Genomic DNA, 141,160 nt, shown 5'->3' on the forward strand with positions numbered 1-141,160 from the left:
TTGCTGGGTAGACACATGACAAGACAGGTGTTCCTGTGGTGTCACACTATCTGAATTGTGAGGGTTGTGCTGTCAGCTCGCTCAGCCACAGCGCTGCCCTTGTTCCACTCCAGCTCTGAACCAGGATGGATCCTCTGAAACTGGGGCACCGGTGGCAAGGCTGGTTTCATTCTGGTGTTGCTTAGGTCAATGACTGGAGCTATTTTTCACTAAGTGATTCATTTCGTATTTCTATAGCAGAGTGACTCCTTCCTCAGTTTCAAACTGACCTGTGCATGTATGCAGACCCTGAAAGTGAGCCTCTCTGGGTACCTGAAAAAGGAAGTTATGGGTCTCTTGATGGTGACTGGAGAGGACAGGTCTTTCTCCCTCTCTTTTACTTCCCAGTAATAGTTATAAACTGGTCCCTAGTATATCTGAGCATTGCGAGCTAACACCTGATTCTCCACCCTTGTTTCTGCACCTATTGCTTTACCAGCAGGAAGTAGGACGTGGTTTGGGGCTTTTTATTCTCGGCCTCGCTAGCCTTTTCGATACTTCGGGGCCTCGTCTCGTTCTGACAAGGCAAGCAAGCAGCAGCTTCCTGTGCAAAGGTGAGAGGGAACAGACAAAGACCGAACACACACGAGAGGAACAGCTCCGCAGCAGATCTGATCCTCTCCTCTCATGCCAGCAGAGCTGGCTGGTGGGTGGATGTGCTCTGAGCAGAGCTCCCCCCCAGCCCCTCTCCCTGCTCCCTGCTCTCCTCCCAGTTGGGACAACAGCACCCGCATTCATCTGTCCTCGCGACCCCATCCCTGGAGCGCCGGGTGCCTGGAGCTGGAAGGTAATGCAAGCGATGCCAGCTGTGTCCTACATGGGGGTGGCAGATCTCAGAAGTGTCTTGGATTGACTTTCGGTCTGACAGGCTGATTTTTGTCACTGGGGAGGGCTGAGCGCGTATTTATCTCTGTCTTTCCACAATCATCTCAAATCATACCCCACATCTCAAAACAACTTCGTCTGGTTTCTTTCTTTCCCTTTCTCTCCCCGTTTGTCTATGAATGTGCTGTCATCCTGTTTTTCTTCCTCTGATCCTAATCTTTTATCATAACTGGGATCTATGATATGCCTCATGCCAGCCTTTTAAAAAGAAACCAGCTCCCACTTCCCCAGTAGAGCTCAGCAGGGCTATGCCTTGTGCCCAGCCCTGCCTGCGTGGAGAGGTGAGGATGGTTCCTTCTCCTGAACCTCTAGGTATATGTGTGCAGGTGGATGGGGAGGGGGATGATGCTCATAAGCCTGCGTATGGGGATTGGCTGCACAGGCTTTGCAGGGATTACCTGATTGCAAAGCCTAAATTTTCTGCTCTACCTGAAAGCACACCTCTTTCCAAGGCAGTGCAGGGTCTGCTTGGTGAGGATGGTGCATTACTCTTCCAGAACTTGGTAAACTTCCCTGTTTTTATCATTTATTTTCTGTCCCAAGAAAGCCAATCAAAATCTGCTTTCCAAGCCAACTTCTGGTAGTTGCAGCCCTCTCATTCAGCAGACCCCTGGTGATTTCAGTCCCAGGGCTTACTGAAAAAAAACCACGTGTAGCCACGGCAGCACTCTCCACCTGAGTCAGCAGCAGACTGAAACAGTGTGTGCAGAGTACTGTGCGCTCACACACATCTCCAGAAGGCATCGACTCTGCAAACAGCCCATCTGTGTTTCTCTGTGGATGGTTTCAGTGCTGAGCAAAGCAACACTAAGGCAGGAAAATGATGAAGTTCTGAGGAAAGGCAGACTGGAGTAGAAGGGGCAGGAGTTTCTGAGCGTGGAAGACAAACACTGGTTCTGAGCTCAGGGAGAGTGGATACCCAATGTGAGTTGACAGCTTCTTAATTAGCACTGCTGAATGAGGTTGTGTGGGGGGGACCTTCTCTCTTTCAGTGTGTTCCCAGAACAGATGAAGCCCTTCTCACTGCCTCTGCACCACCTCTGGCTGCTCAGCCTGATTCCTCTCTCTTTGGCATCAGACTCTAAGCAAGGTAAGAAATGATGTCCTGTGTTGGTGTCGTTGTTGAGTAATGCCCACGTTGTAACATACAACCAGAGGAGGCTGCATTAATGCAAGAGCTTTTAGGAGCGCTCCAACCTCCAAGGGCAAAGAGCAGACAGAAGAGTGAATGGCTCTGCCTTTCTTACCGGGAGACAGCTATCAGCTATCTGACCGAGGAGTCTGTCTGTAGTTTGGGATGGGGCAGAATTGTCTGAGCTTAGTGGTTGCTGCTTAAAGCCAAAAGTCAAGTAATTGCTAAGTCAACCACAGTACTGTCCATCTCTTCCCTGCTGATAGGCAACTCCAGTCTCTCTTGTTGGTACGACTCGAGGGCAGCTCTCCTTTGTGACTGGAACTCTGGCAGGGACCTTGCTGATGCACCGTGCAATCTGACGATTATATCCAAGTTTGAATTTTGTGACAGGTGGGTGACTGGGAAGGCTGAGGGAAGGCAATGCTTAGAATGAAAAGTATCCTGGAGGGAAGATCAAAGTAGTCTCCTTCTAACAAAGCCAAGTGTGATAGAGTCACACAGCTGAAGGGTTTGCCTTTCAAATCTGTCTGTCTCTGACCCCAGGTGATCTGAGATTTTGGTCACTGCTCAGTGTTTATCATCTGAGGGTTCTAAACTGCCTAGCACCGCTTATATCCCAGCTCTGTAATGCTGTCCTTCATTTTCCGAAAATCCTTCTTCCCTAGTAACAGCCCTCTGTACTAAAGGCCATTTTTGACAGAGCAGGGATGTATGCAAAGACAGGAATGGAACAGGTGGAATTCAAGTTATATAGGGACCTTCTGCTCATTGCCGGAGTGAGATGGACATGACAGGGAAGTTGCACACTGAGCAACAATCAGTGAAGGAGTATATTGTTCTCCTGTCATTTTTCTCCCCTGGCCCTTATGCCCCTCTGAATCAGTGATACCTCAGAAATGGACAACGGAGCTGTGAGGGGTCTGGAGCACAAGTCTGATGGGAAGCGGCTGAGGGAACTGGGGTTGTTCAGTCGGGAGTTGAGGAGGCTCAGGGGAGACCTTCTTGCTCTCTACAGTGACCTGAAAGGAGGTTGTGGTGAGGTGGGGGTCAGTCTCTTTTCCCAGGTAACAACAATAGGACAAGAGGGAATGGCCACAAGTTGTGCCAGGGAGGTTCAGGTTGGATATTAGGGTAATTTTCTTCTCAGTAGGAGCAGTGCTACAGTGGCACAGGCTGCCCAGGGAGGTGATGAAGTCTCCATCTCTGTAGGTGCTCAAAAACCGTGTCAGTGTGGCACTAAGGGACGTAGTCAGTTAGAATGGTGAGAAGGACTGATAGTCAGACTAGGTCACTGTAGAGCTCTTTTCCAATTTTAATGATTATACAATGTTTTCCTCTCCCAGAGGAGGAGGGGTAGGTATGTAACCAGTACTGCAGCAGGGGCTGGGCTGTTTCTTTGTGGTCTCCAAGTATGACATTTTCAGCAAGAGGAGTTACTGGTCTACCCAGGGATTCCCTGGGTGCCTGTCATAAGACTAGTGTGTTTCTGGCATGGATAGGCTGCTAGTTACTGTCAGTAGAGATGTCTCCAGTGGGGTGAGATAGGCAAACATATTCTGAGGCTGGGTACAAAGACCTTGATAACCAATCATGCCCTTGCCCTGTGGGATTGAATCAAAAAGTAAGCTATGTTCCTGGCTGGCTGGGATGTGACCTGGTTCAGAAGGTGCCTCCTGCCTGGTATCTGAGATGCTATAGGGCTGTCAGTGGCTTGAAGAAGATTACTAAAACTCTAAAGGGGCTGAAACTGGCAACTGGATCCCAAATCAATATGCAGCAGAGGAGTTAAACAGAGGTTTGGAAGCCTCCTATTATCTTTGGTTTGAAATATCTGGGATGCACTCATTCTCCATGTGTCAGCACATAAAACTTGACTGAGTGATGAAGTGGGAAAGAGGGACTATGTCCTAGCTGTAAGCTGTTCAGTGAGTATGGAAAGATGCAACATACTTTGAAAGGCCTTTAGCATCAGATAAAATCTGACTACATGTAAAACAGACTCCCCAGCTTACTGAAATTCTCCTGTTTAAAACCCAGGTCATATTCTTCATCTAAAAGATCTGAGCATTGTGCGTTACCCAAGGCAGAGCACATGACTGGACTGAGGAGATGCATCAAGATTTTTAGCAAAGACTATAATGTGAGTAATTCCTCTAGGATGTCCTGCCTAATTGTAAGGATGGTATGTCAAGTTGAGTAATATTGAGTGTGACTACAAAAAAGACCAAGCCTTGACTGCAGTTTTGGGCTTGGGCTTGTTCTGTGTTGCCTTGTGTGGGGACTGGCTTCATTGTGAGCTGGGTCATGACACCCTGACTCATGCAGAAGAAGTGCAGGGTAGATTGTATGCAGTATCCCATGTCATATTTATCTAGGTTTGGCCCCCATCTCTTCCTCTGAGGAGGAATGACTGTGATCCGCAGCACTGAGGTCACCTCTAGACCTCATCTTCCTTGAAGAGTTCAGTACCATTTCCTGAATTATTAACTACTGTGGAACCTGGTAAAATGCGCCCAATGCAAGATGCAACAGCTGTGCATCAATGAAACCAGTATTGATACAAATCCTCTGCTTATCATTCGTTATTTAAATCAGTCTCTTTTTTCAGGCTTATTGGGTACTTCCCTCATTCATATCCAGAAATTACTGTAATTTCTGTGTTTTCCGAAAGAAAAAATAAAAGAGCTAATTCCCCTTATTGGCAGAGTCACAACGAGTTCTGACAACAGCCGAGCTTTTTTTTTACTTTCATGCATCATATGTGAAGACAAATTGTAGGGCTGGTAAACAACTCCATAAGCTATTCTTTCAAACACATTTTCTTTCTAATCAAGCTGTTTGGCCCATTTCTTATTCAGTTCTGTGTGATGTACATATCCCTTTAGTATCACTGCAGAACTGTGTTCTATCAGTTCACGAGTTCTACTCATTTCAAGAGTAAAATTGAATACCAGTTTTATCTCAGTCTTGCCAATGAGAACAAAGCATTTTGGTTACAATATTTTATCTCAATAAATGTCACTTGCTGAAAGTAACTTTTTCCTGCTTAGTCAGCACAGACGGCAATCCCAGCAGCATACCATACCAAAATATTTTGTGCCCTGCATTTCATTGTGCAATGACAAAAAATGAGTCAAAGTTTTTCTTTCCTCTACTCAAAACTGAAGCTTATGCATTTCAAAGACTTAGCGTCACCCATACTTATTGTCAAGTATTTTTAAATCTCTTATATGCAGGCAATGCTTGGAAGTATCAATGGTTATTGATGAGGCTTGGTTGGCACTAACAGTAAATTTTCCTTGCAGATGCAATGCTTCACTGTCTCGGATCTTCTTACCATGTCTGTGCACTGCCAGACTGGGGAGAATAGGTCTATACCTGCGCGACTGGAGGATTTCAGACCACTTCAAAATAGTGAGTACTCATCTGTGCTGTAGTCCCTGAGGCTTCCCCATGAAAGGATACCCAGTTTCTCATCCCTGTCTACAACTATGCAATACTCACAGCAGACTTACTTACCTATTTTCATTGTCCCCTGCTACAACTAGCAAAGATGACCATATTGACTGCCACCCCTTCTAATGTGCAGTGTCATGCCAGCCACTTCCCATCCTGCTCGGTACGTGGGGCACTGCTGAATGATAGCGCACTGTGATAGGAGTTCTGGCTTCAAACAGGCTATGACAGCTCAGCTGACTTCTGAAAAATATGCGCTAGAAGAAGGAGACAAAATCTTGCTGCTCTGCCTCTCCTACCAGACATGTGCTTCCACACTCCTTTAAGCTAGCTTTGGCAAGAATCAATCTGCCGACTTGATTCAACTCACTAGTCCAGTCAAAAATCATCTTCTTAGTTCTTTTTCTTTTTTTTTCTGATGAATGTGTGAGTTGAGTGGACATCCAGTGAAGTTACTGCAGTGTTGAGTCATAAGAAGTCATGCCTAGAATAAGGGGTTGAGAAGATTCACCCCAGACAGTCTGTGTAACTCCTGCACCCATGGTTGTAGCTCTCTGAAAGAGCAGCTGGAAAGAAGCTGTCACCCCAACCATGCTCCTTTCCTGCTCACACAACTGCCTTGTGGATAACCCCATGAGATAGGATGAAAGCAGTGGCCATTCTCACAGGCTACTAGAGGAGCTGCCTCTGCTTTAGTCCCAGGCCTTTTGTCACCAGGGGCACTGGGTAAGAAGGACAAGCAGAGAGAAGTAACTCACTAACAATCTCACTCAGTCATGGATGGCTCTGTGAGCCTGTGCACCAACCCAGTTGTCATGATGTGTGCCATAGGAGCCTAGTAACAGACTGATGGTGCACTGGTGACATACCAGCTCTCTTTCTCTTTCCAGTAAAACTGTGGCCTCCAGGAAATCTTCAACTGTTCAGCAAAGCTAAAAACACCTACAACTTAACATGGAGCCTGAATATTTCCTCTCACTACTTGAATGGGGAGCGGCAATATGAAGTGCGGTACCGAACCACAAGTCAGTCTTGGGAGGTGAGTACAGGGTAGAGCACTGGCACTAGACACCATACCAAACCTGGTCTTCCTTACAACACCCAGGATATTCTTCTCAGATCGAAACAAGTTGTAGTATAGACAGTGGCTTCAAGTTGCACCAGGACAGGTTCAGGTTGGATAAAAGGAAAAACTTATCAGAAGGAGAGTTGCTGCATTGACACAGGCTGCCCAGGGAGGTGGTGCAAGTCACCATCCCTGGAGGTGTTCCAGAACCTGAGACGTGGTAAAAGTAGGCATGGTAGGGATGGGCTGACAGTTGGATTTGATTATCCTAGTTGTCTTGTCTGTGAAGCTGGAGAGGGGCTTGCCTCTCCACTCCCTTTTATGTGTGTCACCTGCTGCCAGTGTTTGGTAATGACATGGAAAGAGATGGGAAGCTTATTTTACTTGGTGCTGTCACAAATGAAATCCAGGTAGCTCCAGGGCACACCTGAAAGTGATGGAGAAATGCAAAGCAATGAACAGTTATTCTCTGGGATAAAAAATGCAAAGTAAAGATTTGTCCTCCAGTGCAAACAAGCAATGCACAAAGTGGAAGGATCTGAAGTGGGTCCTCTCTGAGGGCCTTGGAAAGAATGAGTATATGAGGCTGAGCCACAGCAGGATGCTAGGGATGCTCTAATTTTGTCCTTATTCCAGGAGGCCAAAACCTTCATCATTACTCAGGACCAGATGTGGGCACCTTTTGAAAGACTCTCCCCCAACATGAAGTATGAGGCAGCTGTCCGTGCAAAGCCAAGTGCCTTAAGTTCTTACAGAGGTGTGTGGAGTGACTGGAGCAAGACAGTACTGTGGAGCACACATGTTGAAGGTAAGGATCAGAGTCAGGCAGCCTGACGGGGATGGGGAAGAGGGAACTCAGATGAAACAAGGGGCAGGAGGCCCAAATCAGGCTGAAAATCTGGAAGAAGGATAGCATTAACTGAAGTACAATGAGAAGATCGGAAACTGTCAGTTCCTCCTAATCTGTCAGGTTGAGCTGGCTCAACAGGGCTTAAGCACAAAGATTCCCAGCCCCAACAGATTAAATGACAGCAGCCCCTCTGCCTTCCAGAGGGCAGGCAAAATCCAGAAGGTACAAATCAGGGTCAGTTCAATGAAGACGCTGATCAGTAAAATGCAATGAAACTTGAGTCTAGGAAGCAAAGTCTCATAGAGTCTGAAAGAAGACTTACAGGTGTGTAAGTCCCTTCCAAAAAGCTCTGCTGAGAGTTGCACCAGTCATTACCATGAACCACAGCATGGTGGACACCTACAGCCTTGAAATACAGGGCTCTGAGCAAGCCTCTTTAGTGAGTCATGGGCTGTGGTGTTTGCCACATCTTTCCTGGAAAACAAACTGCTAGAGGTTATTCCTCTTCACGTCACCCTGCTCTGCCCCTGCCCAGTTGTTCCCTGTTGTTCCTGGTGCTGATATAAACAGAGGAGCTATGTTTAGAAAGGGCATTACGTTGCTGTGGCGATCAAATTTTGACAGTGTGTGATGTCAGTGAAGAGGATACAGCCGCAACCAGTTGTCATAGCAACTGAGACCCAAAGATAACCAGGGTACCAAAGGCAGAGGAGACAAAGTGATCTGAGTAGTGTCTCAAGGACAGGCAAAGAAAGGGCTTTCTGAAACTGTCTCCTTTCATAACTCTTTGCTTCCTCACAAGTGCTCCAGAAAAGCTGTGCAGGTCCAGAGCAAGGGGCCTTAGGGAAGGAGGGAGATAGGGGTGGCAGGCAGAAGAGCCAGACACCAGAACAGCATGACCAGGCAAAGGTGCCCTGGGGAGATGTGTGAAAGAGGCAGATTAAAAAAGTTGGAGATGATGCCAGAAAAGGTTGAGGAGTGCTGGCAGAGCTGGTAATGAAGAAATTCACTCACTTTGTCCTAACCATACCACTCAAGTATCAAAATTAGCATGTGATGGAAAGCTGTAGCCTTCTCAAAGTGTTCCTCCAGATATCCAAAGGAAGAGGCTAAGCCCTTGACCCTAGCCTTGTCCATCCTTGGCCCTGCTGCCCTCTAACGCATAACCATGAACCCCATGACTCTATTTCCCCACTGACTCATGATGCTGTTTGAATTCCCTATCCACCCTTAAACTGATTTTAGGACTCCCTGCTTCCTTTTGCAATGAATAAGGCAGGAATAGAGGACTGTGGCACCTCAACCATGGCAGTCCTCTGCTGTGGTGCTGTTATGGAGAGGGATTTCCAGCTGTTCAGCAAGAATTATCTATTAAGCCACACCAAGCAGACACTGAAACCTGTCAAAGCTCAAAGGCATCCTATGCAACAGAGAAGAACTCATTTATCTGACCTGTATACTCTATTCTGTTCTATTCAGTTCTATCCCATCCTATCCCATCTCATTATAATTATATTGTATTATATTACACAGCTTCATGGTGTAATTATTATAATGTATTGTACTATTATCATTAGCAACACATTGTATAATAATAATGTGGAAAGACCCAGTTATATCAGTCTGAATAGCTATTGAAGTGCCACAGCTCCAGTCTCCAGAACCTTGACTGAATGCTCATTGCAACTCCCTCTTTGTCTCTTTATCCTGCAGAAACATCTCGGCCAGTCCTGCCAGCTATTATAGTGAGCACATGCATCTTTGTGATCATTGGGTCTGCCTTCCTTATAAACTTACGGACCCCAAGATGGTAAGTGTCAGTTTTCCCATTTGTTGCTCTGCTGTATACTGCGTGTCTTCTTATACTCTGGTTTATTTTTTAGCAAGCATTATTCAGCATACAGAGAGACTCAAATATATTGTTCACATCTCAGCATTTTGAGGTGAGATTAGAAACAGCTTCAGGTTTTCTCTTCTCAGGACAGGAACAGAGAAACAGGGCACTGATCCTAGAATTGTAGAATCATTAAGGCTGGAAAAGATCACCCAGCCCAACCGCCAGCCCATCCCCACCATGCCCACTGACCACGTCCCTCAGTGCCACATCCACACGGTTCTGGTTCAGCACCTCCAGGGACAGTGACTGCACAACCTCCCTGGGCAGCCTGTGCCACTGCAGCACCAGATGATACTGGTGGCAGAAATGTTCTCAGAGAAGTAGACAGAAGAAGTCGGGATGGTTTCTTTGTAAGGAAAGGAGAAAGGTATTAACGTATGATGGACACGAGTAAAATTACTGCTTACTGTGCTCTGCCTTGAGTCATAATAAAAAGGTGAGGAAGGACTAGCTATATGGCACACAGAGAGACAAAAAGGCCTATCTTCACACAGTGTAAGAATAATGCTGAGGTAAGATGCAAGGAAGGATTAGACATGCATGAATAAAAAGAGCATCTGCAGTGATGTAAGTTTGTATTCAAGTGATGCTGGTTTATATTTAAAAACTAGCAAATTCTTATGCTTCAGAAAACATATTGATTGCCTGCATAGGTCAAAAGGGTCTCTGAGCATCCCACAGCAAAGCACCAACAATATGGTAACAGGATCAGCCAACCTCTCAGAGGGACCAAGGAGCAGATTAAATCACTTAATGCTGCCTCAAGTGACAATACACTGGTTCCAGTAGGGTGGAGGTCATACTACTTTTACATGGCATACTCACATGGCCTTGCACATCCAGTAAGTTCCAGCTGTATCATACAGCAAGGTCCTCCATGTTGTCCAGTGAGTTATTGTGGTGTGAGCAAACAAAGAGGGGGACATCTTGCAGTAGCTGAGCCATGGAAACAAGAGATCTGTTCAGACCTATAAATGAGCAGTGGGCAATGGAAATGCTAAGGTGACCACCAAGGTAGAGAAGGCTGGGAACCGTTGGTTGTGAGCCTTTGGGATCACTCTTATACTTTACCTTTCCCCCATACCAAGGTAGTACCCGTGAGCTGCAGTGCTCCTCCACCACGACAGGTTAGGATCAGGCCCTACTTTGTTTCTGAATCTCCTTCTCTTTTCTCAAGGTTTAAGAAGATCCTGAAGATTCACATCCCAGACCCTGAGAAGTTCTTTCCCCCACTCATCTCTGTTCATGGAGGTGACATTCAGGTATGGGAAGGATCCAGATGGTTATTAGGAAGAAATGAGGGAGAGGATGGTCCAGTTGCATATGCCTGGGGCAGAGACTGGGTGCTTGACCTACACGTGCACACACAGCCCATGTGCCTGCAGCACCAGATGCTGTGTTCTCTGCTGGAGTTTTATTTTTTGACCTAAAACCTGACACCCGGTTGATGCATCTCTGATTTCAGAACTGAGAAATGGCAAACCACGCAAACCTCAGCACGCTGCTCCCCTGACAGGACACCCTGAGAAAATAAAGAGAACTTGTGGGAGGCAGCTTGGCCTCTCAGATCCCCTTCCAGCCTCCTTCTTTCCCTCCACCTGTCCCAGATTTTCTACCTTCTCTCCCTTCTTCTGTCTATAGGCTTTACCTCTGCTCTTGCTGCTAATTGCCATTATTCTGGATGATATTTAGCCATTTTCTACATTCTTCTTTCTTTTCCTTTCCTTCCCAACCCCGTCTTTCTACTCTTTCTCCTTTCCCCAACTTCTTCTTGAAAGGAGAAGAAACTGCAAGGAGACAATTGCCATTCTGTGCAGGATTAAAGGGAGCATCATATGAAAGACGTGGGAGGTGGTCCCATGAGCAATCCCACTATAAGAAGGATGGGGACAAAATGCAGAGGATCCATAGGACAGCAAAGCTTTGGAAAAAAGCCTAAGTGCAAAAAGCCATTGAAAGCTAAACTTACAAGGGAAGAATGCCAGGAAGGGAGGTGCAGTGGGCATCAGAGTCACTTTCTCAGTGTTGAAAAAACTAGAAAATTTGCTTTACTGACCATAAATGAAATTAAGTTGTATATTATCGAAACTGAATTATTTATATGGATAATGGCACACTGCAGGATGTAATTTGTAGAGTGTGGAAGTCCAGCCGCAATCAAATTGGAGGAGCAGTTCAGACAAGAGAGCTGCATGCAGCCATGTAGAATTATTAAAAATTGGTTCATCTCCTAGGAATAGATTTCATGAGACACAGCTGAGTGCTGCTTTCTGTGTTTCCACCTCCACTCCTCATTCCAGTCTTGTCCCTTTATCTTTTTCCTTTCCTCTCCTCTCCCCTCTTCTCCTCTCCCCTCTTCTACTCTCTTCTCTCTTTTCCTCTCTTTCTCTCTTTCCCTCTCCTCACCTTTCCTTTCCTTTTAGCCATTCATCCTCAATTACCTCCAGAAATCTCAAAACAGGTTTGCAAGATCTGCTCTTGATTTTATAGTGATAGAAAGATATAGTACCTCTAAAACGCTGCACTTGGGACAACACAGACATGGATTTCCCTCTCCCCAATTCCAATTGCTTGGGTAGAGAAAAGGCCACTTAATAGCTCAGAAGAAGAGGCTTTTTGTTCCTCACTGTGTTGTACTTTGGACATAACAGTCTCTCTCCCGTGTTTCTTTCCCATCAGAAATGGCTCTCCTCCCCATTCTCCACATCTTCCATGTGTGTGAACAATACAGCCCCAGAAATCTCAATGCTGGAGGTGATGCAGAAGAACGATCAGGAAACCCAGCTTTCCAAGGGAACCCTGGCACCTGATCCTCCCTCAGAAACCAGTGGGCACTCTGTGTCCAGCTGCTTCACCAACCAGGGCTACTTCTTCTTCCACCTTCCCAACTCCTTTGAGATCGAGCCCTGTCAGGTCTACTTCACATATGACCCTTTCACCCAGGAGAACAATGGCAGCGAGGACAGTGAGACTTACCATGATCTTCCCTCCCCAGACCTCTGTACACTGGCAGAGGACATGCCAGTGTTGCCCTACAATTTTCTGCACTGTGTAAATGGGATCCAGGGCTTCCAAAATATCTCCTTTGTGGCAGAGACACCAGGTGAAGCCCAGTGGGCGGTGGCTTCCCCGTCAAGAGCAAGCACCTCACCAACACCAGCTGTGAAGCAGGATGAGCAGATGACTGACAAAGCAGCTTTACAATCTGCTGAGGCCCCATGCCAGGTGGACATAGACTTTCCTGACTCAACAGACCTGCATGACAACAATACTTCTGATGTATCAGGTGGGAAAGCAGGCCCTCCAATTGATCCCAGTGCCCCAGCAACACATGCTACCTCTTCCTTTTCTCAGCCTACAACTCTAAGGCAAACCCAGGATGAGGATCTTTGCAGAACAGCCTTCTCCAGCCAAGTGCCAATCACTGGTGCCTACCTTTCTCTTAAGGACCTCCAAAGCCAATATAACCATGGCTCTGTCTAGGATCAGCATGGGGGAAGTCTACAAGCAGGAAAGACCTTATATGCAGAGAAGACTAGATGGAAATTTCTCCTATTCAGAGCATGAATATAGTCTCCAGTCACTGAACCACTGGAACTGTTCTTTAATGAGGCTGGAGAATGGAGTTACTCTAGAAAGACACAAAACTGTGGAAGGAATAGGATGGACAAGGTGTAAATTCATAGATGGGGCTGATGACAAAATGCATGAAGACATCTCTTCCTGACTAACCAAGAGTGTCTTTTATTTTTTTCCTATGATGTTCTTCCTCATTTCAGGTTTTAATTAGAGTACATTCTGAGCTGCTCAGTCTAGTTTTAGACTCAGGTCTCTAAGATTAGCTCAGAGCCATAGCTGTGTCAGCTGTCTAAGCAGCGCAGTGTACAAAGAAATCCCCATTATTGGGTTAAAAATACTGGGGAAATCCCCTCCCCTTCCACTTTCTCCCCCAAGTCTGATGATGGCAGTAAAAAGAACACACACAATTTCCCACTCTTGCTGCAATATTTTTCATGAAATCGAAAGCCTCTCTGCCCTTCTGGCAAAATACCATTATTTGACTACGATAAGCTGATTGCAGAGTAGTTCATTCCACATCCTGTATTAGTGGAAAACGTCGTAAAGGTGCTGCCCATTCCTTCCATTGCTCGGAGGAAACCATTGCCTAGTTAGCAGCAAAGATATGGTAAATGGGCCCAGAAAACTGACTCACAAATCAGCACCTTCGTTGAAAAGAAAACTTCATGCACAAAAAAAAGAAGACTGCAAAGACTACTTTTCTGCTTTGCATTTGCTGAACTGATAAACAGCAATAACGCAGAAGAGATGTGGTAAGGCAGAGCAAGACAATCTGCTCTGCTTCCATCCATCCTTGCATCCAACATCTGTACTGTCTGTCTCTTCTCTTGCCATGTGTCTGGTCTACTCAGAAGTGAGAAAACACCAACCCATTGCTAAAGAACTTTCTATTAAGATCAAAAACTTACACAGTTACCAAAACTCTTGGTACTTTTGCCACCCCTTTGAGTATCACCTCAAAAGAGCTGCTCAAAGGACTTGACTCTGCCTACAACAGAGAGGTCCGGGACAACCCTTATCCTCTGCTCATCAACTTCTTCATCTGCCTCAAGGTGTGGACTGACTCTGCATCCAGGACATAGCAGGTGAAGAAAACCCCACAGCTTCCCATATGAGCAAGCACAAGATTTGCACAGCTATTTGCTGTGCTTTGGGATTTTTTCCAGATGGAGCTCAAAAAGAGACACTGAATCCCAACAGAGAAATAGATATCTTACATAGGCCAAGGATCCTAGTTGTACTGATGGTTCTCCTGTCCCTATGTAGACCTTCATAAGCTTCTCAATTATTCTTGCTGCTATGATGAGTATAAAAAACCTACCCATTTTTACTCTTTGTAAATAAAGGAAATACTAAGGAATCTTCAGTGTTTTATTTGGAGTTGAGGGGGGACACCTAAAAGATTTGCTAAATACGTGACTAGTTAAAGCTTGGTAAAGATGGAACGGAACAAATGTATCTTTAGACCTCTTGCTCCTCCCTTTCTCAAGGCACACCACCACCTAAAATGGGGCATTTGCACTATGTGGGCAAGTGGGTTTTGAGGCCAGGGCAAAGAAAGGGGATGTTTCAAAAGACATTTTCCTGGAGGACTCAGATGCAAGTAAACCATCCAAAGCCCTTCATAGTGCATGGCACTTCCCCTATGGACTTCAGCCGGTTCTGAGTCAGCTCCAATATTCAGGCAAAGAGGAATAGGGTCAGATTGAATTTTGAGAGGGAAATGCACCACTCCACAGGTTGCCAGTGTTAAGATAGAAGGGGAGTAGTGTTAGCTACATCAAACACAGAAAGTTTGGGGCAGGAGACGGGAGATCTGAAGTGGTGAATTCTTCAGATACTGCCATAAGAAGGAGGCAGTTTTATTGAGATGTGCCCAAAGAGCAGAGCTGGAAGTGAATCCTGCTGCAGGGCCCAGAGGACCATCCTGCTGGTTCAGTACTTTTCCCCCTTGTGAAGACGCTGACAGCTTTCGAACTGGAAGCTGTTAGCACTGCATTAGCAGCCACACTGGGTGTGAATGTGTGACACTGAGGCAGGAAGCACTCAACATAAGATCTGTCGATAACTGGACCTTTCTTCCAGGAAGACGAGGTCATGTGGTCTCATATGTGAGTAACCCAGCTTGTGAATGCCAGTGACACAACACTCAGTGACATGGGGCCCTTTCTCTTCTGGGTCCCCGAGAGCTCTCTGGAAATGTCACAAGGGCGAACGTTCCCCTCCCAAACTGATGCAAACACACAGTGCAAAGCCAGACAACAGAGAGATGACAGTGTCCATCAGTACCAGAGTAATACCGAAACTGAACAGCAGTTCAGCTAACAGCTACAGACACCAGTCCTCTCTTCATCTCAGGCCAGGAGGTAACAAAAATTGCTGTCACATCTCTCATCTCCCTCTTTCCAGAATACTTTATATGCAACATCACTCTCAGCCACATCCCACATGGCTCCTGTTTGTTGTTTGTTTGTTTGTTTGTTTTTATTTTTATTTTATTTTATTTTATTTTATTTTGCTGTGGGGAAGCAGTAAAAAAAAAAAAAAGAGTATTTGCAATAAAGGAATTCCTCTGAAGTCAAATCTGATCAAGGTTTTGGGCCTTTGGTTGATTCAAAAGGCTGTGGTGATAGATGTGGTATGCTTAGATAGATCAGATTGAAATCCTGTATAATTTGTTCTGCTGAAAACAACAGAGAAGGAAGGTGCTTCTTTCCAGGAAAGATGAAGACAAAAAAGTAAGATCTCTGGCACTGGGAAATACCCTCAGCTGGGTTCTGACCCACTGTGGCAAACTTGTAGTGTATGTTTTGGAAAACCATACCATATACACTTAGAGATGCAGCCAGTCTTCAGTTATCTAGGGAAATTCTGGCTCAAAGACATTTCTGAAAGTGCGGTCTTGTCACTTAAATCTCTTAGTTCTGAAAGCATTTCTTATTGTCATTGCTTGCCTCAGTTTCCCATATGTGCAGCAATGGCTTAGTCAGGATAACCACATTAACACGTTCCCAGTCAAACGCTGCAGGTTTCATCCACGCTTAACCTTTTTTACTACTAAAACCCACCACAAGGCAACTACAACAGTGATGATGGGAAGAAACCCAACCTGCTGCATGACACCTTTGCAAACTGCAAGGAGGAAGTGCTCAGTCCTGCATCAGTCAGGCAGGTTCAGAATGTCACTCAACTGCAAGTTGGTCCCCTATTGGCTGGAACTCAGTCCTGGGTCAAGAGTAGACCATGTGTCCTCCTCCCAGCTTTATTGACTGGATAGCTCTATTTACATTGTGAAAAATGAGGGGCACAAACAGTGCTGCGGGGCCACAGGGAGAAGGTAGTGCAGGCAAGAAGGACCTGGGAATAGAAGGCAGCAGATGCTGCAGGAAAGAGTGAGTAGTGGTGCAACTGAGTGTGGGGAGCACCACAGCAGGAGAAAAGGCAGCAAGGAGACCAGGAAGACCAAAGGGACTGCTGCAGGTCTGTACTGATGGACACCGTGCTTTGCTTTCATCAGCATGACCGCTGACGTCACTGCATGCAGTGTGCTTCCCTCCTTTGAGCCTTCTTTGCCTGTCAGCCAGGGAGCTCTGCCTGCCAGCATGCAATGGAACCAAGGAGGGTGTCTGAGACATACAACAGTTGCTCAGCAACTCCCTTTCCCCTAAGGAGGACAGCCTAACTACCTTCACCAGCCTCCAGGGTTGCCTCGGCACAGCTGGAGGTGCTCCTTAACCTGTAGATCTTCCCCTCTCAGCAAGCCTCCAAAATCTCCATCTCTGAGTACACAGGGTGTGCTGACCCACCGCAGCGGGACAGCGCAGGACAAAGGCCAGGCTGAAGGGACATGGCATCCAATTATTGATCCCTGAGGAGACCTTGAGCTTGGGTAAATAGGTGTCCCCTCCTCTCCCTCCCTGTGCATGTGCAAGGTGCCTAGCATGGGGGGTGTGGGCTCAGCTTCGAAAGGCGGCAGCAGGTTTCAGAGGTAGGTCTGCAGCTCTGGGGGGAAACCCCTGTGTCTACAATTAAACCTTCAAACAAAGAGGTTCTTCTGCTGTTGTTTCCTGCTCTCCTCCTCTAGCCCTGCCCCTTGGTTTGTGGTTCTTTGCTTATGTCTGTTGTTGCTGAAAAGATCCTTTGGTAGCAGCTCCCCTGAACCGCCCAATGGGTTCGGTGAGGAGAGCCCAGAGAAAGGTGACCCTGCAGGGAAGCCCTGCTAGGCCTGTTTGTACTGCATGCCCCTCTGGAAGAGTGCCTCAGAGCAAGCAATGTGCTGCTGTGTGTCAGAGTGTTGATGTTTGCCAAGTTAGCTTTGATTTTCTAGAGTGAATTGCTTGGTGTTTACACTGTGTGAGCAAGTCTCCCTGCTGCAAGCCAGCCTGGAGTGTTAAGGCTCAGTAATGGGGGGAGAGGAGGCAGGGGCTGAGAAGTCTTTGTCCTGTGATTGCTCCCCAGGATGAAAGGTGTTTGCATGCTCTCCCTGTGCTAGCATAGCTTTTGAGTCAGGGCCAGCATGGGCTTAGCCCTGGGATGTGTGTCTGGGTGGGAATGGCACCGCTTGTTTGCTTTTGGGGACTGAGAGCAAAGTGCAACTGCAGGCTCCCAGGCTGGAGCTGCTGTGTGCAACCCCTTTATGAAACTGAGGGCACCAGTTTGCTTTTGTGTTGATCTCCAGGTCAACAAAATACCACTTTTAAAACCATCTCTAGCCTGAGAGGACACCAATCTTGTCTGTGGGAATTTTATTATTGTACTCACCTTGTGTATGGGCAGAAGGAGAGGAAACCCAGGGATTTTGGTGTATGCCCCATTCTTGGGGACATTCTTGGTCAGGCTGGACCAGGCTCTGAGCACCCTGATTGAACTGTAGCTGTCCCTGTTCATTGCAGGGTAGTTGGGTTGGATGGCCTTTAAGGGTCCCTTCAAACCCTACGATTCTGATTTTCTTTGAAAACTGGGGGATTCCCAGGGAGCACAGATGGGACAGTGTCCCAGAAGCCTGTCTTCTACTTGTATAGAAGTTCAACTTGCGTTCGCACTGAGCAAAGTGCTTGATGGTTAGCCCACAGATGTCTTGGGGATATAGATCTGGGGAAGTGGCCACGAAGCTGACAGTGCACTTCCCAAGATAGATGTAAGAGGCTGTTGGAAACTCAGCCTGACTGTGGTATCCTCTGTCAATAGATATCCCTGATGGAGGCCGAGGAGCAGGAGGAAGATGCCAGCTCCCTCTCAAAGAGTGATTCGGAGACTAACTCACGTGTCTGCCTCCGCTATGTATCCCTTGGAATAGTCTTTGTTTTGCTGGCTGGAGCTGCTGCAGCAACATGGTACTTCCTAGGTAAAAATTCAACATATTTTATCCCTACACAGGAGGTGAATGGGGTATGGTAAAGGCAACATCCAGGCCAAAGAGCATTTGTGACTTCTGGTGATCTTTACAGATGAAAACTGGGTAAACTACTGAGCAAATCCCTCTCTCCTACATATATCAGCAAGGTAATCTATGAGTGTCTTCTGTTGACAGACTACAGACCATGGCACCTGGAACCAACCATCCTGCACTTTTACTCCGGCAGCCTCCAGGTCCTCAATCGCCGATACTTCTCAGAGCTTGGGCAGGTGGAATCCAGAGCCTTCTGGCTGGAGTCAGCTAAACTCCAGAACATGGTGAGGGCAATATTATGACCAGAGCTGGCCCTGAGGCAGTTCAGTGAGTGAAAGAGGAAGGGGTCAGCCGTCCTCATCTAAGTAACAGACCTGGTGTGTCTGTGCAGCAAGAGAGATGGAGGGCTGGACATATGTACTTCTTCACTGTAATCATTGCATGATTGTTATCAAGTGACTCTCTCATTGCAGTTGAAGGATCTCATTCATTCCACAGAGCTGGGTCGATATTACAACTCAAGCACAGTGTATGCCTTTGGGTGAGTAGCATCCACAGTATTTTCGCTTGTTTGCATGAGAATGTTCCCTTGCACTTTGATTTCATTGAAATCTGGCCATGACAAGCTGCTGCAGTTCCCACCATGAGCACAAGGCTAGGTTGGGCAGTCCATGTCCAGTCACTCCAGTATGACAGAACTATGGATGTTTTGATGTTCATATTCATCTACGGTCAAGGTGAAAAGCCAGAATTGATATATATATTCTTCCTCTAGCTTTTTACTGAAGAAAGTTTTGCTTCAACATCCCTTCCCCAGCCCTTCCCCATCCACCACCACCCAGTTTTCTGTCAGCTGGTTGGACAGAGCCTTCCATACCACTTGCAACTAGAGCCTCCCCAGCATTAATGGCTTGTGATAGGGTAATGAGTCCCCTTGTTACCACTGAGAGGTGATACAATGAAGATCTGAGTGTGTCATTTCAGCCCTGGGCCAGCAGTAATCAGAGGTCACTTCTACCTGAAATGATACTACTCATTTAACCAGTCTTGGTTACATAAATTTGCCTGTGTATGGTCATCACTCAAGGCAGATGGCATCAAATGGATTCCTCTTGCAAAGGCCTGAGATTTAACTAGTACTGTGGCCATAGCAGCTCTTCCACACCGGTCACAGTGATTCTTCTGAGTCACAGCAATGAGTTTGAGGGTCCTCTCAGACATGCTTGGATCTGTGGATAAACACTGGGGGTTTAATTTCTGGGGTTTGCCACCACAGAAGATATTTAACATGTCCTTTCTCTGTTAGGGAGGGGGCTCTGACCTTCTTCTTCTGGTTTACCCTCCAAATTCCTGAGAGTCAGCAGAAGGAGATGACTGCTGAGAGGGTAAACGCAGTGCTACGCCAAGAGCTTACCAACAGCTTCAACAGCTCAGGCAGCCTGTCCTACCAGTCAGAGTACACGGTGAACCCAGACTCACTGATTCTGCTGGGTAAGTACCAGCTGCCCAAATGTGGCCTAAGCAGTCAGAAATGGCTCAGAGTTGGCCAAAGGTGCTTAAGGGTGGTTATAAGAAGTGGGCAGAAGTCACTACTGAAGGAAATAGGACAAATCTAAGAGGGTTAGGAAGAAATAAGGATCAAGACAACTACATGTTTCTTCCTCATAGAGGAATTCAGCTTTCATAATGATCATCCTTCCTTTGAAGGATTAAACATTCTTGGAGATGCAGCTCACCATGACCAGTTAGGTAACAATTGTGGGTTTTTTTCACCTTCTCCCAGTCAGCCTTGGTTTCTGTGAAGTAACATCTGACACAGATCATGACTTTACTTGTAAATTTTGAACTGAGCTTATCAATTAAGTTGTCTCCTTTCATTGTCTCCTTTCATGTGCCAGTCTACTTGACTGAAAGAACAATGTCAGCATATTTAAGTCACCACTAGTCTTACTCTGAGACAACGCATTGCAGCAGCTATGATTCTTTCCCAAAGTCACAGCCTGTTTAAAAAGAAATCTCTACAGAACTTCTCTAAGTGTATGTTAGGTAAAGGACTACAGGATGTGTCTACATTCAGTGCATCTAAGTTCAATGGAATCTGTATTTAGCCTTTATAATGAAACGTAGAGTCTCATCCTGATCTGATCCCTCCTACAGAGCCCCAAACCACAGAGGTTTTAAAACACATTATGTTTCTTCCTTCCCCTACAGTATCTCACTCCCAGGTTTCTTCTTCACATTAAATGTTACAGCTCCAAGTTTTTTTTCCCCAGACAACATTATGTTGCATTTTTCAAAGATAAATCTTATGTTAATATATCCCACTCATATTTCTTTAACTTTTCCCTCCACGTCTCAGTTGTTTTGATTTGGTTGTGATTTTTCTGATGTCCCTAAAGTAAATTTGATTCTCTTAAAATGAATCCATATATTTGCGTTAAGATATTGTGCTGAAACTGCATTAGCATCCCATGAACACCTCTCTGCCTGCAGTTAGAATTAGTCACTTCTGCTTATCATTTGTCTCTGCCTATAATTTGTTTCCAGCCTACTAGACCTTATGTTCAGCCAACTTAAATTAACTTTCTTAAGAGAGATGTTGTAAGACAATATGCTAGCTGCTTTGCACTCAGCCCATCTTGCATTTTCTGTTTATTTACTTCATATTGTAATTCATAAAAAAAACAAATGATGGTGCCATTGTTTTAGCTGTCTTCAGTTCCCTCTTATTCCCTTTGCACCTGTTTCACTGATGTCTTCATTTCAGGTAGATTTGCATGAGCAGAACACATGAGCAGAACACGTCTTCCTATTATAGAGTTAACACGCTACTCATAGTTTCTCTGGCTCTTTCTGCTTTCTCTCATCCTTCCTGCATTCCAGCCTAAGCCACAAACTCTTACACTGCAGGGCCAGAGTGAGTTCAGTCCAGTGGCTTAACCTCTGGCTTCCTTTGCTCTTTAAAAGCAAAGTGAAAAAATAGCTAGCTAATAGCAAGCCATTAGCACTTCATTGCTTTGACAGTCTCACTTGCTGACCTGCTTAGCTCAAAATATGAATTCTTGCTGCAGTCTACCATAATATGCAGAGCTGTGGACTACTCACTAGCGCAGGAACATTTTCCAGCCTTCCAGTGCTTTATTTTTAACAACCACATTCACCTCAAGTCCCTCATTACCCCCAGAGAATATCAAGACTTCCTTCATTCTCCTTGCAGGGACCCAGTTTTACTACCTTCAGATGAAAGAGCATGTAACGCCAGTTCAACATGTCCTTCCCTACACACAGCGCATGTGCCTCTCCTTGTGCCTGCAGGATCATCCTTTCCACAACATCTGTTTGCACCATGACAAAACACCAGAGCTCTCCCTGCAGAATTGCAAGCTTTGCTTAGTAGCCAAAAAAGACCAAAGCCCCGGCCTACACAAGCTTCCAGCAGCAGTCCTCACACCCAGCTGACCTCATGGTGCCTCTTGTTCTGGCAGTTGCACCTGATCCCTGGCTTCTCCCTGTTCAGCTGGGAGGCTGAAGCAAAGCCCAGCTCCTAAAAGGGTTGCGTACCCTGTAACTTTGTTCTGCGTAAATATAGAGTCCATGCTGGTGTTTTTCTCTGCATCGCATCACCAGAAACCTCTCCCCAAGAGTCTATCCTACACCAGGGAGTGGTCTGAGGGGAGGCTCAGAGACAGTGTTTGAATTATTGAGTTACTCTTCTGTGTTTAACCCTAAAAAGCAGTGGCTATTCACACAGATATCAGCAGAGCCTTCCTGTGACTTTGCCATGTAGCACAAGCTGTCAACCTATAGCAATAGAATTAAGAGGGAGGATATCAGATTTACCCCATGACATCGGATGCAAAATTTCAGGACCTGGAACTCAGTATCAGCTGGGACCTGGATATTTGGTGGAGTCACCATTCCCAGAGGTGTTCAAGAAAAGTGGAGATGTGGCACCTGGGGACATGGTTTAGCAGGTCTGGTGGTGATGGGTTGACAGTTTGACTAGATGACCTTAGAAGTCTTTCCCAACCTTCATGATTCTCTGATTTGGGGACTAGCACCAGGATACCAGAAGCATTCAGTCCAGGAAGCAGAGCTGCCATCACCTCCAAAACACACATTAAAGACCAGAGGCATCACTCCTGTGCTCCCCTCTCCTCAGGCTTGGTGGTGATGAGTTGATGGTTGGACTTGATGATCTTGGAGGTCTTTTCCAACCCTAATGATTCTATGATTCCCCAAAGTTGAATGCTGTAAGCTATTCAGTAGCTATCAACAACACACCATCTAGAGACCTGTTTCTCTACCTTTGATAAATCCCATGCTTTTCAGTGAGAGTTATCTGAACTCAAAGAGCAAGGTGGAGGCTCTGGGATGGTAGGCTGTGATCTGTGGTGTGGCTTCCAGGGAAGAGAGTGCCTAATGCAATGTCCAGCCCTGGTAAGAAAGGGAAAAAGCCCCTAAGGTAGCACCAGGGAGTGGGAAAGGGAAAAAAGAGAAGCCTTGGTGGGCTGGAATGAATGAATTAGGGATGTTGGATTTGGACCAGGGGCCAGGGAGATTTTCCAATGGGATGGGATGAGAAATGCATGACTGAAACAGGTCTCTGAGAGCAGACAGAAGTACATGGAGAGTGCCCCAAGCCAAAGTTATGAGGGAGTCATCTACATAGGAAGGGAGTCATCACCTGCTATGCTAGCACACAGATACAACCATTTTTGTTTTTGTTTATCTTCCTTTATATATTTCTTTTCTAACAGAATCCACTGTGAAAGACATAGTAGTGCTGAAATCCACTCTGGGTAGGCTACTTTTTACTTTCCTTTTGAGTTTATTACCTTGGGGAGGGATTTTTACAGAGGACAGAAGGTCTATTAATTTCTCGAGGCTGAAAAACCTGGGAAGGGGAGATAAGAGCAGTAGCAAGAGAGCACAAGAAAATCTACTGTATAAAGCTGGGGGTTTCCCTCCATGGCTCTACACTGAATGTGGTGCAATCTATTGTCCTAATGATGACTGAAGGTGCTTGCAGCAATTGTGGGCAGTGTTTTAAGTGTTGTGGCTGGCAATTTGCATTAGCTCTACTATTAGAAACTCACCTATAAGCTGACTGTTACTCAAAAATGCAGGTTTGGGAGGCAGCTGAAGCCTGGAAAGTGAACACGGGGGTTGTAAAGCTGGGAAGAATATGGGGAAGAGAGAAGAAAGAGATGCAAAAGAAAAGGAAGCCAGTTGAAGATGACTGTATTGTGATATTTAAAACCTGAGACAGTATGAGCTTATCCAAGGGATCAGGGACAGTTCTTACAGAGGGAAGCTGGGACATCAGCAAGAGGGGATTGGTGTCACTGAGACATGTGTGAAAGTAAACTGAGATCACTGGGATGATTCAGCCTAACCCTGAAATAGAGCCCACACGGATATCCCAAGTGGCAATCCCATATCTTAAGTTCCTTTACAATCACCCCTAAGCCCCTCTTTCCTCCAGTTACATCACCCTCAGGTTTAAAACCATCTATCTTTCCTCTGCATTCAGGTTGCTACAGATACAGCTACGTCCAGGAGGATGACATCCTAAGACTGGAGGGCCCTGACTACCTGGCCTCCAGTTGTCTTTGGCACCTCCACGGCCTCAAGGGCTACATGATCAAGCTACGCTTAGAGTGGACTCTGCCAGACTGCAGGGACCGCCTGGCTATGTATGATGCAGCTGGTCCTCTGGAGAAACACCTCATCACCTCGTAGGTAGCTCCTGAGCAAGGCAGGCACGGTGGGGAGGCGAGGCAGGATGGCAGAACACACCACAGCAGGGGAAGGTGTTAGACTTCATCAGAGGAAATTCTCTTTGATGAAAAACCTGTCTCTCACCGATGAGCTGAACTCACTGATGTGGGAGAGCACACAGTCAGCCCTGCAGTCTGATAGATTACAGCAGCACAAGCTGTCTTTCTGCTGGCTCCATATGTGATTCAGTTAGTGTGTCACAATGGGCATGCTCTGGACAACACAGACCTCTGCTGTCTCTCACATTCTTCTCTTTGTTTGTTGCTTGCTTCACTCCCATCCTTTTTCCCTGTGTTTTAGTTTTCTCTTTCCTTTCAGGATCTATGGCTGCAGCCGGCAGGAGCCTGTTGTGGAAGTCCTTTCATCAGGCCCTGTCATGTCCATTGTGTGGAAGAAAGCACTGTACAGCTACTATGACCCCTTTGTCCTCTCAGCACAGGTGGTGCCCCTCAAAGGTGAGGAAGGCTATAGGAAGGTGGCCATAAGTGCAGAAAGGTTATCTCCTACAATACAATGCACCTAGAGGTGCTTCATTCCCATTAGGGGCCGAGATTGCAAAGGTAGAGTTGGTGAACAAAAAGCAAGTTACATTTTGCTCACTGGCCTGGGTTCACATATCAGTATCTGGCTCAAGACTAGGCAGTCCAGGCTCTGGCAAGCAGAGATACTTCCGAAGCAAGCTCAAGCTCTTGTGACTGCACAGGCCAGATGGCATCTGGGCAACACATCCAGCTACATTCAGATAAATGAAAATTCAATATAAGAAACTAAAGCAACAAAATACATAAATGTTGTGCTTCTCCAGACAAAAGGAGAAAGCTGAAAGTCTTACCAGGTGGAAATAGCCTCTTAAAGGAGATCACATCTCAGTGAATGGATTCCACAATGGGTTCTCTAACAATGACCTGAAAGCAGGTTGTGGCGAGGTGTGGGTTGTCCTCAACTCCCAGGTAACTGCAATAGCACAAGAGCTAATGGCTTCAAGAGGTGACAAGGGAGGTTCAGATTGGATATTAGAAAAAACTTCTTCTCATTAAGAGCATTGCTTCAGTGGCACAGGCTGCCCAGGAAGGTGGTGGAGTCACCATCTTAGATGTCAAAGAACCATGCTGATGTGAGGGACATGGTTAGTGGGCATGGTGGGAGTGGGCTGATGGTACTTGATCTGAGAGGTCTTTTCCAACCTCAATGAGGTGATTCTATGAATGCTAGCATCAGATCTTAGACTCTTTTCTTTGCTACCACAGTTGGATAAGTACATGATATATCAGGAGGAGTCTTAGCTGACACGTAGCAGAGTTTTCAATGTCTTTGTTTACAGCCTGCGGAGTGAATATAACCCTACGGGAAGGCCTGGAGCTGCAGGGGAAGATCAGCACCCCACATTACCCCAGTTACTACTCACCCAATACCCAGTGCACCTGGCACATGTCGGTAAGAGCCAGCCCCTAGAAGAGCACCCACCTTCTCCCTGAAATCCATGCAGCATTCCACACCATTCTGTGGTTCTGTGATTCTATAAATCCATAATGCCATGATTTTGTGATTCGGGTGGTGTACAGTACTTGGCCAGTTCTCTCCATAAGACAATCATGAAAAGATGGCAGCAGCCTACCTAGATTGCGCTTGATGTGTGTCTCTGGATGCAAGGAAGTCTCATATTGCATGCTAGAGCAGAGACGCCATTGCTGAGCAGGAATCTGGAATCTTGGCTCCAGAGCTGTTCTTCAAGACAAAACCAGATTACTAGAAATTACCACACTCTGAGACTGGCCTATAATGTGGCCCTAATTTAGGTGGTCCTTCCTTCTGGCTTGCAATGTGCAAACTAGTAGCTCTCTCCTTCACATCTACCCTGCTTACTTCTGTTGCATGGGGTGGGCTGCAGCACTCACAGGAAGCCATCATCTCTACATCGCTCCTGACTCCCTCCCCTGCAGGTCCCATCCCTCGACTATGGGGTCACTCTGTGGTTCGATGCCTATGCACTCAGCAGACAGAAGCAGGACCTTCCCTGTACACAAGGCCAGTGGATAATTCAGAACAGAAGGTTTGTGCTAGTGTCCTGGTTTCTATCTCTTGCTTCCCACTCCTTAACTGGGGAGAAACCTCTGCAAGTTCCCTGCTCAATTCAGCCACCAGGTCTAAGGAAGGAGATCTCATCACCTTGCTCAGTGGTCACTATCTGGGATGGTGCCTCTTTCTTTCCTGCCTACTTCTTTTTCAGCCTCTCTCATTCACAAGCTCCCTAGTGAACACATTTCCTATAAATCTGCTCCAAACTACCCGCCTGCCTTCTCTGTCTTGCTGTTTGCGTCATGCTTCCTAGTTTTCCCCTTTGTGTGTAACCTTGGTGTCCTCCCACGTCTCCTGTGTTTGCAAATCTGCCTGTCACCACCTCTGCAATATTATCTGTGTGTGCCGTTGCCTCGCATCCACCTCCGTACAGATCTTCCGCCAAGCTCCAGATCCTCCTGCTTTGATTAGAACCGCATAACCCTGTGGGACTTCCCATAATCAGCCTCCATACATAGGCTGCTGCTCACCACCACCTAAGTGCAAGGAGACACAGCTGCAGCACTCAAAGCAGGCTCGGAGCTGGATGGACCCTTTTGCTTCCTAAGAATCGCTGCAAGATTGTCTTCTTCCCTCCAAAACCTCCCCCAGCATGCCTCACTGATTTCCTCTCTACCACTCCTGCAGTGGTAACTTGTTTTCCTCTGAAGGATCTGATCCAGAAATTACTGAACATTGCATTCCCCTGACTTAGGATTTACATTTTTTCTCAACTTTCCTTCCTCTCTGAAACCATAGGAGCTACAGTTTCTACAACCTCATTTCTTAGGGAAGATAAATATAAGAATTGAACTGCTTTGTGTAGCCTGACTTCAACACTCACCCCCAAAGTGGGAAATGTCCAAAAATAGGGTCACTCTGGACTCGTATATGGCTAGAGTGTTGAACTGGGTGACAATATGTATAGGCTGTATATGTATAGGCAGGCCCTAGCTTAGTTATAATGCCTTGTGCCCAGAGAGGACCTCTTGTTTCTGCAGGGTTACTCTTCCCCCTCTTGGTCTTGCTCAGCCACTGTTCTTTGGCCAGGAAGAGAAAGATTCAACCAGGCAAAGCAAGATCTAGTATCATCTCCCCTACCTGTTGACTGAACATGGGTGTAAATAACAGCCTTTTCCCATTGCTCCTTCATAATCTTATACCATTCTGAAGTATTTTGCCTTATCTCCTGCACCCTGTGTATGTGGTCTCTTTCCCATCACCCCTACTCACAGAATACCCCCTTGCCCCACTTGGCTGTCTTCTCCCTCACTGCTTGAGACATCCCATCTGTGTTTGCTCCTCAGGTTGTGCGGCCTGCGGACCCTACAAACTTACGCTGAGAGGATCCCAGCCACATCCTCGGCTGACATTGCCATCACCTTCACCTCACAGATCTCCTTAACTGGCCCTGGTGTGCAGGCAGCTTACAGCCTGTACAACCAATCTGATCGTAAGTCCTTTGCTCCTTGGAGAGGTGGTGGGGGTCCCATATGGCTACCAGCAGCCCCTTGTGTGCTTGGGTTGTGTTAGGAGAAACGCATGAGCTCCAGGTGCCAAGTTCCCTTCAGGCACATGCTATGAACACAGTGATGCACACACCACTGATCTCCCAAAAAGAAGTGTTTACATCTAAAGCTGCTTCAGCACTTATCTCTGACTCATGTTCCCAGAGCATTCTGGTGCCAAGGCTCAGATCCACAACATTGCCTACTGGCTCACCCCTGCGCCCACAGCACATATTGGCCTTGGGATTTCAATGGGAGGTCGTTTCTGACTTGAAGTGGTGTTTGTTTCAATCATAAGAGCACTTAGAGCTGTTTCCTGCTGGACTTGGAATAGGTGCAAGTGAGACAGAAATGAAACTACACACGAATATGCACACATACGTATGCAACTATGCACCTTCCACGTTTTTTCCCAGTTCCCTCTTATAGGGTTGCTGTAACCCACAACAGTCCCTGAATATGTGCACCTGGCAACATGTGTCTAAAAACAGCCCCTTTGTGGTCCTGACAAAGATTTAATCACAGTCTCAGAGAAACGACTTCATTTTTTTGCTGCAGTGCTCAGGAGTCATGGAACAGTGCGAGATCAGAGGTAGAGTGTGCCAGGCAAGTGGATAATGTGGTAAAATTGGGGGATTTTAGTGCAGCCAGATACAAGCTGCTGCAGCTTGCGTGTAGTCAGGAAGGTATGCGGTTCCATGCTCCACTTTTAAGCCACCGTGCTCTGCTTCAAGGTTTCCAGTTAGTGGGGACTGATTGCTTTCTGGTGGTTTCACAGCCTGTCCCAGGGAGTTCCTGTGTTCTGTGAATGGCTTGTGCGTCCCAGCCTGTGACGGAATCAAAGATTGCCCCAATGGGCTGGATGAGAGAAACTGTGGTGAGTGATGACTTCTAGCTGCTTGTCCTTGATCCCAGGAGGACACAACTCCTTGCTTTTCCAAAGGTAGGGAGAGATGGGGGAGGATCCACTTGACCAGAGTACAACCTGTGCTACCCCCTTCAAGAGATAAAGTCTGTGTATCCACAAAAGTGTCCTCCCACTGCCAAATGGTTTCAGATTGTTCTGGAAGGAGCGGCAGCAATTATTCATGGAAGGATAGAATGGTTTGAGTTGGAAGAGGCCTTTAATGGGCATCTGGTCCAACTCCCCTGCAATGAACAAGAGCACCTACAGCTAGATTAGGTTGCTCAAAGTCTCTCCAGCCTGACCTTGGGTGTCTCCAGGGATGGAGCATTCACTACATCTCCTGTGCATAGTGCAGTTATCCCTGGAGAGCTGTGATATCATGCACCAAGAGCTTCAGATAGTCTGAAAGATCCTCCCATCTAGTCTGCCCACCACCTTGTCCTGCTTTCCACCACCTTGTCCTGGCAATTTATCTCAGCCCTGGTCTACAGCCCCCTCTGCTGTCTTTGCACTCAGTGTCCCCTTCCCAACCCTCCCCTCCCTATCAGCACCTCCTCAAAACCACCATCCACACTGCTCCCTCCTCATTCCCCCAGGCCATCTGTGACACATTAAATGCATAAATTCTGAACGACATGTAGCCAACGATTTGGGGAATATTTTAAGTCTTTGACCAACCACCGATTCTCAGCACAAATACCAGTTAGTACTGACTCAGACACTGTCCACAGTATCCCAGGATCCTTGCAAAGTCCTGTTCTCATAGGAAGAGCTGTTCAGACTCAGACAAGGCACTTAATTGAAACCATATCCCATCACTGGTATGAGTGGGTGCTCATCACATTGCTGCCACAACTTATTTTTCATTAGTTGTCCCCTCTGGCTGTTGTGTTTTTATTTCATAGACAATAAGATCCCTGAACCACTGAAGCCAGTGGCCAATTCTGAAAGATTCAGAATTCAGTCTAAAATATAAAAGAGAATAAGAGAATAAAAATGGAGAAATCTTTCAAAAGGAAATTTTCATTTGCTGCTGAAAGCATGAAAGTTCTCAAAGGACCACTGAGTTTGAGGGGCAGCTATGGGGGATCAATGAATCTTAGCATTATTTTGGTCCAACTCCCCTTCAATGAGCAGGGACACCCACTGCTTGATCAGCGTGCTCAAAGTCCCTCCAGCCTTACCTTGAATGTCTCCAGGGATGGGATATCCAACACCTTTCTGAGCAACCTGTTCCAGTGCCTTACTGACAGAAGTTGTATCACCTAGGTTGTTCATGATCTTGGGCAGTCAGGTTTTGAGTGCTATCAAGCCCTGAAATGAGCACAATGCTCTGGAAGTCTCTCATCAGAGCGGAGTAGAGAGGAAGGATCACCTTCTTCTGTATTTTCTGCAGATTTGCTGAGGATGCACAATGTCCCATCATCCAGAGCTCTGACGTCAGGGCTTGTATACTTCCCTCTTGCCGACAGATGTTCTTACATTCTTGTAATTGTTGCACGTCTGATTATTCATCTTCCTATGTGGAACAGATCCTGTCTTTAAAACCAGTTTTCACATTGCCTCACACCTTCATGTGCCTTTAATCTTCTGGAAGCCTCACACTAATTAGTGAAGAAATTAGTCTTTGCAGTAAGAAAATGCCTAGGAGGTAGAGGTCCATCATGTTTGGTGTTGCACATAAATACACAAAAGGACAGAGCAAAACAACAAAAACAACAGTTCTTGCTGTGATGAGTGGGCATTGGTTTCCATCTTGAGCAACTAACAGACATCATGGACACCAGGAAATCCATTAAGGTTCAGGAGTCACCTAGCAAAGAGCAGGAGGAGCAGCTGCTTTGCAGGGGAAGGTGATCCATGAGCTAAGGGTGAGAGCAAAGAGGAGGAACAGTAACCTCAGCAGCCAGGATGCAACCCCATAGAATTTGAGCAAGGTAAGTAGAGCAGCTATAGGTAACCAAAGTCAACTCAGAGTCCAGGGTCCACGAGACAAGCCCACAGTGTTGAGGCAGGTCTGAGGTGAAGCCAAGAAATCAAGGCAAGCCAGGTCAAAATGAGCACAGTATAAGATGTGGTGCAGAAATGCCTACTCTGTAGCTCAGGCAAAGACCAGCAACAAGGACCTGAAATTAAATGCCTTGTGCACAGGCTGCCAGGCCCTTGTGAGGCAGGGAAAAAGGTTGTGGAGTTTATTGGTGAAATTGCACCTAAAACCATGTCTTGTATATGTAACTGCTGGCTGCTTCCATCCTGTGCAGTGTGCCCTGCAAAGTTCCAATGCCAAGAGGACAGCACCTGCATTGAGTTCAGCAGGGTCTGCAATCAGCAGCAGGACTGTGTCAACGGTAGCGATGAGGATCACTGCAATGAAGGTATGGAAGGGACAGGGAGAGACTGACACATGGCTTGTCCTACTCTCAGAGCAAGGCTGTTGGTAGTGTAGCTCACATTCCCTCAGCCCTGTCTCCCCTTCATCTTCACAGGGGTCCCCTGTGGTCCTTTCACCCACCGTTGTGACGATGGGACCTGTGTGAAGAAACCCAACCCACTGTGTGATGCCACTGTGGACTGCAAGGACCTGTCTGATGAAAAGTACTGTGGTACGAAAATGCTCAGCCCCATGTTAGACAAGTAGGTTCAGGATGTCCCACAACCCCAATTTGGGCAGGGAGAGAGCTTATGCTTCGATTGCCCTTCTTGGTCTCTGGAACTTCTGCACTGCCAGGTAAGGCAAGGGTCCAGAGGAGCAGAATCATAGAATCACAGAGTCATAGAATGGATTGGGTTGGAAGAGCCCTCAAAGAACATCAGGTTCCAACCCACCAGATCAGGCTTTCCAGGGTCCCATCCAACCTGGCCTTGAACACCTCCAGGAATCTACCATTGGATGATCAAACTCTTCAGTCAACGAAACACAAAAGGAAGGGTAGACACAACATCTCACGTTCCTTCATCCACTAAAGAATGAACCATGTCTTCTCCTCCACAGACTGCGGGCTGCAGGCCCCTCTCAGCAGGATCATCGGTGGTGCTAACTCTGTGGAAGGGGAATGGCCATGGCAAGCCAGCCTGCAAGTCCGGGGACGACACATTTGTGGGGGAACGCTCATTGCTGACCGCTGGGTGGTCTCAGCTGCACATTGCTTCCAGGATGAGAGGTATATAGAGAGGGGAGGGTGATGGACCAGAGAAGGATGTTAAGATTCACTGTGTGGCACTGGGTGAAGAATGGTAGTGAAAGACACCTCATACGTCCTCCTTTATTTGGCTCTGGCCAGTTCCCATGCTGCTACAGCCCTATACACATCAGCATGTGGTAGGATGGGACCAGGATACCACCACTTGCTGAAGATGCTGTTTAGTTCCCACACTGCCCATCTCCAGGGCCTGTCCTTTCAGGAGGAAACATGAACTTTGGTCATCATGAGGAATCCTGATGCAGAATGGCTAGTGCAGCCCTGTTAGATGGTACGTGTGTGCATGCAGTTGACAGGGAGACAATGTAAGTGGGGTGAGAGATAAGTAGAAGGAGAGAAAAGAGGAACAGAGAGATGGCCATACAAAAACAGGGAGATTTTTGCACCCAGAGAGGTAGTGTAGGAGAAAACAGCATGTGTAAAGCAAAAAGACAGAATTTCTAGTCTAAAACAATCTTTTCCTGCTTCCTTCTGCTTAGGCCCCAGGAAGGTTCCCCTGTGCTCCTCACCACCCTGCTGGAGATAGGATTTTCTTAGAGGTATCATCCTGACCGATACCTCTTCCCATCCTTCCCTGTTTATGTGATGAGTTTTCTTCTCTGCTACATCCTACAGACTGGCTTCTCCCTCTGTCTGGACCGTTTACTTGGGCAAATACTTCCAAAACACCACCAGCCACACAGAGGTGTCCTTCAAAGTGATCCGCCTCTTCCTCCACCCTTACTATGAGGAGGACAGCCATGACTATGATGTGGCTCTGCTCCAGCTGGACCATCCTGTGATCATCTCACCCTTCATCCAGCCCATCTGCTTGCCAGCCGCTTCCCACCTCTTTGAGCCTGGCCTTCACTGCTGGATCACTGGCTGGGGAGCCCTCAAGGAAGGTGGTAAGTGCAGTGTTTTTGCTGGTGGCCTACAGCAGCAGGACCAAGGTAGAAACATGGGTTCAGATGTAGAGTAGGTAGAACAGGCTTCTGCTCGCCCCAAAGTATTATGCATCCTTCACTCCCTTTGCTTTTTGGTTACAACTTACCTGCTGAATGTCTCAAAACCTCTTTCAAAGAGGTAAGTTTGAAAGTCTAGTAAGATATTTGAGGACAGAATATGTTCCTTCATCCAAAGTCTAGAATAATGCTGCAGAACTTATTAGTCTGGCTACCCATCGTCATGGAGCAGCCCCAGACCCAAAGCCCAACTTCATGCTATGCAGACATGTTGGCTCCTGTCAAGTTTTTCTACTCCTCATCAAACCAGCACTGTCTCTCCTGGGGATGCCCTAGAAAAGATCCTATCAGCTATATCTTCCCAAGCAACAACTGTACTAGTAAATTTAGTGCAGGGTCTGAGTGATGTCTAAGAATCACATTAGCATAGTTTGGACACACAGAGCTAGGAGACATCATGGTCCAAGACATGTTCCCATGATTCCCACAGTCAACTCTGTTTGGTGAGGAAAAGAGAGTTTAGCTATATGGGAATAACCCTTCACATTCCCTTCACACAAGGCCACCAAACAGGCCCAGACTGCTCATAGAGCATGGCACAGGAATACATACATGCTCACTCAGTTCAGCTTGGTGTCTTCAGTCACAATCAGACTTCTTCCCTTTGCTTCCTAAATGGAAATACTCAGAGGATTCTGTCCAGAACTGAACACTTCTGGCTTTACATCACTTTGCCAGAAGGGCTTAAAATCCATTTCAGGGAGAAGCAAACCTAAATGATGGCATTCCAGAGGTTGGCCCAAACCAGAATCCTCCTTGTCCCAAAAGCTAAGATGCCCATGACCTACTCCTGCAGGTAAAGCAGGGGAATGCTATTCCTGTCAGGCAGGTGGAGTGCTCTGCTGAAAGTCACAAGCTCTGATGCTCATGGACAGCGGAACAGAAATTCAGGTGGCAGCTTTCAGTAGGCAATGAGATGGGGATGGTCTGGGGGAATATGATCAGCTGTGGGAAGGTCCACCCTTTCTCACCTGCATTGCTCTTGGTGCTCTACCCCCAGGGCACATTAGCAATATCCTGCAGAAGGTGGATGTGCAGATCATCCAGCAGGACATCTGCAGCGAAGCCTATCACTACATGATTTCTCCCAGGATGATCTGTGCTGGCTACAACAAGGGCAAGAAGGATGCCTGCCAGGTGACAGTGGGGTTGTGGGAGCAGGGTGGGTAGCATGTGTGAACCGTGTCCTGGGCCTCCCAAATGCACTCTATAGCCTGAAATGAGGGTGAGAAGACCATAAAGCACCTGAATCCCCACTCCTTCCTCGGATCTCAGCAGCTCACAGGGCAACTTCTTCCTAGTATTTTTGCCTCCTAATACACAGAAACTTCTCAGCTTCTCATTCCAGCTCATTTTCCACTCTTCACCTCCCCCTTCAAAGTCACGTGTCTACATCAGTCTCTGCCCCTCTCGTTTCATTAGCATCTGTCAGACACAATAATCAGTCTGTTCCTTCATTACAGTAAATCAATCTCAAGAAATTCTTCTGTTTCCCATCCCTCAGGATATCCTGTTAAGTTCCACCAGCTTCCATGTATTTGCAAATGCCTCATGGAGCAGAAGGAAACAATAGATCTGCCAGCTGCCTGGGAGCTGGCTAAGGGGGAGGGATTTGCATGATGAAAGGATGCAGCAATACATCAGATGTTTGTGCAGCAGACAGTTTTGACATCTGTCTAAGGCATAAGGGATGTTGTGGATGATCCAGACATGTGATGAGGAGATATATGTGCAAGGGACTCCAAAGCCAGTGAAAAACACATAGTAGGAGAAGCTGGTGGGTCATTGTTACACTGTTTTTCTCTCCCTTTCTCTAGGGTGATTCTGGAGGTCCACTGGCCTGTGAAGAGCCTAGTGGCAGGTGGTTTCTGGCTGGTTTGGTCAGCTGGGGAATGGGATGTGGACTTCCAAATTACTATGGAGTGTACACCAGGATCACTCAAGTTCTGGGCTGGATGAACCAAACCATGAGCTAAGAAACATGCACCACTACTTTCTCCACATCAGATCTATGCTCACAACGACACTCATTTCTGACCCTGCTCATTTGCCTCCCAAAGAGAGAGTTTCTGTATGGGATGTTGTCAGCCCCAGGATGCTCTTCTGAGCAGGGTGGGGGAAAAAAAAAAGAAGCTTACAATGGGGATGCAGAGGAAAGCAAGCGTACCCGTGTACAAGAAGAGCTGAACTTTCCATGAACCATGTGATTCAGCCAGTCTTACTCTGGAACGTCTGCTGAAAGAAAATGTGACTGATGTAGTTAGAGATTCCAGTAACTGTGAAATCAATCTCCCCCCCTCTTCATTCCTGCTGCTTGCCCTTCTTCCCCCTTCCCCTCCCATCACTCCTCCTCTTCCATCTTCCTAATTGCTTATTTTCTTAGCTGGTGTGTGCTGTTCAGCTTCACCAGGCAACTCTTCATGTCTCACTGACTCTCATACACAAGTACAGCATCGTGTCTTGCCTCCCTGCTGGGACAGAAGATCCCAGACCTGCGCTAAAACTATTAGAGCACCCTCCTATTCTCTCCCTTTGGCCCTTCTGAACATCTTTAACATGGGGGATTCTCAACTGCTTCAGAATCCTAACTCAGATAATCCAGGAGGTGAAGGAGTAGAATTAGGGGCATGGTGTTTTAGAAAGTGACTGCTATGGGATTGGCTGTTTTTTACTGAAGATATGCGTACACACACACACACACACACACATATATATATACACAGATAAGTAGGTATATGTATATATATAGTAAGGCCACTCTGGAAATAGAAATAAAAATAATTTGAATTTTTTTTTTTTCTTTAATTTGATTTATTATCGTCTATTATGTAGGATGAGAGCTGATGGCCTCAAGTTGCACCAGGGAAGGTTCAGGTTGAATATGAGGAAAGATTTCTTCTCAGTAAGAGCGGTGCTGCAGTGGCACAGGCTGCCCAGGGAGGTGGTGCAGTCACCATCCCTGGAGGTGTTCCATAACCATGTGGATGTGGCACTGAGGGCTGTGGTCAGTGGGCATGGTGGGGATGGGCTGACGGCACAACTAGATAATCTTAGACCTCTTTTCCAACCTTAATGATTCTATGATTATTCTCTTACAAATTCTTTTGGGGTTTGGATCTTTTTGGCCAAACTCCAGTCCTGGAACTGGCAAACTGGCACAAGTTCCCAGAATTCTGCCCTCTCTCAGCTATGTCTGAGACACAGAAGGGTCAACACATCATCAAGATAGGAAGTCTCCTTTGTTACACTTTAGGGGTGCAGATAGCAGTTAGCAAACGTGCTCTGTAGCTCCACCTGCATGGGGATGCAGCACAAATGCATCAGAAGATACCCTTGTGCCCAGAAGGCAGGCTCAGCAACTTCCCAGCACCAAATTTCTAACACTTGAAATGAGAGGCAACAAGGAGGAAGAAAGTGTGAGATTTATTTAGGGGCTACAACGTGGGATCTTCAGACGCAGCGGTGAAGTCAACCCCTGGCTCCCTGAGGTCCTACCAGACCTTCTGCCAAGTGCCAGCACATCCCACACAGGTACTCAGGCAGCACACAGATGCTTCCACTCACCCATCCAATGTGGAGATATTTAGGGGAACAGGGAGTGAGACACCAGCAAGGTGACACCCAGCACAGGGACACTCCACCAGCAGTGAAGGTGGCCCAGAAAACAAAGGAAAAGAAGAAAAAAAGCAGTGTCTCTGCATTTGCCCCTCTGGTCAAAAGCCCAGACCAGTTGCCTGCAACTGTGAACGGGCAAGGAGCGGTCCTACTGCAGATACCACCACATCTGGGTACCGGTGTTCGGAAAGGGAGCAAAGTTCTGCAGTGGTTGATCACTGATGTCCCCAGCAGGGGCCACTGTGACATTAAAGAAAGCCATTCTGCTAGGCAAAGGACGGGGCTCCAGCCCTTGCAGCTCTCCTTGGAGCATCTGCCCCCCTCCGGGCAGAGTTTGTAAAAGTCAACAGCTGAGTGTAGAGAGTGTAGGGAGCTGTGGGTGCCACTGAGGCACAAGGGGCTGCCATATGCTACCGTACAAAAATAAAGATATCAAGCAGAAATTATGAGGCTGGAGTGTAGAGTCAGGATCACATCCTCAGGCCTCTGGCTTGTAATAGCTGGAGTAGGAGAGAGAGAGAGAGAGAGAAACCAAATCAAAGAGGGCAAGAAAATGGGAAAAGGGAAAGAGCACGTGACAGGAAACAAGATATACAATAAAAGGAAAGGGGAAAAAAAGAAAATGGAAAAGGAAAGGAAGGAAGAAAGGAAGAGGATTAAGGGTGGGGTGAAAGGAGAACAATGAGGGAGAAGTCTGTGATTAACACACGCTGCCTTTTGAGAGAACAACAGTCAGGTCCCATAGCCATGAACAAGGAGGCTCTTGAATAGGAGAAGTGAGCAATGCCACCCAGGTAACAAGTGCCCCCCATTAGGATGGAAAGTGGCACTGAGCACCACCAGTTCAACAAGAAGTCTGTTTTCCAGCTAGAGAGAGGGGTCCTCCTGTGAAAGCTTTCTTTGTTCAGCTGCAGATGGGCAGCCTGTCTCAGTGAGAGGCAGAACAGAGGCCCCTTTCAAGCACAGCTGCAGGAACATCTGGATCGTGGACCCACAGCTTCCACTGCACCTTCACCACTGCATGAGCAGGGAGGGGAAAAGGAGCTGCAGGAATGGATGGCAGTCGGGAGAAGTGATCTGACATGCATGGCAGGCAGCCACACAGCAGGCATTCCCCTGTGCCATCCCTGCCTGCTTTGCATTCTTCCCCAGTCCTCCTCCTTACTCCTGGTTGCACTTTCCCTGCTGCTGCCAGAGCCTCCAGTCCAGAGCTGTAAGAACTGTTTAGCAAGTGAAGGCACATGTATGATGGGGATCAGAAAAGCCACCTTAGAAATGACTCAACCTCCCCCAGCTTTCCCCCTCCCCAAGCTCTACAAACCAGGACTTTATCCACAAGAGGGAAGGATATGAGTCACTCATGCAGAGCTCAAACTGGCAGGATCTAAGAGCGCAGATAGGTCACATACCTGCAGAGTAGGAAAAGTGAGGAGCAGAGAGAGATGGAGCCCTGAGCAGGGAACACACAGAATCTTGGGTTTGGAAGGGGAGACGGGAACCAGGTCTGCTGGAAGGAGGCCATGAGGGGCAAAGAGAGCAGAGGGAAGAATGTTGGAGGCTGGGGAATGGGGTAGGGGCCCCAGGCAGGTGACAGTGCAGAGATGGAGACGGAGGGGAGCAGGAGGGAGTGTCCAGTACATGGACAGTCTGCAAATAAAAATATCATATAAATAAAACAAACAGTCAAAAACACAAAGCAGCAGCCAAGGTAACAACTCCTCCCTATGAGCTTTATCTCCAGAGGAACTCCTGCTCCTTGGGAGGACATCCCCTCCACCCCACACGTGCCCTAATTCTTCCCTGCCGCTAGCTGTGAGTTCTCACCAGAAAGGTGGATGGGTCTATGCCTGGGGGGTTAGTCTATTTTTTTCCTCAAGGATTTGCTGCACCTTTCTCTTCTGCTTCTGCCTCTGCCTCCTCCTCCATCTCCTGCTCTTCCTCCTCCACGTCCTCCTCTGCGCTCTGCGGGCCAGCATGCAGGACAAAGGGAAGAAAGAGTGGAGACACTTGCAAGATGAGCCATGACAGTTCTTGCTGACACACAAAGGCATAAAGCAATGGTCATGATGCTGAACTAGAAAGGGACCTTACCCCATAGCCAAGACAGCTCTGGGCCAGGGGGCCAAGAGACTTCTTATGGAGCATCATGTAAGGGCTGCCCTTACAAGTGTTGTGATCCCACTGCCCAACAGCTTTCATCAGTTTCTAGTGCTCCTCTTTGCATCCAGGTATCTACATGATGTCATGCAGTGCCACATTTTCCCATCCTGCCTTCCAAAGGAGAGAAATTGACCTCCTGTCTCTTAGATGGGACTCAAGAGGGAATGAGAATGCTGCAGAAACTCTGGGGAAATCACAGCCTTATGGTAGCAGCATGGTCATGAGGAGGTATGAGGGGGATTTTAAAGAAGCATGAGAAGTGCCAGGGTCACTTGGTAAAGCTATTTGCCACACACAGCTAGGCATCACCACTTGGAGCACTGTTTCAGGCCACTGGTATAATGTCATGGTGCAGAATGCCACAAAAAAAAACTTACATATCACCATCTATTTCACTACTGAGTGCTCCATGATCACAGTGGAGAGAAGAAAGGAAGAGAGGGTGAACAAGAGCAAACTGTTTCGTAAGCAATAGGAGAAAGGCCATAGTGAAGTTGGTCTCACCTTGGCTTTGTGACTGGACTCAGAGCTCAGACCATTGGGAGAGTTGTACAGTTCCTTGGAGACCACGCACAGGAACTCTGTCTGATCCTCATTCCCATAGCTGTAGCACGAGCCAATGTTCACAAGCTGGAGAAGACCAAAAAAAAAAAGTACGATAACAAATGTTACTGCAAGCTTCCACTTCACCTAGGAAGTAAGGGAGGAAGCCCACCACATAGCAGGACTCCAGTCCCTGCCCCCAGTCCCTGCCCCCAGTAACTAGGCTGAGCGAGTGCAGAGAACAGGGAATGTCCTCTGAGCTTAGAGAAGAGATTAGAGATAGTAGGTGTGACAGCACCATCAACAACTGACCCAATATTCTCAGCTAGGGAAGATGCTTTGCATGGGGGCTATATGGTATCCATACAACCATCCATCTGTATTCCAAAGGACAACCCTCTTCCTCTGTGCTCCCCGTACCTGCTCAAAGCGCCATCCATCAGACATAGTGGAAACCATTTGAGTGAGCTCCTCTTCCTGGCACTGCAGTACACGGTAGACATGTTTAGGAGGCACCTGACAGATAAAAAATACAGACAAGGATGTTGACAGAGGTCAAATTCTAAAGGCCATCTGCAGAAGGAAGAGGTAGCACCCCTTCTTTACAGAGCTATCCTTCTCACCATGTCCAAGATTCAAGATGGGAAGGAAACCACAACCAAGCCTTGTACTGTGCTGTTTTGGGGAGAAAGAACAATGCTCTCACTTTTTGAGAGAAGGGACTGAACTGAGAGCTTCTTTCAGTGTCCTCAGAAGGAGTCCTCCTCTTTCCAACAGGGAGTTTGCATTTGTCGTTACAAAGTCATTTATTCAAATGCTATAAATGTTGATGGGGTTTTGCAAGCACAGAGTGGTTGCATTGCTGGAGGCTTACATCCTAAGGCAGACATTATGAAAAGTGAGATATCAGTCAGGATTCCCAGAAGACAGCTTTGAAAAGGTTATTAGCCAAGAGAAGGTGTGACTGTGCCACAGGATTGATTCCTTGTGCTTTGTGTTCTGCATTTCTTTTCTACAGACATTTCTTCACCTGTTCGCTCTGGGTTTCTCTGAAGTATCCCCACATTCTTCACTGTGATTACACCCTCAGAACTCCCCGTACCAAAATACTCCTCCCCACAGCACCTCTTCCCTTACCACAAACACAGAATCATGGAGTCATAGAATGGCCTGGGTTGAAAAGGACCGTAATTATCATCTAGTTTTAACCCCCCTGCTGTGTGCAGGGTTGCCAGCCTCAGCAACTAGCAAGCTTCTTCCAGGAGCCCATTTTGTTTCAGTGGTTACATCCAACACTACCTCTGGAGCTGCAAAACAAATGTGGAATTTGTTTATGGTGACTAAGTTGGTGTCAGCCTCTCCCCAAGCAAGATTTTGCTGAACAGAGATTAGCACATAAACTCTAATTAGTTGCTACTTTCCACTCCTTGCTGCCTCTCCTGCGTCTGCTTTCCCTTTAGATTTTCTTCTCCCTTCCAGCATTTCCTCCTTCCTTCACTATCTTTGTTTGCCATTTCCCACCATACCTGAGTCACTGTGTAGTCCTTCTCCTCCAGTCGATCCTTAATTATCCGGATTAAAGGGCCAATGTTATAGAACTCCGCTTCCTCCAGGACCCCTAAGAAAGAATGACAGAGAAACCACAAAGTTAACAGCCAGATTGTTCTGCAAGCCAAAAGAACGACTCTTAGTACACTTCCCAAAGTTATGACCCTTGGATGAAATGATACTCAAGCCTTGCTCAGAACTTAAGAGGTTTGAAACCTTTACTGCAGAGAATTGAGTGCTGGCTCTCATGTTGTGTTCTACTGCTCACCCCAATTTCTTTATGCTGCCTGCTACTACAGAAACAGTGAAGGTCAGTGCCAAGGTCTGCTACTATATTCCCAGGGAAGAGAAGGATTTCCCTGAGAATCCAAAATCGACTTTCAGATTACAGGCCAAAGAGAATAAATGTAGGATCTATGCTCTCAGTGACCACTACTTATCATTTTGTTCCTGTTAGAGCTGCATCCCTGTATGACTTCAATCTTTGGTTCTCTCACCCATGCTTCATCACAGAGCAGGCAAATAGAGAACTGTTTTGATTTATCTGCATGGTATCAGCATCCTTCACCCCTCCTGAGATGCTCCTGCTTGCTAACAAGCCATCAGGGAAAGGCAAGTGGGTTCTCAGTGGGTTAGTGAGGGGAAGGAGGCCAGGAACCAACATTCACATGTATCCAGATCAGCATGCAGACAATGCTTCTATGGGTTTGATCTTTCTCTACCCGAGAACTCAGAATAAGTCCCTCATTCAGCCATTCAGCCATGAACCCTCTAATGAATTGGTTTCATGCCAGCCTATCTTGTGGCAGGAGCAAAAGGAAGCTGTGAACAGAACAAGAACTCCTGTTTAAGTTTCAGATCTGGTGTTAAAAGCCTTGGCTGAACTCTGTCTGACAACCAATGATAGGTAAGGAACATCTCTGAATGGTGTTTATTACAATTCTGTACTGTTTCTTAGATATATCTTTTTGCATTATAACTCATAAAATGATTCTGAATAAAACACTCCTTGGTAAAAATGTGTAAGGGAGGCAAGAAGGCTAATGAACCTGCAGAAACTGTGCTTGGCAAGGGCTGGACAGCACAGCCTGTCTTTGAAATTGGCTGCTTGTTAGTCCCTAACATCCAAAAAATAATGAGGCATTGGGGATCGCTGGCTCGTAACACCATGATGATGTTACTGAGTTATCCTATTGGACTCCCTGTCAGCATCAAATGAGGGATTGGTTTGTTTGGCTTGCTCCACTGGAATTGCTGCAGTCCACAACCCATCAGAGCACTATTAGCATACATTACGTGTCACTGATTAATTATGGGGTTTATTACAGTCAGTTGGTCTGTTTGGTCTTCTGGGTTTTCACTCCTAATTAGAAACACTCAGTCATTAGCACAAACCTCAGTCACAAAGCCTGGTTAAAAGTGTATCAGGAACGTGTAATAAAACAGTTTTTCAAGAATGAGAGACCTAGTCTGCTTCCATCTCCGTGACACCTTTGCTCAACTAACAGCCATAAGGACTCAATACATGCAGGATCCCTTCTCCACCTGCTCCATTCCCACTTAGAAAAGGAAACATGCTTTCCAAGGGCTGCAAGGATGGCCTTCTCAAATCTCCCACACCAATCTTCAGAAGGATAACAAAAGATGAGGAGGTCAACTACAAACCCTACTGTGCTGCTCCAGCAGTGGTTAAGTAGTAAGTTTCTGAGCTCCAAGACTCACCCTCTTCAGCCATATCTTTATCCAGGACCAGCTTCCCATGACGGAGGAAATTCAGGATGGGCCCAAAGTAAGTAGGGTCCCGATCTATTAGGTATGCACCAGTCTCGTCCTATCAACAAGAGGTAGACCATGAGATGAACAAACGTGGGGCATATTGACCTGAACCCATCTGCAATATCTCTATAACAAACCATAGCCAAGACAGTTTCACTCAGATATTAACTCCTGCATTATTATGCTCAGAATGCCCATCTCATCATGGACCAACTAAGAAAGCCAAAAAAAAACTGACCTCAGGCTCCTGCAACTGTAAGTACAGGCCCGGTGTGAGGAAGCAGAGATCCCTCAAAGTGAAAAAAGGGTTGAGTCAGGCAGCTACATCCGGGAGGTACCCTAAGGGGATCCGTGGTGATGGAGAAGCAGGGGACATGGCCTTGCTTTTCCCCAGGTGGGGAAATTATATGCTGGGCTACAACACAGCCAGGAAGTATCTGGCAAGACAAAGTTCTTCCTGGGATAAGGGGAGAAAATGAAGGTATTTTTCTCTGGGTTATTCCTACAGCTGTTGAGGTCTGGCTCCAGCCCTACAGCCCTCCCCGTGCTCAGAGGGGCATGGTGCAGGAGGCAATGCAGCTGCCTTACCCGGTCCGACTGCAGCTCCTCGCCCTGGCACAAGCGACACAGGAAAGATTTCTGCTCCCGGCACAGGGTCTGCCTGGTGGTAAGGAAGACGGTGCCCCCCACATTGAGCCTCACCCACTTGGCCTGGGCGTCAATGGGGGGTGGGTCCCAGGCGCAGCGTAGCCCCACAGCACCCTTCATCTCTTCCCCGCCCTCCATCCACATCCTCATCGCCCCTGGCATGCAGGGACTGCCGCAGGTGCTGCCTGCGAGGGAATGCTGGGATCTGTAGTTTGTCTGCTCTCCTTCCGCAGCAGCCGTGTTTCCCTTAGGGGCAAGAATCCTCCCTACGTTTGCCCAGGGAGACTCCAGGGGGGGGAAGGATGCCCTGTGCTGCAGTTATTAGGGGTGGGTAAAAGCACAGTCTCGACGCTCCCTGGCTTTTCCTCCGTTTCGGTTTTCACTAACAGAGGGCTGGGCAGCACTTTGAAAGTATGGGGAGTGATGTAAAATTCCTCAGCAATTACTTCCACGTACACCCTCCCCGGCTCATGAAAAGGTTCTGGGAACTGTAGTTTGCAGGGATGTGCACAAAAGGGTGCTGGGAACTGTAGTTTTTCCAGCCTGCTGTCCCCACAGAAGGGGATGCTGTAATACATTACCCTGAAATTACAGCTAATCATTTGCTTGCTTTGAGTTGCAAATCTTGCAGGCAAGCGTCCCTGGAGTCAGAAAGAAGACCTCTGATCTCCGGCAGTCAGCAGATGAAGCCCGTCAGCACTGCGCTCCACAGCTTTCCCTCCAGGAGATACATTACCCCAGGCTCACAGCACAGTATTGCATCAGTTGCTACACTGTTCTTGCTGCAAAATGCGCAGACAGTTGTCTTCTTGCTAACATATGTAGGGACTCTTCTGGGAACGGTATCTTGGATCTGCATGAAGTGCTGGCAGGGGGGCAGGGACAATTTTTCTTCTGACTCAGAAGAGTCACTGATTCAGCAAATGTTCCCCTTTTCCCTTCCCCCCCCCCCCTCCCCAGGATATGGTTCTACCGTCACAAACCATTCCAGAGACCACCAACTATTTCCCAGCTCTGATGTTGTCTTGGCTGCAGAGAGCTCAGATTTTAACCCTGCCCTGCATGGATCTTTACCTCTGCCTCAGGCACACCTCATGCTGATACCAGTGTGTCAATTGCTCCTTGCTGAGCACAGCCCTGCCTCTGCCACTCCTCCTGCCAAGTCGAGCATGGAGCTCGGCAGCTCATACCCATGGGACTCCATTCAAATGCACTCCTTGGCATGGACATGACCTGAATAAGTTCTTTCTCCAGCAGCTCTGCTTTTTCCTCTCCCTCTGAAACACAATTGTGCTTGCCAGCAGCTCAGGCACATTGGGGATGAAAAGGAAAGGCTGACGCTTCACCTGAATGTGGCCCAAAGCCTTCCTTCACCTGAAACAACTCCGTGGCTCCTCCTTGCCAGGGCAATGCAGCACCGCAGGAACGCCGTTTGCTCTGTGGACGCTTCGTTCTTTTACCTAGATCTTGGGTCTTTCGAGGTGGGGGTTACTGGGGGAAAGGGGGTGGAAAAAAGACAAAGATCGTGCTTTACTCACATTTATTTTCTTCATTCTCTCTTTTCTTTTGCTTAAAAATCACTCCCTTTTATCATCACAGAACGTGATAGTGTCACCCTTCCCCCCCAGTTACCCAGAATTCTCTTGACAAAGATGGTATAACTGCACTTTGCTCCTGTGCAGGAACGAAAAGCAGACGGGGAAAGTGAAGGTAACAAGGAAAAGGTTTTGAAATTGCTGACCTCCAGCTTAATTTAAGCACGGGAACAAATCATCTGCTGCGGGGTGCAAATTCAAATAACTTTGGGTCTCCTTTAATTTATATGAAGAGCTTGCCAGCTCTATAGTGACTATTAATAGGGAGAGAGTAATTCTTATTTATTTATTTTTTTTTATTTCCTATTTGCATTAATAGGAATTAATGCAATTAATCCCCAGACCCTGGGCCACTCTCCACTGAGCAGCAGAAGACATCAAGGATGCTCAGACTGTCACCAACCTGAGCTGAAGCATCAGACAGTACGACACAACTCTGGGCTGTGAGACTGTTTCCTTCCTACCTCTGGCTCTGAGTCAAGCCATGGCATATCTGAGAGCTTTGCATTACACTCTGGTGTGTTAGGAATATGAGATCCTGTCAGCTCTGCCCACAGCTGCAGCAGACACAGAGAAGGAGGACTGTGGCTCCCTGATATGAATGCAGCGGTTGAAGGTGGCAACCTACTGCCCCTTATCTTCCCCTCCAAGAAATCTGCCCTGCCTTTGTTTTGTTCCTCTTTCTACTAAGGGTCCAACTTGCCTCCCTTTCCTCCAAGCCTGTTTCACAGTCCCTCAGTCCCTCTCTCCATTTTAGATACAATCCCTTGTTTTTGTTGCCTTTTTCTCCAACCTCTCCCATGCCAATGCTGCTCATGGGTCAGGGATGGTCTGTATGCAGAACACACCTTTTCCCATCAATGTTAGTAGCCAACACTTTCTCACCCCGGGGCAATGGGGTGAAAGGCAAGTAGTTCAATCTGAAGTAGTAACATGTAAGTAAGAAAAGAGGTCAAGGTACAACAACCCCATCCCTTGTGTTCTGCAGTATACAGTATGAGCTTTACTGGAACTCCCTCAGGCCAGGGAGTTTCTCATTGTAGGTGAAAATCTCTTTTAGGAAGAAGACAGTCCAGGGTGAGTTACCAGCTGAAATGTTATAATGAATAGTTGGGGTGGTCTACATAAGAGAATGATTTGCATATCATCACTGGATATAGTTCTGAGCTGCCCTTCTTAAGGCCCGTTAAAATTAAGCAGTAGAACAGAAGAGAAATAAATTCAAATAATAAATGGCTGCTCTTCCTGCTTTGATGATAACTACATACAAGACATTTGCACAGAGTCAAAGACACCAGCAAGCAAGAGCTTATAGAGAGCAACATGAGTATGCAATGCCATATAACCCCACTGAACACAAAGCTGATCATAGGGACAGGACCAGTTGCACAGACAGACCAGGGTCAGGGAAAGCTGGGCAGCCACTGTATAGATAGTGGGCCTAAACAAGGACAAAGGTAAAATGGGAAGGGATAAACTGAGATTTTTGTTCAGCAACCAGCAGGCCTGCTGTTAAAAGCTGCAGAAAGCTGCAGACACTGCAGCATTCAGTACACATACATCACAGCCTGAAGAGCCCAGCTGGGTACAGCGCATGTGATGAACCACTGAATCTGCAGAGTTGCTCTTAGGAACTGTTGAGTTTTGGAGTATCAGTGGGAGAAGGAATCGCCATGTGTTGGCATTGGCAGCATCACCATTCAGGCAGACTGCAAACACATCTGGGTTTCAACCTGCATGATCATTTAGTGAATGAACATTAGTGTGGCATGAGGCACTGGAGAAGAAACCATCTCTTCTCTATGGTGGAAGGCAAGTAACACTCACGTTTGCCACTAAACCCACAGCAAATTGGGCAAAGGAAAATCCCTAGATGGGACATGCTGATGAGAGGAAGACAGTTAACTTGTAACCAGCAGAGCTCAATTTGACTGCCAGCTGAGCCAGGCTCATTGGACCAGGAAGGAAAAGGTTCCATAGCATACAGGCTGACTGATCTTTCTCCAGTCCCTATAAGCAATGTACCTGTGTACAGAATAGGGTATAAATAGAGCCTACTTGTGTGCTAGGACCAGAAGAGATGGGAGGACCAAGACAAACCTCTACAGGTAACAGTGATTACTATCACTCAGGCAGTAATCATTAGTGGGAAGAAATAGTGGTGTGAGAAGAGAGACAGTGGTGCTGCTTTGAGATTTGGGAGTTTATGGTGGAACAAATGGCCCACAAGGAAGTCAAGTGTGAAATAATGCAACAGGATTGCACAGAAGAAGGGAAGGAAGAAGGTGGCAGGGGAGAAAGAAGGCAGGTGAGGAACGTGAGACTGTAGGATAGTTGTTAGAGAACTGTTCATGCTTAATCCCTATAAAAGGTGGAGCTGTGTTGCAAACGTGTGATGAAATGGAGCAGGAGATACATGTGAGGGACACAGTCATGTTCCCGGAAGGTGAGGAGAAACTCTACATGTCACAGAATGACTGGCACCAGAACTGGAGAAAAGGGATCGAGAGGGAACTGCAGGGTATCTTATATGGCCAGACCTATGGTCAAAACATGAGCTACACAATGATTTGGAATTGTAGGAGGAGAGCAGTGCCCATTCTTTAGCATTTTGAGGTTAAATGCAGATGAGAACCAGTCACGAGTGATATTGCCCAGTGGTAAGTACTGGGGCTGGCCCTGCTTAAGAGCTTTATTGACTATCTGGACAAGGCAATTGAGTTCACCCTCAGTGAGTATGCAGATGGCCCTACAGAGAAGTGGATAGGCTGGATCAATGGACAGAGGCCAATTGTATGAGCTTCAGCAAGACCAAGTGCCAGGTCCTGTACTTTGGCCACATGCAACATTACAGGACTGGAGCAGAGTGGCTGGAAAGCTGACTGGAGGTAAAGGTCCTAGAATGTGTCCAGAGAAGGGCAATGGAACTGTGAGGGTTCTGGAGCACAAGTCTTACGGACAGTAGCAGAGGGAGCTGGGACTGTTCAGTCTGGAGGAGAGTCAGCTTATCACTCTCATGACCTGAAAGGAAGTTATAGCAAGGAGTAGGTTGGCCTATTCTCCAAGGTAACAGTAACAGGATGAGAGGGAACAGTCTTAAGCTGTGACAGGAGAGGTTCAGGTTGGATATGAGGAAGAATTTCTTCTCAGAAGGAGCGGTGCTGCAGTGGCACAGGCTGTCCAGGGAGGTGGTGCAGTCACCTTCCCTGGAGGTGTTCCAGAGCCGTGTGGATGTGGCACTGAAGGATGTGGGCACGGTGGGGATGGGCTGGCTGTTGGACCAGGTGATCTTAGTTGTCTTTTCCAAATGTAATAATTCTGTGTTTCTATGATTTTCCTTTCCCACTGAATTCGGATCCACAAGTGGACTTACCAGGCAGCTGCAGCACTTCCTCTCCCTCTCCATTACTACTGCTTCACATAATGCGCACACTGCTACACTGCCAAGTGCAGAACAGATCCAAGGCATTGCCACCATGGTCTCATCCCTGCAGGGCTGGGGATATTCAAACTCTCAAAGCTGATCTGTGCTCTGAAAGAGGCACAGGGTTATTCATTGACCAGACTGTTTGTTCACGGGTCCCAAACTGCTTTTACTGTCTGTGAAGACATTACAGGTAGTAAAATATACCAATTAAATGTTTACATGTTGACCTCAGATTCCCAGATTTATACAGAGCTGGAAAAGCTCAAGCCTGAAGTTAGCCACAAATCAATATCTTCCCACATCAAGGTTGATTTTAGACTACTTCTCTTCCATCAGGAATGCTATGTTACCTAAGATATGCTATTCCTCTTTCCCAATAGCAAATTTTCCAGAGGAGAGTTATAAACATTAGTGATTTGCACTCATCTCCACATCTCCCCTGTTTCCAGTTCCATAGGAAACCCACCCACTGAGAGAGAGAGACATAAAGATCTGCAGAACATTTTTAGTCCTGGTGCAAGTCCCCTCAGCTGTTCCATATGTCCAGCAGCATCTGTTACAGCTCAAAATAGGCTTTTGCAGTATCCATGCTTTGAAAACTATGTCTCAGTTCCCACAATGTTCCTAGTTCTTCGCAGTGTGAGAACAGATCTCAGCTAAAGGGGGGAAAAACATCAGAAGACCGTCTGGGACAGATTTTTGGTATATGATGTAACAGGGCATACACCAAAAGCACAAAATATCTTGGTGTGGGGAGGAAGTTCTCTGTTTCTCCTGCGAGGGGAAGTCAGAGCAAAGCTAAGTGCTTGGTAAAAGATTTGCTGAAAGCTGGGAAGCGGAAAAACTGCTGAGAAGATTTTGTCATTCTAAAGACAGCAGGAGAAAGAGCAGTTGAGTTCTGCAAGTCTTGGCACACTTACCAGAGAGGGAAAGGGCCCCGCTGGATGCTACAGTGTCAAAACACAGAGCATGGGGAGAAGGAAATCTTTCATTTTGTCATCTCCAGGTGACTTGCTGGGCTACACCAGACACCTCTTCCTGACACACACGATAGAGGAAAGAAACTCAGGATCAAGAGGGAGCTAAAGATTCCCACTAACACCAAGGACTGCTCTGTCTCATAAAGAAACAAGGGCAGCACAGCAGCATGCCGGATAGTCTGAAAGGACAGAAGACAAAGCTTGCCCCCTGCATCTACTGTAAATGATGAACACTGAAAGAATGCATTCATTGTCACTAAGAAATGAATTGTCATGGAGAAGCAGGGCAGGCACAGTGCTCCTGCTTGCCCGTTTGTACATATTGACAAAATCTGCCACACCTCCCCACCGCACCCATAAAGTTAAACCTTGATGCACCTACCACAGGTAAGTTTGGCTCGTGGACTGAAAAGCTAAAAATGCTGAAAAGATGTCAGAGGTCATGCCTCTTATGAGATCACATATAAGACAATGCTGTCTGTACAAACATATTTAAGGTGTGTCTTAAAAAACAGGGTTCTTGTTGTTCACACTGGGATGCCCAACCAGAGAAAGTTTAGAACCTACCAGCTGATCCACACCAGTGCTTATCCTTCCATTTTTAGCCCAGCACCATAATTCAACTTAAGAAGCCTTTTTCAAGTGCCACCAGTTAGAAAAAGCATCAGATGTCCTACATGACATATGGATCGGTTCCTCCCTTTCTACTGCAGGAAACAGTTGCTAGAAAATTACCCCACTTGGATTAAAGCAAAGTGTTGCTACCAGCCTTTGCAAACACTGCAATTAGATGGGTGGGGAAATCCATAAAGCATGGGAGTAGAAAATCTTTCCCTAGCAGGAAGAATAAAATTAAACAGCCAATTAGATGAGGAGCTGATCCAGAATGGTAAGCTTTCATAATTTTCAAGCTGTGATGCAATCTGCAAAAAGAAGCTCTTTTGGGAAGTTGAATCCCAAAGAGTTACATGGAAGCTGGCAAATATAAAGTTTTATTATTTGATTCTAATCTGAGTCTTGCTCTCCCTCCTTAAAAATCACTTGTTTCAGCCTCCTGTGTACTCTGTATACTCAGTGCTTGCTGCAGTGTCAGCCCTAAGACCCTAAGGAGTTGAGTTGCTAGACAAAATGCAACCAAAGAAATTTAATGTTTTCAATCACTGGAAGTAGGGGGGGGGGGGGGGGGGGAAGGATGATGGAAAAGGGGCATAATGTGTGAGTGGGTGGGCAGGAAAAAAGAAGAAATCATCTGAACAGCAGAATCCTTTACTCCACAGGAGATACACAAAAATGGAGCCTCTACCCACATAAGAAGGAAGAAGGAACCACCCCATAATCTAAACAATTTCCTGGAAAGAATTCATCCAAGCAACACTTAGATAAGTTCCATTCAGCAGAAAGACCTTGAAACAAATGTTTATTTGCTCCTTTTTAAAAGTCCAGAATTATTATTATTTCTTTAAGGGGGGGGAATTTTTGATCAGTGGGGGTACAAAATTGGCTAAAATATACACATTGCATTTAAGACTCCAAATACAAGAAGAAATGCAAACTAAATCTCTAACCTTGATAAGTGCCAACTTGGAAACCACACTTCCTCCCTTAAAAGCTTTATTATTTGTTCTCCTTGGGCTTTTCACCCAAAACAGCCCTGATATGTACGACTGGCTTCTAGGACAGAGGCAGAGAGTAAGACCATGAGGCACAGCTATACGAATACGACCATCCTGTGACTAAACATAGTGAATGTCTTGAGTCATAAGCTTAGCTTGACACAGTAACATTCCCACACTACCACCAATGCTCTCTCCATATGAAACTGCAAAGAGGTCACAGATCCACAGGATGGTTGAGGTTGGAAGAGAGCTCTGGAGATCATCTTGGACAAACCGCCTGCTCATGCATGGTCACCTAGAGCAGACTGGTCAGGTCATCTTTATGCTCCCAAAGGATCAGAGAAGGCAAAAGTGTGAAGCACCACATGCCAATACATGTTCCCCAACACCTTCACCTTATGACACATAATCAGGAACATACAAACTCATCTTTTCCCAAATACAGTTTCAAGGCAGATTATCCATATGACTAAGAGACGAAGCAGCTCATTACACAGTCTTCCCCTTTCCCTCAGAAATAATATTTTCAGGCTGTGCCCTCATGTACCATTCCACCCAGGCCCCATCATACACGGCAACATCTGGTTTGCCACAGAGGTATGCCCCCAGAGCCACATGGCAGGCAGTGACCCCAGAGCCACACGTAGCTACCAGAGGCTTTGAGAGGTCCACTTTCTTCTCTTGGAACAGACTTCTGATCTGCTCTGGAGTCTTCTCTAATCCAGACTCCGTGAGGAAACTGGTGAAGGGAATGTTCAGGGAGCCAGGGATATGACCAGGCTCTATTCCTGAAAGAAAAGCAGAACACATAGGAATTAACTTCTACTGTCTAGGAGCATTCTAGTGCAAAACTCATTCTGTATTTCACAAGGGGTATTTACTGTTTAATGTATTTTGTCTAAACAAAAAACATAATAATTTTTGTTAAAGTTCTGTTCTTCCTCTCAGTTCTCTCCACATCTTCCCTCCATCAGAGAAACCCATGCTGCAATCTCTCATTGAAGCACTACCACAGGCTCTACCAATGGAAGAGAAGCACCAGTACATGGAGAGATCGACACACATCTTTGAGGTGTATGAGAACTGCTTTCCTCATCCCAGCCCTTCAAGAAAAACAAAACCAACCAACCAACCCCCAGAGCTTCCCCACTCCAGAGTTTTCAAAGAACAGCAGCCAGTCAAAGGGCAGAGAGAAAAAGTGAATACATTGTTTCGAGTACTACTCCATTAAAGAGAACAATGTTTCCGAGCCCTACCTCTACAGGAGTCAAACCTAGAACACCTTAAGTCTCCCTACTACCCTGGCTCACTATGCCAGTATCTGTGCAGGCACATTACCATCTCGGGGCTCTGGCTCTATTCCCCGGAACCGTCCTTCAACGCGTGCATCCACGACTTGGAAGCGATGGGAATCCATGTTATCTAAGATGTCCTCGTAGGTTTTCACCATGCACTTGTCCAAGGTGGCATGGAAATCAACTGGAGCTACCTGGGTTTTCCCAGAGCTCACTGAAAATCCCTCTCGCAGCCAGTTCTTCAGGCCACCATCTAGAAGGGAAACTGCTTCATGTCCAAAGACTCGGAACATCCACCACACCCGTGGTGCTGAGAAGAGCCCTTGGTCACTGCCATCATACACCACAACATGGGAGTCATTCCCTACGCCCAGCTTCCCCACATACTCAGCAAACTCATTGGCCTTAGGCATCATGTGATCGTAAGGTGAAGTACGATCACTGCACTGGTCAATGTCAAAGAAAACCGCACCAGGGATATGGCGCTCCTCAAACTCCTGTTTTGGGTCACGCTTCATCTTCGGCAAATACCAGGATGCATCCACAACCTTCAAAGCCTGTCCAGTTTGTTTGGACTTGATGGCTTCTGAAAGCCATTTTGCAGAGACCAGAGCACGGTAGAGGAGTTGTTGCGACATCGCTCCCAAATCCTGTCTGGAATTACCTGAGACACCTGCCTGCAAAAGCAAGAAAGCTACAAATTAGAGGCCAACCTCACAAAAAGTAACCAAATACATATTTAGGTACCAAAGCCCTGTGTGTGCACTGAGATGCTAGCTAAGACTACAGTGATAAGTTTGCAATCACAGAATCATTAAGGTTGGAAAAGACCACAAAGACCATCCGGTTCAACCGCCAGCCCATCCCCACCATGCCCACTAACCATGTCCTCAGTGCCACATCCACACGGCTCTGGAACACCTCCAGGGACGGTGACTGCACCACCTGCCTGGGCAGCCTGTGCCACTGCAGCACCGCTCTTTCCAAGAAATCTTTCTTAATATCCAATCCGAACCTCTGCTGGCACAATGCTCCAGCCCTGGGGATAAAGAATCACGCAGAGCTGAACCCAAGCTTTGCACCAAGCAGAGCAGCTACGCCCAGGCCCTTTCACATCCAGCACTGACAGCAGCACCAAGGGAGCAAGGTAGCCCCAAGGACCCTGAGGACAGCCCACCTATCGCCCTGATGCCAACCACCCCGAGCACCCCGCGCACAGAGGGTGAATGCACAAGGCCCTGTACCTCCGCGCCGGGCCTCTGCCGAGCAGCTCCCTGATAGCCTCGGCCTATGCCGCTTCAGGGGGTGGCAGCCAGGACCCTCCCAGCGGGGCGGTGCCTCCCGCCCCCCTGCCGCCATTTTGTGTGTGTGTGTGTGTGTGTGTGTGTGGAGCGGTGGGCCTCGCTCCGCCCGTACAGGCTGATTGGCCGCGCCCCCTCCCGCGGCCCGGCCCATTGCGGCCGCCGCTTCGGTCCTCGGCCTCGGTGCTCCGAGATGGCGGCGCAGGCCTTGGGCCGCGCGCTGGTCAGCGCCAAGTGGCTGTCCGAGGCCGTGCGGGCCGGCAGGGTCGGGGCCGGGCTGCGGGTACTGGATGCCTCCTGGTACCCCCCGCAAGAGCGCAACGCCCGGCAGGAGTTCAGGGAGAGGCACATTCCCGGCGCGTCCTTCTTCGACATCGAGGAGTGCCGCGATAAGTCCTCCCCGTATGATTTCATGCTGCCGAGCGAGGCCCACTTCGCCGACTACGTGGGGCGCCTGGGGGTCGGCAACGACACCCACGTGGTGGTGTATGACGGTGACGAGCTGGGCACCTTCTATGCCCCCCGAGCCTGGTGGATGTTTCGAGCCTTCGGGCATCGTGAGGTCTCCGTGCTGAACGGTGGCTTCAAGAACTGGGTGAAGGAAGGCCACCCTGTGACGGCGGAGCTCAGCCAGCCCACACCAGCGGTCTTTAAGGCCAAGCTGGACAAAACCCTGCTAAAGACCTTCGAGGAGATGATGGAGAACGTGGGGTCCAAGAAGTTCCAGGTGGTGGATTCCCGCCCTGCGGGCCGGTTTCAGGGCACTGAGCTGGACCAAGGTAAAGTAGAGGGAACAGCACCTGCTCCCTGCGTTGTAGCAGCATGAGCGTTGGTGGTGGAACTGCTTCTCCCAACCAGCAGGCATGCCTCAACCCAACTCATGGATTTACCTTAAGGGATCTGCGTTTGAGCACTTGGATTCCAGCACCCTCACTGGATGCTTTTTCTTGTAATTTGTTGTAAAGCTGTAGGAGAAAATAGCAGAAAAGGGAATGGAAAACACCCAGAAGTCTGCAGTCAGTTGGCTCCAGAATGCAGAATGGGAGATGAGAGCTTCCAGGGGTTTCTTTTGGGCTTAATCTGTTACTATCAGATGTGCGCAAGTGTTCAATATTAATCCAGGCACTTCTCACATTAATGAATGCACTAGCGAAAGCCCAGTTTGGTTCAGGCAGTGCTGTAACTCAAGAGATATTTTCCTTATTGCTCTGACTCCCAACAAGTAGAGAACTTCTGGTCTTAATCACTGTGCTTCTGCTCTCTGCCATAAATCTTAACAAGAAAGGAAAGCCCTAAACACATCTCAGACACAGAGGCAAGAACTGGACTCAATGATCCTTGTGGGTCTCTTGCTACTTAGGATGTTCTGTGTCTGTGCAATCACCCTGTCTCTTTTTGTATGCAAATAACAGGAACTAACATTGATTTTGTTACCTCAATCACTGGACACGCAAGCAATAGAGGTGGAAGAGCTGCTGTGCAATGGAGACAGCTGGTGCAGCACTGTGCCTGGAAAAAAAATGGAGTCAGTTCCTAAAGGAGGCCTGTATTGCATAACTTAAACCTTGGTGTACTGCAAAATAACTTTTATTAAGATCAGAGTCACTTAAAACGGTTTAAAAAGTGGGTGTTTTAAAAACAAAAGGAAAAAACGCAGCAGCAGTAGTTTGGTTGCAGCTACAGTATGCTCCACAGGAGTGGATGTGTAACAGGCTTACACGGTCCAATGGCTGTGCTGTGCTTCTGCGTTGCAGATGGGCTTGCAGAGTTTTCATTGCACGTGCTGCTTTACAGCCACTGAGTGGGACATTGTGTCCTAAGCTCAAAGGGTCTCATCCTGAAATAAACTCCCACAACCCAAACCTGAAAACTGTTTGGCTGTAATGGCTGTGTACACATAAAATCAGAATCATTTGAGTTGGAAAGGACCCTTAAAGGCCATTTGATCCAACTCCAATGAACAGGGACACCCACAGCTCCATCAGGGTGCTCAGAGCCCCCCTAGCCTGACCTTGGATGTCTGCATGGATGGGGCATCCACCACCTCTCTGGGCAAGCTATTGCAGTGTTTCACTACCCATACTGTAGAAAACTTCTTCCTTGCATCCAGTCTAAATCTCTGCTCTGTCGTATCACAAGTGACCCTGCTAATGAGTCTGTCCACTTCTTTCTTATAGTTCCTCTTTAGATACTAAGTGCCCAAGTGTCTGTGGTGAACCCCAAACGTGCTTGACCACTGCTAGGCACTGTAAAGGTAGTAGGGTTTGCAGGAGTGACAGAGTAGGCTGTTGCAGAGACAGAAGGTAGTTAGGCTTATTGCTCATTCTGTTTTCTTGTCTACTACAGCCCATCAAAGTGAAGGCTGAATTTTAACCTCAAAACATGAATAAAGCATTCCTTGCTGATGGAGGTGATGAATTTCATATTCTCATTCCCAAAGTGGGAGTTGTCACCGGGTGACAAATACTGCAGCCTCTGACAGCATCTTGGAAACAGATTTTTCCTTTGAAGTGAGTCAGCATGAAACAGTTTATTTGTGGTAGTCCAGTTCTGCTTCCCACAGCAGATCCAGCAGGGTAAGCACTCCATCTGCAGCTGCTCATTCTGCAAGAGCTCGACAGCTTTCTGAGCCAAGCCAGCCAATAGCTGCGCTACAACCAGTGGTAGGTAAAAGGTAGTGCTTACACCTAAAAGAGCAATTTGAAATCAGCGCTGATTAATTACAGGGGTCATTCAATCAGGGAGGAGAAACGAAGCCTGCAATTTAGAAAAGAAGAATGGTCTTGAGGTTAAGGAACTTAATGTGTTCTTAGGTGATTTCAGTTTAATTATTGCCTCAGCTCTTGACTTCCTAATTAAGTCCATTAATCTCTCCAGTTCCATGAACTCCATCTCCAGAAGAGGCTAATTTCAGCTGACTCTTTTGTCTGTTTAATTTTTTCAGCTCCTTGTGGTAGGAATTAGCTGTCCCTGTTTTATTCTTATATAACCATTACCTTGATAGGAATTAGGTCTCTGTAATGTTTGAAATAAGCCATGAAATATGTTTCATTTTTACTTGCTGGTAGAGGTTTACACAGGTTGCCAGGGTGGAGAAAGATAAAGGATGTGTCTTTAAGCTGGATGTCATAGGTCTTAAATACAAGTATTGCTTTGGATGAAAAAGAAGCTCTGGTGTTTGTACGTGGTGTGCATCTATAGCTGATCTAAGTGGTTAAGTGTTCCTACATGCTGCTGTGTCCCTGGAGGTACCTGTGTCCCTGTCTCCCATTCACATACCCTGCTCTTTGGGTTCTGCCCATTTTCCAAGCTCTCAGATCTCCCAGACAAAGCTTTTGCTCAGCTTGAACGTTCCATGGCAGTGGGAGGGAGAATGAGATGTTCCTACTATATCCCTCTCTTCTCCAAGAGGAGCCTGTAGCATAATGCACACTGACTCTACATTGTTTGTGAAGCAGTACTTGAGGCACAACATGGAGAGTGAGACTTTCAGAGTCTGTTTCATTTCACAAGAGCTTACAGTCAAAGACTGGACAGACAAACCTCAGGTGCCACAATGAGCATCATGACAGTTCTTCAAGTCAACTCTTCTGGCCATATACATGCACAGTGTTTTGACACTGCTGGCAAAGGCTTCCTGATCTGGCTACAAGAATGTATCAGGCCAGGACTGAACTTAAAGTGTTCCTTCCAGTGAGTTCACATTAGGTCGGATGTAATCATTAATAGAATATGGAATAAAACGGTCCATTTGAAAACATACAGTCTGAGTGGAAGAGAGAGAAAGAAGTTGGCAACAGGGGGATTTTGGAGGGAACAACTATTTGTACTCTGCTAACTCCAGGACCGCAGGGAGTTAAATGTGGACAAGGCACATCTTTTATCTTTTTGCCCAGAAGAAATTCCATTTGGAGCTTTTGTCACAAAGGGAAAGTCTGGAGAGAAGGAACTGTACTCTTAGCTAGATAAATAGCCAATAAAAAAGAGAGGTTTAAGCAAAGAACCTAACAGATGTGGAAAAAGGGATTAAACAGTGAAGAAGATAACATATTGCGGGTTACAAAGTGTGAGGAAGAACTGCCAGAAGCCAAGCTGAGTGAGAGAGACTTGGCAAAGGAAACTAAAACAACAAAAACTGCTGGAGCAAAGTGAATAAAAAAGAGAACAAGGAGAGAGAGAGAGAGTAAATAAGATTGCTATGCAGTTAGTTGGGTTTTCAGGTGAAAGACTGTGTACAGCTTCAGAATTATACTGAGGTTGTGCTGTTAGATAATTTAAGTTTTCTGGATGTTTGGGGTATTTCGGACATGCATAGTATTTTGATCTAGTGTTTTCTGTTGTCATTATTGGTTTTTTTTTCCCTCTGAGGATATCGTCTATTATAGAGTAGTGTGAAGGGTAGCACAGGAAGGGGAGAGAGGCAGAAATGATCATTTTTAAATGGAGTATATAACCAAAAAGATATCCATGTGCTCAAATCTGTGAGGCAGATGGTTTTGCAGGAGAGAAACACTAGCAAGGCTCGTATTTTTACTTGGATAGAAGGTACAGGATGGCCTGTGTAACTGTTGCTCTAATAATGTAACATCAATAGACTGTAATGGTTTCAAAAAACCTTTCAAGGAAACATATTTGAAATGAAGGCAGAATTGAATAAAATACCTTGGTAAACTTGCGCTCCTACTAAGGGCTCAATTCATTTGAAAACAGAATTGATTTGCAAAGTTAGAGAAAAGGAAACACATACGCATGGATGTAATGTTTGATCCTTACGTCCAGCTATTGGAAGCAGCTTCAAAGTAGATTTGATCCACTTGAGCCTCACTGATACTTTGGACATAAGGTTAAGGGGACCATTATTATCTCAGTGTGAGGTGGGGGCAAGTAACACATGTACAGTTTGATGCTCAAGGGAGGGAGCTAGAAGAGAGGGAGCTGATAAAACTTCCTCAGCCACTCAAGAGCACTTCTTCAGCAGTCCAAGGAGCTGTGATTGTGCAGTGTCAGCTGGTTTGTTTAGCTGAGCACCCACACACAAGAGTAAGTGCTGTTTCTACAGATTTCCCCAACTTTCACTTGCAGAGCATGAGCACTGGTCTTTCTGACTCACAAACTTTTGAATGTCTCTACAGATGAAAGCCAAAATACTCTAAAATGAGACTTTTCTAACTAAATATTTGTTTCAAGGTGGTGAATATAAGACTGTGGTCTCCAGTAAGAGGATGCAAATGTACGTATTGTGGACTATCATGGCCATTAGACCTGGAACAGCTGAAAACTGAATCAGTGACCCAGCAAGCTTCTTTCAGCAAGGGCTGGCCTCTCTAGTTCAGCCCCCAGGACTTCTTGACCTTAGAATACTTCCCCATTGCCCCAGGATGGTATGAGGCTACAGTTATGTGGTTCACAGTCTCATCTATGTTGGTGCAGCAGTGTCAGGTTTGTACAACACTCAGGATGAATCAAGAGACAATGAGGGTCCGTCTTGAACAGTGAAAGATTTTGCTGTCTAGAGATAGCTTTGGCTGTCTATAAGCTCCTACTTTTGCCCCGCTGAGCAAAAATCCCCTCTTAAACAGCACTTTATAATCCTGTTTCCTTGTGGCATGTCCTGTCGTGTCATGGCATCATTTTGCATGAGCGATGAAACTGCAGCATCATTATGGTGATGCCAGTCTCTAACCATATGTTACTTTAATCTTTTGGCTACAGCAAAGATTTCTGCTCCAATCTCTTCCCATCTCCTGAGATCAGCTACTCTAATGCCTTAGGGAAATGGAAAGCTATAAATGAGAGATTACCATTTTTTGCAACTTTCCCAGGGCTATCTTGTTAGAAATTCAAACCTAGCGAGGAGCCATTCAAGGTAATACTTAATGTTTCCTGCTTTGACAAGGCTTGATCTAAAGCTTTTCAAAGTCAGTGGAAAAACTTGGGTTGAATGTAATAGACTTCGATTAAACCTACGGTGAGTGTTTCAAGGATGTGATGAAAATCTCATCTGTTGTATTTTTGTACGTGCTTCTCTCTAGGGAGCTCGTTCTTGAGATGTAAGAACCAGCTTATCTGGTTAGTTATACCAGTAGAGAAACAGAACTCACGCTGATTTCATCCATGAGGTAGATATAAGAAGTGATAAAAACTCTAAATTCTTACTCCTCTGACTCTACTGCCCTGGTATATCTGCCCTATCAGTAATGTCTATCACTTAAAGGTTGCTTTACATTTCTGAAGCATGATTTTAATGTGTCACAGAAATAAACTTTAAACAGAGAACTACCTTCACAAATTTCACATAGAAAGCCACATATCATGCTTCTGAAAGCGGTGTCCCTACATGCTGCTGGCATACTTAGGGAAGGTCAGAAATATACTGCCATGTTTCTCTTTATGCAGGTGTGTTTAACATGTTTGCTAGGATCTTTCCTGTGGTGGTTGATTCGTGTCATATCTAGGGCTGCCAAGGCTTTCAGATTCCTACCTCCTATTGCTTTCAGGGGGAAACAAATAACTTTAGCCCTCTTTTTAGCCCCATACTGCTTTGCATCTCCATCACCACCTGAAACAACTGAGCAACTTAGGGAGTATCTGCAGCTGTGTCTCATTTATAGGTGTCCTTCGTCACCTACATAAGTGCCTCCTTTTTCATATTTTGTCTTCTTGTTCACTCTCGTAGGGCTGGAATCTGGTCACATCCCTGGTGCTGTGAACATGCCCTTCAAAACATTCCTATCAGAAAGTGGCCATGAGAAGAGTATTGAGGAGATTCAGCAGATGTTCCGCGAGAAGAAAGTGGATCTCTCAAAGCCACTGACTGCCACATGCCGCAAAGGTGTCACAGCATGTCACATTGCCTTGGCAGCCTACCTCTGTGGCAAGCCTGATGTGGCAGTTTATGATGGCTCCTGGTCCGAATGGTTCCACCGTGCCCCACCTCAGTACAAGGTCACTGAGGTGAAGCGCAACAAGGGCTAGAGGGAGAGTTGTTCCTTAGGCTGTCTGTAGCCCAGGGTGCAGAAAGGAAAGGGAGGAGGTAGAAAAAGGAAGGGGAAAAAAAGAAATCATGCTGACTAATATTTTGCCGATTTTTCTCGGAGTAATCATAAATTTTCTATCACAGCTTGCAGTTTCTCACAATGAAATAAAATCTGCTTCTAAAATAATGCACTTACAAACGTCTCTAATCATTTTCTGTTGCCCCTGACTTCTTTGTGCTGGGTGGGAAAAGCAGCTTTGCAGCACTGAGGGAGATTTGTTCTCCTCCCTTGAGGCTTCCAGAAATTCTTGTGGCCTTATGAGGATGCAAGTCCACGGTGTAGTGCAGCAGATGAAAACTCTGGGATTAAATTATAGCTCTGCGTGCTGAGTACAGGAGAGCCAGGCTTTGATTCTATTATTGACTGGATGTGGTGCTATTTGACAGCCAACCAACTCCCTTTTCCAATGTGGAAAATGGGGACACCTTTCCCTGCCTCTCTGATGGGGATCATTGAGCTCACATGAACCATCTGGAAACGGTATAAGATCCAGTTCTGCTGAAATTGTCTTGTTCGTAATCAGGATTACCTCCTGAAAATCTCCAAGAAATCCTATGCATGTAGTGAAGACTTACAGACACAGGCATGAGTCTTTTACTCTTTTTCCTATGCTGTTTTTTTGGATATTTATTTTTTTTTCTGGTTTTGTTGGCTTGGTTTTGGTTTTGGTTTTTGATCAGCAAGGATGCTGCTCATCCTTGTCCTGTTTCTTCTGGTTCCCATGGTGACCACAGCTCATAGACAGAGGTAGGGTTGTTCCCTAGCAACTGTTCCCTCCTTTCAACCTTCAGACCACCTCCATACCCAGAGGGACCTGCCTGCTTGCAGGAACCACCGTGGCACCACATCAGGGACCATGGACCAGGTGAGAGTGGTAATTATGGAAGGGCCTCTGCCCCTTGTTAAACCTTAGATCTTTTCTATATTGGCGAGAGAAAAAAAAAAGAAAGAAAGAAAAGAAGGATAGAAATGATCCCACTACATTGTAACACCTATGGAACTTCTCAGGTCTGGAAAGTCAATTAAATATCCTCATATTTTGGAGGCCGAGCCAGATGCAGAAGACATATAAGACCATGCTTGATCACATCTGTTGGCTGGGTGAGAATGGCCTGCTGATTTGTACACCTGTATTTCCTCCATGGCTCTATGTAAAGAAAGACGTAGACTATAGAAACACTCTTCTTTTGTTCTTTTGTTCAGAAGGAGGTATCAAATTTAATCATTTTTGTCTGTTTGATCAATAAATGTCTTTTCTGGTATGTCATGTATTGTCCCTCGCATAATTGGCTTAGCAAAGGAATAAGTAGACATAGTTCTGTGGTGTTTGTTATCTAGAAGGACAGCAAAATGATCTTAGAGTCCTTCATATTAAGATTTAGGAGTCTCAGAATGGTGTTTTGACTTTGGACCTTCTGGCTCAAAAGTAAAACGAACAATTAACAATAGCCATAAAGTCAAATCCAATTACAAGTAAGGAAAGTGAGGGCAATTGCAGGACTTCAGCATCGTTTTGTCCAGCATGAACTGAGGAAATGGAGGTTATTAGTGAATGGGGCTTGAGATATTAGAGCACTGCTTCCATTCTCAGAAATTCTGCTTCATTGAAAGAGGGGCACTGAAATGGAGAGAGAAGGAATTTCTACAACAGTGAACTGCAATGTTCTCTCCGCCGAATATAGTAATAATAACAGACACGATTTTGTTTTAAGTAGGAGGTGGGAGTTAACACAGTTTATTTAGAAACACAGATTCCTGTGCGTGTTTAAATGTTTATCTCTTCTATAAAAGCAATACAGAAAAGAAGCAGATGCCGCCATGTGAGTCAGGGCTACTTTCTTTGCATATCGAGGCGTTTTTCTATTTGGAGTCTGACTTACACAGCAGCTCCAGTTTCACGATCCCAGTGTTGTACCAGACACGCTGGTGCAAAGTACTGGTGTAGTGTGGAAGAAGTTGCTGGCTCAAATCAGCCCTGTTTGTTCCCATGGGCTAACTTTGAAGCAGTGGGTTTCCTGCCCCCTCAGCTGGTGTCTGTCAGCCTTAAGAGCAGAAACAAAGCATGTATGACATACCCTGAGCTCATTTGACAAATGCAGACGTATATATCCCTGCCTGATCCAGATCACTTTTGTATTGATGCTAGTGCCAGCAGACTCACAAACAACACGTTCACCATCATAGAGCATGGCTTCAGCTCTAACCTGTCACAGGGTTCACTTGAGTGAAACTGGCTATGCTCCATTTGCTTGAGAATTAAGTCGCCAAAAGATGAGCAGAGGAGCAAGGCCACCATCCCATTAATTCCCTTCTCAGCACCTGACACAGCATTTGTTTTTCTTCTAAGGCAATCACGAAGGCCCCAGCATCCCCCAGACTTGATGTGGCCCAAAGTGACTCTGTGCCTTCCAACAATGCATCAGGTAAGCAAGATGGCAGTGAAGCTGTCCCTCCTCCACAGCTTGCTTTGCAGTACATGCAGTGTGTCATTCCCTCTCCCCCTTCTGAGAAGGCCAGTGGGTTAAGATCTCCAAGTGTGTTTTCCCCAACTTATCTCTCTATCTCCCTGTGCAGCAAGCTGCTGCTATTCAGTAAACTCATCAACAAGGTATTAATGAGTGACAGACACTAAATGCATCTTCACGAATGTGACAATGATCATGAGTTGGAAAAGACACCCACATGTAAGAAAATACAGACCTGTGTGTGCATGTCTGACCACAGGATTTTTACTTGTATATTTCTGCGCCTGTTCATGTATCAAAAACGTTTAAGATTACTCAGGCACCTTCTGGTTCAGCATGAAATTTGACACAAAGCTACTGTTGTTCGTTTCTGCTTTCTTTCTCTCTTTGAGACTTTAATTCTTTTGTTGTCTGCCAATGACAGAGTGACATGCCGGCTTTTTTCCAGCTCTGTTTATGTTACTCCCTATCAATCATCCAGACAGTTTCAAGTTCATTGAGCTATGCCTTTTGTCTTTAAGTGGAACCTGAGGAAGAGAAAAAGGAACATCTTCCAGCAGGCTTAAGTCCCAGCAGACAGAGAACATCCCAAAAAGCTCCCAGCAGAGTCTCCTGCAAAATCTCCAAGAACTCAGCAGCTCGGGGAACAACAAAGAACTCCACACATATCAAATCCAAGGCATCTCCTTCTGTAAAGGCTATTCAGAATAAAAGACAGAGTAAACAGCATCTCCAAGCCAAAACACCCCACACACAGAATCATCATTCAAGACGACTTGAAGAGGAAGGAGAAGATACTTCTGCCACCAAAAATACAAGGGCGAGGCTTGAGCAAAGGAGCAGGAGCAGAACTCCTAGTCTCTCTGCCACATCCAGGCAGAGGGAGGCAGAGAACACCAAATCCATGCCCACTGGCAAAGAGTTAGAAGGCCAGCGGCAAACCCCACGTTCTAAAACGCCTGGATCTCCAACCAAAGCCAACTGTGAAAAAGCCAAGGAGACAAATGAATCCCTGACATCAGTAGCGCCAGATATGAAAGTGGAGTGGAAGGAGCCTCTGGAGGAGAAAAACAGTTTGACCCGTGACAACAGCAAAAATAAATTTGCCAGTGCAGATGAACTTAGCGGCAATGAAGAGGTACTGAGGAAAGATGTTTTACGTCTCCTTTATGGCATACTGAAGGATGTTTAATGGTGCAGAGTGAAATATTAGCAGTTTCTATAGGGCAGAGAGAGGAGGGATGGTTTGGGACTTCACGGTAAGGGGTGGTGACATGTCCCACAGACATCCTTTCACACCTCTTTGGGTTTTTTTCATTTTGTTTTTCCATCACCCTTTGATTTATAAGGTTCCCATAGGCAGGCAGAGTAGTAGCTCAGCAAGGTGAAACAAGGTGGCACCTGGTCTCAGTCCAGAGCCCAACACCCCTGCCCCTTTCTGATTTGCACTTATTTTACCATTTCCAAATGTCCCATGCAATTACAGTGCATACAGAATCTGCCGAAGGAGGCTCAAGGGCAAAGTCAAGTCCCAGGGATTAGTTGTAGCTCAAAATCTTATGTGGGGATGGAAATGCCAGGAGTCTCTTGCACAAAGGGAGTATTGAAAGATGGTTGTTCCTTGCTGTTTGTGTTTCCAGGAGCGGCGGTCTCTGTGCATGACGGCACTCATCATAGGACAGAAAAGACTCAGTGACCGCACTGAGGTGCTAAAAAAAAAGCTGGAGTCATTTGGTGATTTCAACGAGCTGGGTTTTAACCTGAGATCAAATATCTTCCAAGGTAAGGGATGCCTGTACCTATGCCTGACCTTCAAGCTGGTTCTGTCTGTGTTGTGCTCAGAGCAGCTGCATTGGTTTGGATAGAGGTCTGACTGTAGATGACCCCCATTTCCTCTTACTTCTTTGATAACCACAGTCCCTCTTTTCCCAAGAAATGAAAACTAGAGCCTCCCTTTCTACATACTTCTTTCCTCTCTCCTCTCCTCTCCTCTCCTCTCCTCTCCTCTCCTCTCCTCTCCTCTCCTCTCCTCTCCTCTCCTCTCCTCTCCTCTCCTCTCCTCTCCTCTCCTCTCCTCTCCTCTCCTCTCCTCTCCTCTCCTCTCCTCTCCTCTCCTCTCCTCTCCTCTCCTCTCCTCTCCTCTCCTCTCCTCTCCTCTCCTCTCCTCCTCTCCCCTTCAATTTCCAAGGCATAAAAAGTGAAGTTGTTGACCCCAGTTCTCCCCAGTTCTCCCTGTTCAGAGCTAAATGGACACCATTTGGAATTCAATGTGCCATGTCATCTCTTGTCTCAAATTACCTCAATTTTCAATACTAGCATTACTTATCTTCACGATATTTAGAGATATGAACCTTTGAAATGTCTTCTCAAACCTCTGTTAGCTATTGGAGACTGCATTGTCCTGGGCTTTGTCACACAGAAAGGAGAAGCATCTCCCAAGTAGCTCCAAATTGTTATTATCAAGGACAGGGTACAATATAAAAGAAACTGAGGAGGAGAAAATAAAAATAATGCTCCCCAAATGGCCAGAAGTCAAGAGGCAGCAAACAGAGAAGTCACAGTTAGGAGCTAATTGTAAGTATTATGGCAGAATAGGAGCTCAGAAAGGCCTGGAGTGGTGCAATGGTGCTTTTTGTGGAGCTGTGATGCTGAGTAGGAAGCTACTCACTTGGTTGAGGAGATTCAAAGGGAGATCAGACGGGCACTTAAGTAAAGAAAGTGCACTGGGATACAAATAAAGGAGATAGCCTTGCTGTACATGTCTCATCTTTAAGAATGAGAAGCAGATACACTGGTGAACATAAGTTCCCTCCTGGGTGATGATGAAACTACTACTCAGCACCGAGCCACACATCTGATCAAGGGTATTGCAGTCAACACATGACTTTTCCCATGCCCTTGAAACTGCTGGTGTTACTCCCCTGCTTCAATTCCAGGACTGCATTAGGGAGATATCTGCATACATTTGCTCATTTACTGTTCCTTGTAGGTGGCCCACTGGAAAGCAGAAGCTTGATGAAAGATTCCTACACCCCTGATGTAATTCAGAAGTCAACCAGGGATCCCAGGAACTGGCATGGGAGGAGGATTGATGATTTAGGTATGGAATCTGCCAGGAAAAGTACGTTGCTGACTTCCTGAGAAGGGTTCTGCTTCTGCCAAGGGAAATGGATGAATCTGGGCAAAGAGTGAGGACTACAAATTGGCATTTACACAAGAGAGGATTTCTGCAATTAAAAAAATCCCCGAGGGATAACAACATTAGAAGGGAAACTGTGACTGAACCATCATTTTCTTCTTTACAGGGAGGTGGCATCAGAAGAATGCCTTAGATCTTAACCTGCAGAAAGCACTGGAAAATAAATACGGGAAGAAAAAAGCCAACCCCTAGATGATGAAGGTTAAGTACTGAACTGCATTCACCAGGTGATCTTCCTCAGTCATCTAATAAACCTCCATGTAGAGCACCAACCCACTGCTTAATAGTTGTCAGCTACAGATTTGTTTCTGTTGCTTTTCTTCCCTCTCAGTTAGCATGTCTTTGATAGAGCAATGCAAGATAAATTTAATGCAAAAATATATATATATATATACACACTTTTGATGGTTGCTGAAGTGGGCCTGACTTAGGTATGAAGTACATGCTCTTGCAGAGGGTAGAAGGATGTGAGAGGAGTCCATATAAGCTCATAAGGAGGAGGCAGGGCCAGGAATCTCACTGAGTGGTGTAAGAGGACAATGGGGAGAATAAAGTCCAGGTGGAAGTGAGCAGAGCTTTTGAATGTCACCCTTCCTGAATCCACAGTGTGAATGGACCCCTACTAGAACTCTTATAAACTGTACTCATCTGTGCTAGTTCTTTCCCAGTCTCCCAGAGAAGCGTCATCACCAGACTGGATGCATCTACCACGCAGTCTACACAATCTGAAGTTCAGTAAGTGTGTCTGAATAATAACGTAGGATCACCAAGAGGTTTGAATGCTGCTGGATGTGCAGGGTATTTGGGGATTCCTGTTGGTTCTTACTGCAGGATTGGTCCTTCCAGCTCCATAAAGTGTACCAGTTCAGTACAGCAATTCATGTCTGGAAATACTGAGTCATCCCCTCTGGTCCCAAGCTTTCACTGTTTTAAAAGACTGCTGTTCCACTAAGTGATATGTACTGTTTGGGGGTAGAATGAGGATTTCTACTCTGCACTTCATTGGTTGGAGATTAGGTAAAATTACGCTGACTGCATAAAAGCAGCAAAGGATGAACTGCTCTGCACCAGCGCAGCCTTATCTCCAATACTGCATGCAGTTTTTGGCACCAATATAAGAAGGATAGAAAACTATTAGAGAGTGTCCAAAGGAAGTCTACAAAGATTATGAGGGTCTGGAGGGCAAGATGCATGAGGGGTAGCTGAGGTCCCTTGGTTTGTTCAGCCCAGATCAGAGGGGGGTGGGGGAGGAGGCCTTACTGCATCATACATTGCACTGCTCTGTAGGAACACCCTGTTCTGGGTTCATCTGTCTCTGACAACCAATGTGTATCCAGGTACATAATAAATATCATCTTCTGAAACACTGCATGGGGCAAATCCTAATCCAGTAAACATAAACAGAAATATACCAATATGGCTTGGCATACTGAAAGTAGGCATTCAGGGTACAGTTAGCTAATACACACATAAGACATAACATGTGGGCTGAATCAGCATACAGACTTTACAGTTCTCTTCCTAATGTCTGAGCAGACAGACTGCAGAATTACTCTACAGCTTGGAGAAAATGCACTTTGCTACCCATGAAAGGCTAATGAAGAGACTAGATGAGAAGGAAAACAGACTGGAAGGTCTTGCTGTATCATTACATGCTGTCACAAACCATGTTGTTTGCCTTCCACAGCGAAGAGCAGCGAAGTCATTTTGCATGCTTCCTATAAAATAAAATATTGTATTTATAAGCAGTTCAATGATACAAAACAGTTGACACTGTATAGTGGACTTGAGTGGGTGGCAGCTGTTTGATGCCAACTGAACACACATGTGTGACAATCCCCCTTCATCTCCAGTGCTTCACCAAATGACAGCACAGACAGGGGCAAACACTTTGTGATGGGTGACACATCAAAAGCTGCTGAGATAACTGAGATGGCTTTCAAGGAGACAGCTCAGCTCCTGGAATCAATCAATACTTGAAGTTTCTGAGTGCTGAACAGAATAATTTAGCCAGAATCTTGGCTAGGAACACTACTATGTGGCACTCCATGATGACTGGATTGCTTTGGGTACCCAAACATACATATCTTAAGCCAGTTTTGGGATCTCCAAATAGCACGTCAGATGCGAGTAGGCAAGAACTGGTCTGAAATAAGCTCTCACCACAGCTGAAAGTCTCCCTTCTACCCATTCATCTCCTCTCAGCTATTCATTCTTGCTTGCTTACCTGCCAATACTTTGAACCATTTCCACTTGATGATCAGTAGAAGATCAATACAGAAGGGAAAGAAAAGCAAAGTTAACAAATCAAGTTTGTTAAGGAAAAGACCGCATTACAGGTAAGGCAATGATTGGTGAGCTATGCAGATGTTGGAGGAGTGCAAAAGAAGCAGAAAGGTAAATGGCTTTCATCGCCTTTTTTATTAAGTAAGTTGCTCTCTGCTGTACAGTCTCACTAAGCAGTTTGCAATGCATGTCAGTGATTTTACCAGGTCTTATCATTGGGTGGCAGCTGTGAGCCAATGTTTTATCTGGCAGGCAAGAGCTTACAAAGAAAAGAAATAAAGATTATTCTCTAGCTTACTTAAACTGGTTACCAAAATAGCTATTCAAGTGCTGTTTCAGTCATCTATGAACAGTTAATGTGCTTGAAATATAGATAACCATACTATAGATGTTTGAAATTGGAGAGACCAAATATATCCAAGGTTCTTTATAGGACAAGGGGAAATGGTTTCAAACTAATAGAGAAGACATTTAGATTGGATATAAGGAAGAAGTTTTTCTCAATAAGGGCAGTGAGGCGCTGGGACAGGCAGCCTAGAGAGGTGGAAGCTGCCCCATCCCTGGAAACATCCAAGGTCAGGCTGGATCAGACTCTGAGCACCCTGATCTACCTGTGGGTGTCCCTGTTCACTGCAGGGGAGTTGGACCAGATGGCCTTTTAAAGGTCCCTTCTAACTCACCCATGATTCTGAGATTCTCCTACTTTCTAGTTTTTCCTGCAGTAAATTATATTTCCTAGTTTAGGTTTGTGCTTTCCTCTAATAGAGAAACAAGTGATTCTGTAGGATAGCACCATTAAGAAAGATTTTCTGTTCTCCAGACAGTCTTTTTTCAGCAATCCCTCTGACATCTGCCTATCCTGTCCTATGCTGCATGATTCCAATCTCTGATATCTCCACTGCAAGTGATTTAGAATGGCTCACTAAAGAAACTCTAACAATTGTAAAATGTTAGTGCAGAAAGTCTTCACCCTGCTATAAATTCACTATACTGTAAAGCTTGCACTGAAATAAAACTCAAATTCAGAGCTACATGTCTCCGGAGATAAACCCAGTATTCCTAAAGGAGTGGAGTACTTACTGTTAATCCTGCCTATAATGGGATAAAAGAGAAATCCAGAGCTTCCCAAAGTGGCTGGGAATACCAGCAAAGAGAATGCAAGTGAATTGACTTCAGTGGATTTTACTTTTGGGCAATGGGACTGAAATGCAATTGTGTCTTATGTTGGAAGGTATTTAAACCATCATTGCCTACTAGGAGAGAATAATGTTTTGAGCATTAAGAATTACCTGTGTTGTTGGTACTTGTAGAACAATTGAGCTATGGGGGAAGAAATTTAATTTAATTTAATTTAATTTTCTGAGGGTTGTCTCTGGATTTTGTTTGCCAATGACTCCTCCCCCAAGGATGTGAAATGTTGAGAAGGATGTGTGAGGACAGTGAACCAAGGTTTCTAGGGCTAAAACTGCTATAACAGCGGCCCAGCATCTGAGGTGGAATCACTGCAATTGAGAACAGCAGAGAGAGGTTTGAGAACAACATTTCCTTACATAGGAACAAAGGACTCTCTCAACTTCCAGCAAAATGTGGGAGCGGGTTACTTTACCAAGATGCTTTCAGGTTCTGTTGGGTTCTGTTGGTGACTTCAGTAAACAGACCTTCCACTGTTCACTTCAAGTTTCCATTTTACCCCTTTTAATAAAATTCCTTTTCTTTTAACACTTGGATTCATTGCTTTTATGCAGGAAAACTGATTATCCAAGCTTATTATGTGCCCAAGCAAAATCATTTTCTTTTCCTATAACCTGAGACGCTTGAGCTGAAATTGATTACCTATTTTTAGAAAGAAGCCGTAGCTAAATCTGGCTTTTTCCCTTGCCAATCATTTCTATCAGTGGCATGCAAAACAGACTTACATAAATGCAGGTACATTAGAATTACCACCTGCCCCTTTTTACCAAATACATATACTGAAGGAAGGAGTAGGCTGAACGGACAGCAGCTTCTCCTTGTTTCTTGCTGGGTCCACTTCCAGGCTGGGAAGACACCACTGGGCTGTAGAAGTATGGAGCATTGGAAGCCAAGCAAGGGATTGCTGTCTAAGAAGCCATGCTTGCATTGGGAGCACTCGTGCATGGAAATCTGGCCAATAGGCAGCACTGTTCTGCACTCTGATTCGATGGGCAGGCAAGTACAGCTAGCAAAAGTGAAATTTTAATTGGCACTTCTGATGTCTGACAGGAGATCTGCAGAATCAGTGTAGAACAGGGAACCTTCACTGTCTCTGCCTTAGCTCTAGGGAACTCAGCTGAACTGTTCTTAATCATCCTGTTTAGGTGAAAAGCAAAGGGCATAGCTGCTATTGACAGCTGCCTAATTGACAGCTCTCTAAAGTGATCTCTGCAAACAAACAGGAGCTCCTGTAAGGGGCTGCTCAGTCTTCCAGGAAGCCAGAAGGAATCTTTGGCCACATCTCTTGTATTTTCCTCAGAAGATGCAAACCTCAGCCTTTTCTATGCAACAGCAAGGTGCCAAGCATCTACTGCCAACACCAACTCTATGCCAAGACATGCAAGCACAAATTAGCTTTTGAGAAAGGCTGTGCTTTTATTGTAAGTGAAACAGAGCCAGGGACCATCCTTTGGACCTCATGCTAAATGGCCATGTCCATACTGTATAGCCCTGCTTGCCTGCCAGGTCTCCCATGGTTTTCCTACAGTCTAAAACACAGACTAGAGTCATAGAAAGGCTTATACTGGAGAGGATCTTAAAGCCTTCCCAGTCCCACCCCCTGCCCTGGGCAGGGCTACCACCCACCAGATCAAGAAGCCCAGGGCCTCATCCAACCTGGCCTTGAACACCTCCAGGGATAGGGCACCCACAGCTCTCTGGGCAGTGTGTGCTGTGCCTCACCACCTTCTGAGTAAAAAATTTCCTCCTAACATCTAACCTAGATCTCCCCTCTTTTAGTTTAAAGCCCTTCTTCCTTATGAGCACTGTCTTACAGCTGTACTTGCAGTATGAGAGCAAGACTGTGTGTTGCATGGCCTGGGTACAAAATGACTAGAATTCTGCTGAAGGATTCTGGAGAAAGCCAAACCTGCTGCAAGGATGTCTGTGTTGCTCACTGGGAACAATGACTGCCCTGTGCTATCTCTCAAATTGCACCAGGATGTTGCCCTGGGGAGCATTAGTTGGCAGAGGCCAAACCATGACCAGAGAGTGCTGACAACAAAAAGCAGCATGAGCAGTTACATGGCAGTGCTTGATACTACATCTTGGCCCTGATTTATTCAGCATTGTAGATTCAGGCAATGTGACTGCTAGCATTTGCATTTATGCAGCTCTAGAGCTTTCAGTGGTACTTTGCAGTTGCAGTTCAAAATAAAGGGCCTTGTCTCAGGAATCTTACATGTACTGAGTGTGAAGCTTGATAAAAGGAGATCCACAGAATCATTTGAGTTGGAAGGAACTCTTGAAGGTCATTTGGTCTAACTCCCCTGCAATGAACAGGGACATCTACAGCTAGATCAGGGTGCTTGGAAGGTGAAGTAAGATTTCAAAGAAATAATTAACATAACCTATCTGTCCTTCACATGACTTACAAAAACATATACTGAAAAGAGCTGATCTCTCCCCTAAGAAACATGTAACCACAAAACACAAGAGTCATTTTGTTTATGCCAGCTTCCCCTGACTGCTCTGCAGCCTCCAACAGAGCACCGTGGTCACCCCTCCACCTTTGAAGACGTGGCACAAATTTGAGGCAGTATGAACAATTTGGAGCTATTACTGATCAGCCACAGTGGCTGGATCCTCTGCAGTTCTGTGTGCTCTCTCCACTATCAAAGTCGGTCTTTGCTTGAATGACCCGAGAATGTGTCATTTCTGAGCGTGAAAGAGGTAAAGGAATATGCATGTTTGTCTGACAGGGAGGTTATGCTCAGAGGGGCTAGGAGGAATTCAGCCAAGACTTCCACCCTGCTTGGTCAATGCCTTCTATAGTTTTAACAGTTTATCAACCTGTGCCTCATAAGCGATCTTTTCAAAGAAAACTCTGTCCCAACAACCTTGGCACTCTCATTTGAAGGGCCATGCTGCTTCCCTATCTAAACACAGCAGTAACATTGCTACGGGCCATCTTTAATAGATTGACACAGGCTTAAAAACTGTCAGTGTGAATAAATTCCTGGCACCTTCATATCCTTTCAATTTGTTCTAACATTTTCTACCAGCTTTTCTCTCCTTTGTCCTTGCTCCAACAGCAGGTCCTCTTCACATTTCAGCCTTCATTCGCCTGTCAAAACAAGATGAGATCTGTTTGTCTTCAATCTTCAAGCCACAAAGGAGCAAAACACAAAGCAATCACAGTTTCATGGCTACAAAATACATTCTTGTCCTTCAGAAAACTTTCCCTTCACATCTAAATTCTCACAACCACGTGACAAAGAATAAAGAGCACTTGCAGATGGAAAGCTGGGTTTGAAATAGGAAGCAAAGCTCCTCTTTAGAGCAAAGGATGAAATGGGACAGAAGGATCTTCAAGGTAAGGGGTGAGGCTGATAGTGAAGATAGGGGTGGAAAGCTAAAAGTATTGGGATTGGAAAGGTAACTGAGAAGTTAATCTTTGCCAAGACCCCCCTTCCCTAGAGTTATGCATCACTGACTTAGACTGCAGGGAGCCAGAGATCAGGTGGAAGTCAATTAACTTAAGTAGAAGATAATACACAGAGGCAAAAATAGCATGATCTCTGTCTGTGGAACAGAGATTAGTAACATTGCCTTAAGGAGATAGAGATGTTACAGATGTGAGATCAAATACAAATCCAGCAGTTTAGGGGAGACTTGCAGATAGATAAGGCTGCGGAATTCTGCTAGTAAGAAACAGACACACAAGAGTCAATTCCAGTGAAACTCAGGCACTATTTTCATAAAATTTGAAGTATGTATCACACCATGCCTGTTTTGGTGATATCCACCTACTGCGATACCAGTTATTTAGATCACAAGATTTGCACGGCCCTTACAGATGAGATCAGGAAATGGCTGAGAGAGAGAGAGAGATATGGAGAATAGAAAGCCATTTACTTCTTAAAGTGCTTCCAAAGATAAGACTGTACAAAATGCACATTACTTTTCTCTCTCTCCTTTCCCACATCGAAGAAAGTGTTCTTGCTGGCTCCATTCCTGGGGGTGCGCTTGGTCATACTGTGCTGTCATGAACTTGTCAGAAAGAAGCAATAGGCATAAGGCCATCAACAGAAAGAACAGCATGGGTGTCCAACCCCCAACCAACAAGAGCCTGCATGCTGTGCTTGTAACTATCTGTATCAGCAGAGGTGACCCACCACTACTGCCACCACCACTGAAACACAGCATCCACCACCCCACTGGGCTTGCATCACAGAATAGCCTGGTTTGGAAGTGACCTCAAGGGTCATCAAGCTCCAACCCTCCCCTGCCTCAGAGAGGGCCACCAACCCCTGTATCAAATACCAGACCAGGTTGTTCAGGTCTCCATCCAACCTGGCCTTGAACACCATCAGGGACAGAGCATCCATAGCCTCTCTGGGCAGCCTGTGCCAGCACCTCAGTGTTTGCTCTCCATAAACATTCAGCAAGAACAAAAAGTGACAGAGTATTGGTGGCATACAGTAATTTGCCATACCTTGAGTCAGCAGTACACTACACCCTCCCCATGCCCTGTTTTCAGCCCAGACATCATTAATAGTGCATCAATGTTCTATTGGTGCTGACTGATGGTCCCATGCCCAGGGCGAGGCACCAGGCACAGCTGTGCCAGGCCACATACAGGCTGCAGGTTTGACATGCCTGAACAACAGCATATTCTCACAAGGAGATAAAAGCTGCTGTGAGGAAACAATTAGAGTGTCTTTTTACATATGAAACATTAAAAGGGTTTCACTGTGTGAGTGAATCACGTGAGAAGCAAGACTGATGAGTGCTAGTTTATGCATGTAAAATCCACTAATGCTCAGGGTGTTTTCCCAGTTCTTGGTAAATTTTCTACCGTGTGTTAATCTCCAGGGGCACTTATGTGAACCTACTGTTTTCACCCAGTGCAGGAACTCTCCCTGGCTCCAGACTCTGAAGAACATCACCAGTACCTCCAGATGCATGCAGGCAGACATGATCCATCAGGCACACCTCACTCAGCAATGCAGCCCTTTCTCATCCAGTGCTCCAGGGACCACTGCACAAGCCACCCTCCCCCTCCACCCCAGGAGTTCTTCTGGTTTCCTGCAAACTTGCACAATGACACACTACCCCCAAAACACAGAACTGCTCAAATTCTGGATGTGATTCTTTACTCCACTGATCTCTTATTTTACTGTAAGGGGCACTATCTCCATTGACTACATCAGCTGTCGTGTCAGATTGTGATTAAATCCAATAGCCCTTTCTCAGAACTAAAACCAAGACAACCTCTTTCCATTCTCATTTCACACGTTCTCTTAATACCCTTCAATCTATCTGATGTTCAGCCCTCCATCTCCTGCTTCTGCTATCTATTTTTCTCCTTCCTCTATCATTTCCTCCTTCTCCGTCCCTTCCTCTCCCTCATACTCTCCAGTTCACAGGCTCTTTGTTTTCTTGAAAGGAAGCAGAAGTAGTGAAAAGATAGTGACGGGCACAACCCAGTATCTCTGAAAGGAAACCCAGTGAGACAAACATGTGTGACTTGTGACTTTCTCATGGCTTGTTTTTAAGAAATTATTTCCAAGTAGTTATGCTCTTACCAGCATAAGAACAGAGAAGCGGCCTTTTATGCCATACTAACTAGCTGTTAACACAGTTGTATCTGATGTAGCACATTCTTCTGCACTCAAGCAAAATAATTAATGTGTCCTTGATTATCATGCTGTGCATACTGGTTTTCCTTATCCTGTAGTGATCCAGCTTTCTTCTGAGCCAGAACATAACATCTGTGTCTGTATGCTGGATACAATGTTAACTAAAGCCCAGGCCACAGTCCTATTGCCCATCTCCATCTCCCAGGTTCAGCAGCCAAGCCCCTTCAGACTCTTCACAGAACACCAGCCAGGCATTTACTTTGCACTGCTATAGTTCAGTCACATTCAGGAATGGATGTGCCCCTGAGTACTCTGCATGTTGTAGGACAGCTGTGGCCATCATGATAGTATGAAGTCTGCATTGGGATGCTCTCTGAAAAGGTGAAAATAAAAACAAATTGGGCACGAAGCTAGTAGTAGGAAACAGTAAAAGGAACATGAACTCTGCTCCTGTGCTGGAGGAAACAGAGAGAAAGGAGTGAGGAGCGGGGCTACAGGCTTTGCTGGGAACACTCTCTATGTAGTTCAACTCATACTGTTGAGATTTCACAAATTGTGGCCCTTCATAGAAAAAACCCATAGGCAAGAAGTCTCCAACAGTCTTGCTGCTCTTGGAGTGGTCCTGACTGTTATTATGTTATCATTTAACAGAATTTCATTGCACGTCTTTGGAAGACTCAACTTTTTGACTACTGGCTGTCCACAGATGAAGATGTTTATGCAAGAAAAGCAAGAACCTGATCTACAGGCTCTGAAGAAAAGCTAGAACTGTTTCGTTACAGTAAAATGTGTTTTCTAAATGTATTGGTAAATGAAATGTAAATGAAACTTTCTAATTCAAAAGATGAGTAAGAAGCTTGATGTTTTTAAACCTCATTGGTCTTTGTGCCTTTGATTAAAATGTGAAAAACATCCTTTCTCTTCCATTCCCCATCTGGCAGAAAGGAATCACAGCCACTCAATGGGATCTAAGCTCTGAGGCTGTACCTCTGTTTCTTTTCCTGTGTTGTGGTTCTCCATGGAACTCCAGCAGACAAGCATGGGTATAACCTACCTTTTATTTCATTACCTTTTGTTGAATACAATCTTGGGGCCTATAACACTTGGAATAATTAATAAGTAATTTAGTCACTTCATACAGGTGCTGTAGCTCTGCCAGTGGTGTTATCAATTAGTTCTCTGCTCCCTGTTTCTTAGGGTGCAGCCAGACCTAAAGAAAAGGAGGCTATCATGTGAAAACAGGACAAGTCAATAGACATAACGAAGGGATGGTTATTACTGGGGAAAACTGATGGGCTGGAAAAGTATTTTTCTTGTATAAACTAAAAAGATATTTAGTAATAGGATAGGCAAAGTCACTGCTCATACAGGCAATAGTCAGACCTAGCTAGATGTGAAACTTCATGACTAATCAGTTTAAATAAAGATACTAGCAGACTGAGTGTTTCCTGGCCCATGAAGCTTGAGGTCACACCTAAATACAGTTCACAGCCCTGCCACTGATGTACATGGGGAGCCCTTGGTATAGCCCTGGTAGCCACACATGTGCACTCAGTCTCATTCTCTTTCTGTCACTAAGATGAAAGTAGGATGGAAATAATGTCCTGATAAAAGAAAAACAACAATAGAGAAGAAAGAAGGGAATAAACAAAGACAAATATTCACTTTTAATTGTTCCATTTCCCCTAAATCATGCATAGAGCCAGAAGAATGATTAACTCTGTCATCTTTACATCTTTACACACAAGCATGATTTGTCATGCAACAACTCCCTGCATCATTGACTGTTTTTCCTTTATGCTCTACAGCTACTCTACATCATTCTTTGCCATCTGCTATAGCCGGAAGCAAAACTCATGTGGTTTGCTGGGTAAGTCTTGGGCCTCCTCCTGGCCCTAGACTACCTTTTCATCAGCACTGGAGTGACCTTTCAAAGTAGTTTGATATGGAGATGCTTATTAAGAAGAAAAACTTCTACATCCTTGCCAAAGGACAACATCAAAACTTGCTTTTTGGAACTGATGACAAGGTTTTCGACCACTTTCTTTCACCTTGAGAGTAAGGAATAAACCCTTTTTTATGAGGAGGAATTAATTATCCACACTGATTCACCCTCCCAATCCACACAAATTACACCCTCTGTGAATAATGAACCTGTTCAAAAGGAAGCACTTCCTTATCTTTCTTACCACTCCCCCTTGCAATAATACAGTTCTGGCAAGCTGAGAGATACAGTCCATGTACTTCTTACCATTACAAAAAGCCCTGATTCATAGGGCTTTTAAGCCCTTGTTTGAAGGGAGAATGTTCACTGCCAATTCCTTCCTCCCGCTTGCCTTAAAGGAATTCTGAGTGATCTTCAAGACAGGTGCTTCAGAGAGAAAGTGGATGTGTGACTTTCTTATTTACCACTCACAGTGAGTTGGTGCAAATACAACTGCTGTTGGGACACTTCCAAACTTACCTCTTTGCATAAGCCTGTACTTTCTTTGCTCTTTGGTAATGCTGTTACTGTCTTCAGCAAAGAGACAGATGTGTGACTCACTATCTCTAGCCTTCCAGCTTACAGCATAAGTTCAACAGCTAAGCGCCTGATCAGATGTCATACAATTATGAAGAAGAGGGAAGGAAGTACTTTTCAGTGTTCTGCTTAAACACTTCCCAAGAAAAGAGGCTAATCTTTCCGCAAAAGATATGCAATTTGTTCTCTCTTCTGCCGAGTTGTACTCAAAATCCCCCCTTTAATTCACCATTCTCCTTGTGTACAATGATTTCGGAAAGGAAAATTCTTCTCCACCTAGACAAACAGTCATTAAATAAAACACTGTGGATGTCATCTTAGTGATGCAACCTGACTCCTGTGATGCTGTCTCTATACAAATAGTAGCATCAGAAGTGTGAATTCCATTTATAAGAAGACCACAGATAAGGGATTAAAACTCAAGTCGCACTTTAATTTAAATAATATCACACTGCATCAAGAAGTGAAGAAAATGAACTGAAATGGAGACAATGTAATTTAACATGTATTTAGATCTTTTTAATCTTAGGAAGAATAGCGGTGGAAAGTGGTGGCAACTATTAGAGCGGGAAGTTTCTTACAGCTTTCTCTAACCTTGATTCTGGAAGGGGAGAGTTTGGGACTATAACTTCACCCACCAAAACTAACAGAGTTCAGGCAATTCAGAATTGTCCACAATTTTTTTTCTTTTAATGAATCATCAGCAGCTGGAAGTGTGTTTTTGAAGAAGATAGATAGAAGAAAATCAGAGTAAGCCAAAGAAAGGAAGAAGAACCTGTTTGGCAGTAATTTTCAGGATGTGCTGCAAAAGCTAATGCTGCACGCTACATGCACACAAGCTTGAGACTGCAGACTTGTCTTTGCAGTCACTGAAGGTCAAATGTGCACTGTCCTTCCCTTCACACTCCTTTCACAGATGAAAAAAAGATGTGAGTTTATCCTTTTTTTACTCTTAATTGACAGAAATAATTCCACATATTTGCAGAGCCTTGAAAGGAGAAAGTGGCTGGAACTAACACTTCTCTTCAGAAAGGCTGCTAGAGTGACTTCAGTTTGCATGTAACATGCATAGGTCAGTGATGCACGTTAATTTCCAACCTAAAGTTCAAGATTGTTAGCAGATTTCACAACAACTTAAGACAGACATTGAAGACAGCTCTTCTGGTAAAAAGAACAGGTAGGAGAGATGAGTCTTAAATCCCAGATTTCTTCTGCTTTACAAACAGAGCCCCAGTGAAAGCAGTCTTCATGGATGTATAAGACAGTGAGCAGACAGTCACAAATTCAATGGCAACATGTACAGGACTACTAAGTTCCACTATGGATGGGATTCTTGACCAGAAAGGCTGAAATTCATTCTTTTAGAAAACCCAAAGTCACAAACTGATAAGACACCAAAAATTTATTTACTAGCCAGACAGTATTTTTTAACCCCCAAATGAGTTATACTTTGGCTGAAAGGATAGATAAGGACTTTCACCTCCAAGACAGAACATGAGGATGAGGCCAGATCATCCTTCAGGCACAATGTGAATCTTGTCATATCTGCGTAGGTCATCTATAGCCTTCCTTGCACTCAATGGAAGCTCTGTTTGACATGCTATATCACAGACAGGGCAGCATCTAGATATCCCTGGAGGGCAGACTGGATCAGATCTTCACCTGCAGGAGAAGATCACCTTCAAAAAGGGATCCTGACAGCTATGAGTGCTCACTGCAAGTTACCCAACAGATATGCTGTTCAAGGGTAGCTGAGTGTCCTAAGCAAGATGGCCTTCCTTCAGGAGAAAGACCTCCTTCATTTCTAACAAAATTAAGCAAGATCATGAAAAAGTTACAAACACGAACAAACATTTTACTATAAAAAGCACATACAGTTGGAAACATGGCAGATAGCATGAGGAATTCAGACATCTTCATACTCAGTGAAGAGAAACACTCAACGGTAATTAACTGTGTGAACAAGAATATCACGATCAGCTGGAGAGGTCCTGAAAGAAAGCTGAAACCAAGAAACTAAAAACGCAGACCTACATAGGAGCATTTTTCAAAATGGTCTTTGTCACATACGTTGTGTCAGACAGCAGAGGTTCAGTGCATGATTGATTAAGCTGTGTACAGAAAAGGAGATTATGCTTACTAGTGTCTGGTAAATTTTTGAGGTAGATAGAGTTTATATAAGATGGGTTCTACCTAATCAAAATAGAATCGGCGCAGCTGACATTTAAGATTGAAAGTGCTATGAGATAATTTTAAACTGAAAACCGAGGAAAACATGCCAAGTGTGGAAAGTAAATTGTTCAGAGTGATATATCTGTGTGGTCTGAAATCACAGAAAACCAATGACTTAGGAAAAAAGACAATCAATAAAATAGAAGGTACTGAAAAACAAGCCAAACAAAACAAAGAAAAGCAACTGGTACTCCAAATAATGAGAACACATCAAAATAGGCAACCAGATCAAGTCAAATGTCCAAATATCTCTATTCAAATAACTTTAAAACAGATAAAATGACAGAAGCACTGGGGGATGCCCATATATGTTTTATAGTAGAACTTTGGTGATGGAAGTTCAATGATAGGAAGGTGTTCACTGGAACATTAATAATGGAAAATAGATTTCATATAAGACAAGCTGTTTCTTTTTACACATTAATGCTAAAGAGCGTATGGTGACAAACAGTATGTGTTGTAACACAGAATTTCAACAGCTGTGCAGTTTCGTTACATGATAAAAAGAGCAGTATGTTGTTGGTGCTGTGCTATCAATCATCTGACCGAATCAAGGTTTTGGTGCTAGAGACAATCTATAACAATGGAACAGCCCGATCACACTAGACAAGGTAAATATAATAGTGCACTGTGACGCAGACTTTGTCTGCACTGGAGGACTACACCAGGGCAAGACAAAGGCTTGAGCTCTGGACTGTGATCACAGGCTTCACTCAGTTGATAGCAAACAGTTTAATATGTCTGTTATCCATCTCAATAAGCAAGTCAAAGACAATTTCCAATACACAGTGTGGAAAAGGCCCCCTCCTACTACTGGGGAAAAGAGTTTGGATATGTGGAAGTTCCATTATTGTCCCATGTCTTCTATCCTTAAGACATTTATTTCCCAGTATTGATGTAGGTACAGATTAGTCACTGTGTCACATTGCTTCTTGGAGTTATTTTATGAACGTACATGCAAGAAAAAAATGATAAATTATCATTTAATTCTAAACAATAAACAAGACCAGGTATAAGTTGAAACAACAACAAACAAATGAGACAACAAGGAGCCCAAAAAGCTATTTAAAGTGTCAAATGTCTGCAGCAACAAAGGAGCTGTTTAAAGAATCATTTAGAAACTCGGAAGAGAATTTAAGCCTTCTGCAAATCTGCCCATGCTATGAAGGTAGGGTTTCTGTAGCCTCAGTTTTCTTGCTTTAAGAATCCATTGTAAGCTATGGGCAGAGTCAAAATATCAGACAGGATGTAATGACTGTTTAGCCTCACTATGTTTTTCTCTACATTTCTGTATCACAGACTTTGCTCCATGTAAAAGAGAAGAAAATTATGTCTCCAGATTGCTGTGCAATCTACTGTGAGGTACCTACTTAGCAGGAGGTTGGACCCAGTGATCTCCTGAGGTCCCTTCCAACCCCTACAATTCTGTGGTCATGAATCCATCATGAATCTTCAATAATGAAAATAAGCTCAGGATATCCATAGCTATCTCACAGACTTCTGAATGCAAATGACAGACAACTAGATAAAAAATATACTATATGACTCCAGCAGATGCATAAGTACTCCACTCAAAATGCACACATTGTGAACAAGGTGCTAGAAGGCTTTGAAATAAGGATAGTGTAACATGATGGAAAGTACAACAATGACAGGAAGCGAGGTCTCAGGCTGCAACAAGTAGGATTCACATAAATACAACAGCCATGGGCACAGAAGACCACAGGTAAGCAGGGAGCTCTAGCAAGATACCCTTGTCTCTCCATTCCCAACTTTAAATGAGGTCTGGAAAAGAATGGATGCTGGATCCACCCCTTCTGGTCACTCAGGTGCATTTTGTGCAGCTGAGCTCCCCTGGGCTGGCCCTACCTTCCCACCAGGTGTTCAGACACTGGTTCAGGCTGTGACTTAGCATTTCTACTACAGATAGGAAAAAGTCATCCAATTGTTTGGGATAGTTTTACATCTTCTGTTTTAGACAAACAGTTTAGTTTTCAATGGTGAGAACCATACATTCCTCTATCAATGAATTGAAAAGGGCATAATGAATCTGCAAAGCTACGGACCAAATCCAGCTTACATCGAGCAAGTTTGTATGGTCAGAGCCCACCTGCTTAATACCACGGTTAAGTATCCATGGAATAACGCGAGGAGTTGTTATGGTTGAGGCTAGAGTATCCATAAATCCCGTCTCCAAGAGCTGTCTCTTCAAACGCCCAGTGAAGCGCAGGAGGAAAAGACAGCACTCAGACTTCTGATGAACTTCATTTGAAAGCCCTGAGTGGAGCAGAAATTCTTCCACTGCCTATTCTTCTTGGTTATTAAAACTGTAGCAATTCAAGGCCGATCAAGGTGATGCATATCAGGTATCTGAATACAGATACCTGATTTTCATATGAATTTGAACATCTCCCTTTAGTACCAGCCTACACAGAGCACAGCCATACAGCCTGGAAGAAACTGGCTTTCTTACTCATGACCTCAAAATGTGGTTCCTCTTCTACAATACAGCTTATGAAGAAAAAAAGGAAAAAAAAAAAAATAATAACACATCACATAGTTAAGATGAATTATAACATGCATAAACATCCAATGAACTTAAAAGAAAATCATTTTATATTTAAACATACAGAAATGGAAAAGCCCCAACTGATACAGGCTTATGCATCTTCACATCTTTTCTCTCATCATTTTCCCCTATTGGTCCATTCTGTTCTTTTCACTGTACTGAGTCCTTGGGATTTCCTACAATAATTTATATGTCTCAGTAATGTCTCCACATTAAGCCAAAAAAGTTCAAAAAACACCATGTCTCTCAACATGGCAATATTTAGGTTGTCTTTCATGACAAAGTTGCAAAGGTGGATGAGATCAAGCCATGGCTTTCAACACGTTGCACTGGAAGACAGAAAAAGCAATTGTTGTATATTTGCTCCTAGCTTGCAGAGTCCATTTTCATCAGATAACTGCCACCTCTTTCGGGTACTCTTAGCCTTGCTGTTCACTGATATTTGCTCCTTTAGCAGGTTTCTGTGATCCAAAAGATTGCTGCCAGGAGAAGTAATCATCTGATTTCAAGTTTCTGAAAAGCTAAATGGTCTGCTGGGGCTCCTGTGTATCACAGGGTTTCCCTGCAGCAGTGACAAATGGCAGGTGTGTGGTGTCACTATCTGATGTCATTGACAGGCTGTCTGTGGTGATGTACTCCAAGGAGCACTGCTGAAGGAATACGGGACAGCCAGGAGCCTCTGGAGATTTCTGATCTTCTGTTCTCACATCTGTGCTTTTCCCACAGGTGGTGGGAAGTGGTGAAACTTCCCTCTTGTCATTGAGATAACGCATCACTTCCTTCTGATCTGAGAGCAGGAAGGGCTGCAGTGGACCTTCTCCTGACTGCTCTTGCCTCTGTGCAGCCTGGGGACTGTCTTTGTCTGGAAGGGTCACGTACTGCAGGGATATGGCTTTCTCTTGTTTTCCCATTGGATTCGAGGTCACTTCCAAGGTCTGATGCATCTCAGACTGAGGGGACATTACTGGGCTGTACAAATATGGGCCATTGAAAGCAAAGCAAGTGACTGCTGTCTGGGAAGTTATACTTGCATCAGCACAGTTTGTCCTTGGGCAGACAACTAGGGCATTTAAAGCCCGGTATGGGTCCTGTAGGTCTAATGCAGCAGAAGAAACCTCTGTCTTCTCAGTCTGTGCTTCAGGGGACTCTGTTAAAATCTTCATCTGCCTGAATGAGGAACAGTTAAAAGTTGTTGATGAGATATATGTTTGTGGTAAACACAAAGCAGAAACACAAGCTTAGTAGAAAACTGAAGTAGCTATGCACATGGCTAGAATGATGTGTATAGGTGAGCAAGTCAAACCAGATAGCACAGGATTGTATCCCAAGCTCAAAAGTAACTGCCATGGGCATTCTGGTGACAGAACATTTGACTATGGCTTCCCATGAGTTAGGGAGTTTGATGAGCGTGTCATTCACAGTGTGGCTGCAATGTTCTTTTAATTCACCTGTCTACAACTTGAAGGAAGCTAGGCTGATCCATGTTCTCTGCAAGGCTGCAGTTGTTGACGTCCAGCTGACTTCTTGCATGCTTGTTTCTTAGAGGAACGTTCTGGAAAAGGTAAGGCAAGGTAAGGTAAGGTAAGGTAAGGTAAGGTAAGGTAAGGTAAGGTAAGGTAAGGTAAGGTAAGGTAAGGTAAGAGGAAATAGAGAGGAGAGGAGAGGAGAGGAGAGGAGAGGAGAGGAGAGGAGAGGAGAGGAGAGGAGAGGAGAGGAGAGGAGAGGAGAGGAGAGGAGAGGAGAGGAGAGGAGAGGAGAGGAGAGGAGAGGAGAGGAGAGGAGAGGAGAGGAGAGGAGAGGAGAGGAGAGGAGAGGAGAGGAGAGGAGAGGAGAGGAGAGGAGAGGAGAGGAGAGGAGAGGAGAGGAGAGGAGAGGAGAGGAGAGGAGAGGAGAGGAGAAAGTGTCTTACCAGTAATAGAATCAAGTCCCACACAGTGCTTATGGAGAAGAAAAACAAGTAGCCTAAAGCATCTGTCAATATGCTATAGTAAAGTTGGGTACAATTTCACTGATAGAAATAGTGTTTTCTCTTATCTGGGCAACATTACACCTATAAAGGTTGAAAGTCTGTCATCTATATTAGGTGACCAAAAATACAGAATTATTGGAATGTTTACAAAACATGGGATAAATTGATTCAGTGCGAGGATGTAAACTTTCAAAACCATTAAGGCATTGAATACTTTTGGATGGGGAAGCGAACATCATGGAGCAGATCATCTTGAGTTCAATCACACGGCAACCAGGGAATCTGGTCATGCCATCATGGATTCAAGAAAGGCAGGTCTTCATCTCCTTATGCAACCAGATGACCAATCTAGTGGATGAGGAAAACGCTGTGGATATACTCTGTCTAGCCTTTAGTAAAGCCTTTGACTCTGACAGTATTTTCCTGGAAAAGCTGTCAATCCATGGCCTAGGTAGCTGTACTCTTCACTGAGTTAAAAAGACTGGCTGGAGAGCTAGGCCCAAAGAGTAGTGGTGAATGGAGTTAAATGCAGATGATGCATTCTCCAGGGGTCAGTATTGGGCTGGCCCTGTTTAATATTGTTATTGACAGTCTGGACAAGGGGATTAAGTGTCCTGTCAGTAAATTTGCAAATGACACCACACTGTGAGGAAGTGTCGATCTGCCTGAGGGTAGGAAATCTCTACAGAGGGATCTGGGCATGGTGGATTGGTGAACTGAGGCCAATTGATTGAGCTTTAACAGGACCAAGTGCCAGGTCCCAGCACTCACTCACACATAAATGTAGATATGGTAAGTGTCCATTTGCCTCACACAAAGGTCATGTAATAACATAAAATATTGAACTGCCATGACATAAATATAGAATAAAGTTAAATGTTGGACAAAAACATGTTTGGAAGTGCAGTGGGAGTGGAGTGAGGACACTATAGAATTGGAAATTGTACTCATGCAAGACTGGAGCGTTTTACCACCAAAATTCAGATATGCCTGTTCCACCTTTTCCTTTTCTACTTTTGGTGGAAGGAGGGAGGAAGGGATACTTCATTGAACAAATGCTAAGTGTGTTCCTCTCATTCCAAGACAGAATGTTTGTAAAAGACAGACATGTAGTAATATTAATTCAAGAAAATCCAACACCCCAAAACAAAAGTTTCTTAAACACACCTACCATCTCACAATAAAACACTTTGAATAGTTACTATCTGCAGACAAGCAGAAGCAACAGATAATGAAGTTTCCAATGACACTGGATTGTTTCAGTTAGTTAAGTTCTAAAAGTTCTGAACATTTCCTAGCTTACATATGGACTGAACTTCTCCTAGCAATAAGGAACAGGCTAATTAAAGCGTAAGTTCCTTACAGATTAGGTGACAAAGAGGAGTCAAGGAATTATTGCAGTTCATACAGAAGAAAGAAAAAATGAACCTTCAAAAATACAGAGCCCACATACCTTCAAGTAGCTCTGGATGAGCAGACTCTTGCTGGGATTTGGAATCTTTTCCTCCCACAGCTTCTTCTGCCTGCAACAACGTCAAGATTACAAGCTATGTCTCAGAGTGGGAAGAAGAAGAGGCTACACCTTATGCACCATATCACTCTGCATGGCCCCACCATGGCCCAGGAGGCCAGCAGCAAACTCTCACCATTGTCCAGCCTTGTACAATCCAGCTGACACTGCACACCTAGGCTGCTCTTTGCATAGAGCACTCCCATAGTAGACAAGCAGTGCCTCACCCTTTATTCAACTCCCATGGCCTCCTGAAAGCACAAACTCACCTGAGGAAATATTTAAAGCTGCAGTAAGCAGCAACGAGCAAAGTGATGATGATAACTGGGAGCATCAATGGGAGAATCACTGGTGAAAGAACTGAAAGAGAGAAAAAAGAAATGGGGAGACAACATCTGAGGCTCCACTACCCATAACAGGTTTGGCAGTCAGGTCATTCTTCATGAAAGCATATCAGGGAAGTAGAAGTGAACAAATGTGCCCTGGTTACCTTATTGATGACCAAAGGAAGACGTTTTCCCTCACTGATAATTTTTCTAATTTTCACTCACATTGGAGAAAACAGTTTATCTTGATAAAAGTTGGGTTAGATAGCAGAATTCACCATGAAAACTAGATGTTTTCAGAGGACTTGGGCTGCCTGACTTTGTGCAGTACTGGAGAGATGGGAGTCTCAGAGTTCACCTGAGCTGCCACTGCTAATGGATCATGATGGACAACAAGGTAAACATCTTGCTAGTTCCCTAGGGACAAATTCTACAATGTCGCAAGGTGAATATCTTGCTAGTTCCCTAGGGACAAATTCTACAATGTCGCATATCTTTGGGCACGTGACCATAGTAATCACAGGCACTCTGCTTCTCATTCCAGAATCTGCATAAACACGATAAGATCTGCATCCCCACTGCACTCCACTGTGTCCTTTATGCAATGCCATGGCTGCTCTCTAGAAGGAAAAGGCTGATATTTATTCTGTCTTCCTGCATTCTCAGGCACTTCAGTTCCTTAAAGCAGAATAAATTTCTGGGATCAGGAAACAGCCGTCATCTTTGGCTAGGATCTTTTCTTGGGCCACCATGTGGAAACCTTTCCAGCTAGCTGTATTAGCCTAGAGAAGGGAAGCAGGAAGGATGTTTTCAGGCTCCATCCTGCTCACCGCCTTTGTTAGCATTCCTGCTGCGCGGAAAGGGTGCACAAAGAACAGTTACCATGTTAAGCAGCCCCAGCTGTCACATGGCCAGATCGCCCTGCAACATCCATCGTGAGAACGTAGATCTGTTTCTCTACAGGCATTTCGACCGTGAACCGCACACAAAACCTGACCAAAACTGCCCACATGAAAAGTACCGTTCTGGGTTTCCCAGGTGAACTCCTCACTCCATTCACTCCAGTATCCCTGATAATCCTGACTATTCACTATTGCACGCATTCTTCCCCTGTATTTTGTAGATGGTGACAACATCTGATCAGTGAAGATGAAGGGAGGTTCATCATTGGTAATTGGTATTGTCTGCACAGTCTGGGGAGAGGAAAGAAGCACGAAGGAAAAGAGGTGAGAGGAAGCGTCATCACTAGCCACAAACCAAAGAGAAACCCAGGACTCCTGCACTTCCCATTACTTGCCTTTTCATATTGGTTGTGCTCCCAGAACTGGACTTGATACTTCTGCTTTATGGAATAATGTGGTGAAGTGTGTTTTTTCCACCTCAGTTCATACTGTTCCTTTCCTATCTGTTCCACTGATACATTTGCAGGTGGCAGCACCTTAACTAGAACACAGAGAATATCTCAGAGTACACACCAGCGCACAGACCCAGCACACCCATTCACCATCTTCCATAATCACGCAACACATTTCCAAAGATTTTCACATATAAAGTGATATCTTCAACTTTTGTGGGAACTCTCCCTGGCTCCAGTCTGTGGAAACACCACCAGTACCTCCAGATGCATGCAGCCTGACATGATCCACCTGGCACACCTCGCTCAGCATATCAGCCCTATCTCCTACCATGCTCAAGGGACTACTGCACAAACCCCACAGAGCTCCACTGGGTTTCACCTACCACATCAACCACATGCTTCCCTTACCAAGTCAGATCTCTTCTTCCTCCCAAATGCCTTTCCTCACTACCAATGCCGTCATCACATCTTTTACACACAGACACCACAGGAGATGACACAACTGAGCAACTCACTGTTCTTGTAGGCCTCTATCAGTTTCTCTTCTGTCTTGGTCCGCACAGACACTTGATACTGGCTCTGACTGCTGATGTTGCTAACAGGGATCCCACAGCTCTGCACCACGTATGGGACATGGGGCAAAGACTTCTCATACACAGGAGAGCACTCCTCTTCCCTGAGGGGTGAAAAGAAGGTGGCACTGAGATCAGTAGGATTGGCACAGAGCAGAATGCCATCAAGAGGGGAAGGGATAAGTGTGCTGCCCATGGTAGATCACATACGCTGATGCTGGAGTGGCCCTGAAGAACAAACCAAAGATGACAGAGGTGGCAATTGCTTTCTTCACTTCCCAGCTGCACGTTAGATATGCACCGTTGAAGAGGCAACGAAGGTTCCTGGGATGAATGCCACCTACAGAGAAGATCAATGCATGCTGAGAGGCAGGAAAAGTCCAGTGAAAGCCTTTGTCTTGCATGAACAGGCACATACAATGGGGTGGAAACACTGAAAGAGTCAAGATGAATACTTGCTCTTTCTTGCATTTCCAAACTTCTCTATGCGCTCCTAGGACATACCTATCCTTCCAAGTGGTAACAAGCCTGGCGCCAAAACGCAACACAGCAAGATGAGACTTCTTCATGAGCCACATCCCTAGACACAACCAGCCCCATGGAGTGCTCCAGACATCCCACAGAGGGGCACAGCCCTCAGCCATTTCATTATTGCTAGGATTATCCCAGTGGAATAGGTGTTGAGGCTCTGGCAGAGAAAGCAATGACTAGAAAGAGCTTGCCCTGCAACTTCTGGATTTGGAAGGGTCCCACAAGGATCGTCCACCTGCCTGGCTTCTCAGCAGGACCTCCCACCCTTGCACAGCCCTGCTCCATCTCCCCCTACCTTCAGGGGTCTCCCAGGACACATCTGTGCTCCACTCGCTGTACTGCCCAGAGAAGCCTCTGCCCTGCTCCACTCTGGCTCTCACACGGGCAACGTATCTACTCCCTGGGATGAGGTGGCTGAGATGGCAACGAGTGGTGTTGGAGAGCAGGCGTGACGCAGCCTTCTGTCAGCAGGGGAAAGGAGGGAGAACAGCGATCAGTGGTGAGGGGTGGAGGGAAGACAGAGAAGTAGTATAGATGCTTCTCCAAGCAGTCCTGTTCACATGAAACATTTTCCAAGGTGCTTTGCCTTTCTCCCATGTGAGCCCACAGGCTGTTCTTCGGTCATGCTTTAAATTCATGGGGAAGGGAAGCAAGGTTAAATACATGCCAACTCAAAACCCAATTGCACTGCTTTTTCTCAGGGAAGCATTGATTGTTGCATTTAAGTTGGGACAAGTGGTATTTCACCAGGAAAGACACTTGCAGACAGAAACTTGCAGAAAGAAAGCCTCCAGCTGGCCTAAATCAGCATTTCTTGCAGCTCTTCATAGGGCCAGAGAACAGAAAGGCTGCCCATTTGCATGGTGTTTACCATGAGCCCTCCACCAGACAAAAGGCTGCAGCCAGGACCAGGACAGCCCAGCCCCTCCTGCTCTTACCTCCCAGGACTCCCACTCCCGCTTGTAAGCAACTTCGTACTCCAATGCATTGCCCAGACCTTGGCTTCCATCAGGTGCTGTCCAGGTCAGTAGGAAGGCTCCTGGACTTTCTGTGACTGAGAGGTTTTGAGGTGGAAGGGGCTGAACTGGAAGATGAAGGTACAAGGCATGAGATGCAATATTGGAGACAGGGACATGAAGAGGGGAAGATAACATGTAGTTAAACTTTCTCATTTCCGCAATATCTTATCAGATCCAATCATAGGAAGCTGCCTGTTGAGTGCCCCTCCAACATCCACCTGTTCCCACGCTCAACATTTTCAATCTCAGTGTGGAGATATTTGTCAGTTTTTGCAATATCATTGCAATTCCTCTCCTAATTGAACATCAAAAAAGTTCTCAAGGATCCCCCAAAGGCATCTGAAAATTTGCTGCCTTGGGATTTTTTCCTTACCATTTTGGAAAAGATGAACTTTTAGTTGTACATCAAGAATCTGCTTGGGTTTGAAGCTGTAATAGTCATCCACCATGATTCCAAAAAATTCTACTCTTTTCGAGCAAATCCAATGGCTGTAGGGATCTGAAGCCTCATGTAAGTCTTCTTCCAGCTCCTTTTTGCAGTGCATCTCCTCACTGTCACTGTGTGTGCATAAAAAGTCATCTATAAAGGTCTGATCTGGTGCTATACAGTTCATGAAAAAATAAACATCTGAAAATGATTCCACCCATAATGTTTATCTAATTTACATGGAAAATTTTATCCTCATTATCACCACTATTCCCATATTGTATCAATTACTCTTTCTAACATTTTAATCACCATTATTCTTTTATCAAATGCATATTCATTTGCAACATAATATTCTGTTCTTGTATCAGTATAGCTTTCTTAGTTATCAGTCTGACCCTTGATAATCTCAGAATTTTATGAGAGAAGTGGTTTGATGAAAAATAATATCAGAGAAATGCATGTTTTACTCTGAGTGAAAGGCAAGAAAGTTTCTGATGATCCCCAGCTTCTGGAAGGAATTCCTTTGGCAGTCCCAAAAAGACACTGAAACATTTTATTTAATTCAGCCAAAATGTACTTCTGTAGCCTTAGCAGTTCTGTTTTGTCAAGAGACCTTATGTATTCATTAGCTTCCTTCAGAATGTTAGGTATCGTTTTAGGTGGCCTTTCTCCAGGCCAGAAAGCATCATCAAGATTAAAAACAATATTTTATGTTGGTCATAAGAGTTTTGTGAGCTTGCGAAGGTCTGAGCTGCTGAAGAGACGCAATATTCCTTTTTCTACCCTCTGGACTTCTTCATGAGCCTACGACTTCATGCCCATTGTTCCCATACAGATAAAGCTGTGGATATCTGTGCCCAACTACTGTCCATCAGGAGAGGATGAGGTCTCCGAGCCAACCATATGTCAGCAGGCATTACTCAGCTGAACTGATAACTGTCAAAGTTGGGTACCAGCAAGGAAACCAGAGATATTTCTGAAGTAAGGATGGGACCAACCAGTCATGATTTCTGTATCAAACTTCTTTGGGATTAAGATTCATGGCACAGATGATCTTACCTATAATCACACTTTCACATGCATAGTTTATTCAAGGTCTTCAGAACAGATCAGTACTTACTTTTTAATACCATTCCTTTGGTACAGAGTCAAACCAAGGAGGGCGTGAGCCCCTGAATGTTCCTTCCATGTGCACGTCGTGGAGTTGTAGTCATTGTGGCATCTCAAGCTTTTCATTGGAACGCTTTCTGAAATGGCATGCCAAAAAATAATAATAATAATAATAATAATAATAAATTAATTATAATAAATAATAAAGGTTCACTGCTTACAAATGGAAATAGTGAGATATGATAGCAGGAAATAGAATTATTCTGCCATCAGAATGGGGAAGGCACCGATAGCAGCACTCTTCTAATGGCATCATAAAAAATGACCCTTGGTGAAAATATGCTTGAAGTTGTATTCATTCTGCATATCTCCGCAGTACAGAAGGGTCAAGCCAATGTACAAGAGTGAAGTGAGACCCTTCAGCCTGCTGGATGTGGTTCTGGCTAAAGTATCACTTCGAAGCAGAGACAGTTGTCTGGGATTTCTTTGCAACCAGCCTCCACACTCTCACCCATCCATCTCACCCATCTCTGCACCTGCACTTGCCACAAACTGCCTGCTTTTTATCAGAATGCCTGTTGTCCTACAGTGGAGAAGAAGGAGCAAAAGGAACAAGCAAAAGTAGAAAATGAAGAAGAGTTACTAATGAGAGGAGACAGGTTTTAAAAAGAAGAAAAGTAGGCAAGCATCAAATAAAAGAAATTATAAATCTGAAACTCACCTTTAATGGCTTGGTCGCTGAAGCCCCATGACAGATGCAGCAAAAAGATGCAAAACCCTTTCATCTTCATACTGTTCTTTAAACACTTGTTTTTATCAAAAATAAATGTTTTTATTGACCACTCTGCTTTTGCCTTATTGTGGAGCTTCTTGTTTTCATTTCTTGTAAAGTGAAGTAAAACTGAATTAGGGAATTTAGGCTTTATATTCTCTTGAAATGATGCTTGGCAAGAACTCTCTCTACTAATTTGCAGTGATAAAATTCAGATAGAATATCTACAAAGCCTTTACTGATGGGCAGAAATCAGGTCTTCTTATAGTGTGAACCTGCAACATGAACAAAAAGTGAAGAGTAAGTGTGCACATCCAAGGAAGCACACAAGTTCTTTCAGCTCTTCACAAGAAACATGTATATTCTGTAAATAAATTTATCCTGCAAATTCACTCGTCCTTATGCTCCTTCTAGTCTTCCTTGTCTTCCTTCTGTTTTGTTACTTTCCTTAAAAATACGTTCCATAACCACATACTTCCAGAGTATGTGACTGAAATTCCTTACTCATTCTTTTTAGGGTGCTCTTGAATACAGTCCTCCCCAAACAAATTGCAGATTTTAGCAACAATTCCAATTGTTACTTTTCTTTTGCGGAAGACCTTGGCCCACATTCTTTGGTACTAGAATACTAGCTCTTCTGGCCATCTCCCATTGCTCTCTCAAAAGTATAATAAACTTACAGAGCTGAGAGCCCTGCACTCAGGGAGCATGCAGCCCCTAGCTCTTTTCTATTGCTGGGGAACATGGAGAGATCTTTTCAGTTCCTGTTGACTTTCAGGTTCCTGAATGCTGCTTCTTGACACCAGAAACAGCTGTATGAGCCCTTGCATAATCATCACAAAGAGTTCCCTTAAGGGCTCTCAAGACTTTCTGTGAGAGAAGACTGCTATTTTGCTTTCCCCAAAAAGAAGCAGTTCCCTTACCTGCATCCAGAGCCGTCTGTAAGGCAGATGATAAAACTGATGGATGACCCTCACCGTTCAGCTTCCCCAGCAGTATTGAGAATCTTCAGATGCAGCAACCAGCCACTTCCCTACAAAGGAATCTATAAATGGCTACAAGATTTTTGTACCTTCCGTACATTCGTATATCAGTTTTGAAGAATCAGATCACACCCTTTCAAGGAAAGCAGATGTTTGTGCAGTTGCACTGTCACATTCCTCTTATTGTAAGCTCCTAAGCACTTACTCAGTGTGGACTGTTTAAGTGGGAAATATGGGGAAGGAAGTATGTCACTGCTAATCTGCACGTTAAGAATTATCTGTTCTTGGGATTAGCGTATTTATGAAGAAAAAAAGGGGCAGAAAAAGGTTTGACTGCAGTAAATGTATGAAAGTATAGGAAGGAATCCTCCTCTTTCTGCTCCAGTATTGTTTCTTGCTTTATTGTAGTCTTAAAAAGCTCCAAGAATGGGATCATTGTTTACTTTGTGTTTGTATGAATATACATAATTTGAAGCTAGGGAGACTACCTTTATTGCTGCGATCCTTTAATTTGAGCAATATTTTAAACCATTTACGTTTTACTGATTTCAGCAATTAATACTTGATGGTGATTTTTATAATACGTAGAGGAAACTGAAAACTGGGGCTTAGTTCCTTCTAGTCTCCACCATTCTGTGATTCCATGAAAGACATACTCAGATTTGTGCTCTTATGAGTAAAGTACAAGGGGCTGAGATGGGTCCCCAGATACAGAATGTAACTCTTCAGTCTGTTTGTTTTTCACAGCCATTAGGCCTCTAAAATCTGACCAAAACCACACTCATCAGATATAGCCACTCACAAGAACTCCTACAGTATACAAAAGAACATATACATATATTATAGTATATATATATATATATTGAATGAGGGAATAATAGAATCATAGAATGGCTTGAGTTGGAAGGGACCTCAAAGATTAATTAGTTCCAAACTCCCTGCCATGGACAGAGTTGCCAACCACTTGATCTAGCACTAGATAGGGTTGCCCAAGGCTAAATCCAGTCAGGCTGCGTGCATTGATGTAGAGGCACTTCAGTTGGGCTACTAGCAATGTTAGGACTCTGAGAAATCTTCTCAAGAACCTTTGGGACAATTCAGAGGTTTTTCCCTGCTGTTTCCTAAATTACCCATATTTCCTGGCCCTTCCCTATCCCGTAGAACTCCATCTCTTTCCTCTCTCAAATCTAGTTCAACGCCCTGCAAATCAGTTCAGCCAGCTTACTTCTCAGAGTACTTCTGCCCCACTTGCTCAGTTGCGTTCCATCTGATGCCCACATACCCAGTCTCTCAAAGGCCCGTTCAAGATCATATAACCCAAAGCTTTGATCCTGGCACCATCCACACAGCCAATCATTTACCTGATCTGTTTTCCTCTTTCCAGATCTCAGCACCAATTGTGAGGACAGAAGAGAACACTACTTGCGTTCCCAAACCCTCCTATGTTTTTCCAAGGGATGCAAAGTCTCCTTTAGTGTTCTGCAGTATCCTTGTCACAGCCTCTTGACACCCACCTTGAATGAGAACAAGTGAATAGCAGAGATGAGGGTCCATCCCCCTTCACTCTGTGTGTTACTGTGACCTTTTTCCAGGGAGAAGCAGGCTTATCTTCCCCTTGCAGGAACTTAGGACAGGGCTGTCAGTCAGCATGCAATGGGTCAGACTGCACCCAATCCATCTCCCTCTCTGGTTCCCAGGCACCTCTCAGCCTGATAATCTCATCCTGCAGCCCAGCCATCCACTCAAGAAGTTCACTGAGCAGGGGACACCTGCACTCATGACACCTCTCTCAGGCCCTTGAGGGACATCCAGATTCCCCACAGTCAAAGGCCAAGACAGCTCTGTCAGTCCTGGGGAGGTCCTTCTGGGTGTGCACATAGGACCAAAAAGGTCGTGGCCCCTGGGTCTGTGCTGCTACCTCAGCCCAGCTGTTGCAGATCATAGTCACCGTGTTTGTTCTAACACAGTGCTGCACCTTGGTGTGCCCAGAAGAGCAGAGAGCAGTGTGGCCTATGCCAACAGCCAGGAAGGCTTTGAGCCAGATTCCAGGAAAAGATATCAGGTAAGGATTTAATTATTTACTGTGCACTTTTCTGTGCTGGCTACACTCTCGCTTTAAGTATCCACTGGAAGCTGTGGGCAGAGACAGAAAATCAGGCAGGATGTAATGGCTGTTTAGCCCCACTGTGTTCATCTGTGTTCCTATATCACGGACTTTCCTCCACGTAGCGGGGAAGAAAACAATGTTTTGTTTTGCATTACGCTGTAGAGATACAGTTTTCTCAGAAATTCTCCAGCTGCTGTTCTTGGAGGTCTCGGTGGGCTTTCCATTGCTGTTTCCTTTTCTATTTATCTATTCACCCTCAGCTTCCCTCTTTATGTAAAAGACAGCCCCCAGACTCACAGAAACACAACTGACTAGTTCCACGTGGATCGTAATTAGAACTAGTGAGGTCACGATATACTTGGCAAATTAATCTCAAGCAAAGTCAGGTAATACATTTCTGGTTGAGATTTATTCTTATAAAACATTAATAAAGTTATTACAGGAGAGTAAGAAAGAAAAAATTCTTACTGTCAAAACACAGGCAGAATCTTTGATGTTTGAGTCAGAGAGTTGTAAAAGGTGATCTACGCTATTAATTGAGATGCTGACTTCAGAAAGGAATGTAAGACAAAACAAAGTCTGTGGAAGCTTTGATTCCAAATTGATGCATATCAGATATCTGAATCCAGATGTCTGATTTGCATATGAATTTTAACATCTCCTTATAGTACCAGCCTAAATAGAGCACAACCATACAGCCTGGAAGAAATTGGCTTTCTTACTCATAAAAGGCCAAAGAGACAGAGAACCTGAAGATCATTTAAGGTGTTCTTCAGTATTCTTTATTAGTGGCTGCAACTGTATGCCTTTTCCCACCGAGAATGTCAAACTGAATTTGGCCTCCTTTCAGATTTAAATTAGCAAGAAATTAAATTGTGAAAAAATAATGCATTTCTCTGCAATTTCCGAATCAGCATTGTCCCATTAAAGCAGCAGGAGGAATCAGCAGGCACAAGCACAGAACTCCTTCTCATTAGGTCTGTCAAATAATACAGCAAGGTCAACTTACAGGTGACAGTTCTGAACTTACAGAATCTTTTAAAGTCTATTTAAAAGAGCTAATAGTAATATTGTTGTAAGTACAACATTCTTAACATACGAAAGAAAAGACTTGTAAGAAGAAATAATGTATTTTTTTAGTCAGAATTATTATATATATATTTGGAATGGCAAGCCCATCTTCAGATCTAAAACCAAAGCCTTTCACAGAGTGTCAGTTCTGTGCTCCTGTCTTGTAACACTTTCTTTACAGAAGCAGAATAGGTAAAAAAGTGGTTCCTCTTTTTCAATGCAACTTATGAAGAACAACAACAACAAAAAAAGGAGAACACATCACATGGTTAAGATGAATTACATCGTGTTTAAACAGCCAATGAACTTAAAAGAAAATCATACAATGAGAAACAGAAAAGCCCCACCAGATACAGGCGTCTGCACCTTCACAGCCTTTCTCTCATCATCCTCTGTTATTGACCCTTTCCCTTCCTCCCACTGTACTGAATGAGTCCTTGGGCTTTCCTTTAGTAATATATATATCTTCCCTATGGTTCTCTAGAGCCCATTTTATGTATCTCAGTAATGTTTCCTTCTGATCCTTAGAATACACTGTGATATGACGCATCTTAACATTAAGAAAGTTTTCCTGGGCTTTGGCCATTTTTTTCTCATCTTTAATTTACACTTCTGTAACTGTCTGGTGATTTTTCATCTGAGATGACACCAAATCTATGCTAGTAGTGAAAAGGTGGAGATAATTAAAGGTCCTTGATGACTCTTTGATCTTTTTCACACACACATAAAAGATAATAGAATTACTTGAAACAATCATATATAACAAAGGTCTCCATTTGGCTTTCAACCTGATGTCATTTCAGGAATTCGAGTCAGCATTTCTTCCAACAGGTTTTGCTCCAGCCAGCCCGATGCAATGGTAAAATGATTGCAACCCGTTGCAGGACCATAAGGTGGCTAAAGCGTCCTTTGTGGATTATCCAAGAATCTAAGAAAACAAGAGCTATCTCACAGTGGTGATATTTGTATGGTCTTTCATGACAAAATTGCAAAGGTAATTGAGGGTGAGATCAAGCTATTGATTGGCCATGTCTTTCAACATATTGCACTGGAAGACAGAAAAAGGAATTTCTGTTTGTTTGCTCCTAGCTTATAGAGTTTGCTTATATCAGATAGCTGCCACCTCTTTCAGCTACTCTTAGCCTTGCTATTCATTGATATTTGCTCCTTTAGCAGATTTCTGTGATCCTCAAAGATTGCTGCCAGGAGAAGTAATCATCTGATTTCAGGCTTTTGAAAAGCTGAATGGCCTGCATTTTCGATGCATCCCCTTCCTTGCCAGTGGTGAATTCATCATCTGGTACAGGTTTCCCAGGTGCTGTCCTGCCTCCGGAAGGTTTCTTGATTTGAGGGTATTCCTGACTCATACACATCTTCTCACCAGATTTCAGGCTGTGGAAGCAATAGTCACCAACCTGGCAAAGGAAAACTGGCTCAGTGCTGTCAGGATTTAACACCACCAGATTACCCTCAGACAATGGCTGCTCTTTAGAGAGAGCGCTTCCCTTCTGCTGGAAAGGCAAAGAAATCTTTGAGAGTTCCGAAGGTCCATGCAGACCTGAATGGACATCAAGGTAATCTCCAAAGGCATCCAGGTGCATTTCAGGAGAGGCTGATACTTGACTTGAAGATGGGAGCATGACACCATATTTCCCAGGAGAAACCTCATGGCAAGAGCAGTCACTGGAGGGCAGGGGTTCCTGTGGGTCACAGGGTTCCCCCCCAGCAGTGACAAGTGGCAGGTGTGTGGTGTCACTATCTGATGTCAGTGACAGGCTGTCTGTGGTGATGTACTCCAAGGAGCACTGCTGAAGGAATACGGGACAGCCAGGAGCCTCTGGAGATTTCTGATCTTCTGTTCTCACATCTGTGCTTTTCCCACAGGTGGTGGGAAGTGGTGAAACTTCCCTCTTGTCATTGAGATAACGCATCACTTCCTTCTGATCTGAGAGCAGGAAGGGCTGCAGTGGACCTTCTCCTGACTGCTCTTGCCTCTGTGCAGCCTGGGGACTGTCTTTGTCTGGAAGGGTCACGTACTGCAGGGATATGGCTTTCTCTTGTTTTCCCATTGGATTCAAGGTCTCTTCCAGGGTCTGATGCATCTCAGACTGAGAGGATGACACTGGGCTGTACAAATATGGGCCATTGAAAGCAAAGCAAGTGACTGCTGTCTGGGAAGTTATACTTGGATCAGCACAGTTTGTCCTTGAAACAGAAAATGAATGGCCAGGAATCTGACTTGGACAGACAACCGCGTCATGCTCTGGAACATTTAAAGCCTGGTATGGGTTCTGTAGGTCTAATGCAGCAGAAGAAACCTCTGTCTTTTCAGTCTGCACTTCAGGGGACTCTGCCAAAATCTTTGTCTGCCTGAATGAGAAACAGTTAAAAGTTGTTGATGAGATATATGTTTGTGGTAAACACAAAGCAGAAACACAAGCTTAGTAGAAAACTGAAGTAGCTATGCACATGGCTAGAATGATCTGTATGGGGAAGCAAGTTAAACTAGATAGCACAGAATTGTATCCCAAGCTCAGAAGTAACTGCCATGGGCATTCTGGTGACAGAACGTTTGACTATGGCTTCCCATGAGTTAGGGAGTTTGATGAGCGTGTCATTCAAAGTGTGGCTGCAATGTTCTATTAATTCACCTGTCCACAACTTGAAGGAAGCTAGGCTGATCTATGTTCTCTGTAAGACTGCATTTGTTGACGTCCAGTTGGCTGCTTGCATGCTTGTTTCCTAGAGAAACTTTCTATGAAGAAAAAAAAAGAAAGCAGACATGAGGAAAGAGAAGTGTCTTCCCAGCAGCAGAATCATGATCAACGCATTCACCATGGAGAATGAACGTAGGTAGCAGAAGCGAAAGCATCTGGCAGTGCACACTAGTAAAGTTCAATACAGCTTCAGTAAGATGTCCACTAGATGCTTTCACTTCTTCAGAAGAGTCTTGCTTCAAAGCCAAATTGCCTTGCTACTGACCTTACCTAAGACTGCATAGATTGGGTGGTTGGAGCTGATTCTCTGAAAGATCTTATAAATGCTGCAGGATCTCTCTATAATAAACAAAGCCATGGCTTTGTGCAAGTTCAAAACCATGAAATTAAGGCTCTAATCTCTTATGGATGGAGTAACAGGTAAGGGATTAAAAACAAAACTATGTGAATGAGGAGTGGGAGGAAATAAAAATCAGATTTTACTGAATGATCATGTAATAAACTTAACATAAGGCTTTAGTAGAAACAGAAACATTTTATCTTCTGGTATAGGAGATAAATTACTGAAATTTTTCTGGCTTGAGTTTACATCACTGCCATGCTGACAAACACAACACAAATAAATCTACAAGTGTAAACACACAATTTCACTTCTGTTGCTGCAGGACTGAGCAACAAACAATAACTGAAGTGTACATTCCTTGCAGATTAGGAGACAAAGGAGTTCTTGGGGTTATTTGGATTCATGAAATAGAAAGAATGAACCTTCCAAGATACGGATCACACTTACATGCAAGTAGCTCTGGATGAGCAGACTCTTGCTGGGATTTGGAATCTTTTCCTCCCACAGCTTCTTCTGCCTGCAACAACAACAAGATTTCAAGGTTAGTCTCAGAGTGGGAAGGAGAAGAGACTACACTTCATGCACTGTGCCCAGGAGGCCAGCAGCAAACTCTCACCATTGTCCAGCCATGTACAATCCAGCTGACATTGCACACCAAGGCTGCTCTTTGCATAGAGCACTCCCATAGCAGTCAAGCAGTGCCTCACCCTTTATTCCACTCCCATGGCCAACACACAGCTAAATAGCTTCCTCAAAGCACAAACCCACCTGAGGAAATATTTAAAGCTGCAGTAAGCAGCAATGAGCAAAGTGATGATGATAACTGGGAGCATCAATGGGAGAATCACTGGTGAAAGAACTGAAAGAGAGAAAAAGGAAATGGGGAGACAACATCTGAGAAAACAATATATTTTGATAAAAGTTGGGTTAGATAGCAGTATTCACCATGAAAACTAGATGTTTTCAGAGGACTTGGGCTGCCTGACTTTGTGCAGTACTGGAGAGATGGGAATCTCAGAGTTCTCCTGAGCTGCCACTGCTAATGGATCATGATGAACAACAAGGTGAACATCTTGCTAGCTCCCTAGGGACAAATTCTACAATGTTGCATAACTTTCGGCACGTGACCATAGTAATCACAGGCATTCTGCTTCTAACTCCAGAATCTGCATAAACACGATAAGATCTGCATCTCCACTGCACTCCACTGTGTCCTTTACGCAATGCCATGGCTGCTCTCTAAAAGGAAAAGGCTGATATTTATTCTGTCTTCCTGCATTCTCAGGCTCTTCAGTTCCTTAAAGCAGAATAAATTTCTGGGATCAGGAAACAGCCGTCATCTTTGGCTAGGATCTTTTCTTGGGCCACCATGAGGAAACCTTTCCAGCTAGCTGTATTAGCCTAGGGAAGGGAAGCAGGAAGGATGTTTTCAGGCTCCATCCTGCTCACCGCCTTTGTTAGCATTCCTGCTGCGCGGAAAGGGTGCACACAGAACAGTTACCATGTTAAGCAGCCCCAGCTGTCACATGGCCAGATCGCCCTGCAACATCCATCGTGATAATGTAGGTCTGTTTCTCTACAGGCATTTTGACCGTGAACCACACACAAAACCTGACCAAAACAGCCCACATGAAAAGTACCGTTCTGGGTTTCCCAGGTGAACTCCTCACTCCATTCACTCCAGTATCCCTGATAATCCTGACTATTCACTATTGCACGCATTCTTCCCCTGTATTTTGTAGACGGTGACAACATCTGATCAGTGAAGATGAAGGGAGGTTCATCATTGGTAATTGGTATTGTCTGCACAGTCTGGGGAGAGGAAAGAAGCATGAAGAAAAGAGGTGAGAGGAAGCGTCATCGCCAGCCACAAAGCAAAGAGAAACCCAGGACTCCTGCACTTCCCATTACTTGCCTTTTCATATTGGTTGTGCTCCCAGAACTGGACTTGATACTTCTGCTTTATGAAACCATACTGTAAAGTATGTTTTTTCCACCTCAGTTCATACTGTTGCTTTTCTATCTGTTCCACTGATACATTTGCAGGTGGCAGCACCTTAACTAGAACACAGAGAATATCTCAGAGTACACACCAGCACACAGACCCAGCACACCCATTCACCATCTTCCATAATCACGCAACACATTTCCAAAGATTTTCACATATAAAGTGGTATCTTCTACTTTTGTGGGAACTCTCCCTGGCTCCAGTCTGTGGAAACATCACCAGTACCTCCAGATGCATGCAGCCTGACATGATCCACCTGGCACACCTCAGTCAGCATACCAGCCACATGCTTCCCTTACCAAGTCAGATCTCTACTTCCTCCCAAATGCCTTTCCTCACTACCAATGCCGTCATCACATCTTTTACACACAGACACCACAGGAGATGACACAACTGAGAAACTCACTGTTCTTGTAGGCCTCTATCAGTTTCTCTTCTGTCTTGGTCCGCACAGACACTTGATACTGGCTCTGACTGCTGATGTTGCTAACAGGGATCCCACAGCTCTGCACCACGTATGGGACATGGGGCAAAGACTTCTCATACACAGGAGAGCATTCCTCTTCCCTGAGGGGTGAAAAGAAGGTGGCACTGAGATCAGTAGGATTGGCACAGAGCAGAATGCCATCAAGAGGGGAAGGGATAAGTGTGCTGCCCCTGGCAGATCACATACGCTGATGCTGGAGTGGCCCTGAAGAACAAACCAAAGATGACAGAGGTGGCAATTGCTTTCTTCACTTCCCAGCTGCACGTCAGATATGCACCGTTGAAGAGGCAATGAAGGTTCCTGGGATGAATGCCACCTACAGAGAAGATCAGAGAATGCTGAGAGGCAGGAAAAGTCCAGTGAAAGCCTTTGTCTTGCATGAACAGGCATCATACAATGGCACCCCACTGAGAGCACAAAGTACACTGAAAGAGGCCAGATGGATACTTGCTCTTTCTTGCATTTCCAAACTTCTCTATGCACTCCTAGGACATACCTATCCTTCCAAGTGGTAACAAGACAAAAACCAAAATGAAACACAGTAAGATGAGACTTCTTCATGAGCCACATCCCTAGACACAACCAGCCCCATGGAGTGCTCCAGACATCCCAAAAGGGGCACAGCCCCCAGCCATTTCATTATTGCTAGGATTATCCCAGTGGATCAAGTGGCTCCTGCACAGAAAGCAATGACTAGAAAGAGCTTGCCCTGCAACTTCTGGATTTGGAAGGGTCCCACAAGGATCGTCCACCTGCCTGGCTTCTCAGCAGGACCTCCCACCCTTGCACAGCCCTGCTCCATCTCCCCCTACCTTCAGGGGTCTCCCAGGACACATCTGTGCTCCACTCGCTGTACTGCCCAGAGAAGCCTCTGCCCTGCTCCACTCTGGCTCGCACACGGGCAACGTATCTACTCCCTGGGATGAGGTGGCTGAGATGGCAACGAGTGGTGTTGGAGAGCAGGCGTGACGCAGCCTTCTGTCAGCAGGGGAAAGGAGGGAGAACAGGAATCAGTGGTGAGGGGGGGAGGGAAGACAGAGAAGTAGTATAGATGCTTCTCCAAGCAGTCCTGTTCACATGAAACATTTTCCAAGGTGCTTTGCCTTTCTCCCATGTGAGCCCACAGGCTGTTCTTCAGTCATGGTTTAAATTCATGGGGGAGGGAAACAAGGTTAAATACATGCCAACTCAAAACAGAATTGCACTGCTTTTTCTCAGGGAAGCATTGATTTTTGCATTTAAGTTGGGACAAGTGGTATTTCACCAGGAAAGACACTTGCAGACAGAAACTTGCAGAAAGAAGAAGGCCTCCTCCAGCTGGCCTAAATCAGCATTTCTTGCAGCTCTTCTCAGGGCCAGAGAACAGAAAGGCTGCCCATTTGCATGGTGTTTACCATGAGCCCTCCTCCAGACAAAAGGCTGTAGCCAGGACCAGGACAGCCCAGCCCCTCCTGCTCTTACCTCCCAGGACTCCCACTCCCGCTTGTAAGCAACTTCATACTCCAATGCATTGCCCAGACCTTGGCTTCCATCAGGTGCTGTCCAGGTCAGTAGGAAGGCTCCTGGACTTCCTGTGACTGAGAGGTTTTGAGGTGGAAGGGGCTGAACTGGAAGATGAAGGTACAAGGCATGAGATGCAATATTGGAGACAGGGACATGAAGAGGGGAAGATAACATGTACTTAAACTTTCTCATTTCCGCGATATCTTATCAGATCCTATCATAGGAAGCTGCCTGTTGAGTGCCCCTCCAACATCCACCTGTTCCCACGCTCAACATTTTCAATCTCAGTGTGGAGATATTTGTCAGTTTTTGCAATATCATTGCAATTCCTCTCCTAATTGAACATCAAAAAAGTTCTCAACCATTCCCCAAAAGCATTTGAAAATTTGCTGCCTTGGGATTTTTTCCTTACCATTTTGGAAAAGATGAACTTTTAGTTGTACATCAAGAATCTGCTTGGGTTTGAAGCTGTAATAGTCATCCACCCCGATTCCAAAATATTCTACTCTTTTCGAGCAAATCCAATGGCTGTAGGGATCTGAAGCCTCATGTAAGTCTTCTTCCAGCTCCTTTTTGCAATGCATCTCCTCACTGACACTGTGTGTGCATAAAAAGTCATCCATAAAGATCTGATCTGGTGCTATACAGTTCATGAAAAAATAAACGTCTAAATATGATTCCACCCATAATGTTTATCTAATTTACATGGAAAATAATATTCTCATTATCACTATTATTCCCATATTGTATCGGTTACTCTTTCAAACATTTTAATCACCATTATGCATTTATCATATGCGTTCTCATTTCCACGTATGCAGTACATAATATTCTGTTCTCATATCAGTATAGCTTTGTTAGTTATCAGTCTGACCCTTGATACTCTCAGAATTTTATGAGAGAAGTGGTTTGATGAAAAATAATATCAGAGAAATGCATCTTTTTACTCTGAGTGAAAGGCAAGAAAGTTTCTGATGATCCCCATCTTCTGGAAGGAATCCCTTTGGCAGTCCCAAAAAGACACTGAAACATTTTATTTAATTCAGCCAAAATGTACTTCTGTAGCCTTAGCAGTTCTGTTCTGTCAAGAGACCTTATGAATTCATTAGCTTCCTTCAGAATGTTAGGCATCATTTTAGGTGGCCTTTCTCCAGGCCAGAAAGCATCATCAAGATTAAAAACAATATTTTATGGCAGTCCAAACTGCATAAGCTTTGTGAGCTTGCAGAGTTCTGAGCTGCTGAAGAGATGCAATAATCTTTTTTGTACCTTCTGGACTTCTGTCTATGACTTCATGCTCATTGTTCCCATACAGATAAAGCTGTGGATATCTGTGCTCAACTACTGTCTGTAAGGAGAGGATGAGGTCTTCGAGCCAATCATATGTCAGCAGGCTTTATTCAGTACTGATAACTGTCATAGTTGGGTACTAGCAAGGAAACCAGGGATATTTCTGAAGAATGGATAGGACTGAGCAGTCATGAATCCATCTATATCAGCCACTGAGAACACTCCATTGTCAAACCATGATACAGAGCAGACTCCCAACATCAGAGTAATTTTATTTCATCTTTTCTTTCCTTTTTTTTTTTTTTTTTTTTTCCTGAATGATTTGCTTCAAGGTCCTTTTCCAAAGACCTTCAGCTCATTTCTCCTGCTTTTACGTGTATCAGTACTCTCTTACCTACAACAAAATCAAGTGTTCCCCCTTCTTCGTTTCCTTTCTGCATCCCAAGATGCTAATGCTTTCTCTTCTCAGCTTTCCTTCTTTATCTTCCTCTCTTCCTTGACCATTCCTACCTATTTGTCTTTTCTTATCCTTACAACTGATCAACTCTGCTGATACTGTTCCTTTTTCATAAGGAAACAGATGCAGCAAAGAGATACTGTAATAAACAGACTGGTATTTCTGGGAGGAAGATTCATGACACTGCTGAATTTACCTATTCTTCTTCTCAATCTATCTATCTTCTCTTACTCATGAACAGCCATCTGCACACCCCTTCATATCTTCTATCCAGGATTCTGCTACAAACTTATGGGAAAATAATTGAAAACACAATAAATTTAACTCCACTGGCACAAAAGAAGTTCTCCCATTCTTAGGAGAGGTATCAGAAGCAAGCGTGACTTTGACTGTAACCCAATAACAGCTGAAAATCTGACTGCCAGCCCAGAGATTCCAAGTTGTGGCCAAGTACTCTTTGGACTCTTTTCCAGCACGGTCCAATTCAGGTACTTACTTTTTAATACCATTCCTTTGGTACAGAGTCAAACCAAGGAGGGCGTGAGCCTCTGAATGTTCCTTCCATGTGCATGTCACGAGTGAGTTGTAGTCATTGTGGCATCTCAAGCTCTTCATCGGAACGCTTTCTGAAATGCCATACCAGCCAAAAAAAATAAAAAGAGGTGTGCTGCTTACAAATGGAAATAGGGAGAGATAGCAGGAAATAGAATGATTCTGCCATCAGAATGGGGAAGGCACCGATAGCAGCACTCTTCCAATGGCATCAGAAAAAATGACCCTTGGTGAAAATATGTTTGAAGTTGTGTTCATTCTGCGTGTCTCCCAATATAAGAGTCAAGCCAAGCTATGACAAGCCAAAGTACAACAGTGGAGTGAGACCTTTGAGCCTGCAGGACATGCTTCTGGCCAATGTTGTCTGGGCATAGAGAATACTGATGTTAGTGGGGATGCAATGATTATTTCATCCTTGTGTGTTGTTCTATGGGATTTCTTTGCAACCAGCCTCCACACTCTCACCTACTCGTCTGCACCTGCACTTACCACAAACTGTCTGCTTTTTATCAGAATGCTTGTTGTCCTACAGCGGAGAAGAAGGGAGCCAAAGGAAGTAGAAGATGAGGAAGAGTAACAGGTTTAAAAAAGAAAAGTAGAAGGCAAGCATCGAATAAAAGAAACTGTAAATCTGAAACTCACCATTAATGGCTTTGTCACTGAAGCCCAATGACAGATGCAGCAAAAAGATGCAAAACCCTTTCATCTTCATACTGTCCTTTGAACACACGTTTTTATTAAAAATAAATGTTTTCATGCCAACACTTTCCTTTGGCTTATTCTGGAGCTTCTGGTTTTCATTTTATGTAAAGAGAAGTAAAACTGAATTAGGGAACTTAAGGCATTGTGTTGTCTTGGAGTGACATTCAGAAAGACCTCCTTCCACGTATTTACTTTGTCAAAATTCAGGCAGAACGTCTACAAAGCCTTTACTGATGGACAAAAAACAGGTTTTCTTATTGTGTCAACCTGCAACATAACCAAAGAATGAAGAAGTAACAAAGTGTATGTCTAAGAAAATACAGCTAAAACTAATAAGAAGAAAAATGCCTATTCTATGAATAGACTTAACCTGCAAATTCTTTCATCCTTAAGTTCCTTATAGTCATATTCTTTTTTATGAAACCTCATGTTAATCAGTTTTCTTGCTTTCCATAAAGACTTATTCCCCGCCACATACTTCTTCAGTGTGTGATTGAATTTCTGTACTTATTTGCTTTCAGGTTTCTCTTCAACATGCAGCTGCTCCAGCTACTCCCCAGACAAGCTGCAAATTTTAGCAACAATTCCAAATAAATTATTTCTCTTCTTTTGGGGACTGTCAAGAGTACACTGAGAAATTCAAAGACTACTGCCCACATTCTTTGGTACTAGAATACTAGCTCTTCTGGCCATCTCTCATTGCTCTCTCAAAAGTATAATAAACTTACAGAGCTGAGAGCCCTGCACTCAAGGAGCATGCAGTCTCTAGCTCTTTTCTATTGCTGGGAAACATGGAGAGATCTCCTTTTAAATTTCTGTTGACTTTTAGATTCCTGAATGCTGCTTCTTGACACCAGAAACAGCTGTATGAGCCCTTGCATAATCATCACAAAGAGTTCCCTTAAGGGCTCTCAAGACTTTCTGTGAGAGAAGACTGCTATTTTGCTTTCCCCAAAAAGAAGCAGTTCCCTTACCTGCATCCAGAGCCGTCTGTAAGGCAGATGATAAAACTGATGGATGACCCTCACCGTTCAGCTTCCCCAGCAGTATTGAGAATCTTCAGATGCAGCAACCAGCCACTTCCCTACAAAGGAATCTATAAATGGCTACAAGATTTTCCTGATAATTAAATCTTTATAATATGTGCTATACTTTTTATGTACCTGCTATACACTGAAATGTCAATTTCAAAGAAGCAGACCACACCCTTTCAAGGAAAGCAGCTGCCTGTAACTGAATTCTGTACTTCCTATTTTAAGCCCCAAAGTACTTACTCAGATGGAACAGTTAAATTAGGAAGGAAATGTGTTGTTGCTAATCTGCGTGTTAACGATTGTACTCCTGGTAGAAGAGGGTTCTGAACATACTTAGAAGCAGTCCCAACTAAGAGCTAACTAAATGATTGAGGAACTGGAACATCCCTCCTTTGAGAAGAGGCTGAGAGGGCTGGGACTGTTCAGCCTGCAGAAAAGGAGGCTCAGGGGTGTCCTCATAAATGTGTGTAATAACTAAAGGCAGGATGCAAAAAGGATGGATCCAGGCTCCTGCCAGGGATACCAAGTGCCAGGCACAAACTGGGACACAGGAGGTTCTGTCAGAACATCAGAGGGCACTTCTTTACTGTGCAGATGACGGAGCAGCAGCAAAGGTTGCCCAGAGTAGGTGTGGAGTTTCTTCCTTGGAGATCTTAAAAATCCACCTGAATGTGGTACTGGGCTTTGTGCTTGTGATACTATATCATCTATCATGGTACTATGGACTAGGTGTCACCGCTTCAGCAGGGCATTGGACTAGATGACCTCCAGGAGCTCCTTCAACCATTCTGAAGTTCTGTGAAAGACACATGCAGGTTTGTACTCTATGGGTAAACTTCAAGGGGCTGAGTCCCCAGATACAGAATAGGACTCTTAAGTCTGTTTGTTCTGCACTGCCACTAGACCATAAAACTCTGAACAAAACCACACTTTGCAGATTTAGCTATATAATGTATTTATATACTTCAGTATGCAGTGGGGAAAAATATATATTCCATGAATAACAGAAGCAACAACAGAGCAAGGAGGTTGTGAGAGAATCTGAGGAAACGGTGTCATTATGTCTAGCAGGACGTGTGCATATAAAGGCTGTAGTTACATTACTTTACTGAAACAGCAGAATTTACTTTGCGTTACGGTATAAATGCAGAAAAGTATTCTCCTGCACTGACTTTCAAAGGCCAGTAAGTTTTTTTGCGTTCTTCCTCTACCCATAGGAAATAGATTTCTTGTTTCCCAGAAGACATTATCCCTTTCTTTTCTTCCTCAGCAACTCCATCTTCAAACAGACTTGATAAGCCTCTACACTAGCATCTAGCTGTCCATGAAAATCCTCAGATAAATATATCCTCTCCCTATTGAACCTAATACACAAATTACTTGTGCTCCTGCATGCCAGTATCTTACATGCATGTGTGCCAATTAATTTTCGAATTACAATATATTCTCTTGTACACCACATGATGCAAGGTTACTAGCATTATCACTGTGTTTCATTTCATCTCCCTCCTAAACCCTATCGCTACAATGCCTTTAAAGTGAGAAGTTACTGTTTGTAATATAAAAATATAAAATAATGTCCATCAAAATCTTCCATCATTGGAAAAAGGAAGACAATCTGTGCCCCTTGTGAGTATCTGAGAGGGTCATGATCAACAGCACAGAATCTAGTTTGAGGCCTGTTGCTAGTGATATTCCCCACAGGAAAGAGCTTGCTCTTGTTCAACATCTTCCTTAGCACGTTTGCTGGCGATACAAAGCTGGAAGAAGTGGCTGACACATCAGAAGGCTGTGCTGCCATTCAGTGAGATCTGAACAGGCTGGAGAGTTGGAAGAAGAGGAACATGATGAGGTTCAACAAGAGCAATGTGGAGTGCTACACCTAGGAAGGAATAACTTCATGTATCAGTACAGGTGAGGGGCTGACCTGCTGGAGAGGAGTTCTGTAGAGAGGACCTGGATATCCTGATTGGCAGTAGGTCGGCCATGAGCCAGCAGTGTGCCCTTGTGGCCCAGAAGCCCAGTGACATCCTAGGATGCGTTACAAAAAGTGTGGCCAGCAAGTCAAGGGAAGTGAATGTCCCTCGCTCCACTACCCTGTTGAGGCCACGCTGGAAGTGCTATGTCCAGTTCTGGGCTTCCTGGTTCAAGAAAGACAGGGAACTTCTGGAGAGAGACCAGGGGAGGGCCATCAAGATGATAGGGACCTGGAGCATCTCCTTTATGAGGAAAAGCTGAGAGCTGTGGGACTGTTCAGACTGGGGAACAGAAGACTGAGGGGGCATCTCATCACTTTTATAAATATCTAATGAGTAGGAGTAAAATGGATGGGGCTAAGCTCTTTCCAGTGCTGTGCAGTGGCGGAACAAGGGGCAATGAGCACAAACTGCAACATGGAAAGTTATGTACAAACATGAGGGGGAAATTACTTTACTGTGAGAGTGACGGAGCCCTGGAACAAGCTTTGCAGAAAGGTTGTGGAATCTCCTATGGAGATATTAAAAATCTTCCTGGCTTCTTCCCTATGCAACCTCCTATAGGGAAGATTCTTTAGCAGAGGGTTGGACTAGACAATACCGAGACGTCCCTTCCAACCCCCACAATTTTGTGATGCTGTGATATGTAATCTAGCACTGAAATTCAGTATACATGGAGTCTTCTGGTGGAGCTTTTGAACCTGGAAAGCAGATGTGTCCTGCAGCATGTTACAGTACTTCGGAAAAGGAGGATTTTCTTCTATGGGTCTGTACATTGCTAGATCTATATGCTTAATAAAGAGTCAAGTAAGAAATTATTTACGGATCTCAATTAAGGAAACTAAATGCTTACCTTTCAATATAAATTATTTCAATTATTTACAACGCAAATATGCATTAATGTAAATCTACAGATAAATGGGGAAGGTTAAATGGGGAAGTATAGCTTAATGCCACAGAAACTAAGAGACAAATCTAAAGCACAATATTATTTTTCCTGATTATATTTATGCATGTTGGTATTCTTTTAACACCGTGACTGCATGGTGTTTTTATAATGCAGTATTTTAGGTATTGTACGATTTACATAAAGCATACGTAACTTGTTATTCTAACAAGGAGCAATAAATATGTTCAAGGAGAACATTTTAATTGCATGACCATAAAATAAATAAATGGAAGACCAGAAGGTTTGGGGTTTTTTTAAATAATAAAATCCTCCTTAAGACAAGATAAATAGGTAGCATTTAAACCTTTTCTCTGAGTTCTCTCTCTTAAACAAAATTAATTAATTAATTGATTAAAAGATCATCAATTATTTCATCCCCCCTAAGAATAAAAAATTAAAGATGTAATAGAAACTGATAAACACATGTGTAAGTTTATTTATTGAAAAGTCTGATACAGTAATTTGTTGTTGGTTCTGTTTTGCAATGAGGGGTTAGAAAGCCGAAGAAGAGAGACCAAGAAGAGATTAGCACTTGAACAGGCATCACATCAGCTACCCCAGAATGTGGAAGCAAGTAGACTGTACAGTTATGAGTAGTCTAGAAGTAACAGTGCAAGCATACTAGATTTGATTTACAGAAGTCAAAATATGGGCCGAGGGAAAGAAGAAAGCAAAACCTGGCTGTAATTTCTTTGCTGAAATAAAGTTTTCTTGATGCTTCCAGAACTACAGTCAGGGACAAAATAAAATAAAATAAAATAAAATAAAATAAAATAAAATAAAATAAAATAAAATCTTACAAAAACATTCTGGGAAAGTAATTGGCTCTGAAAGCAAGGATGGAGATTAGAGCAGATTTTGGGCTCAGGACACTCAACCTCTATTTCAGCATAACATTGACTTGTTCTGTGAACCAATCCAGTGATTTTACTTCTCCATTCCTTGCTTTCTCTGGTCTTCATAAAGATGTCTCTGTTACAGAGGAGTGCTAAACAGCTCAAAAAGCTAAGTACAGATTTTACATTGAAAGGTAAGTTTACTCTTTTCAAGTTCACTTCAAAGCCTTATTAAAAGAAACTGTCTGCAGAGAAGGATTCCTGAAGGACAATGCAGGTACCTGCTGGAACTGCTACCCTACAGCACTCATGTTGCCCTGACAGTTTGTGTATCACCTATTCCCGGACTTGTGTTGTAAACACTGAAGTCGTCCTTGTGAGTGATGTGCAACTTCCAAGGGAAGAAATGCTTCTCAGTGGACCTCTTCCTGCTCTGAGACACCATGAGCTCAATGTCCTGATCAGAGAGCAGCCGGATCAGATCACCATCGAGGTCCCGGTAATTCAGAACAATGTCCTGTTGGTCAAACTCCTGCCTGGTAGAAAAGAAATGAATTGATTGCGACATGTCAAAGAATGCCTGGGAGGTGACGCACAATGAACAATATACAGGCAATCTAATTAATTTTTCTAAAAGTCACAGTAAGCCTTGGGTGTTTTGGCATTCTTGATGCAGCTAGTACTAAAAATCCTACAGATGCATTCATTCTGGGTTTTATTTAAGCTAAGAAGCCTGACAGAACCATCTCCAGTAAGTCCATGTGCATGGCACAATTACTCTTTGAGTTGGAAAAAAATCCCATACATATGAGTTGACCGTAGTTACTCACCACTTTTACCTGCTTACAGTTCCCTCTTATGAGAGAAGGGCAGGCTAAGGAATGGCAGAATATTTACCCAAGGTATGTGTTTACTGATATTCAATATTCTAATGTTTTGATGTTTGTTCTACTTCAACACTAGTTTTACAAATTATAAGGTGGTGTCATGCATCCCAAAGAAGTATGTAAGACAACAGATCCTTGGTTGGAAGCATGGTTCTGGTCTTACAACAAGAAATAGAAAATACTACCCAGAAATGTGTGGCATTTGTGTGTGGCATGCAGTGCTTGCTGACAATCCCAAAGCAAAATGCTGTCTGCACAGATGGGTCTCCGCCAAATCACATTACACACTCTTGAGGACACTTGAAAGGAGTTTCACATCCAAAACATGGAGACAGCCAAGTAAAATGTAGAAAATTTAGGACTGGAAGGAACTTGACAAATGTTTAAATGGTATTAAAAAGGCATCTAGCTGCTTCCACTTACTTTATCAGTTCCATAAGATCTTTGAATAATGGAATGCTGCTCAGATTCTCTTCCACTGATATATCCCTGTAACACAAATAAATCTAATAATTGCATATCATGAAAGAGAATATTGGCGTCTCTTCAGCAGAAACCGAGAAGACTATTTTATTATTACCTGATAGTGCTTACTGTCTCATCATAGTAATAACAGCGTATTTTATTAACTGTGTCTTCCTGCTGCGGTAAATCTTTTATGATCTTCACAAAAGCAGATGGGAAAATCCCAGTGGCATCATTAACTGTTCCCTGGAATTACAGGGTTAGCATGATGAAAAACTTGCAATTTTGGCTACATATGATAAGTTCTGAAATTTCATTAATTTCCATGGAAACAACAATAAGAATTGTTCTTCTAAAAGCAAGAAAAGATAAGCTATGCAAGTGACCTGATGCTATCTCTACACGAGAATTATACAGTTGCATAGCCAAATACGAGGCAAAAGAGTAAAACAGAGTACAAAAAAAAATGAACATCAGATGTTTACTGGGGAATGCTGTGGTGTTTGTGCAAGCAGAGATACCACATCAACAAACACGCAGTATGTTGTCCTCATCCTTTTTTCAGAACACTGCTGCATTGCCCAAGTTCTCTGTAATTAAGCTGACGTGTGTTGTGGTATGAAGCATGAAGTATATAGCAACTCACCCCGAGGCAAGAAACCAATTAATCGCTGAAATGGAGTTTCCATCTCTTTTCTGTGGCCTTTTTGTGCTCTAATCACTTCCAAAGAATTAAAGGACATTCCAGCAGAAGAAAATGCAAATGAAAACTGAAGTCTAGAGGGCAGGAAATTTGTAAGCTAAAAACCATTACAGGAGAAAACAATTTCAAATTTGGAGTCAAGGATTTCTTCCTGGCTGTGGCACACAATAATGATACAATTTCATACAAAGAAGGGGAAAGATCCCAAAGGCTGGGAAAGCCCATTTCTACTCATGTCAAGGTATGCCAATAATTCAGTACCACTGTCTCAGCCTTACCTCCAACCAGTCTTTGTTTACTCTGCTAAGCAGGTAGATCAAGTCTCCTTTCATGAAACTGAGTTCCAATTTACTGGTTCCAGAGAAATCAAATAGTGCCTATGAGAAGCAATAACACTGAAATTATTAATTCACAGAGTTATTCATGTGATTTATTTTTTTTTTCTTTTTTATCTGCTCCTGAAGTGCACAGACAGAAGGTAAGCAGCAGAACTGTATGCACTTTGTCACCGCAGATCTATTTCTGAAGTAAGGTCATATAAATGACTGCAGTGTGCAGTTCTCACAATTCCTTCTACTCTGCACACACAAAAATGCTTTGTGGGAGTAGTGAGAGCATCGGGATAAGTGTGGCTCTGAAAGGGCTACACGCTACGATTCTTGAAGTGTCAGGACATGGAGCACCAGAGAAATGAAGACATTGAAAACACATTAAAGCAAGTAAGTCAGCAGAGTTGAGAACGATTGACAGCTTGAAATCTTGACAACTTGAAATCCTGAGAATCAAACCAAAAAATGCATTATTTCTGTAGTTTTACAGCTTTCTCATTTGCTGCAAAATGTCACAAAAAGCCTTAGGATGTTGTGGAATTGTGTCCTAATTTAAGGGTAACTAACTGTTCTTTTTCCATCTAGCTTTCGGGTCTGTCTGCTGAACTGAGAGATCTGGGAAAGTCCAGAGAACTAATGTGTGGTTAAAGTGGAACTTAGATGCCCCCTTCAGGGAAAAAAAAATAAAAGAAAAAAATAAAAAGAAAAGAAAAAAAAAAATAAGAAGCAAGCATATGCCACCATCTTAACAAGCTGTTCTCGAATAATTAAAATCGCTGAGTTATCAAAAACACACATCTATCTACCAATTGTCCTTTGAGAACACAGCAGTCATTTAAATGCTCTCGGAAGAGCAAAAATGAAAAGATGTTCCCTATTATTCGGTGTTGCGATGGAATTATTTTGGTCTTGTTAATGCCAAATTTCAGAGCCTCTATAAGGCTGTCTTTACAGTTCTCCTAATAAAAAGAGACAATAACGATCGTGCTAGCAGCTCATATGTCTATTTAATAGCCCTTTCAAAAGGCTTTCTTTGATCTATTGAAAAGTTTTGGTAGGTAGATTAAATATTAATAAAAGAATACATAAAACCCAAGAGATGTGGCAGATCTGAGAGCTGTTATCATCAGCGTAAAAACAAAACAACCTCAAAGCAATTGCATGTTTTTTATTAACATTACGTGAAAAAGTCACGTGTTCCAGAAAGCAAGTCCACAAGCACCACTTGCAAGGCAGTTTTATGTGCCTAATACCAAGACGATTTACAGCAAAAGAGAAGAGTATGGGCCCTTTCAGTAGAACTCTAATGTTACATAAATTACCAGAATGCCTCACTTGCAAAGCTTTCAAACATATGCTGAATTCAAGGAAACTGAAGCTTCAGTTTGCTTTAAATGTAATTTATGTGTGTAACTATGTAAATGTGGACCATTTGGCAGTACACGTCTCTCAGTTTTGAATCTCCTGTTATTCTGACTTCACAACAGACCTCCTCATTATTTATGTAACAAGGAACAGACCACTTCTTTCCTTTCTGTATTTCATTCCTTACTGTTAAAAGCAATTGCTTTCCTGTGTCGATTTCACTTTCCCTTTCTTCCCAAATCTCTAATTGGAAGAGGCACCTTGATCAAAGAGATACCAGAGCAAAGCAGAGTTAATCTCTGTCCTCGATGACAGATTGTGCAGATTACTCACCTCAGCCCGAGGAGCTGCTACACGGTCCAAAACAGGCAGTTGGGATGAAATGCTTTTACTGAAAAGGGAAAAACGGGGGGTAAATTTGTCTTTTTAGTCATCAGAAACACTACATGATCAGTACAGTGTCCACATTATCACTATTTACAATGCAGACAAGCCACAGATCACTGGAGAAAGAGCATGACTATGTGTGCAGCACTGAAGTAAATAAATATGGATGCAACAACACTGCCCTAGTTCTCCCGGTTTCAGTGCAGAGCAGCAGCAATCTGATGATGTCTGATGCTGAGAACAGATGGAATTTTCAATACAGTCAGTATGCTGGACCCGTCTTTTACAGCATTGCTCAGCCCCTCCACTCTACCTTCTGGGCATTTCTGTTTCTAGCATTTATGGCACTCAGTTCAAACTGCTGTCATGCATACACTCAGGAATGCACACACACTCACAGGTTTTGCACCTCTTGGGGTAAGTGAAAAGGAATCAAGTCCATCTTTGCTGTGTTGAAAAGCAAATTTATTTCCATGGAGGGTAATGAGGTACAACGTCTACTTAGCAAAGGGTGCTGGTGCTGGCATGTAAGACAGGCCTGTATTCAGACAAAGGAACAGGCTGACTATTCAGTTTCATTTATTGTCTGAACCAGATCTTATTTGACTTGGTGTCAAAACTCACATTGACTTTAGAGGTGCAAGCCTGCATCCTTAATCTTGTCCTGAACATTATAATAGATAGAATTATATAATCATAGAATGGCTTGGGTTGGAAAGGACCTTAAGGATCATCAAGCCCCAGCCCCCCTCCTGCATGCAGGGCCACCAGCCTCTATTTCTATTACTAGACCAGGCCGCCCAGGGCCCCATCCAACCTGGCCTTGAACACCTCCAGGGATGGAGTATCCACAGCCTCTCTGAGCAGCCTGTACCAGCACCTCACCACTCTCTTGGTAAAGAACTTCCTTCTCATGTCCAACCTAAATCTTCCCTCCTCCAACTTAAAACCACAAGATACTACTGCTAAAGAATTATCAACAGGTAGACTTAGGGAGTTTGTTTGTTTGTTTGTTTGTTTGTTTTGAGAAAGCAAACTATTATGTCAATTTTTAATTTCTCTTTTAATGAAATACCAGATGTGCATTAAAAACCTTACATTTTTCAAAGTAAGAAATGCCACTCTTTCATTCTACCACAAAAATCTTCATATTAGGACTTCATGGACTGCCTTAGTTCTGGGAAACATGGTGATGATCATCAGTTCTCTTTCCTCACAAAACTGGACAGCATCTCCTACATCAAACTGAAAAAAACATGTCAATCGCTTACACTCGACGCGTCCGTGGGCGAAGCCGTCTCAGCCTTCTGGGCACCTGTTCACTATCAAAATTTGAGTGGTAGAAGAACAGGCGAACCTCTTCATCCATCAACACCCAAACAGGTAGGCAGAGTAGGTTCTGTGCCAAGAGCAAGTAGGAAGTAGAGTAATAACAGTGGGAAAGATCAATTCTCTATTTATTTGCATGTACCAAATTTGCTTCTCTGATCTACAAGATCATGAAGGATATTTATTGCTGCCAGAAAAATCTCCCTCCTCTCCCTTTTCCCTCAGCAGGACTAGGCTGAACAGCTGACAGTTTCTCCTGTTTACTCTTGGAGTTGGCCAACATATTGCTTCACTCTTTGTGTGCCTGATTTACTGCAGGAATAAATTGTTTCCTTGTGTTTCCTTCCAGAATATGAATGACTGTGGAAAGAGGGCAATCTTAAGTACCAGGAGACTTGACCTATGCTTCAGACCATTACTGATTCAAAGTCAGAGTTCCCGTTAACCTACAGTCAATAATTTCTCACCTTGATGTTGCTGGCTGTATCCTCACTGTGGAGGAGGTATATTCCAAAGCTTACTCTGCTTTACTGATACCTTAGGTGCACTTAACCCCATATTTATGCAACATCCTAAGATTCCCCATTTCCTCACACATCCTGTTTGTTGTTTTTGTGAATATATCTATCTAGATATGAAGGCAGGTTTTCGCTTCCTTTGTGAAGTGCAAATTCCAGTGGATCCCTACAGTCTGAACAATCTGGCAACTAGGATCACAGATTGTCCCATGGTGTAGACGCTGTGTCTTCTGAAAAAAGATGCAGAGAGAAGCAGATACCTAGGACTACAACAGTAACGTGTCTCTCTGTTGGTTTCAAGGGGTAAAGTACCTGCAGTACAATCTCTATTCTGTAACAAAGTTTTACCTTCATGTAGATATTTAGGATAGGAATCCTGTTCTCGGCAATTTCCCTTTTGGCCCCAACATAAACTTTCCCTAGAAAACATAAAACCAGTAACAGCTACTGAAGAGGGAAAAAAAAAAAAAAGAATGGAAGCTGTCAGAGTAATAATGCAATCAAGAGAAAGTAGGAACTCCATGAAAATAGATATTTTCTAAAGGATTTTAAGTTTCTAAATGAATTTTACCGCATCAGTGCGGGACTGTCAATGGACCTTCTCTAATTTGGCTTGTCCAATTTCCACAGCTGGGAACTAATTCCTTGTCCCAGATAGTTATCCTGTGTACTTACATACAACACCGTCCTCTCAAGGACATACTAAGAAAAGACAAAGCTACTAATCATGCAGATTTGGTACTCACAGCTTACCTGGCAATACAGGGAGTGTGCAGGTAAAAGGGCTATTTTTGCTCTCCCCCCCATATCTCTCCTCTAGTTTGGTGTGTAGGGCATAGAATTCACGATAGCGTCGGAAAATCAGGTATCTGCCACCACTTTTAATCTTTACTTCAATGACAAACATCTGAAACAGAGAATGGGGACTCAGGTTGACATTCAGACTTTAAAACACTTTAAAAATTAAAGTGAGGCATATGATAGGCAGTGTTACAGTGGTAGGAATATTGTCTTAGAGGCAGAGTGGAAAGCAAGGCTCCAGTTAAACATCTGCAAGCTCAAGTTCTAGAAACTAACATTTTAATACTATATATCATAGAACAAATATGGGTCCAGCATTCCCATGGTGTAAGTATGGGTCCAACTTTCCCATACATCGTGATTCTGTGGCTGCTTTCTATCACATGAAAACCAGAAATGAATAGATGACGCTTTGTGCTTACACACGTTCCCTCAGAGAGGAGCAAAGCATATTAAGGAGGTAAATATAAATACTGTCATTCAAAATAAAATCAAAGCCAATACTTTCAAGAGTAGGATGTAAACGATGTAAATGAACTGGTTTTCAGAGTAGAAGGCATTCATACTTCTCTTTGACTTTGAAGTACACATTTTCAGAAATTATGGTCTATGTAATCTGACCAAGAATAAGGATAGAATGAAAAACAAAATCAAACAAACAAACAAACAAATACTGACGCTATTTACTTTTAATGACTTCCCTCAAACTCCTATAATGTTATCTATTGCCGAATTTTCTCTGCTATAAAAGAGTCCCTGATTTCCATACACTGACCTCTGAGTCACATTGCAGTTCGATCCTTCAGGAAACATAAAGATTGAGCAGCAAAATATCACTACATTCAAAAGTAAAAGCTGCTTACTTTTCTGTGGGAAGATTTTATGAGCAATGTCTCCAGGAACAAAAGCAGAGTCTGCAGAGGTCGTACTGAGCTGGTCTTATGCAAACCTCCTATTCAGAAAATCTCCATCCTTTTCCCTACTATTCCTTTCCTCTGCACACTTTCATGACTCACTGTCAGATGTAAATATGATATAGAAGGCATGCTATCTTTAATGTAGATGGCAGAATCCTAATTTGTCAGTACCATGGAAAAATGGAGCCAATGCCCTCCCCTTCTACCCTCTCTGAATTCCTTTCTGCACTATATTCACCAAGGTTATAATATTCGAACAGGAAATAAATCAGAAGTTAGGTAAGAATTTAGAAACTACAACGTATTAGAGGATGTCTTTATCAGGTTTTACTCAGCAAAAAATAAATAAAAATAGAAATAGACTAAATGTGTGATAGACTAATCTCCCCTTCAGAAAACACAAGCTCTGAGATGTTTTCAGTGTGGAACTATTAACGCCAAAAAGCAGCTGCACCAGGTTCACCAAACCAGTCAGAGACTAGAGGATATAGTGATAAATCTCCTTGCTTACATAATAATTAGCAAAGCCTTTCTTCTCTTCAATATCTGCAATGTTAGCTGAAACAGGTACATCATCTGGAAGCTGGTCAAAATCGCTGTGAAACAAGAAGAAAAGATTTTAGTCAGTCAGGAAAGAGGGAGGAGGTAGGGAAGCCCTGAAGAAACACCTAAAGAGCAGCCACGTGACCTGGCTCCAGTGTAGACAGTGTTGTCTACATTGTCCACATAAGAAAACAGAATGGACTGTCAAGTGCTTTTTCCTATGGGACCTTGTCATTGGCACAAAACCTTCAGTGAACAGAAGACATTCACCTTTGCTTCCATCTTGTACCACTGGTTAGAGTGGTATTTATATTAACACTTAAATAAAAGGGGTCAAAAGCAAGATAGAAAGAACAAACTGTAAAAAAGATCCACTAGGGAAGGCCAGGTTGAAGTAATCTTACATTTTCTGGTCCTATGAAAAAAGAAAATGCTTAATTTATTCTGCTATGAGACATTCCAAGCAGGGGTTTCCTCAACATGTAGCTCTTCTGGAGGGCTGAAATAATGATGCAAAGTCTTGCGATATCTTGCTGTATGAAGAGAATGGCATGAATCAACACCACCCACAATACCGTAAATACCACCATGTACTGTTGAGAGTGATGTGGTTGTGGAGATCAAGAGGTAGAACTAGTCATATTACAAACACTCATGTCACAAATCCCAGTGAAAGCAAAACTGTTTGTGGCTATAAAGAGGATGGTGACTCACTGTTGTCCCAGGTCGTGAGCATTTCCTAGGAAAGGAGAAAGAAAGTCCACTCCAACTTATTACATAGTGTGCTCCACACTAAGAAACTTAATAGCCAGGCAACTATGGTAACAAGAAGCCTGTTAGACTCATCAGAGAAGCCTGCTTCCAAATTAAACACGCAGATCATAGTGGTAACATGGAGGCTTGTAGGAAGGAAGGACAGACATATTACCTCTTTTCTCGCAGCTGTCGGGGAAGAGACATGCTTTTCAGCTTCCCAAATCCAGATGGCTAAGCTCTTTTCCTGTGCTTCTTAGGTAGATCTTGAATGAACAAGACGAGCCTGGTCACAGCGTTTGTCCCTGTATAAATCAAGACTCCTTTGCAAGGCCTCAGAGACCTTTTTTCTAATGTTTCAGTGTCGGTTTCTTCTGTACTTCCCCACCCCCAGTGAATTGAGGAAGTACCTCAGTAAAACCAGTCATAAAGATTCTTTTGTGAGCTCTGTTACGTATTGAAACTTCCAATGTTGAGAAACCAAAAGCCCAACAAATGCAAAAACTATGAGCCACTGTTCACCCCTTCAGAGAATCACTTGTCTCTGGGAGCCAGTGTGAGTGGACTCAATAAATGTTGTTCTGTCCCAGCTATAACGTCCCCAAACACACCTCTGCATGTAAGTAAGGATTAATACCTCTGATTCCTCCCTGATCCCCTGTGATTCCAGAGGATCCTCTTTACCTTGGACCATGAGCCAGGAGGTGGAGCTAAAGAATAAATTTTTCTAGAGGGAACAGAAAGGATGGTCAGGAAATTCAACCTTGTCGAAGACACTGGTGCCAGGAAATTGGGCACAGGAGGTAGAAAGTGAGCTTTGAAGGAGTGACCAACACAAGTAAGACATGAGCCTTTCAAAGAGCAGAGATTTCACATGTTCATATGTGAATTTCACTTCATATGTTCCAAACAGTCCACATTTGCCATCCACAAAGACAAGGTCACACATCACCCAAGGAGAATCTGAACTGTTCTGTCTCTTACACAGAGGGCAGTGGTATAGTATTTGTGTAATGTGAGTTTAAAATCTTTCAAGAAGAAAATTAAAAGGATAAAGTGACAGAGAAACCATCATTTCCTAATGCAAAGGATAAGTTGTGGCATATCTCATCCACCCTAGCCAAAAAGTTGTCATTTGTAACACCTTTGCCTGCACACTTCAGCCTCTCTCTTCCATGTTCAGTGCATACCTTGTTTATTCTCATCCTTCTGCTGTCAAGCACCAAAAAAAATTCTCATCTCAATGGAGCAAAACTCAACCAGCATCCCTCACAGTAAAAATCTATTGTCAGCTGTAATCAGACTTAAGAGTAAACTCAATTTTACTGCATTTTAATGAAATGAATTCTTCACCCACCTCTTTCCTGTGGATAACTGAAGGCATCATTATAGAGTGTGAGGGAAGTTATGGTGTCTCTTGATCAGAATTGACCAGAAGTCACAAAATTTTGTACACAGTGATTTGCAACTCTGTGTTGCCCAAACAGAATAGAAGAGTCATTTTAATATGTTGGTGCTGGATATAAGTATCTCCCCAGATCTCCACATTCTGCTATGTACTTAATTTTCTTGATTAGGCCTGCTAAATGCGTAGTTCTCATGTAACCTCGGGGCAGACTAATCATTCTCTTTCCTTTGCCCTGAATGAGAATGACCACAATGAAGTTTTCTAACTGCAATCTTCTTGCTTTCTCCTGACCTTCAAAAGGAAATAGGAAAAGATCACCTTAACCAGAACTTTTAATTACAAGATCAGTATACATAAGCTCATGAAAATTCAGAGGGACTCTTCTTATATGCAAAATGATTGCAGAAGGCACAGGAACTGGGCGAACTTTAACAGAAGAGAAAGATGGAAGGATGTTAAGATTTGATGCATTCCAAAATTTTCATATGAAGTTAATAAAAAGGACATCCTAGTCTTTTCAGATCTCTTAGTAGACAACCTAGACATGGTGAAGATGCATCTTTTATGAGACAGAAGATATGACATAAACATACTAGTTCATCATTGACCTGGCTTTACAAGATGAGGCTTTCTAAGAAGAAGTTGACAAACAACCTCACAGATAAATCTATTCTGTGCAACTGCTTTACTGTAGGCTGAGTAAAAGAAACAACTTGATAGCAGCTCTTCAGCCCCATTTTGATCTGCTGGAGATTACAGGCAGTAGTAATACTGATCTGACAGCATGATGCTAAACCCACTATTAAAGTTTCTAATCCTGAAAATATTTTCTCTTTCTGAACTAAACCAAACTGAAGAATTGCTTTCTGAAATAAGTAAAATAAAAAGAAAAAAGAAAGAAAGAAAAACAAAACAAAAAAAAAGATTCCAGTCTCAGAAGAATATGATATATCCACATATCTGATATATCCACATGTAAGAAAAAGCAGGCATCCAGGTACAATTAATACTAATAAATTATTTAGTTAAAGGAGTCTACCATAAAGGAACATAATAAAAATCCTCAGCTGAAAGAATTCAGATGACAGTGCTCAATACACCACTAGAGCATCAGCAGCTACTGTATCACTTTAGTTGTGTATGCCAATAAGCTCTAGAAAAATAACTTCTACCTGTTGCATACGTTCCTATAAAAGTACTACATTCAATCATCAGCCATGGAAAGAATGTGTTAAGTGACAGAACAAAGTGAACAAGAACAATACTATTAAAAGATATCTGGTCCCACCATGTATTGATCTATAAAGGAAATAAAGTTGCAACAGTCAGTGCAAGGAATCAGAACAGCAAAAAGAAACACAAACAGAAGAGTTGGCTTGCACAACATTTTCATTCAACCTATTGCTTTAGAGCAGTACACAGAGTATTTGTTCCTGTAGCACAACAGCTGAAGTAGCTGAGTGGTTGCTTGAGGCCAGCAAAATGATCTGGGAAAAAGTGATTTGGGGCTATATTCATATTACACACTTGTACAGATTTTGCTTTTATAGTCACCATCTGCTTTACAGAAGGCTTTGATGCACATTTACAATATTTTCAAATACAGTCATATCCCAACTTCTTATAATTATTATAATAGCACACTAATAATAGAATCAGAGAATCATTAAAAGGCCTCTAAAATCACTGGAAAAGACCAGTAGGATCACCTGGTCCAACCACCAGCCCATCCCCACCATGCCCACTGGCCATGTCCCTCAGTGCCACATCCACATGGTTCTGGAACACCTCCAGGGACGGTGACTGCACCACCTCCCTGGGCAGCCTGTGCCAATAACTGAATTATGGCTCTGCAAAATATTTTTTATAAAAGTTACATAAAATAAGCTTGTTATGTCTGCCTTGGGACTGTCAATGTTATTTTGCAGGTGGTGATACTAAATCCTTAGGAGGCAGCTGCTCTAGTGGTCAATAACAACATTCTCTTTCTTGGATACATATGCTTTGAAGACAGCTGAAAAAGAAATCAATTTAAAAAAAAAAAAATGATGGTATCCTGCCTTACTTTCTTAACTTCTTGAAAAGAAACAGGTTGGATTGTTCTTATGTTCTTCATCTGGAAATGGCTCAATCTATATTGGCTGAGAGCACTTTGAATTGGGAGGAAGAAAGCACAGGAAAACAGATATGTTGAGTCTTAGGTAACATGATTTGATTTAAGGCTGGTTACAGTTTCCATGCCTGCCTATTTAGGGTGAAAAGTAGAAATTTGCAGAGAAAGACTGCGATCATGCCCTACTGACATAACAAAACTAAACAATCCATCTCAAAGTAAGGAAATGTTAAGGTCAACACTTCCCACTCTTCCGTGACAGTGAGTTTGATCATGCCGTTTATAGTAGAAATTACTACTCAAGACAAATATGTATCACAGAGTTAAATACTAAAGAAGCAGTGGCCTCCTTTTAAAATGAAATTGTTCTTGGGATATCAAATCAAATCCCATAATTAAATCTCTCACTTTGCACCTTAGCTGCTTGAGCAAAGCAACTCATGAAGGAAGGACAGCTGGAGGATAAAAAAGTACCCCCTGAAAGTGTAGGTTTTCTTTAGTCTTTATCAGCTATTTTGTAAATATGCACTCAAGAGTATCATTGTGGATTCTGTTAGTTCATGGTGCTACAGCCAACTCTCTGTGGAAAACAATTCAGCCTTTACAATAGATCTTTAAATAGAGGTAAGATTTCTCTCAGATTCATCACGATCGCTTGAGAAAGCAAGAATACAAGGAAGTCTTACTGCAACAGTAGTAACTTCTTGATGAGAAATGGGGATTTTATATTATTGCAGAGTTCAGACGGATACCCAAGTTTAGACTAAGTGAGAAAAATGGAAGCTTGGAAACAGGAACAGAGCATTTATTTAATCAACTAGCAAGTCACTTCCAGGATAAAAGGCAAAAGGGGAAAAGAGGGAAGAAATAGGTCAGACTTTGTCACTGCTACTGTGTATGACAGATATGGGCTGGAGGTGGACTGATAGTCCAGTTAACTACCAGTGTCAAAATCTGGTAAATGGCCATTTCAGGCACAGAAGTAGAATGTCTCCAGGAGGTAACTATACGCCTACAACCATTCTGCCAGAAGCTCAATAGTTCCAAGTGCACAGCAGCAGTGACCCTTTGTGGCAGGAGATTCTCCGTGTTTTAGATTCCTGAATGTCTCTAAAGAGTCAGAAATCTGTCAGTCATAGATATTGCTATTCAAGGCAAAGAAAATTCTGCTTCGAATGTTTCATAAGTTCAAAAGATCTTCTAAACTTCTTTTTCACTGAACTTTCCCAAACCTCAGAGCCGGCTAGCATTTGCAGTGCTGCATCCAAACCATCCTACACCATTCTTAATAGTTAATTTCCCCATCCATTTGGTAAAATCCTGTGATTAAATTCCTTTAACTTAAACTTCAGATTATTTTTTATTTTTTTTTAGTTAAGTGGAAGTTCTCTGAATAGACAACAAAGAGAGACATGCACCTCCGGTCAATAAATCACATCTCAAGTGGGCCAACTCCACCTCTAAAGGTTTTATATAGCTCCTCGAAATATATGTGAACTATAAAATAACTATATTCCCGATTTGGTCACCTCGGGTTCCTAAGGTTAGGGATATAAATCTGTGCCTCAGTGTGGACCTAGTTATTACTGGTATAAAGGTAACTTCCCATGTGGGACTCAGCTATATTTGGATATGCACTTTTACACTGGTATAATTGTCGTTACCCAGGGGAGTTGTACTACTTAAGCTACACTGACATAGTCAAAGAAGCACAATTTTCTGACACAGACATATCCAGCCTGCTTATTACAGAGAGATTATGGTTCATAAACTGGGACAATATCCCCCAATAAAACTGGTGGGCAAAGGGATTAGAGATTAGGATAGGAAAGCAAGTGGGAAATGTAGAAGTTATAAGCATCAGGATGCTCTGCCAGTATTCCTCATGGTGTACACCCAGAGTTTGCCTCAAATAATGGCCATTAATTCAGCCTTTATGTCTTGAGCTTGTGGAATGAGCCCACCAGTAGCTGTACAAATAAGCAATCTGATCCCAAGCCAGCTGCCAGTATGTCCATTTCAAGTGTGAAAGCTGGAGATTTTGTATTCCATATCTCAACAGGCAGAATGCTGCCTTGTTACATAAAACTGGGTCTAGCTGAGAGAGCTCTTAATTAACTGCTTTCTGTTCAGCCTCTGACTTACTATGTGATTCCTTATTCCTCAACACTGTCATCTGTAAAATAGGGTTGGCAATGACATTTCTTTTTTTCATGAGATGATAGTGAGGTGGAGAAAAACTCAACAGAGTGATAATTTTCAGGCAAAGTAAGGTGAAAAGTGATAAACCACAACTATCATCCTTAGCAGCCCACCTGCTCTCAAAATCAAATGGAAGCTGAAAATATAAAAACAATGCTCTTTACAAATGTGCCATTAATGTATGCACTGGTGTCAGGTCTTACAACTGATTCCTGATCCATTACAAAATAATACAGCTGCTAAAATGTCGCATCTGTTAAACAGCAGTAGCCACTGGGCCTGCTCTACTACAGAAAAGGAGAACAAGAAAAGGAAATGAGGAATAGCTTTCTGCCCAAGAGTGGTATCAGCCTGCTTGTGGATTGCTTCAGTAATCTGAGCCCAACAAAAGTAATGGCTGTTGGCTGATGTGGTTTCATGAAACAAATATATGGTGATGTATTTTAGGAAATACCCTGTCCTCACATAATCTTGCTCTTTCCTGCCCCACAGGAAGGCACATGTGAGGCTGTGCTATGTAATGCTGATGGATCCAGGCGTATAAAAACCTTTTAAACCACAGATCAGCTTCCCAGACCAACTCACAGTACAGACATAAATATGGAGAAAAAAAGGGGAAGAGTGCATCAAACTGACATTGCTGCCAACTAAACTGCCTCATAAAAACATGCTCTCACTGCAGAGTGAATGTATGTATGTATGCTGCTCTGAAAGTAATGCATCCTATTTTATGATGTTGGCCCACAGTATCACATGAGGATGTTGGTGAAATGACAGTAGAGACTGAACCTTCCCATCAACATTACATTGCATTTTGTTGCCATGTGACAGACACCATGTGACATGGTGTCTGACCTGGAAATGAGTATGAAGTAAATGCGTATCACTGAATTCCTCCATGTGGAAAAAATGGCACCCCTTGACATTCATCAGTGCTTGCTGAGCACTTGTGGAGAGCAAACAGTGGATGTGAGCACAGTGAGGCAGTGGGTGGTGTGTTTCAGCTGTGGCAGTAGTGACAGTGGCTCACCTCCAGTGGTGCACTCCAGTTGTGAACTCTGTTCATTGCTCTTGTTCATCACTGGTGAAAATGTATTTATCTTGGTGGTGACTACTGAAAAATGGTGTTTTGTAGCTGAGAATTTGCATTATCAAGTAGTGTTATTGTGCTCTTTGTTGCTTTAGCAGTTTCCATGGAAATGAATAGGAAGCAATACTTTTGGAGTGACCTACGTACATCTCCAAACAGTCAGGCGAAGGTATACCTACACCTCACATCTCTTGGCAATTCACCTGTAAATACAGATGGAAATGCAGCCTCCACCACACATGCTTCAGGGCAATCTAAGACTGGCACAGCAAAAAAATTTCCTGGTTTTATGATGTAAGGAAGGAGCCAAAACACAACCTCAGCCGCAACCTTTTCTGCAGTGGTTTTTCTGAATGACATACCTGCTACTGAGATAGCATCTGAAGAATCCAGTCCTTGAAGAGCTGTGTCTCTCTGCTTTAATGCCTTTGCCCTGTTTGCCAGCCCCTCCTAAGTTTGCCAGATTCCACTACGAACAGCTTGTAGAATCTGCCATAGAACTGGAATTTAATGCCACCACAGTGGGTTTCTCACTAGGAATCAGATCACAGGAGAGTGGAAAGGAAGGCAGAAAACCAAGTGTCAATAGCTCTTCTTCGTGAGTGAAGAGGGATCTCCTTGTGAAAAGACACAAAGTAAGACACTGCAGATGAAAAGAGTAAGTGAAGGAGAAAAAAGGAAAAAATCAGTCTTATTACCATGAAATACAGTAAAATGTATTTGCTATCTGAACAGTTTTGTTCCAAGCTGTCTGGTTGGGATACTCTCAGTTCAGTCTGCTGTGAAACACTCAAAAGTGGTGGGGGATACGATGTCCTGTTCCAGTTCTTTCTGTTCCACCTCTCGCCTCTGAGTTCTGCTGAATGTGACATTTTTCCCTGGCGCCTAATACACAGAACTCTGCTGCTAATTTTATGCACAGAGTTCTCATGCTGTGTAATTTGAGGCCAGTCTCCTCCGACAGCCTGCCAACCAGAGTACACACCTTCCAACACCGCTTCTGCTGCAGAGAAATGGGGGAAGGGAAGTGGAAATGAGCCAGACAAGCAACAAGCTTCTCAGAGGTGTTTGGCTAATTTTTTGGCTCTCGGATCTTTCACCATCTCTCCCTGTGCAGCTTGTCAACAGATTGGTCCAACAGGTCTGCCAACAATTCCAAAAAGTCAACTCAAAGCTCTCTCTTCTCCCCTTTTTTCCATGTGTTAGATCCTATGAAGCTGCAGTTCTACTCAGATTGTTGGACATGAGGCTTTTTTAATCCTACAATGAGACAGAATAAGAACCAATTTCTGCAAGACTATAGTCAAAGGTTTTAAAGAGAAACTAGTGTTTCCTTTTCCCCACCCTAGTTGATGTCTGTGTATCTCAAAGACAAGAGTCTGAATTACACAGGATTCTATCAAAATCAAAATGGTCAAGTAGCCTTCAAATCCCAGCTTGATCATACTCAAAAAGAAACTGAAACTGGATATGTTCCCATTAACTGAGTAGCAAAACTTTTGTGCCAGACACTCTATTCTACTTTCAGCCAACTGGACCAACTTTTGCTGAAGCTTTTTAGTGGAGTCATCCCTTTCCACAGTACAGAAAGTATTGAATTGGACTCAGTTTCTGTACTTCTTATTTCTACTCTGGTGCTGATAATACCAGGAGAATATCCCATACCATTCTCTTCTCCTACCTGCATTTTAAAGTTGTCTTGACTGTATCAACCAATAGGCAGGTAAACTGTTTAAACTACAGGTTAAAAAGAAATAATAATAATAATAATAATAATAATAATAATAATGATGATGATGTTATTATCACTTCTACTGCAAACACTTTCTGTTAGAACAAAATAAACTATGTTGCCAAAAGACTTCTTTGGATGGTAGAATATCCTTCCCACTAAATGCTTCTTCTGGTACAACTCTACTGATCTGCAGACCTGGTCTCAAGGAAAAAGACAGCAGACCTTGCTGTACAGCAAGTGCTGTCATAGTCCAGAGATATAGATGAGACTAAAGAAATTTTTTCTTGAGAATTTTAAAAGAGATGAGACATTTTCTGGTGCCCAGCTGCAGTAGGGAATAATGAGCTTTGATATCCAGGCAACTTTATTTGTAGCTCCTCTCAGTGTGAAGAGGATAAGAGAATAAAGAAGGAGAAACTGAGAAGAGGAACATAGTCCTTTATTCCATATGCAGAGTGTGGAATAAGCAAAATATAAGGCATAGAAGTCAGCTTATTTATATACTGCACAGATGTAGCTGTCAACATGTTTGCTGAATAAAAAGAGCAGAAGTAAGGGCAGTGGGCAGAAAAAGGAACATAAGTTTGTAAAGGCAGTAAATAGAGATGTGTAAGAACACTCAAATGTAAAGAAGGATTGAGAAGAATCCATTCCTCCTCTGAAGCAAGCTTTGCATTTCCACACTTGACCCACATGTGTCTGACCATCTAATTTATGGGAGACCTCAAGCTGACCAGCCAGCCGGCTGATAATAAATTATTTCTCTTAGATAAGCCAGGATGATTTATACTGGGAGAAAGGAAGAGAAAACTGAGGAAAAAGAACCATTCCCTTTCCTTCCTTGGATGATTTCTGCATGAGATATGCTGTTGCCACCTAAAAATCTGCTTCAGGTACCCTGTGGTGACAATGCTCTTTGCCAAGACCTTCTTGTTATAAAAGCCAACATATCAGAGCCCGTTTCCACTGCCTGCCAGCATGGCTGCCTAGCATACCTCCTCTTTCAGCTCTGTGATACTAGCAATTATGCTGACCAGCTTTGCTCAAATCCTTTCATTTTGCTCTTCTTTCATATATCTTCATCACTCATCTTCTCATGTTTTAGTTATTGGTTTGTTCTTTAGAAAGAGTCTAAAACCAGTCCGGAATTATGTTCTCATTCTCTTGTTTTCTGTTTGTTGCCATTATTCTTACTGTTCTCTATTTTGATTTCTTGCATTTTCTTTGCATTCCACCCTGAAAAAGGGCTATTTTAAGAAGAGTACTTTAAGGAAAAGAGAACCATTAAGAAGTCATTTGTCATGTCTGACAAAAAAGGATGCAAATCCAAGACAGGGGAATGTCAAAGATGCCTGCACTTGTGTGTTGGCTTGTTTTAGCATTTCCTCCAGTTATTTGGATCTGTATCTTGTTTCCTGCCTAACTGGATGGGAGCACTTTTTTTGCAGCATTCTGTTGATCTATGGGAGGGCACAGCCACCTTTCAAAGGGACGTAGGCAAGCTGGTGCAATAGACCAACAGCAAAACCATGAAATTTGGCAAAGGTGAAGTCCTGCACCCAGGTTAGAAAGAGTGAGGGGATCAGCTGGCCTAGTAGAAGCCCTGTAAAATGGGACCTGGGCGGCCTGATGGAGAAAGTGAATTGAGCATGAGTCAGCAATGGTGATTTGTGGTGATGAAGGCTAATGATTTCGAACAAGACTAGATTCAATAATTAACAAAAAAATAGCCAGTAGGTCATGAGAAATTATTTTTCTTCACAACTAAATGCTTACAAGTATTTACATGCAATACTATTGCTTGTTCTGGAGCCAGGGCTTTGAGCAACCTGGTGGGAGATGTCCCTGCCTTTAGTGGGGGTTTGGGAATAGATGATCTAAAATATCCCTTCCAAATCAAACCATTCTATGATCTTAAAAACAGAAATATTTACTATCTGAATAGAAACCCACTTGCAACTGGGGGAGGAGTGGAAGACAGCCATCATGAAAATGCATAGAGGCAAAACATATGCAGTGCACAAGCACTAAACATGCACTAATGATATCAGTAACAAATGTCGTTCTTCAGATACTTTTTTGTCCTAGTAGTTTGGCTGCTACTAATAAGTCTCTTTATTCTTGTCAGTGCAATGGTCTTTAGACGTCAAGATGCTTACTAAAAGAAATAAAATCATATAAATAAATCTAGCATGCCTGGATACATGTCTGACATGCTGAAAAAGAATGGATGCAGAAAAAGTTATGCAGTTTGAAGCTGAATTCTTACATCCACAGTCCAATCAGAAATGATGCTGTTCACATACACTTGCATGCCAGATGTAATGCTTACCAGTCCACCTATGTCGTGATGTAACTCTGCAAAGAGCTTATGAACATCAGAAAATGTTGTACTGACAAAATGTTTAGCTTCTCTCACTCTTGAATCCACCTTTTGATTCCTAAAAGTAGACCTGTAAGCCTACTTTGCATCCCTCCTTTCCAGTAGTGCCTTAATCTATATGATGCAGGAAAAAAAAATCACAAAGCACATTTGGCTGCTTCAGCCAGCATAGTACCCAAACTTAGTCCTTCTGATGACTGACTGATGCTTTCAAAGCCTACAAAGCTCAGATAGGCTAACAGCAGATATGCTGCTCTTACATATAATCCTTTTTCAAATCTCGACGAACCCTTTGTTGGAATAATAGCCATCCAGCTGCTAAACTCACAAGATAATTAAACTCTGTGTGAAGAGACGTTTCTTTTTAAGCAGATTTAATTTTTATCGAATTATTTCTCCATCTTAATTTGAATAATAATTATTCAAATACTTTTTTTTTTTTTTTTTAACCTTTTTTCACATAAGTCCTTTCCTGGGCTATTGGACAATGGAAAAACTGAAAACATAGCTGAGATAGCAGAAGAAGGAAGAGGGAGGCAAGAAATAGTTCCTGACCATTCTCATTTAAATCCTAAACCATACTTCAGAGATACTATTCATAGTTGAAAAGTAAAGCATATGCATAGGGCTGTGCACAATCACGGTGTCTTTGGCACAAGAGTTGTTTCTCTCTGTGAGACGTTGAAGTGCAATACTTATGAAAGGCCCTGGTTACAGCTGAATCTACAGAAAATGATGCAATATAAAGACAAGTGAGGAAGGAGCACGTAGGAAAAGAAACTTCTTATCTTTTCTAATAAGGCTATTCTCCAAGTAAATAACTGACCAAATTTCCATGGATTGATTTGGTTTGAGTCTTCTTTTTTTGACTGCACATGGGAAATACTGGTCAGTGCATCCACTTTACTATCCACTGAAAGTGTTAAGAAGACACGCTCATGAATTCTCATTTGAATTAACACTGCCACAGAAGTGCAAAGACCTTATCTAAACACAACAGTCTACGCATAAGATGTAGTAGGCACAGCAAGTTACCAACAGCTTTTTCTTCTGGGATAGCAAAGTATCTAGAGCTACAGAAGGGTATTTGCTAGATGCTATTGATTCCAATCAGGGTATCACCTCCCTGACTTTGTAAAAGTAACAACATAAATAGTTGCGTCTTTGGATTTCTTCCTCCAAGCATCTGTACATACAAAAACCTCCTTGTCTCCTGAAAACCACCCATTTACTTCTGTAAAATGATGACTTTCTTTAGGCAAAGTGTGGCATGTGACTGTTTAAGGGAGATTTTTAGCAGATGTTTTTGTTTTGCTCTCTCATCTTCAGGCTCCTTTTAAGGAGCTATTAGCCTTTTAGGTTCCCTAATCCCCCAACTAAATTTATCAGCAGTTGATTGCAGCCAAGAGTTAAGCTAAATTAAACTTTGAAATCTCTGTACAGTGTATCAGATGCACTTCTGGTAGGGGAGGTGGAGCAGACAGCTCCAAATGTTCTACTTAACAAGAGTTGGAAGAATTGTGCTTTTCTCCAAAGGTTTCTCAAAGCTTCCTCAAATTTTTCAAGATCACCACCAATTCCTGATTTCATAAAAGCAAGAAATGAACTACTGGAACAGTCTGCTGTTTACCTCTGTATCAGATGTGTGCATATACACGTGTGTATATACACCCACACACGCACACTTTCCTCTACAAGTGTGTACATCACGTGTGGAGAAAGGCGTGTCTATGCACACTAAGGTTAAGGCTGCATGCACACCTGAGATGTCTGTTCTAGCCCACGCTCATGGTGAACTAGAAGTTATCTATGTGTCTGTATGCCTCTATGTGTCTGTGCGTATCTGTTCCCCAGACCTTGTCCTCACCCAATCAATCATTCTCTTGCTTGCTGCTCTCACACTCTAAGCATTTATCAGAACAGATACCCCTCGGCTCTCTATCCTGCTCTTTAAGACGAGTAGTAAAATACTCAGTCTCAAATAATTTGCACGTCAACATCAATAACTGGTTAGTTTTGATGACACTATATCATATTTCCCTATTATTCCAGAACTGTGCACTTTTCTATTGGAAGATGGACTGATATGCATCCTTACAATAAAATAAAAGCCAACAAAACATGGAAAGGGACAAAAAATCTTAATCTTTTTCAGATAATATAAAAAGACATGTAAATTAAAAAAGGAATGTTTAAGAGGAAAAGGTGTAAGATAGCAACTTTTCACCTGTAGGACAGCAACTATCAGAAGTTCTCAGAAGCCACTGATATCTAACAACAGGTCAGTACCAACACTGACCAACAGTCTTAATCAAGTTCATAACAGATTGGCCTTCTCTCCACCAAGTAATTATTCAGAGCTACTCATCTATCCCCATCTCACTGATATTTCTATTAAAATCTCTGGAAGAGAAGTCTGGTCAAATCTCCAAGGAAAGCACCAGAAGGAGTTCCAATGACAAATGCAGAAGATGGCTCAGGTCCTAAAAAGGCAACTGAGTTAATACTACTGCCCTCTGGGCGTAAAAGCAGTTGTTGCATACTGGATTACAGTATAGTGGTGAAATGAAGACAAACTTCATCTTCGAAAACCTCATAGCATTTTTATCTGAGGTCACATCAAAGATTTGTTTCCACAATCAGTAGTCTATCATTTTCACCAGTTTTTCTTTTCGGTAGAGAAAGTGTGTGAGAGAGGTGTGATTTCTGCTGTCTGTGTCCCCATGGCTACTAGGAACAGCTAGGAAGGGAATTGGGCACATCACAGCATACTAAATGTCAGGTTAACAAATTCCAACACAACAGCTCCAAGAAACAGACGTTTGCTTTCTCCCACCTTCATCCTCCCATATCACACTCAAAGAAAAGAAAAAAAAAAAAAAATTAAAGTCAAAGTATGGAAAACCTGCCAAAGTCATGCAAGGGGATCAAATATGTCCTTCAGAAACATAAACATCTCTAAAAATAGGGAACGGCCATGTAAGCCACTTGTTTTTACTCATCGCTGTAATAAAAGGTCCTTGCAAGGGACTCGCACAAGCTCTGTGCTGATACAGTAGCATCTGGTCTCCCCATTGCTGGAGAGAAATGGTGTAGAGGATTTAGAGCGTGTGTAACCTGAGAGAGAAATCATCTGTCATTCCCTCACAGGGCATTAGCAAACTTTCTCTCTCCCGAGAGTAGAGCTGCTTTCCTTCCCCTGCTTCTTGAGATTACTGCTTTAAGCGCTATTATAATATACATGATTTTGAATAATATTAATAACAATGAAGAAATCCAGCTCTATTAAGAAAAGGCAAGGGAAACTGAGTTGACAGAAGACCCCTCTGCCCAGGGAGGTGGTGCAGTCACTGTCCCTGTAGATGTTCCAGAACTACGTGGATGTGGCATTGAGGGATGTGGTCAGTGAGCATGGTGGGGATGGACCAGGTAAGCATGGTGGGGATGGACCAGCCTTCATGATTCTGTGATTCCATGTTCTGTGCAGTACACAGTGTGAACTTAGTAGCACACAAGTGGTCATGTAACAAACAGATCCCCTCTGTGAAAGGGAAGATCCCTGTGCTCCACTCAGGTGAAGCTACCATGGGCTGTACTTCTCACAACTGAGATCCAGGGCAACAATAAAGAAAAGGATACAAGGATCCAAGACAGTCAGACAGCAGTAAAGGAAGTGTATGAAGGTACGTGAAGTACTCTAGCTCAGAGATCAGCAGTTTTTAGTATGCTCTGCAATCTGTCTTCTTTTTCAAAAGGTAGAGGGTAGAAATGTCAGGGTAGAAGTGCAGGAAAATAACAGAGATGATACATTTCAAAGAGACAATACACTGACAAAAATCACATCACTTGTAACTTGCAAGCCTCTGCTTTGTATAAAAGCAAGGTATTAATGAACAATTTACTCAAACTATCTCACTACCAAACTATCAAAACCCAAAGGTTCTGGGAGCTACTGTTTCTTACAAGTGACTGTGAAAACACCCCAGCACAAGCTTAGAACTCCGGTATGTATCATTCAGATCTGTACCACATGTTACATTTGATGCTCCACTTCTAGATTATAAAATTGCTTTTACCTAGACGAGGAATATTCACAATGTTTTGAAAGGTGAGGTGCAAAAAGGCAGTATGGTAAGGTGATATACATAAGAAACAGACACTCTGAACTGCTTTAGGAAGGAGAAAGAATACCAGCGTCTAAGCTGAAAATGTATGCCTGTAATGAGAAATAATTCAGATGTGCAGAATAATAATATTAAAAAAAGACAATGGTAGTTTTTATAAAATGATTTAGCCCAATAAAGCTATTTGATTATATATATGTGTGTACATATATATATATATTGCAAATAATACTGTAACTCATGAAAATAAACTCTTTTTTACATCACTGTACATTTTTTACATCTCTGAGAAGAAAATGAAATCCCTCTGCAGAGAAATATCAACAAGATGAGTAGCTTATCATCAAAAGTAGTGTTTAAAAGGGAATTGTAAGAAATCATGGTCCACCAGTAATGGCAGATAAGGTGCCATTACCCTTAAGAAGATGCCCGAGAGTCCTTGATAAACATTCTCCCCAGAAGACGAGGTTCAGCAGAAGAGAACAGCAACCCAAGTTGATGAAGGAGAGAAAGTGGAGGGGAATTGGGTGGTTGGGACTGATTCAGTCTGGGAACAATGTGGAGATATTCTTTTGGTGACAGCATGTTTATTTCGTGTGCATCTATTAACAGTCAAACTGAGATTGTTGGACTCATTATTTAGGATGACCAAACCATACTACGGTATAATGACTTCTCTTTGCTGACATTCTCCTTGGAGGGATTGAAATTGTTACCAATCCTGTAAATGGAAGAACTGATTTCTAATGAAATATCAACAAAGAACAAAGAGATGACGTAACCCTGCTCATTTCTGATGCCAGTTAGAGGCTTTCTTACTGGGAACTTTCTACCTGGAGGTTGGCAGGAAAAGCTCCATTCAAGCATCACTGCCATGGAATTCTTCCCACTCACTGTTTACCTAGAAACTCTAGAGTCCTTTACAGACTTCTGACTTTTAAATCCCTTGCACTGTGCACTAACAGCTCTGAAACAAATTATGAAAGCATAAGGGGGGAAAAAAAGCACGGCAGATTAGAGAGTAACTAACAGAATCTGGCTTACCACAGGATTCCAGCTGCTAAAAGAGAGGCCTAATTTCCCCAAAAGCTACCTACCCTGATTCAAATGCTTTGTTTGCCCCCCTTCCAGCAGCCTGATACAAATGGGAATAAGTAATGAAGCCATCTTTCTGCTGCGCCTGTTTTCCTAGAATATAACCCCTGTGGTAATAATCACATGGGCTTATCCATCTCAGTATGAACACCACCAGAGTGTCAATTATGACAAATGGCTGATGCCCATGAGTGTCTTGTAAAGAAAACCAGCTGTTTCCATTCTCTTAACCCAGGGTCAATGTTTCCCACTGGGACTAACAGCTTTTTTTCCTGCTATAAGTATCCATTTGAGAGTTGTTAGAAGGTGTTATGATACACAGACTTCCTTTTTCAGCACTATTTTTTTTGTGTGTGGTAATCTGAGCCTAACTCTCACTAGGGGTTTGCACAGAAACACCTTTCGCTGATTTCTATTTGGATTATCTCCTTTGGGTCGTACTGCTTATTTCACATTCTTTTCCACATTATTTGCAATGCAGGCTGCAGATTTCCCAAAACTCACTGGTGGCATGGACTATTAGTGACCTGCTTCTGGCCTCTGGGGTATCTCTTGTAGCTATTTGCTATTTTCAGCTTTTGAGCCAATTACCAGAGGAGTCACACTGAAAAACAGAACTATGAAATCTTGATACTAGGCATATGACCTTCTATCAGGCAAGCCAAAAATAGTCAATTGCATGGATTATTAGGAAGTAATGGAACCTAAAAAGCCAGAGTCATAGAATCACAGAATGGCTTGGGTTGAAAAAGACATCAAGAGCCATCCAGTTCCAATCCCCCACCATGGGCAGGGCTGCCACCCACCAGCTCAGGCTGCCCAGAGCCCCATCAAACCTGGCCTTGAGTGCCTCCATGGGTAGAGCATCTCATCAGTCCGATATAATCCATATGGCAGAAGAAAATAATAATCAGTACATAAAAACAACTAGCATTCATAGAGCACTGGTGTAAAATATAGGTACAACTCAATAAGCACACCCATATGCAGCCTAAAGAACCCATATATGAAGAGCAGCATATAAGCAAAAAGTCGCAGTAAACAGGGACTGAAGTTTCCTGGTTTATATTAGTGAGGAAAAATATTTTTTTCCCAAGGGTAGTCAGTCATTCTTTTAACTGATGTATTTTTCACATTTACTCTCTCCACTCGACTGTTCCACTTTTCACATGTGTGGTTATCATAATCTACACTGAGGAAAATCAGAGCCACCACATTGGATCGCTTTTAAAAAGAAACAAAGTCCCTCCAGTCCAAAATCCCGTCCCCAGCAGTGGACACATACAAAACCCTTTGGAGGCAGATAAACACAAGGGAAACACACTGTGACACTTCCCAAATCCCATTCCAGATCTGAACTACTTTATCTCAGGAACTTCAAAGGCTGGATGTGGCCCATATAAGTTTGGTAACTTTTAATGGAGCTCTCTACCATGAATCAGTCTGTTCTCTTCTCCCATACGCTGAAGCTCTCAGTTTCACAACATTCTTGACAAACTGCATGGCAGTCTAAATGTGATAGGTGTCACATCCTTATTGTATATCCTATATACATCTTTTTACTACAATTCTTTGAAAAAAATAATTGGAAGTTGTACTCACCAACATGGTGATTTTCCCCCCCCCCCCCCCCCCCCCCCCTCCAATTTTACCATACAAGTCTGGGCAACTTCTAATGTGGGTATTGATACTCCTTCTTCCTAATAATTCCCAAATATGCTATAGTAATTCAAATTAATATTCACTCCTGTGTCTCCACAAGACTTTTAGTACAACGTTTTGGTAAGTCAGAATCCCAGTATTTAATGGTTTACAGTAATATGGAGCAGTTGAAGTATCTCATTTCAGTCAACAAAATAGCAATGCAATATTTCTTCCTTCCTTTATTCAGAGTGTGGAAGAGGACCATATACCTAGCATATTGTAGGAAGAAGCAAGGAGGAAAAAAAAAAAAACATACACCAACACCAAAGAAAATAATGCCATTGTAAGGCTTCTTATTCTGTCTATAGCTGGATACATACATGAGGTCAGCATTAAGCTTTGCAGTAGAGGAAACTGGGGGGGGGGGGGGGGGGCAGGTTCCTGTGTTGTGGGTAATGGTTATGAAATGCTTCAACAGGTTTTTAAGTGATAAACGCTGCAGGCATACTGTATGTATATGAATGTGTGTGTGTTTTCTTTAAGATTTAAAATCATTGTTTCCAAACCTAAATGCAGTATGGATAGAGACACACCTGTCTTGGACTGCAGCAAACTCAAGCAGATTTATCATTGCTGGCTTATATCCCAGGAACAGCTTAGAAACTATAACAGATACCTATCACAGAAATGTCAACAAAACTGGGAGAACACCAAAGCAAGCAAGAAACAAAAGTCATTACAGGTACAGGGAGACTTTACTGTGAGGAAAGATGCAAAATAGGTAATTCTGCATACAGAATATAGCTTGACTAATGCAAGAATTTGAGAATAGTATAACTGTAAAATCAAATGGAAGACATTAACACCAATAAGAGTAAAAAAACAGATCAATCCAGAGAGTTATATGAGAGACTGGTGATCTAAAAATATATGAGAAAAGTTAACGGGCAACTAAGAAACACTTTTTATCAATGAAAACTCTGAATTTTGGAATATGTTTTCCAGTAAAGGATGTCATACAGTTTACATGTACTAGATAGAAGACAGCAGCAGGACAAGCTTTTGTTTTAAAGCACTGGTAATGCATTATGATGCTAACACTGAAAATTTCAGGTACACTGGCAGGTGTGGAGTTGGGTAGGGACTGAGAAAAAGAAGTGAAAATGGATGAGAGTCCCAACTAACACTGCAGTGTTTATCAAAGGGGAAGTCCAGTACTATTTTTTTCCTGGACAAGCCCGATTAAGATGAAAACTGCTGTCAAACAAACATTCTCCCTAAATTCTATTGTTTCATATAGGTGAACTCTCAGTCATCAAGTGTCCTGTAGCCACAGTGCTCCACATCTTTCTCTTTCAGTCAAATCCGTACTAATAACCTAGAAGGATCAGTTTTTACTTGTGTTCTTCTTATCCTTAAAAAAATAAAAAGAGTTTTAATTAATGAAATACTTGACATGTAACAAACATCTGCCCAACAAGGTCATAAGTCTGCTTCTCTCCTTGTAAATAAGTATTAGCAGGAACTAAATAAATGGATGAGAAAGGATTTAAGGAAGGATTTTCACTAATCAGGATAGCTTTCTTATGGCTGAATTACTCAGAGGAGTCATAATGGCCAGCCTTGCTCTCACTCCAACAAATCAGGCAGAAATGGGAGTCATACTCCAGTAGTCAAGAAGGCCGTCATACTGTCCTTAGCCACTCTAAGCTGCTAGAAGTACAGAAGGGGGAAAAGTTGTTCTACTGGGTACCGATAGAAATACAGCAACTAGCTGATAGCCACGAGATGCTGGTATCTCTAAACCAGAACATGATTGTGGTACACATCAAAGGTATATAATGTGTGAAAGTGTAATGCAAACTCTGCATCACTGAATGTAGCCAGCAGAGCACTGCTGAATCGTACCGCTCATAGGCAACACATCATTTGGCTGAAACATTTGAATCCACGAGAGTCAGCTGCTTTACAATGTAACTGAGTACTAGGCTACACCTGCTCTGAGCAAGGGCATGGAGGAAGGTTTGTCAACATGAGGAATAAAGGAGCCCACCTGAAATGCAATAATCCTTTCCCCACTACTGGAGTACATGCAAAATTCAAAGACCGCTAAAGGAAATGTAATACAATTAAATAAGAGAGAGAAATTTAAATTGATTGAATTAACACTTGTCATTTTTGATTCGATAAAGCTTCCTCTTCTGAAATTATCTAAAGCTCCTGGAGAATTTCCAACTTATCACAGAACTTGGCATCATAACGATGCTGGCATTAGCAAAATATTTTTAAATACCCTCATCCCACACACAACTCAATTATCTTTCCTTCCTTCTAGGATCAATTAATCAAGCTAGAAGAATCAAATCTCACTTTTGCAACACCTGCCTTTCCTCAAAGATAATTTTCATTGTATCACAGCAGCCTGAAAACTATTGAGTTTGCATCCTGAAACTGAAAATATACGTTGTTACTTTAGAATATACTCAGGATAAATGTGATTCACGGTTCTTCACAAAATGTTTCCCCTTGCCAGATAAACATTTAAAACCAAGGAAAGTGTCCCCAAGTGGAGTACAAAACAGCAAACAGTTCTCACTCGTGCTTTTATTTTGTTACTATTGCTTGATAGAGTAAAAAAAATAGAGGCATCCTCAAAGGTTTGTTTCCCCTGAAGAAGCAACTCCACATAAAGAGAATTCATACACTGAGAAGGTTAGAGTCCATTTATTATGCTCATATATACTGTATCTCTTCATTTACAGTCCTCCACCTCTCCTAAGTGAGCTCAGGTTGTAAATCCTTTAGGCTTCCACAGCATCTTTCCCAATGGGATCCAGACTGGAGATTTTGTAGGAACAACCACTGTTGCACAAACTGAGCTCTCTGATGCCTGTGGGAAGCACCTCCTGAACAACTTATGTTGGACACAACTCCATTTTGATCATGGCCTGCACTGAAAAAAATTGGTTTTGCCACCTGTCAAGGTCAGAACTAGAGGTCTTTTCTAGCCTTCATGATTCTATGATTCTAAAGCTGGGTGGTGCAGCTTTAGTTGAGGGTTGCAGCTTAGGCCTGGTCTCAAGTGGTGTGTGCTGAGGCTAAGGAGAGAGGAGGACAAATTTCAGTATTGCCTCTGTTTTCTTCAGTGGTGGATGAAGTGGTTGTATCTTCATAAAGTCATAGAACTACAGAATCACAGAGGTTGGAAAGACCACCAGGGTTACCTGGTCCAAACAGCAGCCCATCTCCACCTTGCCCACTGACCATGTCCCTCAGTGCCACATCCACACAGCTCTGGAACACCTCCAGGGACAGTGACTGCACCACCTCCCTGGGCAGCCTGTGCCACTGCAGCACCACTCTTTCGAAGAAGAAA

The 141,160-nt window shown here is 43.8% G+C and overlaps 9 protein-coding genes across 19 annotated transcripts; 4 read left to right on the forward strand and 5 right to left on the reverse strand.

The window, feature by feature from the left end:
- Positions 1-1,743: 1,743 nt before the first annotated feature.
- IL2RB (interleukin 2 receptor subunit beta) lies at positions 1,744-12,811 on the forward strand. The gene is made up of 9 exons (XM_072356484.1): positions 1,744-2,014; positions 2,323-2,449; positions 4,097-4,199; positions 5,365-5,473; positions 6,406-6,554; positions 7,218-7,389; positions 9,145-9,241; positions 10,506-10,590; positions 12,008-12,811. The coding sequence occupies exons 1-9, from the start codon at positions 1,882-1,884 to the stop codon at positions 12,809-12,811; spliced, it is 1,779 nt and encodes a 592-aa protein (XP_072212585.1). The 5' UTR covers positions 1,744-1,881.
- A 5,292-nt stretch (positions 12,812-18,103) lies between these two features.
- On the forward strand, positions 18,104-34,730 carry TMPRSS6 (transmembrane serine protease 6). Its single transcript, XM_072360096.1, has 17 exons — positions 18,104-18,251; positions 18,438-18,580; positions 18,770-18,837; positions 19,603-19,787; positions 23,057-23,098; positions 23,833-24,037; positions 24,399-24,535; positions 25,402-25,514; positions 26,021-26,130; positions 27,443-27,588; positions 28,422-28,520; positions 30,812-30,925; positions 31,037-31,153; positions 31,543-31,711; positions 32,366-32,637; positions 33,755-33,891; positions 34,572-34,730. The coding sequence occupies exons 1-17, from the start codon at positions 18,104-18,106 to the stop codon at positions 34,728-34,730; spliced, it is 2,364 nt and encodes a 787-aa protein (XP_072216197.1).
- Positions 34,731-36,156: 1,426 nt separating this feature from the next.
- KCTD17 (potassium channel tetramerization domain containing 17) lies at positions 36,157-43,471 on the reverse strand. 9 transcript variants are annotated; one of them, XR_011904003.1, is made up of 8 exons: positions 42,985-43,260; positions 42,343-42,451; positions 40,599-40,690; positions 39,493-39,588; positions 39,034-39,159; positions 38,194-38,331; positions 37,779-38,016; positions 36,157-36,869 (listed from the first exon to the last, which is right to left on the reverse strand). XR_011904003.1 is itself a non-coding variant. In XM_072339748.1 (8 exons), exons 1-8 carry the CDS (start codon positions 43,204-43,206, stop codon positions 36,848-36,850), a joined length of 978 nt encoding a protein of 325 aa, XP_072195849.1. In that variant the 5' UTR covers positions 43,207-43,268; the 3' UTR covers positions 36,159-36,847. The 9 variants fall into 9 exon arrangements, 7 of the variants coding, with proteins under 7 accessions (XP_072195849.1, XP_072195861.1, XP_072195886.1 ...); XR_011904013.1 differs by lacking the exon at positions 38,194-38,331 and adding an exon at positions 38,907-38,927 and having other exon boundaries at positions 36,159-36,869; XM_072339748.1 differs by having other exon boundaries at positions 36,159-36,869; positions 38,259-38,331; positions 42,985-43,268.
- Positions 43,472-50,444: 6,973 nt separating this feature from the next.
- Positions 50,445-53,345, reverse strand: MPST (mercaptopyruvate sulfurtransferase). Of its 3 annotated transcripts, XM_072341629.1 has the most exons (4): positions 53,202-53,282; positions 52,841-52,996; positions 52,001-52,634; positions 50,445-51,450 (listed from the first exon to the last, which is right to left on the reverse strand). In XM_072341629.1, exons 2-4 carry the CDS (start codon positions 52,841-52,843, stop codon positions 51,152-51,154), a joined length of 936 nt encoding a protein of 311 aa, XP_072197730.1. In that variant the 5' UTR covers positions 52,844-52,996; positions 53,202-53,282; the 3' UTR covers positions 50,445-51,151. The 3 variants fall into 3 exon arrangements, with proteins under 3 accessions (XP_072197730.1, XP_072197740.1, XP_072197752.1); XM_072341639.1 differs by lacking the exon at positions 52,841-52,996 and having other exon boundaries at positions 53,202-53,345; XM_072341651.1 differs by lacking the exon at positions 52,841-52,996 and having other exon boundaries at positions 53,135-53,231.
- Positions 53,346-53,379: 34 nt separating this feature from the next.
- Positions 53,380-61,560, forward strand: TST (thiosulfate sulfurtransferase). Its single transcript, XM_072341667.1, has 2 exons — positions 53,380-54,037; positions 59,935-61,560. Exons 1-2 carry the CDS (start codon positions 53,452-53,454, stop codon positions 60,231-60,233), a joined length of 885 nt encoding a protein of 294 aa, XP_072197768.1. The 5' UTR covers positions 53,380-53,451; the 3' UTR covers positions 60,234-61,560.
- On the forward strand, positions 61,401-66,229 carry CIMIP4 (ciliary microtubule inner protein 4). The gene is made up of 5 exons (XM_072341683.1): positions 61,401-62,718; positions 63,282-63,898; positions 64,401-64,542; positions 65,750-65,860; positions 66,066-66,229. Exons 2-5 carry the CDS (start codon positions 63,665-63,667, stop codon positions 66,149-66,151), a joined length of 573 nt encoding a protein of 190 aa, XP_072197784.1. The 5' UTR covers positions 61,401-62,718; positions 63,282-63,664; the 3' UTR covers positions 66,152-66,229.
- A 16,674-nt stretch (positions 66,230-82,903) lies between these two features.
- On the reverse strand, positions 82,904-92,086 carry LOC140249443 (cytokine receptor common subunit beta-like). The gene is given in 14 exon segments (XM_072331057.1): positions 82,904-83,549; positions 83,831-83,934; positions 85,805-85,874; positions 86,131-86,221; positions 87,209-87,380; positions 87,485-87,630; positions 88,060-88,220; positions 88,327-88,456; positions 88,943-89,108; positions 89,586-89,731; positions 90,040-90,224; positions 91,217-91,343; positions 91,928-92,047; positions 92,050-92,086. Coding segments are annotated over 14 exon segments (2,301 nt in total).
- Positions 92,087-95,513: 3,427 nt separating this feature from the next.
- On the reverse strand, positions 95,514-106,297 carry LOC140258805 (cytokine receptor common subunit beta-like). Its single transcript, XM_072349474.1, is given in 14 exon segments — positions 95,514-98,509; positions 98,791-98,894; positions 99,647-99,716; positions 99,968-100,058; positions 100,840-101,011; positions 101,115-101,260; positions 101,614-101,774; positions 101,881-102,010; positions 102,507-102,672; positions 103,156-103,301; positions 103,610-103,794; positions 105,441-105,570; positions 106,139-106,273; positions 106,276-106,297. Coding segments are annotated over 14 exon segments (2,859 nt in total). The 3' UTR covers positions 95,514-97,308.
- Positions 106,298-110,575: 4,278 nt separating this feature from the next.
- NCF4 (neutrophil cytosolic factor 4) lies at positions 110,576-120,368 on the reverse strand. Its single transcript, XM_072352849.1, has 10 exons — positions 120,166-120,368; positions 119,206-119,290; positions 117,730-117,883; positions 117,325-117,395; positions 116,401-116,528; positions 115,076-115,133; positions 113,327-113,425; positions 112,461-112,591; positions 112,304-112,369; positions 110,576-111,529 (listed from the first exon to the last, which is right to left on the reverse strand). Exons 1-10 carry the CDS (start codon positions 120,195-120,197, stop codon positions 111,301-111,303), a joined length of 1,053 nt encoding a protein of 350 aa, XP_072208950.1. The 5' UTR covers positions 120,198-120,368; the 3' UTR covers positions 110,576-111,300.
- Positions 120,369-141,160: the final 20,792 nt, after the last annotated feature.

Source organism: Excalfactoria chinensis, chromosome 1, assembly GCF_039878825.1.
Source record: "Excalfactoria chinensis isolate bCotChi1 chromosome 1, bCotChi1.hap2, whole genome shotgun sequence".
Lineage (NCBI taxonomy): Eukaryota > Metazoa > Chordata > Aves > Galliformes > Phasianidae > Excalfactoria > Excalfactoria chinensis.

What these genes read in the sequence shown, in the direction of transcription:
- TMPRSS6 (XM_072360096.1), top strand. Translation starts at nt 18,104, where the DNA reads ATGGAGGCCGAGGAGCAGGAGGAAGATGCCAGCTCCCTCTCAAAGAGT. An exon ending in TGGATAATTCAGAACAGAAG is followed by an intron (nt 26,131 to 27,442) that starts GTTTGTGCTAGT and finishes TTTGCTCCTCAG; the next exon opens with GTTGTGCGGCCTGCGGACCC. An exon ending in GCAAGAAGGATGCCTGCCAG is followed by an intron (nt 33,892 to 34,571) that starts GTGACAGTGGGG and finishes CCCTTTCTCTAG; the next exon opens with GGTGATTCTGGAGGTCCACT.
- MPST (XM_072341629.1), bottom strand. An exon ending in AGAGCCAGAGCCCCGAGATG is followed by an intron (nt 51,451 to 52,000) that starts GTAATGTGCCTG and finishes CTTTTCTTTCAG; the next exon opens with GAATAGAGCCTGGTCATATC.
- TST (XM_072341667.1), top strand. Translation starts at nt 53,452, where the DNA reads ATGGCGGCGCAGGCCTTGGGCCGCGCGCTGGTCAGCGCCAAGTGGCTG. An exon ending in GGGCACTGAGCTGGACCAAG is followed by an intron (nt 54,038 to 59,934) that starts GTAAAGTAGAGG and finishes TCACTCTCGTAG; the next exon opens with GGCTGGAATCTGGTCACATC.
- IL2RB (XM_072356484.1), top strand. Translation starts at nt 1,882, where the DNA reads ATGAGGTTGTGTGGGGGGGACCTTCTCTCTTTCAGTGTGTTCCCAGAA. An exon ending in TTTTTAGCAAAGACTATAAT is followed by an intron (nt 4,200 to 5,364) that starts GTGAGTAATTCC and finishes TTTTCCTTGCAG; the next exon opens with ATGCAATGCTTCACTGTCTC. An exon ending in TTTCAGACCACTTCAAAATA is followed by an intron (nt 5,474 to 6,405) that starts GTGAGTACTCAT and finishes TTCTCTTTCCAG; the next exon opens with TAAAACTGTGGCCTCCAGGA.
- KCTD17 (XM_072339748.1), bottom strand. Translation starts at nt 43,206, where the DNA reads ATGCCAGGGGCGATGAGGATGTGGATGGAGGGCGGGGAAGAGATGAAG. An exon ending in AGTCCAGTCACAAAGCCAAG is followed by an intron (nt 38,332 to 39,033) that starts GTGAGACCAACT and finishes GCTGGCCCGCAG; the next exon opens with AGCGCAGAGGAGGACGTGGA. An exon ending in GGCAGAAGCAGAAGAGAAAG is followed by an intron (nt 38,017 to 38,258) that starts GTGCAGCAAATC and finishes TTTTATTTGCAG; the next exon opens with ACTGTCCATGTACTGGACAC.
- NCF4 (XM_072352849.1), bottom strand. Translation starts at nt 120,197, where the DNA reads ATGTCTCTTCCCCGACAGCTGCGAGAAAAGAG. An exon ending in AAGGCTTTGCTAATTATTAT is followed by an intron (nt 117,884 to 119,205) that starts GTAAGCAAGGAG and finishes TCTCTGTTTCAG; the next exon opens with ATGTTTGTCATTGAAGTAAA. An exon ending in TAAACAAAGACTGGTTGGAG is followed by an intron (nt 112,592 to 113,326) that starts GTAAGGCTGAGA and finishes CTGTAATTCCAG; the next exon opens with GGAACAGTTAATGATGCCAC.
- CIMIP4 (XM_072341683.1), top strand. Translation starts at nt 63,665, where the DNA reads ATGCCCACTGGCAAAGAGTTAGAAGGCCAGCGGCAAACCCCACGTTCT. An exon ending in AACTTAGCGGCAATGAAGAG is followed by an intron (nt 63,899 to 64,400) that starts GTACTGAGGAAA and finishes TTGTGTTTCCAG; the next exon opens with GAGCGGCGGTCTCTGTGCAT. An exon ending in GAGATCAAATATCTTCCAAG is followed by an intron (nt 64,543 to 65,749) that starts GTAAGGGATGCC and finishes TGTTCCTTGTAG; the next exon opens with GTGGCCCACTGGAAAGCAGA.